At 40.4% G+C, this 144,179-nt stretch overlaps 1 protein-coding gene across 1 annotated transcript; it reads right to left on the bottom strand.

The window, feature by feature from the left end:
* Positions 1-30,709: 30,709 nt before the first annotated feature.
* On the bottom strand, positions 30,710-141,289 carry mapkapk2 (MAPK activated protein kinase 2). Its single transcript, XM_003224011.4, has 10 exons — positions 140,716-141,289; positions 46,996-47,135; positions 42,897-42,961; positions 41,127-41,206; positions 38,188-38,314; positions 37,887-37,962; positions 35,337-35,461; positions 33,513-33,598; positions 33,291-33,371; positions 30,710-32,784 (listed from the first exon to the last, which is right to left on the bottom strand). The coding sequence occupies exons 1-10, from the start codon at positions 140,986-140,988 to the stop codon at positions 32,641-32,643; spliced, it is 1,197 nt and encodes a 398-aa protein (XP_003224059.2). The 5' UTR covers positions 140,989-141,289; the 3' UTR covers positions 30,710-32,640.
* Between the last annotated feature and the right edge of the window lie 2,890 nt (positions 141,290-144,179).

Genomic DNA, 144,179 nt, shown 5'->3' with positions numbered 1-144,179 from the left:
AAGTACACACTGTGCTGATGCACTAGCTTACTAGAGACTCTGTGATGGCCTCTAATTTGTGTGGTCTCTTCCTCTGTGAAAGACAGGAGAAAGAGGAAGAGAAATGTTTGCACACACCAGTGGCAGCCACAGCATTTGGATCTCATGCATACTAGTATATAGAAGTCCTCCCTGTGTGTATATATCCTCTCTCTCTTTCTCTCTGTCGCTTTTAGCAATAGGGCCTCAGCAGCTCACATAGAATACATTTTTACTATAAAGTGTATGTCAATTAAATAAACTACAGCAGAAATTTAGATGGCTCATGAAATTAAGCTTCCCATGATAGCAATTAATTTGTGCTGAACCTGGATTGTATTTAATTGAAAGATAACACATCTCTGAATCTAATCATCAAAATTTGTTGTAAGCCTCTCTACTGTGTTTAACATAATCTCTGCAGGTTGGTGGCTACAAGGAATCTTTAATCAGTGTCCCAGATCTCACTGCCCTTTTCACTGAAAGTCTGAGGTTTGCAGAAAAAGGGCAAATTAAGACAGTGGCTTGCATATTGGTTTGACACGTGTATTGTTGTAAAGAAGGTGGTTGACAGAGGAAATAGGCTTCAGTCCATTATTTTCCTTTCCCCGTTACTACTCTCCTCTTCCTGCCAAGCTTCAAAGTCATGGGCCTATGTTTATTAGAGTTAAGAATTCTTATCTTACAGTGTTCAAACTCTCAAAATGATAGAAACATCCTATAGCTGTAGTTCTTTTTAAAAATAATATGACTTTTTCTGCTAGAAGCTGTTCACTTTTGTTGTCTGAACATGACACACAGAAGGACAACTTTTATCAAGCTAGCAATACAATGAAGGGAAATTCAACACTTTCCAGTTTTCTGTTCCCCTATACAAGTAAAAGCATAGGCCAAAGGAAAAAAAGGATAGCAAACCAGCTGTAGATTACATGCAACATTATTATTTCTGTACTAGAAACAACAAGGTAGTCTAATATACAGATTGGACCTTAGGAAAATGGGTTTATGTTTAAGATAAAGTTTCAAAAAGCAAAATGTTCCTTCTTGGAACTCAGGACAGTTCTACATAGACACTATAAAGCAAGTTGTCTTGAAGGCGGATGTTCTCGAAATATACAGCCACAATGCACACTGCAGCACACATTAAGCCTGAAATGGCATATTGAAAAAAAAAACTCAACAGACAGTCTAGAATATGCCAGAAAATCAACTGCAGTCAATCAGAGTATATTCCATGAAGAGTTTAAATTTGGGATGGGAAAATGCAGAGTGCTTGTCAGTACACGACTAGCACTGACACACTTTTAAAAACACTGAAACACAGCTAGCCAGAAGGTAAACAATTACCTGGAGGAGCAAAGCACATCATTCCTATGGAGATTCTCCCTTTCTATCCCTTTGTTTTAATTTCCGGTGTCCTTCCACAGTCTAGTACTGATCCTGAAAGGGCATGGTGATGAATTTTCAGTTTATCTTAGCAAATTGGTTAAGGAAAAAAACATTCCTGGTTCTGTTCCAATCTGCAATCAGTGGATATTGTGGCCAGTGTCCCAGTGTTAAACTGGTTCCTGTGTGATTGTGTAGGTGCCCCACAGCAGAACCTGCCATACATCTTGCCATACAGATACAGCATAATGCCATTCAAGAAATCCAGATCCTTAGATGGTCTTTCATCCCTTTACTGATCCTAATATGATGATAAGAGGCCTTAAATCCCTACCCATGCCCAGAATGCCTTCCCTGGAGACACCACCTTGCATGCAAAGCTAAAGTCTCCCAAACCAAACAGACTCAAAAGTGGCATTGGCAGATCAAAAGACAACCTGGCTAAATGGCACTACCTAGAAGAACTCTCCACCTTGTGCAATTCAGCACCTGTATGCTTGCCCACAATGCCTTGCCTCATGCGCCACTTGGGTCCCCTCTATTTCACCAGTTTTATATTAATTTATTTATGCAATGCTTTTGACACAAAATAAATAAATAAATCCCAAACTGCCTGCAGCTCCTTTCTTTTTGTTGCAGGAGATATTCAATCAATTCCCTAAGAAGAACCAACTTCTCCTCTGGCAGACAAGAAATGCTCTATGTCGAATCCAATTGTACAGTCATGACCACTCAGTCTTTTCTTCGGTTAATAGTTTATTTACCTTTTCAGCCAACTTCTGGAAGGTATTTAATGAATCTGCATTCACTGCACTCTCTGGTTGCCCAATGAATGAAGCTAACACGAATGCCGAATATCCCATAGGTATTGATATTTGTTGATATACCATTCACTAGTAAACACTAGCTGTGCCCAGCCACGCGTTGCTGTGGCAAAGTATGGTGGTATGAGAAATAAAGTATTGAGGAACTGGTGGTAGTTAAGGTAAAGGGTAAACGTTTTCCCCTGACATTAAGTCCAGTCATATCTGACTCTGGGGGTTGGTGCTCATCTCCATTTCTAAGCCAAAGAGCCGGCGTTGTCCATAGACTCCTCCAAGGTCATGTGGGATGACTGCATGGAGCGGCTTTACCTTCCCGCCGGAGCAGTACCTATTGATGCACTCACATTTGCATGTTTTCAAACTTCTGGGTTGGCAGAAGCTAGGGCTAACAGTGAGGGCTCACTCTGGTCCCCCAATTCAAATCTGCGACCTTTCGGTCCAGAAGTTCAGCAACTCAGTGCTTTAATACGCTGCGCCATCAGGGGATATTATTTCCTAAAGGTTGTGAATATACAATATTTCTGATTGGTTTTTTTTTGTCTGTTGGAGGCAAGTATGAATGCTGCAATTAGGGAAAATGATTAGGATGTAATGGCCTTGCAGCTTTAAAGCCTGGCTGTTTCCTCCCTGAGTGAATTTTTTGTTGGGAGGTGTTAGCTGGCCCTGATTGTTTACTGTCTGGAATTCCCTGGTTTTCAGAGTGGTGTTCTTTATTTAGTGTTCTGATTTTAGAGATTGTATTGTTCTGTTTTATTATACCACATTGATTTTTTATATTCTGATTTTAGTGTTTTTGAATACTTGGAGCCAGATTGTATTCATTTTCACGGTTGACCGCAACACAGTAATAATAATAATAATAATAATAATAATAATAATAATAATAATAGTAATGATAGTAATAATAATGATTTTGGTAATACACAGTGCTTCACTCTCTTCTCAGCTTCCTTTCTGGAAGAATCCTTTCTTGGGAGGTGTTAGCTGGCCCTGATTGTTCCCTTTGTGGAATTTCCAATTTTCCTGCTTTCAGAGTGTTGCTCTTTATTTACTGTCCTGGTTTTAGAGATTATATTGTTCTGCATTATTCTATCCCAGTAATTATTTCATATTAAAGTAGAATCTCACTTATCCAACATTCGCTTATACAATGTTCTGGATTATCCAACGCAGTCTGCCTTTTCGTAATATGTTTTTGTAGTCAGTGTTTTAAATTCATTGTGATATTTTAGTGGTAAATTTGTAAATACAGTACAGTAGAGTCTCACTTATCCAACATAAACGGGCTGGCAGAATGTTAGATAAGCAAATATGTTGGATAATAAGGAGGCATTAAGGAAAAGCCTATTAAACATCAAATTAGGTTATGATTTTACAAATGAAGCATCATGTTAGACAACAAATTTGGCAGAAAAAGTAGTTCAATACGCAGTAATGCTATGTAGTAATTACTGTATTTATGAATTTAGCACCAAAATATCACAATATATTGAAAACATTGACCACAAAAATGCGTTGGATAATCCAGAACGTTGGATAAGTGAGTGCTGGATAAGTGAAACTCTACTGTAATTACTACATAGCATTACTCCGCATGGAACTACTTTTTCTGTCAAATTTGTTGTATAACATGATGTTTTGGTGCTTAATTTGTATAACGATTACCTAATTTGATGTTTAATCGGCTTTTCCTGAATCCCTTCTTATTATCCAACATATTCACTTATCCTGCTGGCCTATGTTGGATAAGTGAGACTCTACTGTATATTGATAATCTTATATTATCTACTTAGAACTGGAGTCAAGATAATCCAGTGCAAAGCAGATAATATAAGATTATAAATGGGTTATATAGCTGTGTGGAAGGGCCTTGAGTCTACACTGCCATATAATCCAGTGCAAATTAGATAATCTGTGGAAGAGGCCTAAATGAGGCCTAAGTCTGCCTGTCCGCTGGGCTGAGTTGGTTGCTAGGAGACCAAGTGGGCAGAGATTAGTCCTCTAACTGGCAGCAATTGGATAAAAACAATTATTCCTTTCCCTCTAATTAGGACTTTATTTTTCTTTTCTTTTTGTTGTATCAGCCTAGAGGCGTGGATGATGGGTTGTGTTGTCAAATTTTGAGGTTGGGGGGCCTGTAGTTTTGTTGTTTTGTTGGTCGCCATGATGCCATCACTCATTTATATATATAGATGCCTAGTGATGAGACCTTTGAGATGGGCAGTGGGGGGGGGGGGGACCTGCCACTCCTCTGGCTCTACATTCCCTAGCTATTTTAGTCACCACAATCTCGGGAAGCTTGTGTACTTATTTAAAGTGGTTTGTATCCGTTAGTATGGTATGAAGGAACCATACAAGATATCCAGAAACCTGAAGAAAACCCCTCTTTTACACATTTATCACACACAAGACAAGAGGGGAGTAACGCAAGAAATTATTTTTAAAATCCCATAAACAATTTTCTTGTCCCCATTCAAAACATTCATTATGGGAAATGGTCTAGAAAACCATTTTTCTCAGAAAGTCACACCACCAAATTCCCCAGCTGCTCAATCCTAGACGGGGGTAATTCAGGAAAGCCTCAAAATTCACAAAGAAACCACTTTCTTGAACCTATTCTGGCAACAACAAAAATCTGGAATGTGTAAGAGAGTGAGGCGATGAAGCAAGGCAAGGAGGGAAGAGAAGGGCGCAGATTCAAATACAAGGGAGGGGAAAATGGCAAAGGTGCAAGGTGAGATACGGAGAAAAGTCAAGCTAAGGAGTATGGCAAGGGGCTTGAGACTACAAAGTAAGGCGAGAGGAAGAGAAAGGGAGATTAAGGGAGAGGGATGCAATGAAAATGTGCAAGGAACAAGCGTAGGTGGAAAAGTACAAGGGAAGGAAGCACTTTGTCCGTTTCTCATGACTTTCTTCTGTTTCCCTCTGGGAATTTGATGGAATCTACTTCCAGGGGTGTCCTGGGATAATTTCATGGGTAATTTCACCAATTCGTTATCCTTAAAAACCTTGATTTAACAAAAACAGCATAGTAATATGATGGTATTTAAAATGAATATAGATGCAAAGGTTGTTATATTAAGTGCAAGCCTAATGGTAATATTATTTAGATTATTTATTTATTACCCATTACTATGTTGAAAACCTTAGGATCACACAGAACAAATTAAAACAGTATAAAACAAATTTTAAACAGTTGGATGTAATTGGGTTGCTGTGAGTTTTCCGGGCTGTATGGCCATGTTTCAGAAGCGTTCTCGCCTGATGTTTCACCCACATCTATGGCAGGCATCCTCAGAGGTTGTAAGGTCTGTTGGAAACTAGGCAAGTGGGGTTTATATTATATATCTGTGGAATGTTCAGGATGAGAGAAAGAACTCTTGCCTGCTTGAGGCAAATGTGAATGTTGCAATTGGTCACCTTGATTTGCATTGAATAGCCTGTCAGTTTCAAAGCCTGGCTGCTTCCTGCCTGGGGGAATCCATTTTTGAAAGATGTTAACTGGCCCTAATTGTTTCATGTATGGAATTCCCCTGTTTTCAGAGTGTCGTTCTTTATTGACTGTTCTGATTTTAGAGTTTTTAAATACTGGTGGCCAGATTTTGTTCATTTTCATAGTTTCCTCCTTTTTGTTTAAATTGTCCACATGCTTATGGATTTCAATGGCTTCTCTGTGTAGTCTGAAAACAGAGTAATTCCAGACTAATTATTTAAATTATTTTTGGAAAACTGAGGAATTTTGGTGATTTTTGTTTTTCATGTTCTGGACAGAGGTTTATGGTATAATTTTTGCTGAAAAAAATTAAAGTGTGGAAATTTGATGGCTTTAGAAAGACTCAGGGAGACTTGAGAGATCAGAAAAATTGGGCTGACTTCCCCATTCCTAGACTATTTGAATATCTGGAATAACAGAATATTTTGTTCTCCTAAATTCTTCCACTTGGTTTAATAAATCAAAGGAACTGGGGTAACTGCTATGTAGTAGACAAGGTCAGTGCTCCACATAACTGTTGTTATTACTGTGTTTCTCAGAAATAAACCTAGCTTCAATTAAAGTAGTTGTGAAGTTAGGTGTCTACCCAAGTCGGTTTACCACAGCCACTGAAAAGGTCTTGTGACTTATACAAGTATTCACCTAAGCACAGAAGAGACAACACTTTTTGGGAAGTCACCCCAAACCAAAAAATGTCTCCGTGGGTACACTAGCAATATAGTAACCGGTGAGGTTACAGTGAGGTTATTAGCTACCAGAAATAGTACTGGGTTTTTTTCCAGACAGATATTTAAAAATACATACAGGTGCGTGCCAGAGCTTACCTACATTTAGAAAACAGTATATATGGTTTAGTTAGAAAATCATGTTGTATGCCTGACATGTATCCGTTCTGACCATTTAATTAACTTTTTCCCATATGCTCAATGCAGCTAGTGTGCCAATGACAGAATAATTGTTTCATAGCAAAACAATTTTAGAATTTGAAGTTGCACTAGAATCAGTGGATTGGATAAGAATCTGAATAACTGAGATGTTACATAATTAGTGGAGGAAAAAGTATTCTCCAGAGTAGGGCATCTTAAGCCATCGAATGGAAACTGCCATGTATGTTTTCCCAACATGCTGCAATTGAGCACATTGGGACAGTCAGAGTGGAAGAGCAAAATATTCTTCCATTGTCATGGTCTGACCATCATCTGATCTGTTTGAGTTTCGCCGTGTCTTCTAACCTCCGCAGGGGTGGTGGACCCATTAAGATGGTCCGCCCCAGGAGGCTGATGGATCCGGATGGACTCCTGAGGTCTCTTGGGGATCTTCCTGTTCTGGAGACTGGCGATCCTGTCGATGTCCTGGCTGATCGCTATAATAGTGAGCTGACAAGGGCACTTGACACGATCGCTCCCGAACGTCCTCTTTCGCTGCGTAGAGTCATGTCGACTCCTTGGTTCACTGAGGAGCTGGCTGTGATGAAGCGTGCGAGGAGGGGACTAGAGTGCATCTGGAGGAAATCTCGGGATGTGTCTGACCAAGCACGGGCTAAAGCCGCTATTAAGGCTTACTCCGTGGCTCTGCGAGCAGCCAGGAAAGCTTTCACGACTGCCCGCATAGCGTCTGCGGCCAACAGGCCATCGGAGTTGTTCCGAGTTGTTGGGGAGCTCCTGCGGCCTCCTGAGACCCAGGGGCTTCCTGATGACTTGGCAACTAGGTGCAGCGATTTTGCGCACCACTTTGCAGGCAAAGTTGCTCAGATACGCCATGAGTTGGACTCCAGCTTAATTGTAGTTCCAGCGGAGGTAACCGAGGCACCTGTCTGTCCGATTTTGTGGGATTCTTTCCGGCTTGTTCTTCCGGATGACGTGGAGGGGATTCTTGGGTCTGTGAGGGCGACCACTTGTGCTCTGGATCCTTGTCCCTCTTGGCTGGTTAAGCAGGCCAAAGAGGGGTTGTTGGATTGGTTTGTGGCTATAATAAATGCCTCCCTGGGTCAGGGGTCATTTCCATCTTGTTTTAAGCAAGCGGTGGTAAAACCGTTACTAAAAAAGACCTCGCTAGACCCATCTGTATGTAACAACTACAGACCAATTTCCAACCTCCCGTTTTTGGGCAAGGTTCTGGAGCGGGTGGTGGCCACGCAGCTCCAGGAGTTCCTCGATGACACTGATTTTCTGGACCGCTCGCAGTCTGGCTTCAGGCCTGGGCACAGCACTGAGACGGCTTTGGTCGCCTTGGTGGATGACCTCCGCAGGGAACTGGACAGGGGGAGTGTGACCCTGCTGGTTCTCCTGGACATCTCTGCGGCTTTCGATACCATCGACCATGGTATCCTTCTGGGGAGGCTCTCCGGGATGGGACTCGGTGGCACTGTTTTGCAGTGGCTCCAGTCCTTCCTGGAGGGCCGTTCCCAGATGGTGAAGCTGGGGGACACCTGCTCGGACCCCTGGCCTTTGACCTGTGGGGTCCCGCAAGGGTCTATTTTATCCCCCATGCTTTTTAACATCTACATGAAACCGCTGGGAGAGGTCATCCGGAGTTTTGGAGGGTGTTGCCATCTCTACGCAGATGACACACAAATCCACTACCCGTTCCCACCTGACTCCAAGGAAGCCCCTCGGGTGCTGAACCAGTGCCTGGCCGCTGTGGCGGACTGGATGAGGAGGAACAAGCTGAGGATCAATCCTGACAAGACAGAGGCCCTCCTGGTCAGTCGCTCGTCGGATCGGGGTATTGGGTGGCAACCTGTGCTGGACGGGGTTGCACTCCCCCTGAAATCACAGGTCCGCAGTTTGGGGGTCCTCCTGGATTCAGCGCTGACGCTTGAAGCACAGGTGTCGGCGGTGGCCGGGAGGGCTTTTGCACAACTCAAACTTGTGCGCCAACTGCGACCATACCTCGTGAAGTCTGACTTGACCACGGTGGTGCATGCATTAGTTACCTCTAGACTGGACTACTGTAATGCGCTCTACGTGGGGCTTCCCTTGAAGACGGCCCGGAAGTTACAGCTGGTCCAACGTTCGGCCGCCAGACTAATAACGGGGGCGAGTTACAGGGAGAGATCTACTCCCCTGTTTAAGGAGCTCCACTGGCTGCCGTTCATCTTCCGGTCCCAATTCAAGGTGCAGACCATCATTTATAAAGCCCTAAACGGTTTGGGACCCGCCTACCTTCGTGACCGTATCTCCTATCATAAACCTGCCCGACCTCTCCGATCATCAGGGGAGGCCCTCCTGTCGCCACTACCTATATCTCAGGCTCGCCTTGTAGGAACAAGGGAGAGGGCCTTCTCTGCGGTGGCCCCTCGCTTGTGGAACTCGCTGCCCATTGAAATCAGGCAAGCCCCCACCCTTTTAGCCTTCAGGAAAGATTTAAAAACATGGCTCTTCCGGTGTGCTTTCGGAGAGTAAATGTTCTATGCTACTCCCCCCCGATATTTATCCTCTAGACTGGTTCACTATCTGATGTCCCGTCCCTCGAGGTTTTATTCTGATCCCTTTCTCACCCAGAGTTTTAATTTTTAATCTAGTTTTTAAATGTAGTATTCATGCGGCCCGCTCGTGTTATATTGCTGTTTTGATCTTATGTTGTACTGTTTATTTTATGTAATGTATTATTTAATTGTATTATGTTATGGTTTATTGTATTGTCTTGGGCATGGCCCCATGTAAGCCGCCCCGAGTCCCCGTTGGGGAGATGGTGGCGGGGTATAAATAAAGTTTTATTATTATTATTATTATTATTGGCAAGAATTATTTCTTTCTTTTTCTGGTAACATTTTAGTGACTGGCAGCCAGTGGTTCAGGGACCCAATGATCCATAAGCTGCTTCTTTGAGCAGCACTGCTCCAGAGGAGCATTTCATTGGTATCTTATGTTGGTATAGGTAGCAGCTGTACACTCTGTCACATACATTGCTTTCCACTTGCCTTATATAATGCCTCTCACAAGAAAAAAACTAACATAATGCTGGTGGTCACTTTTCCTCCACCACACCCATTTGCTCCAATGCTTTACCAACTGCCAACCAGCAACAGCCATTCACTGAACTAGGGTTGCTATAGATCTGAAGGCAAATCTATGAAGAGTAGCCCATCAATACACCAGCAACAGCAACAACAATAATATAGCACACACAATCTGGCACAAGCAAGTGATAAAGAATCATGTGAAACAAATAATGAAATAAAATGGTGACCTAATTAAAACTATGTCTACTCATGCAGTTCAGTGCAGTTCAAACTTCATTATATAGGCCTATATGGATCTATATAATGCAGATTAAAACTGCATTATATAGTAGTGAAGATCCATCCTAAGTTCCACCTACCATGCTTGTAGTGATGGTGGAACTGAGAGAAAGGGCTCTCTTGATGATCCCAGAAACCAGGCCTGATTAAACAGGGAGATACTGTCTGTCAAATAGCCTAGACCTGAGTCATGATTGATTAGCACTTTGAATTATGCCCAGAAACAAACTGGCAGCCATTGGAACTCTTTCAGTATGGGCATAACACAGCCTCTATAACCTGCCACAGCTAACATTCTGGGTGCAGTGTTTGAGCCAGATGAAGTTACCAAACACTATTCAGAGACAGGAAAGCATGTTAGAGGCCCCTTCAATCCTGCCATATAAAATCCATATTATCCGTTTTGAATTGGATTCTATGGAAATGTAGACTAAGATAATCCAGTTCAAAGCAGGTAATGTGGATTTTCAGCTTTGATAGCCTGGATTATCTGACAGTGTAGAAGGGGTCAAAGTCATCCATACAGGTTATAAGTAAGGCATATACCACCGTGGCCAGATCCAACATCCCAGCAAAAAGGTATCGCCTCCACACAAGCTTTAAGTTCTGCCAAAGCAGTCCTGGCCACCACAGCAACCTGGGCCTCCAGGTTCAAAGCTGAGTCCAAAAGTAAACCCCAACAGCAAACCAGTGTCTTCTTGAGAAAAGTAATCCCATCTGACAGAGGCTGAATACCTATTATCTAATCTCTATTTCAACTGACCAGGGGCACCTCTATCTTGTTTGAATTAAGGTTTGATTTGTTTGTCCTCATTACTGAAGACATAGGACCTTAGACTGGGGAGTAATTAGAGTTGAGTATTGTCTGCTTATGGATGTTACCACATCCAGAGCTCTGAACAACTTCTACCAGTAGTTTCATGTACATGTTAAATATGGGGGGAACATAACGCTGAGGTACCACACAAGGCAAGAGACACGAGGCTGAACAGGAATCCCCCAGCACTGACGTCTGGGTTTGCTGCTCCAGGAAAGAGTGGAGCCACTCATACCTATCCCAGCAAAATAGCCCAGGAGGAAGTCATGCTCAGTGGTGTCATAACAACACACTCCCCCTGTCCAGTTTTCTGTGTAGGTCATCCACTGGCAACCGGAGTTGTCTCTATTTAAAATTAAGTAAACAATATGGTGCAATTTCTTTTCAAGCTTTAAAATTCAATTTTATTTCTAATTTCCTGATCCTCAAGTACCAGTTTCATAACAATATTGGTGACAAAAGCCTCAAGATCACATGCTATCTTAGTTTGGCAATTAAAATGTGAGTTGGCCACAGTGAGTCAACGTGACTGTTACTTATATAACACTATATATAAAGAGCAAAAAAAATCCCTCCTTATCACCATGGGTGACCACTTCTGCCTTCCTGTGGGAAATGTTTTTCAAAAGAGAGAGAAATGAGAGAGAATAAAGGGGGGCAGATATGCCTTTTAGTCACAACATCAAAATCATATAGATTATTGGGGCTAAATTTCCCACCCTTCTAACAATGTCAAAGCATGCACAAGTTCATCTTACAAAACTTTTCCCATTACCCACATTTTACAAAACTTTCCTCGTTACCCACATTTCATGTCTAAAGAAATTGTACATCTGTTGAATTTTCTCTTCTGCGACACTGGTGAGAAAGTAACAGAGCAACCAATGTAGTAGGGAAACCATTGGCAGCTGATTTTTGAAGGTTGTGTTAGCCAGGCTATAACTAAAAGTACATTCAAGTATATAGTTGTTCCTGTAACTTCAACTACAGAATCAACTTTTTAGAGAAGAGGCAAAGCAACAGAAATAATAATAATAATAATAATAATAATAATAATAATAATAATAATAATAAGTTTATTTATATCCCGCCTCCATCTCCCCCGAAAAGGGCCTCGGGGCGGCTTACAACAAAATCAAAATACAAGCAATGATAAAATATAAAACATCAAAGGACAAAAACAAAACCTTACCACAAAATATTGCTCTCCATGCACTGTTACATTGCAGAGTCAGTGAAAATGTGTTTTTTCAATCCTCGAAATAATGTTTCCGATTCCCTGTTCCTACAATGATCCAGTAACCAGTTCAGTTGTGGTTCTTAAGAATTCTTAAGAATCGATCTTAAGAAGATGAATAACTGAGTTATTTAAACAATTACTAAACATTTTCATTGATGGGAGAGAGACAATGGTAAGATGTTTCCATCATCCCCTTACTCCCACATTCCACAATCCTTGTCCAATCCTCTTATTTCAAAAGGGTTTGAAAAAGGCAAATATAGACACAGGGCTCTTTTACACAGCACCTAAAATGCAGAAGTTATTGGATTAAAGGGGGGGGGTGGCTACATAACATTAGCAGTAAATCTGTGCTAATTCGCTTCAACAGACGGAAAACACGAGTAAAAAGCATCACCTTTTATCCCAATTCTTGTCAGAAAATGTGCATATTCACATCACTGTACTCAATGAAAACATGTGATTTCCTTCCCTCTCCCCTGTGGAGACTGTTGCAGTACATGTTAGCTTTTAAAAAGCCCGAAACAGCTGATCAGCTGATTGGGCTGTGAAACAGACACATGGTTGCTTTAAAGGAAACACAAACAGAGAGAACTCTCTGAAACTCTTTATTTTAAACTTTATCATATAAAACAGAGCTTGAATAAACAATTGGGGGAAGAGAAAAATCAAATGGAAGTTTTTTTAAAAAAAATTCATCTCCATTCCCATGTGTGCACATACAGTCCAGCGCATAACCAAGTGATTTCTTTTTTTTTTAACCGTTTCTCTGGATGTCTCCCATCCACCCTCCATTTTGTTCTGATACAGAGGAAGCCTGTGAGGACTGGGGGGGGGGGGGGGGGACACACCCAATCCCGGGACTGAAAGATCTGTGAGGACCTACAGTCAGGTCCTGGGATTTTTTAATCCTCATTTAAAACCCGGATTTCCATGCTGCCTGGAAACACCCACAGTCAACTACAGGGAGACTGGTTTTATCATTCAGTAGAGCAGTTTCACAAACTGTGCTCCTCCAGGTATTTTGGACTTCAGCTCCCAGAAATCCTAGCCAGTTTACCAGCTGTTAGGAATTGTGGGAGTTGAAGTCCGAAACATCTGGAGGAGCACAGTTTATGAAACTTTGCAGTAGAGTGAGGAATTCACTTGAGGCCCCTTCTACATTGCCATATAATCCAGATTATGAAAATAGATAACCCACATTATCTGCTTTGAAATTGATTATATGAGTCTACATTGCCATATAATCCAGTTCAAAGCAGATAATCTGGATTTTATATGGCAGTGTAGAAGGGGCCTGAGATGGCAGGTGCTGGTAGTCTGTACTGGAAATTTGTTCTTTGACCTCTTGGTTGTTCTCTTATGTAAGAGGAGAAAAATTAAGTTATTGCTGCAGAAGTAGTGGACAAGAGTTTGGAAACATTACAACTTCCAGATGAAATCCAATGCCTATGTCTCTGGGGGATTCTGGGAGTTATTTGGGAAAGTTATTTTCCCAAGATTCTTGGAAGACAATGTGCTATAGTTAAATTTACAGTTTTGCTATAGTTAAATTTACAGTTTTCCTCTCATACAGGTGAAGTTCTGTAAGGTGCATCTCAATGTAGAATGCTATGAAATCATGAGAATTGTAATTTTACAAAGTTTTTAGCTTTCTCTGCCAAGGAGTGCTGGCACCCCACCAAACTACAAATCCCAGCATTCCATTCCATTGAGGCATGGTAGTCAAACTGACGTCAAACTGAATTAATTCTATATAGAGTGGGAGTGGTTGCCATCTTGTCCTTTGCATTAAGTTTAAAATGCCTTGGGCTTCCTATTCTGTACTTTAGATACTTAAAGGTCTCTCAGGTATTTCCTATTTAACAACTGAGCCTTTTGTTTACCCTTTGTTTACCCTTATACATGACTGGAATGTATAATTTTTGTTTGATGATCATGTACTTTCTAGAGGCTAGTGGTTGGACTAGATGGTCATCAAAACCCTTCTCGAGTCTCAACATACTACTCTGCATGAATGACATGCTCCCCCAGCCCAATCCATCCGAGACTATCAGTGTAAATTTTGTTTATTCCACCTCTTTTAAACCAGACCATTCCAAATTTTGTGCCAATCTGCTGTTTTCTTGTAATGCAGCAACAGTCAAAAATGTTTTCTTTTAATATCGATAGGTAGAAAAATGATAGAAAGTTAGGTAGATTGATTGACAGATGGAAGAAAGAAAGAAAGAAAGAAAGAAAGAAAGAAAGAAAGAAAGAAAGAAAGAAAGAAAGAAAGAAAGAAAGAAAATGCATTAAAATGTAGTGAGTGCATGTTTATCAGACATGTGAATATTTTGGGTAGCCCTTTGTCCTCTAGTTTCATTGTGGTTTTAATATTTGCTAATTTGCCTCTTGAAAAAAAGTATCTTCTATTGTTTGCGTAGTTTTAATCTTTCTAATAAAAAAGGAAGTAGAGTAAAGAAGGGAAGATGTATAAGATATTACACACACATGTGCCAGTTGAAAAATCCTCTTTATGCACATTCTGTTTACGGCATACAGTTGTGTCTGCTATCATTTCTATCATTTCCATCTTATTAAAATAAAGTATCATTTTTGCTCAATTTCTTTGGAACACAGTCATAAACAATATCATTATCTTGTAGACTGCCATGATTCCGATTATGCTTATGAAGCTGCAAAATAGGATCAGTACTTAGTTTTATCTTTGAACATCATGTTTTATGCTATGTTCAGTTTCCACCTGAAGTTGCAAACCTCTAGTTATTCATAAATTGGGTTATAGATCAACAGCAATCCAATGAACTCCAACAATTAGTACATCTTACAAGGAGAGAAAAATAAATCAACAACAACCCAGTGGCATTAACTTATGTGAAAACAGACTTGTGTGACTTATCTATATGGTCTTGGCCACTGGAATTTACTGCCTACTACCATCCAGAGTGGATCTACACCATAAAATTAATGCAGTTTAACATCATTTTAACTGTCATGGCTCAGTGCTATGGAATCCTGGAATCTGTAAGTGGTGAGGCACCGGCACTCTTTGGCAGAGAAGGCTAAAGACCTTGTAAAATGATGACTCTAATGATTCCACAGAATTTAGCCATGGTAGTTAAAATGGTGTCGTTAATTCTACAGTGTACATGCATCCCAGTGGAGATGGCATGCATTTCCATTAGGGGTGCATCTACATGTCAAATGTACTCCTCTTTTTGTAACGTTGTCTGACAGTTGTAGTTTCCTGGTGAGCATTAGGGACCGTCCTTGCCCTGCCCCACAAGACTTTTCGGTTGATCCAGCTGTTTCTATTATTGCACTAATGATTGGAGTTTAGTTGTTTTGCATTTTGTTAATTTCTTATTATATAATTTGGGATGTTGTTTCATTACACTATTCCACTAGCCGGAGCCCCCGGTGGCACAATGGGTTTATTTATTTGTTTGTTTGTTTTATTTATATACCGCTCTTCTCCCCCAGGGGGACCCAGAGAGGTCTTACACAATGGCAAAATTAGATGCCACATATAATACAAAATGTAGTAAAACCAAACAGTCATAAAACACAATTAAACGCCGGCATCCAAATCCAATTAAAACAATAAAAACCATGTGACCGTTACAACAGGGGCAGTAGAATTGAGCCAAAAGTCAGAGCCAGGCCAGGTTCAACTTTATATTAATCCAAAGAATCCATCAGGTCATATCAACCCATATCAAACCCTTGTGCCGGCAGGACTGCTGACCGACAGGACCAGAAGCTACTTGCAGTTTCTTATGTCACACCTAAACATACAAATCCACTAGCCTTTATGCTGCAGTGCCATGTTGTGTTTTTATTTTTATTTTAACCAGTTCTCATGCCTGAATGTACAGAAAGGGCATTACATAGCCCTGTAAAATTCAACTTCCTGAAAACCTTATTTCATTACTATTTAGCATTCATAATATTCTTTGTTTAAGAAAATTATAAATTGGAGATATACATCACCCAATTGAGAATGGAACATTTGCTTGAGAACTTTCTCTCTACCCACTGAAATGAGTTCACTTGTGCTTCGGTCTCACCACCTCCTACTCATTGGCAAAATAATTTCTTTTAACGATGCCTTCAGAGAAATGGGGACTGTTTCATGTGCTTAACCCCTCACCATAGATGTGTCGCTTATTATCTGTCAAGAGCAAAGCGTGAGAAAAGGGGTGTGTTGTACCTTCCAATAGAGAGCTGCCACCCAAGGATTTAACCATTCTGACTCATAGTTCACTCTTTACAAGAACCCACCATGACATGCCACATAGTGTTAAAATGTCAAAGCCAGCTTTCCTAGCATAATTCCCTCCAAAGGTGTTAGATTTCAACCCAAATCAGCATCAGCAAGAATAATCCATTTCTGTACTGCTTGTAACAGATAGGAGCTGTAGTCCAACTTATCTAGAAGGCACAGATTGGAGAAAATAGCATTATGTTTTCATGCTTTCTTTTTCACAACTAAAGATGTGTGGAGTTCTTCTTTTCCTTCGCTCTTTTTTTCTATTTAGATCACTTCTTGTATGCCTTCAAGTTGTTTCCAACTTATGGTGACTTGAGGGCCCTTCCAGACAAGCTCTATATCCCAGGATCTGATCACAGATTTTATGTTTAGCCCAGATTATCTGGCAGTGGGGACACATATAATCCAGTTTAATGCAGGAAACTTGGAATAAGATCTTGGGATATAGGGAAGAGCCCTGAGATGATCCTACCGAGGGCTAAAATTGTTTGACTTGTCCAAAGCCACCCAGAGTGCATCTATAGAACTTTCACTGCCATGGGTCAATGCTATGGAATCCTGGGAGTTGTAGTTTGGTGAGGCACCAGCACTCTTTAGCAGAGAAGGGTAAAGACTTTAGAAAACGACAACTCCCATGAGTCCATAGCTTTGAGGCATGGTTGATAAAGGGGAACATCATTCATTCTACAGTGTAAATACTCCCCCAGTGAATGTCTATGGCCAAGCAAAGAATCAAATCCTGGTCTCAAGAGTCATAGTCCACTGCTCAAACTACTGTACCATGCTGACTCTACATTACTTTTACCAAGGTGTCTGGAAAATACGACTGTTATTTGTCAGATAATTTTGGTAAGAAGGGAAAAACGTATTTCATCCCTTTCCTGTTTTACAGATGAAACAGAAGCACAGATAAGCAGGGGAAAAGCAAGATTAAGAAAGCAAAAGAGTTGTACCTAGTCAGCTGTTTGAGGGGTAATCTCACCAAAAAAGAAACAAAGAAAAAGAGATCAAATGACTAAACACTAAATTCAGGAGCTGCATGTGACTGCCTGTTTTGAACTGGAAAGGGTTGGAGCCACACATCTCCTAAAGACTTCTTTTGGTGGTAACAACTGACAGATATTAGTTTTTACATCATAAGCTATTTCATAACTGTGATAGATAAGACAGCAAGAGGAGTACCTCTTAATTCTTCAGCTGGCAGGGTCCAGCAATCTTTCACAGCAGTTGTAGCACTTAACAACTAATTCCATCCAGAAGATCCAATAGTTGTTCTATTTGGATAGAATTGTTTTTCCTCCCCCAGGCAAGGTGAACAAAAAGGCTAATGGATCTTCTGAGATTACAGAAGGTCTTGGAGGGTACTATGGCTAGCATCACCGATAATCCTGTTGAATCCCTAGTCAATAAATGGAATCAGTACCAGGGCTATTGATACGATTGCTCCCAAATGTCCTCTACAATCTATTACAAATCAGGCTCTCTGGTAAACGGGAAGGATGACGACTAGAGCGTAGATGGCAACCCAACTTTTATGCAGCAAGACACGGTATAGAGGGTAGCTTTACTCTTATGAGGTGGCAACATATGCAGCAAAGTAAACTTTCATCTCTGCACACATTGCATCTGCAGATTCATGTCCAGCTGAGTTGTTCAGAGTGTTGAGAGGTTTATTTCAGGTACCCCCCCCTGCCAAACTCATTATTAGAAATTTAAGTAGCTCACTGTGATATTTTTAACAACCATTTCACAGATAAAATCTCTAGCATTAAAGCTGACTTGGAGCAGAGGTCAACAATGAGATGTCCAGCAACTCTGTGAGTGGGATTACACTGGATCAGTTTCCATTGGTGAGTACTATTGATGTGCACAAGCTTCTGGGGCAAGTAAGGAGGACAACCTGCTTTTTTGATCCCTGTCTCTCTTGGCTAGTCATTCCAGGAAGAGATGTAATTCCATCTCAAATACAACAAATCTCTCAGGGAGGAGAATTTTCCATCCTGTTTAAAAGAAGCAATAGACTGCTGCTGAAAAAACCCTTACTGGATCCCCTGGACCTTAATAATTCCAGACCAGTAGTCTAACCTTTTGAGCCAACTGATTGGGAAGGCGGTTGCCCTCTGACAGACAATCTTGGATGACACATTTCCTTAACCCATTTCAAACTGGCTTCAGAGCAGCATATGGAGTTGAGACTGCTAGCAGATGATCTCCGTCTTAACACTGACAAGGGGAGTGGGTCTCTGTTGTTGCTTCTAGACCTCAGCTGCTTTTAATACCATTAACCATGGTATCCTTCTGGAATAACTGGGGGGGGTTGAAATTTGAGACACTATGCGGCAGTGGTTCCAGTCATACTTCTCAGGCGGGTTCCAGATGGTGGTGCTTTGGGATTGCTGCTTTTCAAAAAAGGAGCTGTTATGTGGCATCCCACAAAACTGCTGGGAGAGATCATTCATCGGCATTCTCACTATGTTGATGACGCCCAAGTATATTTCTCCATGCCTTCAAAACAGCTTCAGCTAAAGATAGCATGTCTCCTCTGAATGGATGTCTGGAAAAGGTAATGGGCTGGATGAGAAAAAACAAATTGAAACTAAATCCAGGTCCTAATTCAGGGGTCCCCAAACTAAGGCCCGGGGGCCACATGCAGCCAATCGAAGCCATTTATTCGGCCCCTGCGATGGCAGCTCCCTCCTCCTCCGCTGAGGAAGGTGAGTGCAGCGCAGGGTAGGAGGGAAAGGTGCACACCTTTCCTGTCTCCTCCCTTGTCTGGTGCGTGCCTTCCAAAGCTTTGCTTGTTTATAACGGTATTTTAATTATTATTTAATTAATTATTAAGGGGTGCTTTGCTAGTGCTTTTGGTGCACAAAGGCAGAAGGAGGTTGGACTAAAAGGCCCAAGGGGTCTCTTCCAACCGTCTTTATTATTTTTATTATGATTAACATTGAGACTGTATTATTCCAGTTTTGTTTTTTTTTACTTCAAAATAAGATATGTGCAGTGTGTACTGCATAGGAATTTGTTCATAGTTTTTGAAAAAACTATAGTCCGGCCCTCCAACTGTCTGAGGGACCGTGAACTGACCCCATTTAAAACGTTTGGGGACCCCTGTCCTAATTGTTAGATGGAAATGGCAAAGCATTTCTATTCCTAGAAAAAAAACCCAGCAAATCTCACAACACTAATCTGGGGATGGAGATATGTCAATCGGTTCTGGATGGGATTACATTCCTGCTGAAAGACTGTGTCCACAGCTCGGGAGTGCTCCTGGAGCTGTCTCTCCAAAAGTCAGCCAAAATTGATGCAATGGTCAGGATTACTTATTATCAGCTTTGGCTGAAACACCAGCTGTGCCCCTTCCTAGAATCTGAAGACCTAAAGATGGTAGTGCACATGCTGCTAACTTCAAAATCAGACTTCTGCAATATGCTTTACGCTGGACTACCTTTGTACCAAGTTCAGAAACTGCAATTGGTTCAAAATATGGTAGCCAGATTGGTTACAGGAACATCCAGGAGTGAATACATTACACCTATATAAAAATCACTCCGTTAGCTGCCTAATAGTTTCTGGCCAACTACAAAGTGTTGGTTTTGACCTTTTAAGCGGTACATGGTTTGGGTCCAGGTTGCCTACAGAATCGCTTTCTCCTGTACAATCCGCTCCACACACTTAGGTTCTCTGGGGGCATCTACTCCAACCAGCTAGAACCTGACTGGTAAGCCATCTCCCAGAGGGTATTTTCATTGGTCACCCCAAGACTGTGGAACAACCTGCCAGAACAGATCTGACAACAAATGAGATAGGTCTTCAAATACCCATCTCTTCTGGCAGGCCTATCCAGCTAGTTTTAATCACAAATTTTAAACTTGTGTCTTATGTTTAATTTTTGTTCTGTGTTTTTTGATATGTATTTTGTAGAAATATGTTTTAATATATGTACTTTATAGAATGTTTTAGCGATGTTGTAACACGCCTCAAGCCACAAAGAGAAGCGGATAACAAATTTTATTATTATTATTACCTCCTTCTCTGCCACATGGCAGATATTAATGTTTGGCCATGATACCAGCAAAGATTCTAAACCCATATGCCAAGGCCAACACAGTACACTGTCCCATATGGTCTTCTCAGTGTGATCCTGAACCAATGTTACTTATCCAGGCTGGCTGCTGGATCCATTTGGGCAATAAGAGATAATCTTTTTTAAAATGTGAGTCTTATTCTGATGTTTTGTCTCAAATATAAGCTCTGTGAATGAGAAGGAGAGTGAAAATGACCATTTAAGGTCCACTGCCTCTTCCCTCCTGTTTTCCTCAGTCTTGAAGATCTACAGAAAAGACCCTGTCCATGGAGGCTCACATCATAATTTTATAATCGTGTTTTTTTCCATTCCCATAAAAACATACAGCAGAATTTCCATGCCTATAGGTTATCTTTAATATACACTTGTCCTTTACATGTAAAGGGAGATGAGAATGAAGAGGGGAGATAAATCAACATTCTTCATCTAATCTCCATTCTTCTCCTTCTGTGTAGAGATTACACATGAGAAAAACACCTTAGGCACGGATAGCAGAATAGAGGGAACTGCAGTGGGGAGGGCTTAAGCCCCCTAAAGGCTAGGCTGGAGAATGATCTGGACAAGACTGCATCACCAAGTGCCCTATGTAGTTGAGCCCTCGCAAGTATTATGAATCTGAAGTGTGCTAAATGACCAAGAAATATTAAGATAGCAATTGTTATTGAGGCTCTGCAGGAACAACAAAACAACATGCAATCTATCCTTGCACACTTACCTGGGAGAACTACACTAAATACATGGAATGCACATTTAAGTCCATATTGTGCTTGTAAGAATCTTCATATTTACCCAGTATGCTCATGTCTAGAAATGTTAGTCAAAATATCAATCCCAAAAACATAGGCTAACTTATCAGTGGGTTAATGTATCTTAACTCTTATTTTAAAAAGGAACCATCCCCTTCTCTGGGTAGAGTGGAGAAAGACAAGTGTATCTCTTGAGAACCTAAAAGGAGTAACAACCTTCTCAACTTTTTCCATAGTGGTGCCATTTCTGGCCTTTCTTAAAGCCTGGGTGGGGAAATAGGTAGTAGCTAAGAGTGGCATTGTTGCTTTTCTCCAACATGAGCCATGATGTCAGGACACAGACTCCTCTTAAAAGGCCACACACAAGGAGTAAAGTTACCAAACGTTTATTAAATGATATTCTGAACCTAGGAACACTTAACTTCAGTGTTTCTGGTAAAAATAAATGTCTTTGCTTCAAGAAAAACAAAAATGCAGGAACAGAAAATAATCCGGATTATCCTCCCTGATAATCCGTCTTAACTCCAGCCAAGAGTTCACTGAAACTATTGTCACGCCCAACTACAGCACAGAAAGCCAGGAGAGGGTCAAACGCACACCCGTAGCAAGAGCAGGCAATGTCATTATCCAAAAGCCAGGCCGAATCTAGAAACCAAAGGAGAGCCAACCGGGAGTAGCGATGTCGCCATCAAGAGCCAAGCCAAATTCAGGAACCAAAAGGAGAGCCAACCAGGAGTAACAATGCCATCGTCAGGAGCCAAGCTCAATTCAGGAACTAAAAGGAGAGCCAACTGGGAGTAGCGATGCCGTCATCAGGAGCCAAGCCGAATTCAGGAACCAAAAGGAGAGCCAACCGGGAGTAGTGATGCCGTCATCAGGAGCCAAGCCGAATTCAGGAACCAAAAGGAGAGCCAACCGGGAGTAGCAATGCCGTCGTCAGGAGCCAAGCCGAATTCAGGAGCTAAAGGGGAAGCCAGAGAACGCCAAGCCAAGAACGAGTGATGCCGTCGTCAAGAGCCAAACCGAATTCAGGAACCAAGGAGAAGCCAGGAACGAGCGATGCCATCGTCAAGAGCCAAACCGAATTCAGGAACCAAGGAGCAGCCAGGAAACGCCAAGCCAGGAACGAGCGATGCCATCATCAAGAGCCAAACCGAATTCAGGAACCAAGGAGCAGCCAGGAAACGCCAAGCCAGGAACGAGAGATGCCGTCGTCAAGAGCCAAACCGAATCCAGGAACACGAAGCTGTACAGCCAGGACCCAAGCCCAACAGGATAACAGGCAGCAACAACCCAATGTCCAAAACGACACCTTGCCTTCTGCAAAAGAGTCTTTACTTCCAACTCCACTTTTAACTTACGCATCGTTATCCGATGATGATGAGGCCTCCGCCCTATCATCATTATCCACAGCTGATCTTGACCTCATACGTGAACCTCGCCCATCATCCCTCCAGTCCCTCCATCTTTGTTCAAGACTTAGATCTCCCCATGTCCCTGGTGTATCAGTAGCTTGCCAATCCCCTGATGCACCCCCAGAAACTGGCTCTGCACACACATTTACTTGAGTCCAATCTGCAGCACTTTCCATCTCACTCCCAGACCCATCATTCCCAGAAGAACCCTCAAATGTTTCATCTTTCGTGGGAGCAGTGAGTAGATCCCGGATCTTCTTCCTTTCCCTTTCCTCATCTGACTCTTGCTCCCGAGTTGACCTTTTAGTTCCTCTACTCTCTTTTAATCCATCTTCCTCCAGCATGGACTCCTCATCACTAGAGAACCCTTCAAACGTTTCTTCCTCAGAAGGAGCCATAAGTATTTCCCGGACCCGCTTTGCTTACTGTTCCTCATCAAACACCTGCTCACCATTATCCCTTTCCTCCTGCTAGCAGTTCTACTAGTAGTAAAATTATTGCCCCCTGGCCCAACTACAACACATGAGCTATCCACGAGTCAAATCAACATACATAATTTTGTCCCAAAACCAGCCCTTGATTTATCCTGTGCACAAGTATTTACAAGTTGGTCAAATTAATAATGATCTGAATGCTAGTGTTAAACCCCCCATCACCACCTTAAAAACAGTTCTAGGGATGCTTTGGTTTCAATAAAACTCAAGTCCACTCAAGCAACATGGCCTCCAAGAGCGCCAATGTGTTTCTGTATCAGGAGGCAAGATATCACCAAAGACTGATGGACTGAGGCACCATACAAAAAATACAGTACAAAAAGGCATTCTCAGAGCCCTTCTATGCAGCCATAAACCTCAGAATATCAAAGCAGATAATCCACAGTGAACTGGTTTATCTGAATCCACACTATCATATAACCCAGTTCAATGTGGATTTTATACAGCTGTGTGGAAGGGGCCTCTGTGATTAGTATCAGGTTGTAGATGTACAGTAGCATTAAAATGTGGAAAATTCAAAGGAGGATGTGAAGACTTCTGCAAACCACTAAAATTACATAAAAATTTAAAAAATAAATAAAACAAACTCATCGATCTAAGATTCAGGGGTGACAAACTGACGTTCTTACCTTTTCATCAAAGTGTGTACAGTATAAACCAGGAAGTTTCAGGTTTAAATCTTACTTTTGCCCTGAACCCACTGGATGAATTTAGGCAAGCCCTGACTTTCTTAGCCTCAGCTAAGAGTGCTGGGGCTGCACTCCAATCAACCCCAGCCAGCAGGATCAGTGAAGAAGAATGCTAGGAACAGCAATTCAACAACATCTAAAGGGTGTTACAAGCTACTTGTATGAATTACAACTAGAGTGTATATATGAAGAGCATAGGGTGCTTAGAAATGCTATGCAGGTGGGTTTTTCTTTTCTTTTCTTGACATGGGCAGAAGAAGCCCTGTTGCAGCAGTGATGTAATCCACTATGCTTGGTGTTTTTAATGCAGAATTTTGATTTTAAAATACAAAATATGCACATTAACCTGAATCCAGTTGGTAATAGGGCACCATACCGGGTCTTTTTCTCTCCTAGTATTAAAAGGTAAAGGTTTCCCCTGATGTTAAGTCCAGTCATGTCTGACTCTGGGGGTTGGTGCTCATCTCAATTTCTAAGCCGAAGAGCCGCCGTTGTCCGTAGACACCTCCAAGGTCATGTGGCCGGCATGACTGCATGGAGCACTGTTACCTTCCCGCCTATTGATCTACTCACATTGGCATATTTTTGAACTGCTAGGTTGGCAGAAACTGCTAGTATTACCAGGTTTCAATATAGCAAAAAGGGACAGTTGAAACTCACGACACACAGGACAGTCAGAAAGTCACTATTAACAAGTTTGTGTTCTGCCTAAACACCCAATATTTTTCTGTAAAATTATTCTACACATTTCTAAATTACATGCTGCACACATTTTTGCCTTCATGAAGGGATCACACACACCAAATTCCGGAATTTTGGGCATCTTGTTTATATATATATATTTCTTTTTGAAAAATATATCTTAAATTATCACTGAATATGCCAGTCAATCAATACTCTGGTGAATGTATATACAGGAATTACTGCAGAAGGGCTTCATGAGAACCACCACTCCTCTTGATGTTTCTCCAGCAACAGCAAGAGTGTCCCTCTGGGCAGCTAAACCAGGCAATTCCAACTGGATGGCCCCCCATGAGGGTCTTCCTCCAGGGGCAAACCAAGAATGGGCAACTTGAAAATCCCTGAACAGACTCAGAAGCGGAGTGGGCAGATCTAAAGACAACTTGGCAAGGTGGCACTACCTGGAGGAATCCTCCACCTTGTGTGACTGTGGAGCAGAACAAACAACTCCGCATATGTATGCTTGCCCACAATGTCCTGCCTCATGTATGGAGGAGGAGTTGTTTAAAGCTACTGACAATGCGGTTGCTGTTGCCCGCTTTTGGTCTAAAACTATTTAGCTGCTTGTGATTTCCTTTATTTCATCACTTTTAAATTTATTTATTATGCAATGCTTTTGACAAGAAATAAATAATAAACTGCAGAAAGGGGTGTTTCTCTAGCTCTGTGGATAGTGTTTCTTACAAAGTGACAGTTTCTGAAAAATATTGCACTGTGTGAACAGTGAACTAAATTTGAGTATTTGTGACAGCAAAAAAAGTTTCTCTGATTTTCTGGGTCACCTCAAGCTCGCTGAATTACTGTATCCCTTTGTTCAATGTACGACTTTGAAGCTGACAGTTCAGTCCACATAATACTGGCTTTAATGTTTGCTCAAAATAAGGTATGGGCACATCACAGTCTGCCAGAGGCAGCTGTACAAGGCCACTTACAGTGTTTGGTGTAAATAAAGATAACAGTAATTAACAAAACCAAATAGCAATAGTTGTTTTTGCAGCAGTTTGAGATATCTAAGTTTCTTGCAGAGAGCTGCTGTGGTGTAGTGGTTTAAATATAGGACTAGGACTCTAGGAGACTAGGTTTTAATTTGTGTAAATCTCAGCCATAGAAGGTTGCAATGGCAAACCTCTTCTGAATAAGTTTTTCCAAGAAAACACTATGATAAGGTCAACACAAATATGAATTGACTTGAAGGCACATAACAACAAAACAAACAAGCGTTTTTCATCTCATCCATTTATCTATGTCTTTCAAGAAAGTCTTTATATAAAAAAAGATAAAATGCTGCTAATGAGAGTTGGTGTCAGTGAAATTGTCCAAAACAAAAGGAACGTGCCTTTTTTTTTTTTTTTGAAATTAGTCTTCACTCAACCCAGTTCTGAAATTTGTCTAAATGCTAACTTTGGGCGAGAAGTTAAGGGTAGTGGTTGTACCAATAGTTCCATCTAGTGGAGCTGTGATGCAGCAGCTAAAAAAAGCCAATCAGATTTTGGGCTGCATCAAAAGGAATACAGTAGAACCTCTACATAAGAATGTCCCAACATAAGTATGCTTTAACTTACAAATCCTCACTCAGCCTTGAGTTTTGACATAGGAATGCTGTTTTGACCTACAAACAGTTCAAGAGGCATCTTTGCCCCCAAACCAGTTCACAGCAAGACAGAGAGAAGCAACACCTGGACTGGATTATTAGACAGAGCAGCTCTGGCTCTTCCTGCAAGGCAGAAACTCCAGCTCCATGTGATTGCTTCCCCTGAGTGTTCCGGGAGGAGTCCAATCTGGAGATTCAACTTGAGATTGCAGTTCACCCTGGTGCAGCAGAGCCTCAGCCTAAACAGGTGTACTGTATGTTTGGCTTCAAGAAGGCAGAGAGGGAGACAGAGAACAAGACAGGGAGGAATTACAGCATGAAGAAAGTGATGCTGTTTTGTCTTGCCAAAATGTGGCCAATCTATTTTGTTGCCTCAAATGTGCTTCACTGCCACATTGGCTGGAAGGAACCAAGCACTGCCTATCTCAGAACATTTCATGTTATTTGTAAAGTGTATTTTCTTATTTAAAACACATAATGAAAAATTGGGGTGGTTTTTGGGTGGCCGGAATGGATTAATAGCATTGCGATGCATTTCAATGAGAAAATTCACTTTGAGCTAATAATGTTTTGACTTAAGAACACAGTCATGGAACAAATTAAATACATAAGTCAAAATATCACTGTATAGTGTCTAGATGGAGGGAGGTCATGGTGCCCCTCTATTCTGCTTTGGTTAGACTTCACCTGGAATACTGTGTCCAATTTTGGGCACCACAATTTAAAAGAGATATTGGCCCCTTCTACACTGCCATATAAAATCCAGGTTATCTCCTTTGAACTGGATTATATGGCAGTGTAGAAGGGGCCATTGATAAGCTGGAAAGTGTCCAGAGGAGGGTGACTAAAAGATCAAAGGTCTGGAGACCATGCCCTATGAGGAGCAGGTTAAAGAGCTGGGGATGTTTAGCCTGAAGAAGAGAAGGTTGAGAGGAGACATGATAGTCATGTATAAATATGTGAAAGGATGTCATTAGGAAGATGGAGCAGGCTTGTTATCTGCTGCCCTAGAGATTAGGCCTTGGAGCAATGGGTTCAAATAACAGGAAAGGATATTTCACCTGAACATTAGGAAGAAATGACTGTAAAATGACTGTAAGAGCTGTTCAGCAGTGGAACTCACTGTATCGGAGTGAGGTGGAAGCTGTTTCTTTGCAAGCTTTTAAACAGAGGCTGAATGGCCATCTGTCGAGGTTGTTTTATATTTTTCCTACTTTGCAGGGGGTTGTACGAGATGGCTCATGTAGTCTCTTCCAACTATTATTCTATGATTTATCAAAACACCCCACTTTAGAAAGGATTGAGATCTATACAGCTCCAGGACCCCATAATTCCGTTATAACCAAAGATGGGCATTATCCGACCTTCCAAATGTGGTTGGACTACAACTCGTAGCAGCCTACAAAGGTAAGGAATTCCGGGAGCTACAATCCAACCACATAATTTATTCTTTTTAAAAATAATTTTATGACATTTCTATTTGTTACAAAAAATCATCTCTACAATTCATATAGTTATTTCTTCTCCTTTCCCCCGTTGTGCTACCCATTGTGCTCCCCATCTTCGGAGTTCTTCTTTTCTTTATGATCCCACCAGAACCTAATTTGTTCTGGTGGGGGTTGGTTCCCGTCTTCTTTCCTTAATGTTTCATCAATATTTTTTTTACATATACTTTCAAAATCATTACTTTTCCTTAGGCCTTTTTTTATCCTTTAGATTACATGTTAATGTATCATTTATTGCTAATTTCCAAATTTTCTTATACCATTCTTCTATCTTAATTTCCACCTCTCCCCTTTCCATTTTTTTTATATTAATAGCCTTGCAACCATTAACAACATCACTATCAAATTCTTTTCATTTTTTTACATTCATCTGTATAATAAACAGATATAACAGTATAGTCGCCGGGTTTATATTATTTTTTCTTCATAATATTTTCTACTTCTACTATAACTTTTCCCCAAAACCTCTGTACATATTTACATTGCCACCACATGCAAATGTATGTTCCCCTTTCTTGGCAGCCCCTCCAACATTTTTCTGAATAGCTCTTGTCCATATTGTGAATCATTGTTGGGGTCAAATATCATTTCCATACCATCTTGTAGTAGTTTTCCTTTATTTTAATTGATAAATTCTTAAGGTGTCTTGCTCTCCATGATTTTTCCCAGTTTCTTTCTCCTATTTTTATTCACAATTCTTCCTCCCATAATACATAATTTTTCTTAGGAAAGGAATACTCAGAAGTGGTCTTGCCACTTTCTTCCATTGAAATACAGTCTGGCTGCTCCTGCTTAGCTTCTGAGATCAGAATCTGGTATCTTTAAGGTATTTAGGTCACAGTACAAAAGTATGCAGATCCAAATGGCTAAAGGCTTAAGACCAAATTCCTAATGCTGTACCAGAATGCATTCTCTCACACTTTTTTAAACAAACCTATGAAGTACTGAGAAAAAAAAATGTGCATGTCAAATTATTCTAAATCTGTCAGCCAACAAGACTATGGAATAATTTCTAAGAACAATAAAATGCTTAGTGATAGCAAAAGAAGGGACAGGCATATGGGTTGAATATCCCTTATCCAAAATGCTTTCGACCAGAAATGTTCAGAATTTTAGATTATCTGTATTTAGAATAGCTGTATTTAAATGTACCTGAGATATCTTGGAAATGGGACTCAAATCAAAACAGGAAATTCATTTATGTTTCATATACTACACCTTGTACGCATATTTTAAAGGAAAGGTTTTTGTATATTTAAAAAAACACCAGCAAGTAAATTGTCACTATCTCAGCTACCTATGTGGAGAACTTTGGCTTTCTGAGCATTTCGGCTTTTGTATGTCCAGATAAGGGGCATAAATTTGCTTATATCCCAAAGTATATGTCAATTTTATTGGGATAATGGAGAAAGCACTAAGAATTGACTGGTTTGTAGTAAATCCCAGTTCTGTTCTGGGCCTTAGGGCTACTCAGGACTTTGCTTTAGTTCTCCACTATTTAGGTATCTCCAACATTGGATCACTGCAATGCACTCTCTGATAATCTGCTTCAAAGATGGGCTAGAACAGGCATGGGCAAACTCCCGGTGTTTTGGACTTCATCTCTCACAATTCCTAACAGCCTACTGGCTGTTTAGAATTGTGGGAGCTGAAGTTCAAAAAACCTGGAGGGCTGAAGTTTAGAAACATCAATTGCAGTTGTTAAAAGATTTTTGTAAAACTCCATCTTGAGACAAAATTATGTTTTCAATTCCATTACTTTCTTGCTTCCAGGATTTATGTCACTTAGCTTATTCTAACCTTTTCTGTCCTGAGGACCACATCTAATATTAGCAGAGGAACTACAAATGCATGTGAGCACCCTCATCTTTATTTCTGGCACACATTATGATGTTCAAGGGATACTGGGAAGTATTTAATGTGAAAACTATCACTACTAAAGCTGCCGTTATTCCACCCCTCTGATGAGAAGAAAACAGCAACTTCATAAGTAAGACTGCAAGATGTTTGAGGGCCCCCATTCTGCCTCTGCCAGATATGCCTTTTTTCATTATTAGTCATGGGGATAAAGGTGCCATTCAGAAAACCAGCTAACAAAACATTTCATTGCAGGGGAAAGTGGGTAGTCATGACCATTTTAGAGAAAGTTTGTAACCCTATAGCCAAAGTAAATAAATCAATTTTAAAATCAAAACATTTGAAGATAAAGATTTATAGGGACTGCTAGCTTTCATATAGATACCCCTGGAATATAATAATTTAAATATTTGCTCATGCCATCTCAGAATCTTTCAGGAGTGAACATGAGATATGGAGTATTTTTTGTGATTCCCCTTGACAGTGAAATACTTTTTCAAATGGAATCCATTACACTGTCTCCTGATTTCGCTTTTGCCAGATACCAAAAGATGTTTATGATGTTGAAACAAAATCTAATTTTCCTGTTTCAGGATTGCAATGCTTCATCTTTAAGCAACGTTTGTTTTCTCTGCTTTTTGGAACTTACTGTCAATTGTACACTTCTAGTTATAATACAAGATTTCATACTGATCTATATGCTGCTCTTGGTCTGCTATCTAAAATGAAATGAACAAAATAAATTATTGATGTTACTTTTGCTGATAAAGATGAAAATAACTACGAAGAGTCATCAAATCTAGCATATTTCCTAGCATTCTTTCCCTTCATCTAGAGCTGCACAAGAACAATCTCCCACTTGGGATTCTTAAATTCACCTGTTCAAGATACAGTGAAGTCTGGGTGCTGGCAGAAACAAGAGTGTGTGCAAAGAAAAGTAGTTACATCATAATTTGCATAGGTAGGTAGAAAAGAGCTGCTAACAGTGTGATTCTCCAGTGCAGTTCTGCTTCAATCCTATGTCTTTATTTAAACACAAGCTAAAGCTAAAAGAGCCACATGTTTGAATAACCTGCTTGTAAGCATCATTAGTATGTATATTTTGCAATCAATATTTGTGAAAAACTGAATTGTATTAAAATGTTTAAAAATTGGAAAGGGCTTTGATCGGACTCTTCTGCTCCAGACATCACCACCTTTTTTTCCACGAAAGCCGTCTTCAGCTCACTACCTGATGGTAACCCAAAACAGTATGGTTTCATTATAATGGATCATGCAAAAGTAGACTCTGTTGTATTAGGTGTCTTTAATCCAGAATGGAGAACGCAAATCAAATAATTTGTTTCAGCATGAGACACCAACCAAATAAAATTGAACCTTTTTTTACAAATGAAAATTCCATACAGTGTCTAAAATGTCACCTAAAAGCTAGACCTTTCTTTTAAAAAAGAAAAGAAAAGAAAGTGTGGATTTTTTTAAAAAACATTAAAATGCCAGTGAAACAAACATGGCAAACAATATTCATTCATGGACTAAAAATATACCAAAAGAGTCAGACAAATGAACTGACCACCAACATAGCGAGGCAATATTAAATGTTAAGGTACCTTTTACCTTTTTTTTGAAGAAAGTACTTAACCAAAAGTACTTAGAGTAAGCCTTAAGAGTGCTTGACTTCAGGCAGCTGTCTCCTAGTAGAAACTAGAGTAACGGCAGGAGTCTACAGCCCATACAGGTTCTATCTCATCTCCTTCAAATACCAGCTAAAGTCTTTTGGTTTCATGGGTAAGCCCTCTTACCATATTATTAACAGTTCTGCTACGTTGTCAAGATAACACCCAAAGACACCAAGGAGTCCACCCAATAAAGCCCTATTTTTAGGGTACTCCATCAGAGTGGGGAGATGACAAATAGTACCCACCGAAACCTCAAGCTATTTTGCAATGGGATGAACAGCTCTAATTTCAGCCTTTGTTGTGCATTCCAATGAGTTGTGGATTCTTGGAAAATATAAGTGGCTGTTCCATTATTGTTCCTTAATACAGCATCCAGTAGAAAAGGATTCATTGATGGGGAGGATGAGCCTGCCAACTGACCACAGAATTTTTAAACTGCACCAAGATTTAGACTTCTATGTTGAATGAGATGGTGATGAAACTGGGCAACAGGATATATGCTGGTGTAGTGCTTTGGGAAGGTCACCTCAGCTAGTGAAACAGAACAATCATCCATCACACAACAGCTTTCCGCCCCACTCACCCAAATTACCCTGAGATCATAACTGAATTCTGGGTGCATCATAGATTTGACAGCTACCCCTCAAAAATTCAAGAATACAAAAGTGGGGTGGGGCCTTCCTGTCTACACTTACACACATTTAATACACATCCTAGCACATTGTTACATACTATCCACAAAACTTACAATTAAGGGGGAAATAATCCTGTGCATACCCAGAGAAAGGGAGAAGTGAGGGAGATGGAGAAAGGAGAGAGGGAGGAAGGAGGAGAAAGAAGGGGGGAGGGAAGGAGAGAGAGAAAAGGCTTCCAGTTTAAAGAGGTATCTTGCATGTGGGACAATTGAGTATCTCCCAGGACCTGTAAACTGTACTTAAGGTCCAACTGCAAAGGAATGGTTACTGGTGTTTAATGAAGACCACAGTATCAACAATGCCTTTTCTTCAGGTGGCATTTCTTCAACAGCCTTGATTCTTCTTTTGATGCAAACTGATAGCCTTTAACTCTTAAAAATGACACAGTACTTAGCACATGACTCTGACTGTCTGGATTTCAGCTCTACAGTAGTGAGATCTATACATATACATATGTATATATGTATGTACGCGCATATATATATATATATATATATATATATATATATATATATCACCTTAAATATGCTGATCACAGGAATTTCAGTGTCTCTGGGGGGAGAAAAGCAGGAGATTTTAACCAATAAAAACCCAATTATTGAAAATATTTTCCCCTACAGGACAAAAATAAAAATATAATAATATTATGTATTGTACAGAGTGCAGCTGTCTCCTGTCTGACCCTAGATAGGTCAGAATCATGAGGGGCAGCTAAAAAAATAACTAGTCTGGTATAAAGATCTTAATTCCATGCGCTTGATATGACAGTCTTATCTCTGATTTGTTTAAAAAATATATAGATATAGTTATTGCTTTCACAACCACCGGGCTTGGCTCTACTGAGCTTTCAGTGAGGGAGTGCTGTAGGTTCAGGGGCAGTGGCTTTCTTCCGCCTCTTCATAAGTAATGGATTAGACGAGTCTTCAATTTTCTTAATCTTGATTTGTTCATAATCCACTCTCATGGTGGCCAAGGCACTTGTCATCTCCTCCTAAAAGTGCAGTAGAGAGGAAGATGTCTGATTAGTGACACAGAACTAACTTCCATGGTGCAGTGGAGATGAGTGCTGAGTTCAACTGTTAATTTCATTGAATTAGACCCATTAAAGGCATTTAGATACATGCTGACTTTCCAAGTTCAATGATTCTACTCTACTTGGAACTATCAACATAATTCAGGCTAAACTTTCAGCAAACTCATATAATGAAATATTGAAAATCCTATAAATCAGTTCAGCTCACACATGAAATCGTTTTAAGTATTCATCCACACAGAATAATAAGAAGTACTATACTATCATTGGCTCCTTCCCCAAATCACTGCCCAGATCCCATTTTTTTCTGTTTCCAAATTAGAAATCCTCAATACAAGAATTAGTCTGCATTTCTTATTGACTACATAGCTTTTTCATCCTCTCCTGAACAACGGTCAGCATCAAGTATTTGCCAAGGAAGAATCAGATGGAAATATGTGAGCTAAATCAGGCAGACAACTCACCTTGACATCTTCCCATAGATCTTTCTCTTCTTTCAAAACTCTACTAGTGTGCAGTGGTGTCTGTGGCACCTGCATTGACTGCTGCAGAGGAAAAATAATTTGGAAATTAGCCTCCACATGAAGATGCTTTGGATCATCTGTTTTTCTGTTTCTCACCCTAGACACCTGCATCTATTTCGGAGAGTTACCTTTTCCTGCCAGAAACAATAGCTAAATTCTTACCATGATCCAGGGATGATTCATGAACTCTGTTATTGTCATTCGCTGGGTTGGATCCGTTTTCAGTAAATTTCTAATCAGCTGTTTGACTGAAAGTAGAAGGAAATTGCAGCATTAAATGATACTTTCTGCGCCTGGACACCACATTCTAAAATTACAATCATCCTTCAAAATAGGAGAAATCCCAAAAGGAGTGGTATCATTTACACAGGGGAATGGATCTACCTGAAGTAGTACAGACACACATAAGCCACTTTTTATAATGGGGACCCACCCTGCATCTTACATCCAAGTATTTTTTTTAAAAAAAAAATAGGTATTCATGTGTGAAAAGGTCAGATCAGGTGAATCAGAAAGAGTTACTTTGCTTTTACACATGAGAATGCAAACCCAAGCCAATCTAGGATCCCCCCCTCTTGCTGGAAATACTTTTTTTTTTAAAAAAATGGGACAAATAAGTAATTACTTTTCCTCATGAGGAAGATTCCAAGATAATGTAGACAATTTTTACATATATTTTAACAATTTAACAAAACAGAGATTTAAAAATGTTTATGTAATCGCCCTTGTCCCCTACTTGTATCCATCCCTTTTCCACTATTTTCCCCTTTCCCCCCTCCCTCTCCCATTCACCCCCTCCCTCCAGGACCAGTCATATATATGTCTTATTAAGTTGCTTGCTATCTCTCTAGTGCAGTGAATCATTTTGATTCCATGTTTTTGTATTACGTACATGCCACATTCTTCCCATTCACCTCTTTATAATGATACCACTTCATCCTGGGGATTTATTTATTTATTTATTTGTTTATTGATTTCCTCTGTTTTTAAGTCCCACTTCAAAAGGGGTGTTTTTATAATTCTATTATTTTTCTCCTTTATTTATTATTTTTATTTTATTTACATCATTTATATTCCGCCCTTCTCACCCCGAAGGAGACTCAGGGCGGATCACATTACACATATTAGGCAAACATTCAATGCCTTTTTAACACAGGACAAAGACGAACAACATAGCTCCGAGCGGGCCTCGAACTTATGACCTCCTGGTCAGTGACTCATTGCTCTCCCTTCTGCGCCACAGCCCCGGGCTCCTTTTTAAAAGCCCATTAATCTTCTGACCAAGCTCCATCAAAAGCAAAAGTTATTTTGCTCTCTATGATAATACCTACATAATGAAAGCTTACACATCCAATTCTCTCTTAACTGTTATAGGGCTTTTCCTAAGCTCCCTTTTGACTTTTCTTCGTGTGGCACAATCTTGTATTTTTTAAGAAGTAATTTTCACCACACTTAAAGGGACTAGATTTCCTGTTGGTATGCATAGAAAGGATGGGTAACTTTTCTCCTTTGTCCATAGACCTCTTTTTCTAAGCGGTAAATCTAATAAGGAACACATCCCAGACGTAGGCAGGTCTGAGGTCAGTTGTGAATGGGCCACTTTTCTTTCTTCTCTGTTTTTTCTGCAATCCCCTGTTTCCCTTCCTTTTTTCCTCACCATGGAGAAGAAGCTTGGAAAAGGGAAAGATTGCATAGGTGAATTGATCATTTAAGAATGCAATCCTAATTAACATTGTAATTCACGTTTTGTATGGCAGAGGTGACCAATGTCTGAATGTTTGAGAGACATTTTCCCTGGACTATAGCAAGCTGCATTTATGTCTCACCTCCCAATGCCCTTCCTCCTAAAAACAACATCATAAAAAAATGTCATTTACAGTTGCTCAATTGTTGATTGCACATGTTCACTCTCAATACATATGTAGTTTTAAAACCATTTGTTAAATTCATTTTGCCTCCACCCTTTCCAGAAAAGAACATGTTTACCTTCTTCTGATACTTCAGACCACTCCGGATTTGGGAATTCATATTGACCCATCCGGATCCGTTTCTTCATGCCTGGAGAAATGGCCAGACCATGGTTGGAATAGAAGGGGGGATAACCACACAGTCTGCACAAAAAAGAAAAAGTCAGAGGACATGCAGAGGAGAATTCAGTTTGAAATGCCAAAACGATCTGATGTACATCTGTGGGGTTTTTTTAACTGTTCAATTTTGTTTACTAGTATTGCAAATACCAATTAGATAACATAGCCTATTGTACTTTTCACTGTATTAAGTGACGGAGGGACAATGCCGCACCAATAATGGAGTGCAAAATGGCTATGATATTGTTGTGACTCAGCTGGAACCTCAGATTTGACTCTGATGGGGATTATGGTATTCAGTTTCAAAATCAGGTTCAAAATGTCCCTGTTGTAGACGATGAGGAACAGGGAGTTTTTCCCACAGCAGGGAATGATGTTGATGATACTGAAACTAGCCAGGTGCAAATTGACTTGGAAAAGGAGGATAGTTCTCAATCTGATAGCAAGCTGGCTGACACTAACGAGCAGGCTGACCTTGATGAAGCAGGCGCTTTGGATCGAGCTGATGGTTTGGAATTCAGGGTTCAGAGGAGTGTGAGACTAGCAAACAAGAAGGAGGTCAGAGGCCAAAGAAATGCTTTCATGTTTTAAAAAAGGTATTAAAGCAATGTGTTTGGAGACAAACCTTTGTCAAAGCAACTTTTGTTCTACCAAGAAGCAAGCTCTCGTTTTCCTGGATTATCTTGCAGCCTATGTGTTCATGTTCTTGGGACTTTGTCATGCTCTATTGGGACTTTGTTTATTCCTTGTGATTTCTGGAATTATTCTCTATGGGTTTATTTTGCAACAATCTTTTGGAACTTTACTTTTGCTTTTAAAGAACTTTTTATCTTCTATTTTCTAATAAACTGAAAATACTTCAACCTGTGTGCATTTTGGAGTATATAGCAAGGTGAAGCTAATCTGAGGTGCAACAGATATGGCAGCAAAGTTGGCATTTTGGAAAATTAAGTAAAAAGGAGAGGAAAAAAGGAGATGAACTGAGAAGTGAGAAACTTAAGACATGAGAAATTAAACGTCCCTCCAGTTGTAGCTAACTCTAAATCTTATTATAATCTTTATTTATATCCTGCCTATCTCCCCATGGTGACTCAAGGCAGCTAACATCTATTCACACTAAACAGTTTTAAAACAGCAATGCAGAAGTTAAAAACAATTAAATAATTACAGTGTGGTAAAAGCAGAATTAAAATACAGCAAATATATTAAAATGGCCTTTAAAACTCATATCCACCCAATCCCATCCACCCTCCCCAGAGCCTCCCCTTACCCTTCCCTGTTGGCAGAGGAAGGTCTTGACCTACTTGCAGAAGGCCAGGAGAGATGGTGCCATCCTGGTTTCACTCGGGAGGAAGCTCCACAGCCTAGGAGCAGCCACCGAAAAGGCCCTCTCCCATGTTCCCACCAAGCTTGCTTGAATGGGTAGTGTGACCAAGACAAGGCCCTCCCAGTAGACCATAGACGTCTCTAAAGATGGCGATATCTTCTAAGTATCTTTGTGATGCACAGACAACTGGCACATTAAAATGTAATGCCATACTCCTTTAGACTGTGCTTGTGTATGTGTGAGAGTGTGTGCATGCATACTCAGTAAGATCCCCGTATCTGCAGAGGATATTTTTCCAGCTGGACCATGGTTGCCTGAAACTATAGACATCACCAAATGCCATTGAATTATCTGATTTCCAGGTGCAGCATGCAATAGAGATGCGCTGGAGGGCCTAGCATATTCCTAGGGACATTCAGTCATATCTGCAGCATTAAGTTACTGCAGTCCAGTTGGGAACATCCCCTATGTGGAAATACATTCTGTAGTAACAAGATTGCTTGTTTCCTTATGCCTTTAATATAGAATTGCTCTTGTGCCAACACAAAGGCAGTGCTGCTGCTTCCACTGTTTTTCACATATTTATTGTGTAAAAGGCTTCATGGTAACTTCTTGGGAAAGAATACCATAGAGCCATCTGAAGGATTTGGCAAATTTCTCGAGACCATTTTCTCCCAGAAGCAGGTAAGTGAAACCATGAATATGTGTTCAACATTTACAGGGGTCTTACTGTACATTACTTGCCATCTTTTGTACTGTTTCCTTGGGGCAATAATAAAACTTACATGCTAGGCCCGAGTTACATGCCCAAATACATCCCATTTTATTTCTGTATTCTAGCATTTGCTCCTGAGATGGAATGATGAGCTACCTTGGTATCCACTCCTTCTCAAAGTGCTTCCAGGACTGTTCCCAAACTGACTGAATAAAGAATGGAAATATGCTAAAGGTACACCCTCTTTGTTTTTTTGGTTTATTTTTTTTTACTTAATAGAATCCCAGAGAAGGGTCAGATCATTGGTGCCTATGTTCTGCAACTTCACCCTGCTGTGCGAACATAGAGAAATATACAATCAAGGTATCATGCCAAGCAGTACATCAAAGATGAGGCATCTTACTTACAAAATATACATGATGACACCAAGGGACCACATGTCACAGGACTTGTCGTATTTCTCCGGGCCTAATACTTCTGGAGCTAAAGAGAGGAGGAAAATGCATACTGCAGTCTCATATTGTAACCCATATGGTATTTTCAATACTATCACATGGAGTAAGTGTGGCGATTCGAAAACCACACTAGCTCACTGAGGCACACAAACACAGAATCAGTTAACTATCACTAAGAAAAAAGCTGATGGAAGCTAATTAATGTAGTGTCTCAAAAACTGAGAGACAGAATTTTCTCAAGCAATTTACTTACCTACGTAGTATGGTGTATAGCATGGCGTAGCTAAGGAGTTATGTGTGGTGGTTTCTTTGGCAAATCCAAAGTCTGTTAGTTTTAATACAGCATTCGGTCTTTTTGAAGTATATAAGAGGTTTTCTGGCTGCAAGAGAATAAGAAAAATCAGCTTAAAAGAACGTTTCTTTTTTCACCATTTTGAAAAGACTACCTCATGAGACAATTTAATATTAATGTTCCATTCATAGTACACATCAAAAATATGTCAATCTTGGATTAATTAATTTGTTATCACATTTTCCACTGCACTGCATACCCTATGGTAGACTTAAAACTACTTAGAAAGAACTAAAACACAAAACATGAAAGATAGCATGAAGAAGGCAGACTAATACACAATGAGCAGAAACAAACCAAAATAATTTTAAATGGTCTAGAGAAATGCAAAGGCCTTTGCTTGGCACTGAAAAGATGAAAGTCGTGCCAGATAAGCCTCCCTGGGGCGCTTGTTCCACCAAATGGATGCCACAATCGAAGAGATTACTGAATCTCAGAAGATCCCACTCATAGAGAGGCATTTATAATAACCTCCCAGGATCAGTTAGTCTTTTCCTTCTTGTTCAATGCCATAGACTTCCAAACCTGTGTCCTTTACATGTGTTGGAGTCAACTCTTATTATATCCAGCCAACATGGCCAACACCTCCGGAGAATCCCCTGTCGATGAAGGGTGATATATATCAAGATGGGCAAGGACAGAGTTGCTAGGCCACACCCCAATAAGCACATTGCCCATATTCTGAAGCTACAAAAAACGTACATTCATCCAACCAAACAGGGACCTTGTATTATATTAATTGACAGAACTGTGCATTTGGTGACATCCAAGTCAAGGGCAGAATCAAACTGAAGAAGATCTGCACCTCCTCAGAAAAGTGCTTCTGGATGGCATAACATGGACTCAATCATAACAAAAGAAAACAGTTTCTTGCCCACAAGTACTGACACAGAACTAGCTCAAATTAAATTATTTCATTCCTCAGGATCACAGATTTCCCTCACCTGTGTTCACATAGTGTCCGTAGTTAGTATATATTTTGATCTCAATAGGAGCTAAATTGGCTTTACCCAGTGGGAGTATGAAAAAAAACCCATGTTTTTTGATGCAGAAAAAAACCCCACATTTTTCCTAAACTGCCTCTATCATTGTTTTTTACTGACTGTGCTCTAATCAAATTCTTGTTAAATGTTTGTTCATGTATCAATTCCTGGTATAGCTCATCATTAGATTTCCATTATTTCTTTCATATAAGCATTGGCACTCCCTATGTAGATAATTACCTCTTTTTCTGCATTATTGGTTATTAATAAATTATTTAGATGTGGTATTTTGATGGTACTCTACTTCATTATACACAGATTCACTTTTGAATATTTTATTTATCAAATATGATCACTCTATTACTGATGGTCCTGTTTTGCTGGGAGTTTTATCTTATAAGACCTTTCACTTGATGTTTTCTTTAAAAAATACATGCAAGCGTGTGGTTTTCCTGGATAAGGGTTCAATAGAGAAAGGAACAGACATGATCAACCGTTAGATTGTGTGTACAATATCTATACGCGTCTGGCATGTTAATGATGTGTATTTCTGCTCTTTAAGAATACAAATATATCCCAACATGCATAAATAAATAGGCATCTCTGCATACGAATGACAACATGAATAGATGTTCATATACAATAGTGAAAGCAGAAACAATAGCAGCCTGTGGACTAAGTGGGGGTGAGACTCTGATGCAATGTTGGGTGAAGAGTTCCTCTCCCTTTAATCTATGAGCTGCTTGTGGTCAGAAGACAAAGAGGGCAGAGAAAATAACAATAAAACATACATACACACACATCCTTACACACATACTATTAAATGCTTATTATGTCCCTCTCTGTTTCAATATTAATAATATGGGAAAAAGAGATGTATGTAGGAGAGAATCATATATGCATTTGATATTTACTGTTGCAGGTCTACCCACTAAATAGATAAGCGGAGGGTAAGGGGAGGCTCTGGGGAGCATGGATGGGATATTGGGCAGATATGAGTTTTAAAGGTCATTTTAATGTATTTGCTGTATTTTCATTCTGTTTTTACCACACTGTTATGAATTGTTTTTTTAATTTTTGTATTTCTCTTTTTAAACTGTTTAGTGTGGATAGATGTTAGCTGCCTTGAGTCTTCATGGGGAGAAAAATGGGATGATGATGATGATGATGATGATGATGATAAAATAGCTCAGCTGAAAACAATAGCTTTGTATTCAGAACAGAAACACAGCAAAATATAACTCATAGCACTTGGGGAATTCTGTTCTGTGAGCACACACACCCCTTTTATATATTATTTTAATATGAGCTCACATGCTTATAATAATAGGAACACAACAACTGAGCTCAAGTTCCTAATCTAATTTCACGTCCTTTGAACAAAGAAGAACTTGTTTTCCTGATGAGGACTTTTAATGTAGGAGAGGGTGCATGCCTGGCCACAGACCAAATAAGGAATGGAATTAAACTACCGGAAGGTGATGTGCAGTTATGTAACAACCAAAGAAAAGGAAGCTTGCCAAGCCCATTACGCTTCCTCGGGAGCAGTGTATTATCCTTGTCAGAATTTAATTTTTACACTGTCTTCCCACTTTACTAGGAAGTCACTTTCTCTAAAAACCTTGCTTTTGACACCTGGGAATCTCTTCAGCTATGACAGAAAATACAACATGATCTTGCAAATAAGGATATCCCAAGGCCCATTTCTAATTTTAAAAGGAACTATATGATGTAAACCATCTAGAGTTCTTCCCAGAATTTGAGGAATCTTCTTTGATCATCATGAGCAGCTGCATAATTGCTGTGTTACAATATGGTTACAATGCAGCCTTTGCTCACATCTATTGCCAATAGTACCTTAACATCTCGATGTGCGATATTGATTGAATGTAAATACTGAATGGCTTCTCCAATGCTCTTCATTATTTCAGAAGCCTCTGTTAAAAAAAGAAAAGAAAAAATACATTTTTCTCATTTATTAAACAGGAAAAAGCTTTCACACACAAGACAGTGACAATAACGAAGACACAAAATTGACTGAGCACATTTCAGAGCAGAAGAAAATATTCCAAGATACGTGGAACTGCTACTAAAAGTGCAAGTCTCATGTAATGGAAAAGGAAAAAAGGAATATTACATCTGATTTCCATTTTCAGTGGCAGCTCCATGTTTCTTGTAATGTCTCTTCAACATCTAAACAAAATATACATTCTCCTGACATAAACACACAATATGTTTTCTTCTTTGTTCCACACTGTTGGCTACTGCTGGGATGGAAGGGAATATAAAGATCTATACAACTGATTAAGATACAGAGCTTGGAAAAACTACGTGTATGGATCACATATTCAGAATCCACTTGCCATTGTCATATTGACCACAGGAATTGGGAACTTTCCCAAAAAAGTTAACATTTCCAAGCTCTACAGGTTATGTGTCTCTGCACATAATCTTCATTTTGATTTAGTGCTATTCACACTTTGCTATCTTCCCAAACTAGCAAACGATATCTAAAGTACTTGCCCAGAATCAGAAACTAACTGAAATGCCCCTCCAGTGTGTGGGAATTCATTTTCAGCACTCATATGAAAGGACAAGATTAACTACAGACTGACCATTGAGACCACACCAGGAGCTTTGGCTAAGAGGAATCTAAAAAGCTTGTGAGTCTTCTGCAATCGTTTCAGTCAGAGGTAGGCAGAAGGTAGATCAAGATCTTGCTACATATCTCTAAGCAGTCATGCAAGAGTTACATGACAAGAGTGAAACAAGTCAGCTTGTTGTTCTGTAGCAACTCTGATGTAGATTTGTGCTTGCATTTTTGTTTATAATAATAATAATAATAATAATAAAACCTTATTTATTTATATTTCTTTTAATACTGCAGGATGCAATACAGTGTTCCCTCACTACTTTGCGGTTCACTTTTTGCAGATTCGCTATTTCACGGTTTTTCAATAAACTCTAAAAGACTATTATAAATAATAAAAAATTACAATTTACAGCCTAAAGAACGGGGAAGGAGAAGCCAAAGGGAGAGAAAAGGAGTCCAAGCAGCAACGGGAGGAGAAGGGAGGCAATTTATCAACACACGATTGGTTGATAAAGACTTAAAATAGTGTATAACTACTAAAATAATGTATAAATATTAAAATAAATATAGTGTCCCTACTCCACGGATTTTCACTTATTGCGGGTGGTCCTGGAACCTAACCCCAGCGATAAGTGAGGGAACACTGTACACACACACACACACACACATATTTTAGTGATTGTCCTTACACCTATTCTTTTTATGGTTATGGGTTTCAAATCCTGCACCAACTTATTACATCATAATCTACTCCTAAGTTACTATTTCCTACCTAGCACTTTTTATGGATCTAGGGGTTACTAAAAAAATCAAACAAAACAATGTTGATCCAACAAATCTGAAGTCTGTCGACACTTCATCTAAATCATGTCACATTAGATTGAATATGAACTGAGTTATTGCCTTAAATACAGTCATTTTGCCAAAAGTCATACAATACAATCTTCAAACTCAGTTCCATAGGCAATGAAACAAAACCACTCACACAGTAAATTCTTTTTACGCTTTAAGACATATGTGGTATCCCTTCATACCTCTTTCTGTGAAAGCTTGGTCTCCTCTGTCTTGAATTCGACTGAAGAGTTCCCCACCATCCAAGCTAGAAGTAAAAAAAGTACTATCACAATAAAAGTTACTGATGCGGCAAACTATAAAACTGTCAACACATTTTTATTCTCAGGGCTCAAGTTCTGTCTTCTCTTGGACTTTGTATCATATCTAAGATCTTGGGGTTCAGACTATCTGAAGAAGGAGCGTAGTGGTAAAAACCATCAGCACATATCTCAATATGACTGTGACTACCAAATACTGGGATATCCAAAGTTCAAGTAAAATTAACCACAGCACTGAAAACATGCTCAGACCTCCTCCAACCAATACCAGGGACAAATTAGAACAGCAATGAAGATGTAACTAACCCCCTGTATTTGGATTTCAAATGAACTATCTATTCATTAGTCTTGTTGTCCATGCCACAAAATACAACAAAATCCAGTGTCCACAAAACAGTGATAACTTTATGAGGAAGCTGACTTCTTCATCAGGAAAATATGTTAAAAATCATAAAGGAAACAAACGTGATGGTGCTAAAAGACAAAAGCCTACATTTTGGCTCTTAAATGGGACAGGGCCTTCTCTGAAGCCAAAATTAATACTTGGGACAAAATGTAGGCCTATACGTTTGAATAGTTTTGCCTCTTGAAGAAACCAGTAAAGGTACAAAAGCTTGCATGATGTAAACAGGAAGTGTTGGTAGGAGACAATTTTGCAATCAGCTTTCAGAGGTTTCAACTCGGAGAAGGTACTAACAGTATATGCAGTGTTAGCAGGTGGCTTCCATGTTAGTGAGGCAGTGAATCAGCTTGGGGTTTCAGTCTGAATTTTAAAAAAGCTATCCAAAGTGCTAGGGACATCTCCCGGAGTGGATTCACTATCAACTGAAAGAGAAGCTATCAACAGTATGACGGACTAATTGCATTAAACCTAGTGCCTACCATGGTATCAAACATAATAAATGGACTAACTCTGTGAGGCAGAGGTAAGAGATACAGTGTCCATTGTGATCCTGCTTCTATCTGAGGGACAGTTACCGTATTTTTCGCTTTATAAGACGCACTCCCCCACCCCCCCAAAATAGAGGGAAAAAGTCAGTGCGTCTTATAAACGCAATCTGCGTCCAGGAAGGGAGAATGGGGCGATCGCGGCACAGATCGCCCCATTCTCCCTTCCTGGACGCGTCCGCAGATCGCCCTGGCCTGGTGCAGACTCATCTCCTCCTCAAGGCCAGGGAGGAAGCGGAAGCCTCAGGGACTGGTGAGAGGCGCGCCTCTCTCGCCGACTGAGGGCCTGCTGCTCCCACGGCCGGCCGGCCTGCCTTCCCTCCCTCCAGCCCCACTGGGCTCTCTCACCAGGACGGCCTTATCCTGCTCGGTGACCCGGCTCCGCCGCTTGCGCCCGAACAGATTCCCCAGGCCCTGCCCGCCTGGGCCTACGCTGGCCCCGCCCAGCCCTCACTACGGCGCCCGCCGGGGCTCATGCTTCTGGGCAGAACGCGGACGCCGGGAAGAGGCGCCCTGGCAGGGGAGCACGGAACACAGAGATAGGAACGAAGCGGAGAGAGACGCGTCACGTGTATGGCAAGGATACTTCCGGGTTGGCCATCCGGTCAGAAGAGTGAAGCCTCCTCTCCAAAGATGGGCCCAATTACACTGCCCTATCCATGCATGATATGGTCAACGGCCAGCCATGGGTACATTTCGCCCCTCCAGGTGTTTTGGACTTCAACTCCCACAATTCCTATTAGGCTGTCGAAAGCTTTCAAGGCCGGAATCACTGGGTTGCTATGAGTTTTCCGGGCTGTATGGCCATGTTCTGGAAGCATTCTCTCCTGACGTTTCGCCCACATCTGTGGCAGGCATCCTCAGAGGTTATGAATGTGGGAAACTATGCAAGTGGGATTTATATATCTGTGGAAGGTCCAGGGTGGGAGAAAGAACTCTTGTCTGTTGGAGGCAAGTGTGAATGTTGCAATTGACCACCTTGATTAGCATTGAATCCTCCAGGCAGGAAGCAGCTAGACTTTGAAATGCAAGGCTATTCAGTGCTAATCAAGATGATCAGTTGCAACATCCACACCAGCCACAAACAGACAAAGAGTTTTTTCTCCTAACATTCCCCTCTTGCCTAGTTTCCAACAGACTTCACAAGCTCTGAGGATGCCTGCCATAGATGGAGGCGAAATGTCAGGCGAGAATGCTTCTGGAACTGTAGACCCATCTCAGTGCAGTGTAACTGCTTTATATGAGTCTACGCTGACCATACAATGCTGCTCCAAACTGCATTACATGGCAGTGTATCTTGTGGCAGATGTCTGTGAAGGAAAAGCCCCCATCTTGGCTTGAAAAGGGCATTTTATTATGCCTGCCCAGCTTCCTATCAATCACTGAGCCAGAAACACTGTAAAACCAAATGTTATTTACAATATAAAGAGATGGCACATAAGGTAGTGAAAAGCAATAGATGATGAAACTAACAGTAATAATTTATTTATCTTTCAGAAGCAAATGGAGAATACAGTTATTGTGTATAAAAAACGACAAAGTATAAATTTGGCATTATACTAAATGCCCTTTGAGCAATAGCTGCCTCTGGGGTTGCTATGAGAAGGTCCTCCATTGTGCATGTGGCAGGGCTCAAGCTTCATTGTAGTAGGGGGTCTTTTCCCCATTTTCCTCCTCTGAAAACTAGGTGCGTCTTATCATCAGGTGCGTCTTATAAAGCGAAAAATACGGTACATGCAGTAACACTGGAGGAATTCAATCAATTAGCTATGGGGGGCATAATTCTATTTCATGCCATTTGCATCTACATGAGAACCATTGGATGGATGAATTGGGTGTCAGAAGTTTGCTGATAATAGCCAACTGTCATTAGAGTTGGGTGAGATTGCTGAGGTGCTGGATTCGGGTTTAGATGGCTCAATGACAGTCAAAAATAGAAGATGAATTCTAATATGATAGTGGTCTTGTGGATAGGAATTATCATATCTAACAACCCAGAATCTCTCTTTGTCACGATGGAAGACCAGGCAGACCTGTGCAGTTAGAACAACAGACAGAAACTCCATTGGTAATAGGAACATCATATAAAAAATACATGGCACATTGTGTTGGCTCCAATTAAACCACCAGCCTAACTGCAAAATGCTAGTAGTGCTTTTCAAAATTCTAAATTAATTTAGATCTCTATCCTTAAGGAAGTACTTCTTCCTGTATGTACCTGTCTGATCATAAAATATGTGAAAGACAGATAACTTCTCTATGGCTCACTGTTAAGAGCAAACAACCACATGGAGAGATGGGTCATGGCCTTTTAAAAACTTTTCAAAACTGGCTATATTTCAAATGTTTTGTATGTTACTTTGTATATATTTCTTCAAAAAGTGGATTATACATGTTTTAATAAATAAATAACAAAATAATCCTACAATCCCCAAAATTAAGGAGAACAATAAACTTATTTAAAATGACATTATCATTAAAATCTAGAATTTTAACCTAGAAACTACCACTTGATATGGTTATATTTTCACAAGGAAATTGGTCAAACATTCCAGATTTTTATAAGGATTTTGTTGACTAGTAGAATGACAGATGGGCTTACATAGGATTGTTTTTAGGGAGAAAAAAATGTATCGATAGTCTGAAAGCATGATTATCCAAGCCATTTTTGTAGTTAATGTTTTCAATATATCGTGATATTTTGGTGCTAAATTCGTAAATACAGTAATTACAACATAATATTACTGCGTATTGAACTACTTTTTCTGTCAAACTTGTTGTAAAACATGATGTTTTGGTGCTTCATTTGTAAAATCATAACCTAATTTGATGTTTAATAGGCTTTTCCTTAATCCCTCCTTATTATCCAAGATATTTGCTTATCCAAGCTTCTGCCAGCCCGTTTAGCTTGGATAAGTGAGACTCTACTGTAAGTGGATGAGTACTGAACAAAGTCACCAACAAGCCCCCTGTTATTTTGACTTCTGAGTGACTCCAAGGTTTTAAGGTGTGAGTAATGCCCAAGAAGGGTAAAGAGCACTGTTTGCTTCATCCCAGAATCAGCAATACTCACCATTCCATGACTATGAGAAGACATTTTCGACCCTGGTAAAGGTTTTCATAGACATCTATAATCTTCACTATATGAGCACACTGAGATGCCCTCCAGTGGAGCTCCACCTCCCTGCGAGCTTTCGGACAATCTTGTAGCATCTAGAAATTGAAAGGTAAAAGGAAGTGTAAGTCTTTTTCCTATCCTTGGCTTCAGCTAGCCCAGCTGTTTATGTAAACCTTTAGATTAATAATTAACATTTTAATCAGGATCCCTGATCTACTGTAGGAGAAAATCTGTTTCACAAGAAGATGATACATAATTCAGATTTCACACAATTTGTCAAATGAACATATGATTTACAAATGTCCACATTTGCCACATTCACAACTGTGAGACACATCAAAATTTGTTGCTTATTCGTTCAGCCACTTCCAACTCTCTGTGACCTCATGGGCCAGCCCACGACAGAGCTCTGTCGGCCGTGGCCACCCCCAGCTCCTTCAAGGTCAAGCCAGCTGCTTCAAGGATACCACCCATCCATCCATTCATCTTGCCCTTGATTGGCCCCTCTTCCTTTTTCCTTCTATTGTCAAAATACCAATTTTATAAACTGGGAAACGTGGCAAAGTTCCCAAGATCCAGACCAAGTAGGCATTTTACAGATGACAAGGCATTTGAACACAGGTTTCTTGGGTTGGAGGATAGTACACAATACTGGCTCTATGGACTCACTTTTGTTTAAGCTAATGTTATAGTCTATAACAGAGCTTCTCAAACTGTGCTCCTCCGGATTTTTGGATTTCAGCTCCCACAATTCCTAACAGCTGGTAAGCCAGCTGGGATTTCTGGGAGCTGAAGTCCAAAACAACTGGAGGAGGACAGTTTGAGAAACACTGGTCTAAAACTGTAAAATACACCTGTAACATAACCCTCTCACCTGTGTATCAGCACATTCATGAAAAGTGATTAACATATGATGCATGAACAAGTTCTAATTCCATTATTGATGTTTAACATTCCACATCATCTTTAGATTTGCCTTTTGGATATAGCTACATGGGCTGCATGTCCATTTCAAAGTGCTGTTTATGAATTATATGACTTGGTCCCTTCCTGACGATCCGTATTTCCCTTCATAAGCCTGTCCAAAGTATAATAATCTTAACTGGCTAGGGCAGGATTTTTAATGGTGTCTGCTGTAATATTACTACAAATGTGGTATTAATACTTTTAAATCAATGTTTTAATTTGACTGTTACTTTATTTTTTTAATTGTGCATTATATGTTTTGTTTAAAGTTCTCTTGGGTCCCATATTGGGAGAAAGATGTGATATAAATTAAAAATAAGTAAATGGGTGAATTTCCCAGCCCTACTGACCTCCATCCTATCCCCCACCCCATTACTCCAACACCGCACATTCAAAACAGACACCACAAAAGACTAGTGAAGGCTGGTCAAAGCCCTGAGATCTTCAAGAACATGCAGAGATTTGAATTAGCTTTGTCACAAGACAAGAGTACAGTGACAATTCAAGAAACTTTCAGAGGACTCTGTCTTTGAAAACTTTAAGCATTTCCAGGATATAACTCAAACAACTCTGCCATCTTCTGGTGAAGGGATGCAAACCAGACTTTTTGGTCTAGGGCTATAAGACTCCAAATGTATGTCATCCACAGTCAAAGGGTTGTGCCAGACACGAACGTTCTGGCATTAATGTAATCTGGGTAATTAAGATGCTTACTTCAGTCCAAAAGACTTGTTACGCTATCAATTCAAGGGACATTTAAAAGAGCATTTAGTGAACGCATTACTTGTGTAAGTAAAATAACAGAGGGAAAATGATTCAAGCTCATTATAGCAAACAAGGCAACAAGATGCAAAAGCACCCAGGGTTTCTTTGCCTTTTAACTAGTGAGCAGAAGAGAGAATTTCAGCTAATATAGTTTGTCATACATGCAATATTTGCTTAACTTCCATTTTCAAGTTGCCTCTCAACAGTGCAGAATTCTGAAAACTCAGTGGTGAATTTGAAAGATTGAACCCCCTAATGGTCTCCTTCTAACCATGCCTTGTAACCTCATGGGCAAGAACCTATTTGATAACACATCAGTTATCCGACCAACTGTACAAGTTTGATAGAGGGAAGCAGCTTGTTTCATCTCCTCAAACTATTTCTTGAAAGAGGATGTCCAATCTATGGAAGGGGAACCATGTGCAGGAGCCTTAGCTTCTGCTTCAAAGCTTCCAAGGAGCCATGATTTGGTAAAAACAGGAGAAGGATGGGGGTCAGAGAAGGGGAGTCATGGAACTACCTCTCTAACTTCCCCTTAATTTAAGTATTTCTTGAAAATCTAAAGATTAGCAAGGCTTTTCCATATAAGGTGAGCAATAGCAATAACATTTTAAACCTCTGTTTGCTTATTTGGAAAGCTAACATTAACAAAGAATTAGAAGCAATAACTAGCTTCCACTGAGAACATAAAAATAGTTCTGGACACTAATAAGCAGGAAATATCATCATCATCATCATCATCATCATCATCATCACTTTATTTTTGTACCCTGCCTCCATCTCCCTGAAGGGACTTGAGGCGGCTTACTTGGAGCCAAGCCCAAATGACACAGTTTAAAATGTAATACATTAAAATGCATAACAACAATATAAGACAAAATAAAACAACATTATAATAATATATAAATAGGCATCAAACCAACAACCAATATCCATTTCACTTTATCATCAAGGGTGGGTGGACTAGTGCAACAATAATTTAAAGGATAGGCTAATGAGTAAAGTGCATAGGTCATATGGCAGCAGTGAGGATAAGAGCAATACTAAAGTGCGAGGACAGATTTTTGGCCCTATCTAGGGCTAGCTATCTAGAAGATTGCCTACTCAAAAGCACAGCGGAACATCCATGTTTTTAACTCTTTGTGGAAAGTGGACAGGGAGTGTGCTAGCCTAATCTCCTGGGGGAGGGAATTCCAAAGCCGAGGGCCCACAACCGAGAAGGCCTTCTCTCTTGTCCCCACCAGTAGTACCTGAGATTGAGGTGAAAACGAGAGGAGGGCCTCTCCAGAGGATCTTAAAGATTGCGCAGGTTCATAGGGTAAGATGCGGTCATGAAGATAGGCAGGTCCCGAACTGTTTAGAGATTTATAGGTAATGACCTGTATCTTGAATTGGGACCAGAAACTTATCGGCAGCCAGTGGAGCTGTTTAAACAAGTGGATTGGCTGCTCCCTGTAAGTTGCTCTGGTTAACAGCCTAGCTGCCGACCATTTCACCAACTGCAGTTTCCTGGCTGTCTTCAGGGGCAGCCCCATGTAGAGTGCATTACAGTAATCCAAACTTGAGGTAACTAAGGCGTGGACCACCATGGTCAAGTCAGACTTCTCGAGGTATGGTTACAGCTGGCAAACCAGCTTTAACTGTGCGAAGGCCCTCTCAGCCACCACCGACACCTGAGCATCAAGCGTCAGCAATGATTCCAGAAGGACCCCCAGACTGCGGACCTGTGTCTTCAAGGGGAAGTGTGACCCCATCAAGCACAGGTTGCCACCCTATACCCCGATCGGCCGAGCGACTGACATGGAGGGCCTGTGTCTTGTCAGGATTAAGCTTCAGCTTGTTGGCCCTCATTCAGCCCATCACAGCAGTTAGGTACTGGTCCAGGATCCAGGGGGCTTCCTTGGAAGTAGGTGGAAAGGAGTAGTAGAGTTGAGCGTCATCTGCACAGAAAGAAGTCACTTGCTATGCAATGGTCTCCTGTGCAAACCTCTAAATATATTTTGGATGACAACTTCATTGTAGGGCCTATTCTCCCATCCAGTGGCAGAGATTAACCCACATGTCTGGTGCCCCAAACTACAGCATGACCTACTTAACTTTGTCTCTAACTAACAAGGCTGAGGACAGATTAGGATCAAGAAGGTCCGGGTTCAAATTCCTCACTTAGCCATGAAATTCAACTAGGTATCTTGGGTCAGTAGTTAGAATATTCTGTATAACCAGACCACACTTTGAAAAATATTATAATCTGTCTGAGTCCAGATTGCAAATGAGTTCTGGCCAAAAGCCCATTCAGTCCCACGTCCTATTTCCACACAATGGTCAACCAGATCCCCATGGGAAACCCACAAGGCAGACATGAAGGGAAGGTCACTTGGTCATGTCTCTTTAAACCATTGTACATTTCTCTCAGTGACTTAATCCCAAAAGTGGTGAACAAATTCATCCAAGACAAAGCTAATTTTCATCAGAAGTGTCTATGGTGGTGGTCATCAACCACAGTTTTTGGCAACAAATTCCACAGTTCAACGATACATTTTTTGAACTTTGGGTACTATTACATCTCTACACTCTCTTTTCTCTGAATGCTCTTAACATTCGGCTTCAGCGTAGGCTTTAGGGTTTTAGTACTGCAAGAGAAAAAGAAATAATTTCTCTGTTTTCTTAATAACACAGCCTTCCTCTGTCTGGTACAGTGAACTCTCCAGATTCACAGTGTTCATAGGAATCTCCAGGAATTGCAAATAGTCATCCCCCATCCCATATTAGTAAATAGCGGCAATGTGAACATGGGTGCATTGAAAAGTGTGCACTTAAGTTGTTGCCATTTAACAACATGGATCATGATCACCTGCATTTTGCATATCCATAGCAGATTCAAGAACCGAACCCCTGCAGATACATGTACTTTCCAGATATAGTAGACTGCAACTCACATCAACAGCCATTTGATTTTGGATTCTGTGGAGTGTAGTTCAATGAATACCAGATGCTGTTGGCTATATTTCAAAGGAAGAAGCTGGCAAATATATGTTCTTTCTGTAAGAAATTCCCTGGGTCTCCCATAAGTTGACAGGTGATATGAAGACGAGCGTGCACGCGCACACACACACACACACACAGTACAATGTAAATTGGGGGGAGGGTGCTTGATTAGAGAAGGTTGCTCTGTCACATCCCTCCATTCTTCTTTTCTTTTCTTTCTTTTTTTTGGGGGGGGGTGGGTGGGTGGGTAGAAATCTCAAATGTTTTCCAAACATGATCAACACATCTCCACTCCCACCTCCAGACCATTTTAGAAACCCTTTTATGGATTATTAAAATACAGAACAGTAGAGTCTCGCTTATCCAACATAAACGGGCTGGCAAAACGTTGGATGAGCGAAAATGTTGGATAATAAGTAGGGATTAAGGAAAAGCCTATTAAATGTCAAAGTACGTTATAATTTTACAAATTGAGCACCAAAACATCATGTTTTACAACAAATCAACAGAAAAAGCACTTCAATACATGGTAATGTTATGTAGTAATTACTATATTTATGAATTTAGCACCAAATATCACAATATATTAAAAACATTGATTACAAAAACATTGACTACTAAAAGGCCAACTGCATTGGATAATACAGAATCATAGAATCATAGAATCATAGAATAGTAGAGTTGGAAGAGACCACATGGGCCATCTAGTCCAACCCCCTGCTAAGAAGCAGGAAATCGCATTCAAAGCACCCCCGACAGATGGCCATCCAGCCTCTGCTTAAAAGCCTCCAAAGAAGGAGCCTCCACCACGGCCCCGGGGAGAGAGTTCCACTGTCGAACAGCTCTCACAGTGAGGAAGTTCTTCCTGATGTTCAGGTGGAATCTCCTTTCCTGTAGTTTGAAGCCATTGTTCCGTGTCCTAGTCTGCAGGGCAGCAGAAAACAAGCTTGCTCCCTCTTCCCTATGACTTCCCTTCACATATTTGTACATGGCTATCATGTCTCTCTCAGCCTTCTCTTCTGCAGGCTAAACATGCCCAGCTCTTTAAGGCGCTCCTCATAGGGCTTGTTCTCCAGACCCTTAATCATTTTAGTCGCCCTCCTCTGGACGCTTTCCAGCTTGTCAACATCTCCCTTCAACTGTGGTGCCCAAAATTGGACACAGTATTCCAGGTGTGGTCTGACCAAGGCAGAATAGAGGGGGAGCATAACTTCCCTGGATCTAGATGCTATTCCCCTATTGATGCAGGCCAGAATCCCATTGGCTTTTTTAGCAGCCGCATCACATTGTTGGCTCATGTTTAACTTGTTGTCCACGAGGACTCCAAGGTCTTTTTCGCACACACTGCTGTCAAGCCAGGCGTCCCCCATTCTGTATCTTTGATTTCCATTTTTTCTGCCAAAGTGAAGTATCTTGCATTTGTCCCTGTTGAACTTCATTTTGTTAGTTTCGGCCCATCTCTCTAGTCTGTCAAGATAGTTTCGGCCCATCTCTCTAGTCTGTCAGAACACTGGATAAACAAAGGTTGGATAAGTGAGACTACTGTAATTAAAACCATAAGCAAGTGAGCAGTCACCTTATTATTTGATAGGCATATGGCATGCCTCTTCTTGAATAAAACTATTTTGTTTTTTCCAGTAGGAGGAGCTCTGTGTCTCAAACAAACTCACTTTCCCTTCCCCAGAAAACACTTATCAACCGCACTACTTACATTTGTATGTAGCTAACTGTCTATTACCCTGTTGGGAGCACAAACAAGGCAGTGTTAATTATATGCTGCACACTTGTAAATACAGACCATTAAGGTATCTGAATTTGAAGTTGTTGTCGTCTGCCTAATGGAGTTTAAATTGGACCCAAATCTCTTTGCTGCTCACATCCCTGGGTTTTGCTGTTTATATGTAACAGCAACCCACAGAAAAGCAGTTCTACACAACTTAAGACATTACATTTTTTAAAAGAAAACACCCTCTCCCACACAGCTCACAAGGAAAAGTGGCCTTGTACACAAAAACAAATTAGATACGTGACCAGAAAAAAGTCATATGACACTGGGATACAAAAGCCACTGCATGAAATATTGTATTAAATTAGGGAAGAAGTTCATCTATCAACTGAGAAGACTGGCATAAATTACAAAAGAAACTTTTCAAAGTGCTATCAAAATTATATAATTCTCTTAAACTAAGATGAATAAATTTCCTGGCATTTATTTTATGACCCTGGAATTTCAGGCTTGAATAAAAATGTGCCAATCTCTTATGTACTCTCGATTCTGAAAATAAACAATTAATTGCAGGATTTTGTGAAGTTTGTGTATTGTTTGCCTAGTCAAAAATGAAAAATGTAAGGTGTATATGTGTTTTGGCTAGACATGTGGACAAATATACACATTTATGCAGAGTCAGGTCTGGAATTGCAGAGTTTCCCTTACTCATTTCAGAGCCATCAAGATTTTTCTTAAAGGTCTATAACAGGAGTCCCCAAACTAAGGCCCGGGGGCCGGATGCGGCCCTCCAAGGTCATTTACCTGGCCCCCGCCCTCAGTTTTATAATATAATATTTTTATATCAGTTTTAATAATATAATATATTGTATATACATATAATATTGATAATATTATTATGTTATACAATATAATACTAATAATAATACCATATAATAATTATTATTATATGTTATATATTACGTACAGTAGAGTCTCGCTTATCCAACGTAAATGGGCCGGCAGAACGTTGGATAAGCGAATATGTTGGATAATAAGGAGAGCTTAAGGAAAAGCCTATTAAACATCAAATTAGGTTATTATTTTACAAATTAAGCACCAAAAACATCATGTTATACAACAAATTTGACAAAAAAAGTAGTTCAATACACAGTAATGCTATGTAGTAATTACTGTATTTACAAATTTAGCACCAAAATATCACGATGTATTGAAAACATTGACCACAAAAATGCGTTGGATAATCCAGAACGTTGGATAAGCGAGTGTTGGATAAGTGAGACTCTACTGTATTATATAATAGTATAGTGGTATAGTTCAATATAGTAATATATAATGCTAATATTGTACTATGCTAATAATATAATATATTGTATGTACATACAGCTGCTCTGAGTCCCCTTCTGGGTGAGAAGGGTGGGATATAAATGTAGTAAATAAATGCAGTAAATAAATAATTAATTTTAGACCTAGGCTCGGCCAAAGTCTGACATGACTTGAAGGCACACAACAACAACAACAACAATCCTAATTAACTTGACTATCTCATTGGCCAGTAGCAGGCCCACACTTTCCATTGAAATCCTGATAGGTTTATGTTGGTTAAAATTGTTTTCATTTTTAAATATTGTATTGTTCTTTCGTTGTTGTTGTTGCACTACAATAAGACATGTGCAGTATGCATACGAATTTGTTTGTATTTTTTTAAAATGATAATTTGGCCCCTCAACAGTCTGAAGGATAGTGGACCGGCCCTCTGCTTCAAAAGTTTGAGGACCCCTGGTCTATAAGATAAAGTATTTCCTTTTAGATAGACTGAACTAGAGCCTAAAAAAATCCTGCATTGGGGCAGGGTCCTTCATAAAGACAGAAATGCATTAGTTATGCCATTTACAAATGTGAAGATGATGTTATTTTTACAGGAACAAACAATTTATTTTACTGAAAGGTGTGCTTTCATTTGATATTTAGGTAGAACACAAACTTGTTAATGGCTACTTCCTGATTAGTGGCCCTTAAATATTGACTTTTACTTATTGAGACGCTAAAGAAAACTGTCAAGATGCAAATTTGTAAGAACTGTTTTTCGACCAATGACAGAAATTGTAAGGAAGTGTCCAATCTAAAATGTCAGGCCGGTAGATGCAACATTACAGCAAAATGGTTGACAAACTCATGCAGACGTATTAATAGTCTGTCAGCCAACTAAGTCCCCCCAGTTTTTGTCAATAAACGAGTCAGAATTTTGTCTATCAACATCCTCTTGCTACAAACACTTGAACCCTTCAGCAATATGGGACAGTCCAACAATACACAGCTACCCAACCCCAGTTCTTTCTCAAAGACCAGCATCACCTTTGGCACTTGGGTAATGTGTTGTCAAAGGCCTTGGAGAGAAAACTGCCAAAGCTCAACTGGAAAAGACCTACTTTGCATTGAGGCAACAAATTTGTGTCTTGGGGCCCTTCCACACAGCCATATAACCCAGAATATTAAGGTAGAAAATCCCACAATATCTGCTTTGAAGTGGGCTATCTGAGTCCACACTGCCATATAACCCAGTTCAAAGCAGAATGCGGGATTTTATACAGCTCTGTGGAAGGGGCCCTGGTGTGATGTCTCAGGCACCTTTGGCCCCTGACCCCGCAGCTATTGCTGACCAAACTGAAGAGGATTTGGGTTTTTTCCCAAGTGAGCAAGATTCAATTCCTTTCCAGATGTCTCCTGTTGACATTTCTGTGCCAGAACCAATTAAGGATGCCCTTGAGACGGTGCCGGCTCTCCCCGGATCTCCGGAGGAATTACTGTTTGATCGAAGGGCTTTTTTGAAAACAGACCGCTCTCAAGGGCAAAGTTTAAGAAGAAGTGTCAGATTAGCAGAGTGAGGCGATTGTGGCTAAACCCAGTTCTCTTGGGAAGAATTAGGGAGACAGGCACCTGGCGTGATGTTTTGGCGTTTCAGTTCTCTTGGGAAGTATTGGGGAGTCAAGCACCTGTTTGGTGGAGCTATGAACTTCATTAAAAGTCTTGTGCTGAGAATTTTCTGTGCGGAGTAAACTTAACTTCTGACTGGGAAGCATCGTCGTCTCTTGTTCCTGTTTTTCAAGCGGCCTGACAGTGCGCTTACTCTGGAGTAGACCTGGTGTTGGTTTACCTTTTTGCCACGTTGGGACTGCGTTTCAGCTCCTGAACATCTAGTTTTGCCTTGCCCTGCAATCCGGATTTGGACATCTATTCTAAAGTACTTTACTTGCTCCCTGCTCCTTTCCCTACTCAAAACTCAGACGGAGTTTGAGTGTGTTTCGGTTTTTGGATTTTGAACTCTAATACTGGACATAAGACTTTATTTTATTGGACAAAAATTGATCTTTTCTGGAAGGTCTATTGCTACTTTTACTTTGCTGCTTATTTCCATTTGGAACTTTATTTGCTTTAATAAAGATATTATATTGTTATTTGCTTCTGTCTTGGTTCCCAGTGTTCGCGTCACCCAGGAGTGTTACACCTGGTCTAAATTACAACTGAAAGAGAGTTCACAGTAACTATTTATCAGTGCAGAAAATAACAACTCATCCAACAAAGAAAGACAGTTTATCAGTTTAGCATTAATTTGTAGGGGTGAAGGATATTTAGACACAGTTTTATTATAATAAGCTTTCAAAAGCAACGTGGAAATGTCTCAATATGTGTCAAAACACATGTTCTATTTTCTTTATGGGACAATTGCGAAACAAATATCTATACTGTACAGTTATAGTAGTGCGGTACCATCTTGGCTCCATCCTATGGAATCCTAGGATTTATAGTTTGCTGTGGGGTTGAAAATTCTCTGCTTGATGGCTAGTTTTGTGGTTCAGGAATATGCACTGAAGCTTTAAGCACCTTACCAAATGACAAGTACAATATGAAGCGATGTCAGTTAACATTCAGGTGACATATAAATAAACAATCGTAACAAAGTAATATTATACAGCTATAATTGTGTAATGACTAAATATATTTCTAGGAAAAATAAATGAATAAGGCAATACATCCACTAGAGGTTGCATTTAACCAAATGTATTGTATGGAGCTCTGGTTTTCATGTGGGAAGTGTGACTGCTTGAGATGCAGTTAAACTCACACTTTGATTATATAGTGATTTTGACAGGAATTAGTAAACCATCACTTTCTCCTCTCCTTGAGGGAGTGCTGCTTTGAAAACTTTTAAAAACTGTAGCATTTTGATGACACAAATGCTATTAGTATCATAGAGCTCTCTTGCCCTACACAATTATAGGACAGTAATCCCATTTTAACTGCCATGGCTACTTTGTATAGGATTCTGAGATAAATAGATGGAGGGGGTTGTCATGACAGTTAAAGTAGAATCAAAGTGCTATAATTATGTAGAATGAAAGTGCTTTTGATTACAGTCTGAATCCTGTACCTAAGGGACCAATACCCTTAGTTTCACCTACTTGCCTCCAATAAAATATGTCCTCTCTGGGAATTTTCTAGGTCCTCCAGGCAGTTCTATGGAATACTTGTACTGGAAGTTATTGTACTGGAAGTTATTATAGCGCTGCTCTGGAGGACCTAGCAAATTCCAAGGGAGAATACATCTCTACACATTTTCTAGGTTCTCTAGGACAACTCTATGGTAACATCTGGTGGAAATCATTCATTTCAATAGGGTTTGAATCCATGGTTTCCTGTTTCCAAAGTAAATTCAGGAAAGTATCCCCTGATGTACAGAGTTTTTACTGTATTTGGATTAATTAAAGAAAAGGGGTTCATGTTGTTTTATTTATTTTCAACAATCTGGAAACCTGACACAGAATATCTGTATTTTTCTGAGTCTTCTTTCTCAGAGCACAACAAATGAACCAAACTCATTATATCCAGAAACTTCATTTTTGTGGCTGATATAGAATCTATGAGATATTCACTGAAAAACTATAGCAAAATGTGCTGCAGGATGTCCCACAAAAACAAAGCTTTTGCAGTTTAATAAATGTTTTCTATTTTTTAATGATAGACCCAATTAGGAAATTATATTTATAACTTAGGAACAAAAACTGTATTACATAGTGTTATTTTTCTGCCCAGCATGTTTGGCAGGCAACTATCAGGGTGACATTGAGTGCTGTTAAGAGCAAGTGTTCCAAATCTTGGTAAATGCTCAAAAGGCTGATAGCTCCCACAAATGCTCATTGTGGCTCCTGCAATTCAAAATATAAGCTTCACTGAACTCTGAAATTGCTAGATTTGCAATGGAAGAAGGGGAGCAAGGAGGAAAAGACATTAGAGAACTGCCTTATCCTTTTGACTAAATGGCAATGTTGCCTTTTGGTGCTACTGTACAATCCTCAAACATGCAGTTCACAATTATGCTACTGAAGGCAGATCCCTAGAGCACCAACTGCAACCAGCAATGCCAGACCAACAAGTCTATGACAGCTTGTGGAAAGAATGCAGCACGTGGCCGACAAGAGTATGTGTGTGACAGCCAGCTGGCAGGCATACACTCTGCACAGGGTCAAGAGATGGAGAGAAAGGGAAGGTGCTGGTGGAGGCAAAGTACAGTCCAGACACTATTAAACCTCATGAGAGGAGGGGGGAATCCATACCAATTAAAGTCAATGTGACTTTGGAACCCAGCAGAATTCTTTGCTACATATAAAAAGGGAGGGGGGAGCTCTCTTTAGGAGAAAGAACTTTATTCAAATGATAGCTAAATCCATACTCAAATGGTATGTGAAGTATTGCAACTACATTCCACAGCAATCCCATCTGCTAGAGACAAATGGAACTGAGCTGTCCTGTCATCCAAGGTAGGGTATTTTGTGCTAAATTACCATAATTAGGTGGTCAGTGCTTCTTGCAGTATTCATATTGACCTGCAGATAATTCTAGACATATATATAAGTATATAGGGTAATTCTTTTTAGGAAAAGAATAGAACAATGGCGTGAAGAATTGAGAGGGTCAGTACATCTTGGGATGGACCTGTTTTTCGTCACTCTACCCAGAAAACAGCAGAGCAGGCTGTCTAGATCACACACAGTTTTGTTCTTCCAACACTCCTCCTTCCTTCTGCTTCCTTGCTTAATTAACATCACTGCCTCACTTACTAAATGGGAGATTTGGCCTGAATAAGCACTAAACTCTGATTGGGTACAAAACTATGGGAAACCATTCAGGTGGCTACACTCAAACTTCTCTTCAGCCAAACCTGATTTCCTTATAATGGAAACCCAGTACTGTCTATGGAAGCTGCTTCTTTCCTATCAAAGTCTTCTTGGAAATTATACCCCCTATCTGCCAGTTGCTATCACATACCATCTATGGAGCTGGAGAATGCTGGATGAACAACACAAAAACTGATAGAATATTATAGTCAAGAAAGTATGAGGTGTTTATTCGTGTTTACAGAGGAACTGTAAACCCTTTCATGGACCCTTTTAACCCTCCCTTCCGAATCTGTGATTTTAGGAGCTTTGAACTAGTTAGTTAAAAACCACCTTTTAAAAAAACCAGTCCCCAGCGTATGATGAATACGGTGTTCCCCAAAATAGTTCTAAATCTGATTTGGAAACAGGAAATGCCAACACTATAAGCAGCAAAGGAAATAATAAAGTCATGAGAGGCAAAAGGAACTCATAGCATAGCCTCCCAGGAACAGTTTGTGAACCTGGGCAATCCCCAGTTGCCCTACTTCCCCTCAAAAAAGTATGACATTTGATATAAAAGGCTGTACTTCTGGAATAAACCCCTTGTTATTACCGGTAATAGCATGTATGCAAAAGCTTACTGCTAGACTTCCCTGGTTTTTCAAAATGGGGCATGGTTTTTTCCAAGGGTCAAGGTTTTTTCAAAGGAAAAGTTAATCCAAATTAGGAGGAATAGCGAATACTCCAGAAACCAGGATCAGAATTCAAAACTAACAACATAAATTTCAACAAGGAGGAATGTAAGATACTACAATTAGGCAGAAAAAATGAAATGTGAAGATACAGAATGGGTGACACCTGACTCAACAACATTATATATGGGGGGAAAAACTTGGAATTTTAATGGACAACAAGTTAAACATGAGCCAACAATGTGATGCACCAGCTACAAAAGCCAATGAGATTTTGAGTTGCATCAAAATACTGTATACTGTCCAGATCAAGGGAAGTAATGGTGCCCCTCTATTCTGCTTTGGTCGGACCTCACTTGGAATACTGTGTCCAATTCTGGGCATCAAAATATAAGAAAGATAATGACAAGCTGGAACGTGTCCAGAGAAGGACAACTAAAATAATAAAAGGTCTGGAGACTATGCCCTATGAGAAGCAATTTAAAGAGCTGGGTATGTTTAGCCTGCAGAAGAGAAGGTTGAGAAGAGACATGAGAGCCATGTATAAATATGTGAGGGGAAGTCATAAGGAAGCAGGAGCAGACTTGTTTCCTGCTGCCCTGGAGACTAGAACTCAGAGCAATGGGTTCAAATTACAGGAAAGGAGATTCTACTTGAACATTAGGAAAAAAATTCCTGACTACAAGAGCTGCTCAATAGTAGAACTTTCTGCCTCGGAGTGTGGTGGAGGCTCCTTCTTTGGAGGCTTTTAAACAAAGGCTGGGGGCCATCTGTCAGGGGTACTTTAAATGTGCTTTTCCTGCACAGCAGGAGGTTGGACTAGATGGCCCATGCGGTCTCTTCCAATTCTATGATTTAGAATTCAGAAACATGACTTTTTGAACTACAAATCTCAGAATACTGGAATTTGTAATTTTTTTAAAAAAAACTAAGCGTTTCAAACTTTGTTTAAGAATACAAGGATTTAAGAAAGTTTAAGAATAGACTAGAATGCATTAATGAATTAGAACAACACGATCAGCCAGCAGTACTTCCCTCCAGTGACTACAGATGATGAGTGGGAAAGGGCAGGCTTGACTGCAACTAAGTAACTATTCCGAGTCCTGGGTCTCAAGGATCATAAAGATCCTTTCACTTTAACCTCAGAGGAGAAAACACTGTTTGACAAACTGAAAACAGATTCATACTGAAAACAGTTTTTATTGCAGAGAGATTAAGAACAGAGACACTTTTGACAATTCTATCACAGACAATTAATAAGTAGTTCGCCTCAAAGAATAAGACTCCAGGGGACTCATTTTCAAAATGCTCCATCAGGTAGACTAGCCACGGTTAATCCCCACATAAGACATGCCAGCCTTAAGACCTTTAATTCAGCCTGGCAGACTATTAATTAAATATGTCACAGGTCATTCTGAATGCAAGCCAATCTTACGAATTTAGAACTATCTCGGATAAAGCTATGAGAGAAGACATCATTCAGTGGTTATAAAAAATGAGAAAGACTGAAGAATTCACTTGAGCTCCATCCTTTTGAAGTAGATTTCCTACCCTATTCTATTCTATTCTATTCATTTTCTGTACGCTCTTATTTCAAACTCATATCCATATCAATAGATAAAGCAGTAGGATTGGACATAAGATTAAAATATGGGCATATTGTAACATACCCTAAAATCATTAGTCAGGATGGAGAAAGAACGAAATTTGTACTGCATATTGTAAGTTGCATTATGTATTTATTATTTTTCACCCTGATATTCTTTGATCAAAGACATGGTACAGTAGAACCCCAGTTATCCGATTTAAATGGGTGGATCGCAACTCGGGTTACCCGGATTAATCGGATAACCCGATTGTAGGCCCAGGCACCTAGCAGAGGGAGGAAACTTCTCCCTCTGGCAGGCGCTTGGACCCAGGGAAGCGCAAGGCATGCCACTGTTTAGCGACATGCCTGGAACTTCTCTAAAGGCCCAAGCACCATGCGAAGGGAGAAGCTCCTTTGCCCTCCTCTGTGCAGTACCGCTAGGTAAAGGTAAAGGTTTTCCCCTGACATTAAGTCTAGTCGTGTCCAACTCTGGGGGTTGGTGCTCATCTCCATTTCTAAGCTGAAGAGCCAGCGTTGTCCGCAGACATGTCCAGGGTCATGTAGCCAGCATGACTGCATGGAGCGCTGTTACCTTCCCACCGGAGTGCTACCTATTGATCTGCTCACATTTGCATGTTTTCAAACTGCTAGGTTCGCAGGAGCTGGGGCTAACAGCAGGAGCTCATCCCGCTCCCCGGATTTAAACTGCCGACCTTTCGGTCAGCAAGTTCAGCAGTTCAGTGGTTTAACTCGCTGCACCACCAGAGGGGTCCTCAATACTGCTACAGCAACATAATTGTGTTGTGTAGAGAATGATAGCGATGAGAGAATGGGTGTTACAATGGCACACCCATTGTTTCTTTAGTATCTCTCACCAATAGTATGATTTTCCTAGAAGGACAGCCACAAGAAATCATAGCCATTGGGCAGTTTTGCTTTAAAAGGACACAATATATCATCATTATCACGTATGCTGCCATTCTATACCTTTTGGGCATAATATGGCACTGAGAGGTAAAGAAAAGAAATTTAAGGCACACATACAATTCCACATTTGTTATCTTGAGGAATAAAAAATGGCAGAAAATGATCCAATTGTTTTTTCCTATGAGGAGGAGAAAAAAATGCACGTATGTTTTCGGGAGGCAAAAAGAGTTCATTTTAAATTGCTGCACAGTATTACTAATCAGCTAATAAGGCATAGGCCACCATTTACTCTATTAACCTGAGCAAGAATCTTATGAGACGAATGTTGAACCACCAACGATTATACCCTGGAAGCAGCCCATTCAAAAAACATTGATGTGCACATAAAACAAATGCATATGGCTCTCTTGCATTTCTTGACTTGCCATGGGGAAAAAGTAACCTTCCATTTAAAAAAGGAGAGCACTGAAAATTAGCTCTCAAAAATAAAGTTCCCATATTTGCTGTATTCCAGGAGCACATTGTCATCTTTAAATTCATGCCTGGTATTGACAACAGGACCTTACATTCTGAAGAGCATTAATTCCATTATCTTTCAGTCAATGTTTATTTTTGTAGCAGATGGAACTATAGCAGAACAACAAAGGCCTTGACAGGGCAGGCAAAGACTCCTATTTTGAGAGATGAATTTTCAAGAACAGAGAATTAACTCTGCTTCTAATTATAAAAGAAAAGGCTCTGTAGGGGACAGCAAAGGTGAACAGTTATAATCAAGCACAAATTATAATAATGTTTACAATGGTATTCTTGTTTATTATGGCTTGTGGCCAATATTTACTACATGGCCCACTGGCAAAGTTACTTTAGCCGTATTTGTGCTGCAAAGCTACAGTGGTTTTTACATCATATTAACTTAGTTTCATAACTTTCCTAAAAAAATCCTGGGCATTGTATTTTAGTGATCTTCTGGAAGTTTTATTTGAGCCAAATCCCTACAACACAATTACATCTCTTGAGAAAGGAACCCATTAAAGTAGTTTGAATCTACAACATCCTTATGTGCCCCACTCCACTCCCAATATTTTTGTAAAAGGTCTGCATTATCTAAAGAATTAGTGAAATTGTATTACAGAAAACAAAGCTTCTCCTGTCCAGCCTCTCTCCTGCATTATCTCCTTTTCAACACTTCTGGATTCCATTACAGCACTCACATACTTATTATCTCACAGGCCTCCGGAAGTAACTGAACTCCAGATGGGGACAGGAACTAACCAGTGAATTTCTTGACATTTTTGTTCCTATTCTTAGACTCTCTTCTGATGTTTCTGCCACACAGATCAATCATTTCCCACCACCCCCTCTCTGATCCCAGTGAACTCCTAACACGCTGGGTCAACAAAGCAACAAAAGGCAAACTAGGAATGGATGATTCAAGAGAGGTTATGGGAGAACCGCCTTCATAAAAACCTCAAACCACTTCCTTGATGGCAAATGAACAAAATGATTCACCATGTTTCAGTAGCTCTAAGCTCCTTAAAAAAACAAGAAAGCAAAACATGGGCAGTTGTATTTAAGACAGATCAACGCCTCCATCTGTAGTCCAGTAGCATCCATAGCTCTTTCTGAAACATAGATACAGTATGCGTAGTACACTTATTCTCTTCCAGTTTTGCCACTTAGCATTGTATCACTTACTACTGAGATCTTGAATCTCTAAACAGAAGCTAACAAGACAAACTCTAATACCAATGAATGAGGCTGAAAATAAATTAGGCTGAACAAAGGAAGTGCCTGGGATGTACGTAAGATAAAATCTCATCTGACTTTGGAAGCTAAACAGAATTGGAATTGAGGCTGTCAGGGAATATCAAAGAGTTCCAAATACTGCTAGGGAAAAATTGACTGAAACCCTGGAGGCAAGGGAGTAGTTACAACTGAACTATCATGGTCATTGTCCTTGAGACTCCAATAAAGGGAACCTTGCTGTCTTGAAAGATAAGGTGGTGATGGCAGTTCTGCTCAGGGGGGCTATTTAGACTTCTTGACTCTGACCCTCTGGTCCAACACTAACCCCTTTTAAAAAAAATCTGTTGCCAATCAGAGTGTTAATTGCCATCTGCACTCTAAGACACGTTTCACCAGGCACTATATAGTTATTGTCAAATAAGCACTTTCAGGTAAGTCATGTCCCTTGCCTGTAAGACTTAGCAACATGCCAGTCACATTATGGATCTTTTTTCTCCAGTCTCTCATTCATGATTTTCTACAGCCTTTCCTTCACTCGAACGACCTAGGGCTTGTAAAACACAACTATACTCTGTCCCACAAGATCTGTCCCCTGCCAGAGGCTAAGGAAACACCTGACCAAGGCTTTCTATCTGCCCAGGCAAATGGACCAACAACAGCTTTGAGATTCCAGCTTCACCACTCTAGCAGTTCCTCCCGTGCCCACCTGCCTCTTCCATAACCTTCTTCTCTTCCCGCTTCTTAACCATCTTCCTCTTCCTCTATTCTCATCTCTCCACCAGGACCAAGCCCAGAGTGAATCTGACCACACTCCCATGTTCTTGCCTGCACATTCCTTGGCTTCCTCTGCTTCAGCAGGCATTTCATAGAATCATAGAGCTGGAAGAGACCATATGGGCCATCCAGTCCAATCCCTTGCCATGAAGGAAAAAGACAACCAAAACACCCCCCCACACACACACACACTTTCTTCCATACCTCCTTCCCTTCATTTCAACCATCCCTCATGGCATCCATTCTTCCTTCCTCCAGTGGCCTTCTATAAATCTGCCATGGAGATCCCTGGCTCTCTTCTCTTCCGGCTCCTTCCCCTCTCTCCTTAGGTCTTCATCCTTTTGATTTCCACATACCTCTTTCTTTGCCATACGCTATGCCTTTCCTTATGGCTAGTGCCTATTTTCATATTGTGTTTGACAATGTTTGCAGTAGCATCCCTCAAAGCTAGTCCCTATGCTGCATGTTCCCCATCACCATCTGCCCTCTAAGGTGGCTTCCTACATTCTTATACAACATGACTATTGCTTCCAGAGGAAAGAAGAGTCTGATTTTTTTTCCCATTCTGGTTTAGATTAACCATAGTTTAGTAAACCTAACAAAACTATGTCCTAAATCTGGCTTCATTTTTTATGAAGCTGATTAGTTTAAATATATACCACATTGGGTGAAAGCTAAACTGTAGTTTGCTGAAAACAGAAGCAAATACTTCTTTTTTGTACAAGAGGGGCTGCATGACCCCAAAGCTTCTTGTGATTTGTTTTCACCGTGCTGTACTATAGTTTAGCATGACTTCTAAATATGGGCATAAGTTATAATTTAGGCAGACCTCTAACTAAAACTGTTGTATGCCCAGATCTGTTAGAACACAAATTGATCCAGAGTCAAACAGTATAGAAAACAATCAGTATCACAAACAACATCTCTAACTGAGAATATAGGGGCAAAGACAAAAAGGAGGAAAACCAAAATTAAGATTGAAGAGTTTCACTGAAACTCCGGTTCTTCATTGAGGCCCATGAAGCCGCTGATTCGGGTGCAGCCTTTCCTGGACGCACACGAAGTGGTGGCGGCGGCAGCGAACATTGGGTTGCTTGCCACGGAACAAGGAAGTATTTTGTATTCTCGCGAGATCTCGCAGAAATCTCGCAAGATCTCGTAGAAATCTCACGAGATCTCGCAGAAATCTCGCAAGATCTTGTAGAAATCTCGCGAGAATACCAAGTACTTCTTTGTCCCGCAGCGAGCGTCCCAATGGTTGCCGTCACCGCTGCTGCTGCCAGTAAATTTGGGGTGGGGGGGGCGTAATTTCGGGGGGGGGGGTGGCCCTAGGTTTGCTTACATACTGAGAAAACCTAGGGCCACTCTTGACTGAAATATACAAAAAAGGAAATAGAAGCTACTTAAGCTTCTATTTTTCTATTCTGTTTCCAACACATGATTGTGCAACCTTTACTTGATAGTTTTTTTACACAGGAAGCCAGCTGAAGAGCTGAAAACGAAAGAAAAACATGATCTGAAGGGAGAAGAGACTATCCTACAACCTTTCATTTTGAGCTCAGATGGAAATGTGCAAAATATAATCTGAATAGGGACACTGACCAAGGTCGTCACCACTTCACCAAGTAGAACATTTGCAGAGGCAGCTGAAGAAGATTGTGGCTTTCCTGTTTCCCTGGCTGCAGCAAACAGGTTCACCAGGTGCTCTGCTTGGAGCACCAGCTGTTCCATCCATCCCATTTTTCCATTTGCCCTCCACCGTTTTTGCAGGGCTTTCCTATATTGTATGCTTTCTTCTCATTACAAAACAATTATTTAGCTATCGCATATGCAAACAGTATCTTGGGGAAAGTTAGCACTCAGCACTATTTCTCATTCAGTGTTTCTGAGAAAGAATGCATGTATACTTCATTTTTGATGTGTGGTCTATAGATTTCTTTGCCAACACTTTAGGTTCAGGAAACCACTATCTAAATCTAACTTTGTGCAAGAAGTGGCTTTCACATTGCTCAAAGCACTGCTACAATTGTATGCAGCTTAAAGGCAGCTTCATTTGAACAATGAAAATTGTTTAGATCACCTGTATAACATGGAACATTAAAATGCATCATAGAATAAATACAGTAATATTTTGTGTGCTACTTTACACCCCAGTATTGGTGATAAGGTGTGATATACAGTAAACAGATGAAAGAATAAATAAAAAATATTGTTAGCAGCAAATGCAAGACACAAGCTTTATGCATCATGGGAGCTAACCTGGTACCATATCCCAAATGATCTTGAAAGCTAAGCAGAATCAGCCCTGATTAGTACTTGGATGGGAACTCTCAATGAATACCAAGCGCAGAACAGTAAACTGTTACAGCTAATGCTTACCAAAATAAGCATGGGAAGTGGAAGTACAGTGCCTGAGAAAAGTCTCAACCACTTCTCACAGGTCAAAAGAAAGAAAGACCAATATATGAGCAAAACACTGGAGGAATGTATTTCAGTAAGCTAAAAGAAGTCTCTCTGGCCATGACCTGGTTCTGCTTTATTCAGTAAGCAGGAAACTTTATCAACAGACGGATTGGTTTACTGAACACACCATCTCAATCCACATTCCACAGAGATACCATATATATTGCAAGGAACACTGAACATGCTCATTCACGTCAAAATTAATTTGATTTATACGTGTTGGCTGTTTTTTTTTCTGTAGTGACAGCAAGACAGCAAGCATGTAAATACAAAAATTCAATAGAATAATATCCCAATAGAAAGTCACTGGATTATCACACAAGATAAGGATACAAAACATATAAAGCAAACTGGAAAGTAAAATGGTATACAAAGCTTAATATAGAGAACTTAGCATCTATAAATGTAATTTAAAACAACAAATCACGATATGCATGTTTTATGCATGTTACGGTTATGACATTGCATTTCTAGTCAGATTTTTTAAAATATCACATTCTTGTGGCTAGATTTCTGTACTATTAAGAGATAGGTCACAGGAAGCTGCAGCCAACTGTGGCTTCCAAGAACAAGCCCCTAAATGTTTAGAGATGTGTGTGTGTGTGTGTGTGTGTATGTCCTACACCTGCCTGATGCTGCCCACCACAGCAACAGAGCACTCCGTAAACACAACAGCCAATTGAAATGCGAATCAGTCTGCACAAGTCTGCTGTGAAATAAAGAAGAAATTAGATCTGTATCACCAGAATCCCAACAATACCTATCCAGATCAGGTTACTATTTTTAAAGGTATACAAAAGAGGACAGGTGACCACAGTTCTTGGTCCAACCTCACTACAACCAAATTATGAGTTTATAACACCTCACCTTTCTGGATTCCATCCTCTGTTAATATGTTACCATAAACGGTAGTGACATTTCACAATGATGTAGTGGGTAGCTGTTTACTGAAGAGGTAATAAAGTTGCCGCTTAGCATTTAGAAAGTACTTGTCCAGGGAACAGTCTTAGAACACAACACTTGAACAACCTTCTGAGACTGTGAATGCTGCACTACCTCGAGTGTCCCATAAAATGGAGAACGAATGCACTAAGGGGATATCTGTGTCTACATCATCTTGAAATCTATGGACGAAACCCCCCCCCCCCAAAAAACAATGTTATAGCTACCCCCCCCCCCCCCCGGCCAACAATCCTACAAAACAAACCCAGGCATAAGATAAATTAAGTTGATGTCACTTATCAGTCTTGATAAACCTGAAGAAACATACAACAGTAACACAAGGAGGAATTGTTTTTAGAAGGTTATATGTTTAATTCTTAGGACAGGAGTAGATGACGTTTTGCTTAAATATTCAATATCACAAATGAGTAAGCAATAAATACTGTAAAGATAAATACATTATAACCCAACAACTATCCATTTGTTCAGATGTATATTACAGCACCTATGCAAGTCCAACATATGGGTTAAAAGTCAATGTGGTGCAGCAGTTTAAGCACTGGACTACAACTCTGGAAACTCTGTTTGGCTATGCAAATCCACTTGGATGACCTTGGGCATGTCACTCTTTCTCAGCCCCAAACAAAGGTTTGCTTTAGGATAGCTGTAAGTCAGAAACAGCTTAAAGACACAACAACTGGGCATATATCAACAATACATTATATCTAGAATTCTGACGCCTTCCTCTATAAGTGTGCATGAACTATTTTTCTTTAAGACCACCTATGCTCTACTAAGAAGAAAAGCTTCTATCCCACACACCCAAAATGGTTTGAATAGAGGTTACAGATATTCTAACTCCTGCACATCTCGAATCCATTGCTTCAGTCATGTTGTAGTGGAAACTAGTCTCATATATTGAAAGATCTTAGGATCTTTAAAAGCTACTTTAAATAGTTTTAAACAGCTTGGATATTGTTGCCTTTACTTCATCTCTGACTTATGATGCACTATTATGCAACATTCTTGGCAGGACCAATCACACATGATTGGTCATTGTTTTCCTCTAAGACTGAGGGAATGTGATTTGCCCAAAGCCACTTCAGTTTCCATGGCTTAGTAATGGTTTGAACCCTGGTTTCCCAGCATCCTAAATCAATAGTCAAACTACTACACTATTCTGGCTCTATGTCAAAGCTCCACAACCATAGAAGTGATGATGCCCAGGCACCAAAAGCTCTGTTGAAAAAATTGGTTTAAACTGCTGCTCAGCATTCAGCATAAAGTTCAGCATTCGCACCAAATAGGTCCCTGAGGAGAAAATTGTACAACTGGGCCCCACAGCAGAGAATACCCCTGCCTGCATCTTCACACAATGTATTGCTCTCCCCAGAGGGGCACAGAACTCGACATAATTAATGAAAAGGAAGAGAAGCATACACAGTATCGGTGCATCTACCATATTACCATGGGCTCTTCTCGGTTTGCACTCCAGCACACACAACTCTGGGAGCTCATGTGGTCTAGTGGTTTCAGTGCTGGACTATGATTCTGGAAACAAGGGTTTGAATCCCCATTTAATCATAAAGCTCATTGAGTAACCTTGAGCAAGTCACACTCTCCCAGCCTCAGAGGAAGGCAATGCTAAAGCTTCTCTGAACTAATCTTGTTAAGAAAAACTTGTGACAGGATTGCCATAAGTTGAAAAATGACTTGAAGGCACACATCAACAACACCACACACTTCAAGGTGCATATGGAATGCAGGGAACTCAGAGGCCCTCTTGCCAAGTAGGGCATCTGCTAAGTATATTATTCAAACACCAGCAAATAGTCACTCTTCCAGAATGACAGATGTGGCAGCTATTCAGCCTTTTCAGAGGGGAACAAAAGCCCTCTCCAAAAGTACAAAAGCAGAAAGTGAGTTGTGTTTAAATAGGAACCACCTGCCAGGGGCCCCTTGCCTGTTCCCCTTCATTTCAGCAAAACCTGCATGTCTGCATTGAAAACAGCTTGTGTAAACAAGGCAGGGCTTCCGTCCAAGCTGTGCTTCATTACAAAACTCATTAGTCATATTTTCATGAGGGGAAGCAATAATACTAAGATCCTTCAGTGTCAACTAACCCTCCATCACCGGAATGTAGAAAAAAAACCTATTAAATAGGCAACAGACAGGGGCTACTGACAACCTATTTATGCCCCTTTTTATTATTGGAAATTCAAAGCAAAAAATATACCCACAAAGGTGCAAAACAGTGTGTTTATAATCTGTGGTCTTGTTATCTTGACATTATTTATGGTTTTGAGATGGAACAAAACCCCCACAAATCCACATGAGTTTTTTTTGAGAGTTGCATAAAACACCCACATATACCTACCTAGAAGACATTAGTGCCATTGAAAGCAATGGAACCTCATAAGGCTTTCAGGTCTAAACACATTCATTCATTCATTCTACATATCACCATTCTGCTCTATCAAGGATATTAGCAGAGGTTGGGACAGACACCAAAAAATCTTTTTCATATATCCCACTAAAATACCTCAGGTGGTGCAGGAACAAGAGATAGAGCTCCTTCTTCCCTTGCTTGCATGTACTATTTATGATGGATTGAAACTAACCCTATACAGCGTTAATTAGTCACAACAAACACTTCAGATTTTTTTTGGAAAAGGTGTTCGCCCATGAACCAGCAGTAAAAATGGTGACACATTTTCCCTATATGCAATGTGTTTCAACTGATACAATATACTGGAGGAGTTAGTTTCTAAACACTCTTCAGCAGCAGTCTCATGTAGACTAGATACACTAGTCCAAACAAAATATAATGAAGGCATGTGAGACCCTGATTTAATTCATGACAGCCATGGTCTACTGTATATGCAAATGTACATATCTAGATATTTTCATTTAAAAACTGAATCAAAAAAGCTGAGTCAACATATCCACTAGTCAATATAACTAACATATTCTTATTCTTATTTTAAAAGGGCCTGTTTCTTTCTTTGAGAGTGGCAAAAGGACAGAGAACTAAAAGAAACACCAACCCCTTCTACTTTTCTACCACGGTGCTGCTCCTGGTAATTTTGAATTCATGGGTAGAAAAATGGCAGTGACCATAGGCAGCTGACTCCCTGAGGCAGTGCTGGTGCTTTCCCCTCTATGTGGTATAACCCTCAATATATGCACATCGTATATGCACATGCTGCATACAAAAAGAATATCTAAATATATCAGCATGCCATGAGAAAATCTTCCATAGAATCTGCTCCAGACATACTCCTTTCTAAATGTAAAGAATTCTGTTCAGTTAGAAGAGCTTCCTCAGAAAGAAACTATACAGCCCAGACATAGATTTGCAATGCCACCAGAAACTAGGCTAAATTGCTGTCTGTCAAATCACCTTTAGAAGTTGAGAAATGCAGTGACTCCCCACTGAATATCACTGAAAATGAACAAATGGCTATGGCCTTTTAACAGAATAAGATGATATTTACAAATACAAGAGCCCATCATTTCTTAAACAAATACAATCAGCCTTTTCTCTGTAGAGTTTTAAACATGGAATATACTCCCCACTAAGTTAGGGAAGGGACAATCCCTATTTTACATAAAATGGTCTCCAAGAAAGAAACATGAAACATTTCAAAGGATAGGTTCCAAATTCTTCTGTGGTTGTAAGATATAGTTCTCAGTCACAAAACAATACTGCTCTTGACCTTCTCACATTTCTTTCTGGATAAAAAAATTCAGCTCATGGTCTTCATACAGCCTCAGGTGGGCCATTTTGCATGACTTAGTTCTCCTTAAAACCCTCAAAGCCTCCTGATCCCCAGTTTCTTTTTTTAGTTCAGCTGAAACGATATTTTAAAAAATATCCAAAGACTGCAGTTTTCTCTCTTTTGAAGAAGCTTTTCACTTTGGACTAAGGCGGATTATGTCCAAATTTATTGAATTCAGCTCATCTGAATCTGAAACCACATTTATTAACTTTGTCTACCTCTGCTAACTTCTTATTGTCTTTACATCTGGTAGAGCCCAATACATTCCCAGCTGAACAGTGCTTGCCCACAGTTTAGTATAATATAGTTGTTATTTGCCATCAAGTCAACTTCAATTTATGTTGTAAAGCAATGTTTCTGGGTTGGAAAGATTCGCTGTTTACAAGAAACGTTGCCCAAGGAAGGGACACCTGACTGTATTTACTCAGTCTTCAAGAAGCTTCTTTCTGTGTCACTGTTGCCCGATTTTGGTCTAAAACTATTCAGATGCCTGTGATCCCTTTATTTTATCAGTTTTAAACTTATTTCTTTATGCAATGCTTTTGACATGAAATAAAAACTTCAATTTATGTTGGCCTTATTATGAGTAAGAAACTTCAAAGATCCCCCAGTCATCATCTGCCCTACTCAAGTCTTGCAAATTCAGGGCCATAAGTTCCTTGATTGAACCAATCCACATATAATGTTACTATATGTTACTCTTTTTGTTACTTTCTTCCACTTTATCAAGCATTATCATATTTTCTAATGAGTCATTTCATATCATGAAATGTCTAAACAATGACAGTTTCAATTTAGTCATCTTCATTTCTAATGAGAGTTTGGGCTTGATTTGCTCTAGCAATCCATGGTGTCCATGTTACTCTTCTCTGCCACCACATTTCAAATGAGTTGATTTTCTTCTTGTCAATTCTCATAACTATAGAAAAAATGTTGGATTTAATACAAGGAGCACATACATGTTTATCTCAGAATATCAATTTTTGCTTTACATATACACCTCTCATGAATATCTATAGATACTTCCTGGGCCATTAGTAACGGACACTTTCCTCTCTTGTCCACTGTACAGTTAAACAAGGAAAGGCACTGACAGAAAAAGAAAGGCAAGTAAAAGGAATGGTAACAAGTTTGTTTCATTAAAGGCTTTGTTATGTTTGTAATTCCCTCCAGCAGAAGCTAATTTAATAGGTTGTTGTAATGAGGAACCAGACACAAATGGATACATTGCACATAAAGGCAATGTTACAAAATACTTCTTTGCTTATATGTAGGAAGAAAACATGTACAATAGATTCTCAGTTAGCCAGCACCCATAGATGTTGGATACATTTTGTTGCTTGAGAGTTACTATTAAAAATAGGTCTAACCCTTTACTCCATACTATACCATGCCATAAACTCTGTATTGACTTGATCTTTATATCGAAATACAGTAATTAAAAGCAAATCAAGACATTGGATAATCTAAACTTAATGTAACACAGTTTTACTGCATTATAAAAATAGCTTTTTATTTTAAAGTATTTTTTCTTTGTTTGTTTGTTGTTGTTTTGTTTTGTTTTTTTGTTTTGTTTTTTGGTTTTTTTGCTGATTGCTTGGGATCTGGTTAACAGAGACGCTATTAAAGTAGTTTCCCACTGGTCATACCTTAATCTATAACAAATGTTTATTTGAAGGGGGTGTGTTCAAGTTGCCCTCAACCTATGACAACTCCAAACATCTTCAAAGTTTTCTTAGGCAAGGAATCCTCAGAGGTGGTTTTGTCAGTTCCTTCCACTGAAATACAGCCTGCAGCACTGGTATTCTTTGGTGGTCTCTCACCTTAATACTAACTAGGGCTGACATTGCTAGCTTCCAAAATCAGATGGGATCTAGCGCCTTTAGGGACTTTAAAAAATAATGAATGTGAATGTTTGGGTACAATTTACAATGCAATTAAAATTCTCACCTATACTACTACATAAGCCACCCAGTGTCAAAAGAAGACGGAAAATACCACACAAATGAGGGAGTTGAATTTCTAACTGATTCTCAGTCATGCCCGGCACCAGACATACTATTCCCATTAGGCAATCTAATAATATACATGTTCTAGAACACATGGTGACCTCCCAGTTCCATAGATTGGATTATTTAGATCCATTTCAATCTGACTTCAGGAATTGTGAAAGCTTTGGTGGATGGCCAATGCAAGGGGAGTGTAACTCTTCTGGTTCTGTTGGGCCTCTCAGCTGCTTTCAATGCCATTGACCATTGTATCATTTTGGGCTGCCTCTCTGAGGGCTTGGGGGCACCGTTATGCAGTGATACCTGTTTTATGGAGGGGGGAAAACTCAGGAGGTGGCATTGACTCCTGTTCAATGCCCAGATCATTGGCCTGTGAGTCCATTGGAATTTTGTTTTGTACCCCATGCTGTTCAGTATCTATATGAAAGTACTGGAAAAGGTCATGAAGAGTTTTGGGGTGCACAGTCACCAGTATTCTGATAACACCCAACTCCATTTCTTTCAATCTAATTTCAAGCAAGCTGTCTCTATACCGAACCAATGTCTGATGTCAGTAACAGATTGGATGTGAGCAAACACACTGAAACGTAATCCAAAGAAGACAGAGATGTTTCTGTCAATATAAAAGTGACCAGAGAATATTTATTCTGCCTGTGCTAGACAGAGTGACACTCCTCCTGAAATCAAGAGGACCACAGCTTGGATGTTCTCCTGGATTCAACTCTGAGCCGGGATGCCCAGGTTTCAGCAGCAGCCAGGAGTGCATTTGCACAGCTAAAACAAGTGTGCCAGCTGTACCCATTCCTTGAGACATCAGATCTGGCTACGGTGACATATGTTTTGATTATATCCTGTTTGGCCTACTGTAATAAACCCGACATGGGGCTGCTTTTGCAAACTGTTTGTAAACTTCAGGTTCAAAATGCTACAGCCAGAATACGGATTGGAGCCAGTTATAAGGAGCATATAACTCCATTGTCAAAACAGCTTCACCGTGTACCAATTCATTTTCAGTTACAATTCAAAATGCTAATCATGGCCTCTGAAGCCCTTTGGGTTCAAACTAACTGCAGGACCATATCTCCTGATATAGACCTGCCAGTTTTAAGACCTTCAGGGGAAGGCTTGTCTCAGTCCTGCCACCATCATAGGCTTGCATGGTGAGGACACAAGAGAGAAGCCTCTCAATGGATGCTCCTAGCCTTTGGAATCTCCTTTCTGCTTCCTCTTTAGTGGCAAGCAAAGACATTTTTGTTTAAGCAGGCTTATAATGTGTTTGTGTATGCGTCTTTTTATTTGAGATGTTATATATTTTTGCAACCATTGTATTTTTAAAATTGATTGTTAAATGTTTATAATAATAATAATAATAATAATAATAATAATAATAATAACAGAAGGCCTGATCCTTGCAGCCCAGGAGCAAGCCATCAGAACAAACGCAATCAAGGCCAAGATCGAAAAATCAGCTGTTGACCCAAAATGCAGACTGTGCAAGGAAACCGACGAAACCATTGATCATATCCTCAGCTGCTGTAAGAAAATTGCACAGACAGACTACAAACAGAGGCACAACTATGTGGCCCAAATGATTCATTGGAACTTATGCCTCAAGTACCACCTCCCAGCAGTAAAGAACTGGTGGGATCACAAACCTGCAAAAGTATTGGAAAATGAGCACACAAAGATACTGTGGGACTTCCGAATCCAGACTGACAAAGTTCTGGAACACAACACACCAGACATCACAGTTGTGGAAAAGAAAAAGGTTTGGATCATTGATGTCGCCATCCCAGGTGACAGTCGCATTGACGAAAAACAACAGGAAAAACTCAGCCGCTATCAGGACCTCAAGATTGAACTTCAAAGACTCTGGCAGAAACCAGTGCAGGTGGTCCCGGTGGTGATGGGCACATTGGGTGCCGTGCCAAAAGATCTCAGCCGGCATTTGGAAACAATAGACATTGACAAAATTACGATCTGCCAGCTGCAAAAGGCCACCCTGCTGGGATCTGCGCGCATCATCCGAAAATACATCACACAGTCCTAGACACTTGGGAAGTGTTCGACTTGTGATTTTGTGATATGAAATCCAGCATATCTATCTTGTTTGCTGTGTCATAATAAAATAATAATAGTAATACAGTAGAGTCTCACTTATCCAACATAAACGGGCCGGCAGAATGTTGGATAAGCGAATATGTTGGATAATAAGGAGGGATGAAGGAAAAGCCTATTACACGTCAAATTAGGTTATGATTTTACAAATGAAGCACCCAAATATCATGTTATACAACAAATTTGACAGAAAAAGTAGTTCAATACACAGTAATGCTATGTAGTAATTACTGTATTTACAAATTTAGCACCAAAATATCATGATGTTTTGAAAACATTGACTACAAAAATGCGTTGGATAATCCAGAACGTTGGATAAGCGAGTGTTGGATAAGTGAGACTCTACTGTAATAATTTTATTTATATCCCGCCTCCATTTCCCCCGAAGGGGACTCGGGACGGCTCACAGAAATATCAAATAAAAACAATAACAGTATACAATACATCAATAGACAAAAACATGCACCAATTATAAAATCTAAACATTAACCTATGAAATAAAAACACGCTTAATAAAACATAGAATTAAAACCAGCGAGATTACAGTAACAGATAAGCTAAAGTGTGCATTATAAGTTGTAAACTCAAGATAACAGATAAAGTGCAGCAGATTCGTTTGAAGTCAGTTTGGGATGGGAGGAGCCCTGAACTAATGTCAAGTTGATCAGGAGAAGTGTGACTAGTGCAAAAAAGGTCAAGGAACATAATTATTATGGGGATGGACAGTCTTTAACCAAAGGCCTGTGAGAAGAGACAGGTTTTTAGGCTCTTTCGAAACGGCATCAGGGTGGGGGCTTGCCTGATCTCCCTGGGGAACGGGTTCCAGAGCCAGGGGGCCACTACGGAGAAGGCCCTCTCCCTTGTCCCCACCAACTGCGCTTGTGACGGTGGCAGAAGCGAGAAGAGAGCCTCCCCTACGATGAGATCGTGCAGGTTCATAGGGGCAGAGACAATCACAAAGATAGGAGGGTCCCAAACCATTCAGGGCATTGTAGGTGATCACCTGCACCTTGAATTAGGTCCGGAAAGTGAACGGCAGCCAGTGGAGCTCCTTAAATAGGAGGGTTGTCCACTCCTTATATTGGGCTCCAGTTAGAAGCAAGGCTGCCGAGCGTTGGACTAGTTGAAGTTTCCGAGACGTCTTCAAGGGCAGCCCTACGTAGAGTGCATTGCAATAGTCCAGTCTAGAGGTAACTAAGGCGTGGACCACCATGGCCAGATCAACTTCACGAGGTATGGTCACAGCTGGCGCACAAGTTTTAATTGTGCAAAGGCCCTCCTGGCCACCGCTGACACCTGAGCATCAAGCATCAGCACTGAATCCAGGAGGACCCCCAAGCTGCGGACCTGTGCCTTCAGGGGGAGTGCAACCCCATCAAGCACAGGTTGCCACCCAATACCCCGATCAGACGTACAACTGACCTGGAGGACCTCTGTATTGTCAGGATTAAGCTTCAGCTTATTCACCCTCATCTAGCCCATCACAGCCGCCAAGCACTGGTCAAGTATCTGAGAGGCTTCCTTGGAGTTTGGTGGAAAAGAATAGTAGAGTTGGGTGTCATCTGTGTAGAGATGGCACCGTACTCCAAAACTCCGGATGACCTCTCCCAGAGGTTTCATGTAGATGTTTTATGAATTAATTTTGATTGCTCTTCAATTTTATTGTATTTTTGTTTTGTTTTTTAATATTTATTTATTCAGAATAAATTATGCAAATCACACACAATTAACATTAACGCAAAACATATAATAAATCAGTTAAACAATTAATCATATATTTTATACATGCTATTCAATTTAATTGTAAATTATTTTAATTTACAGTCTTTGGAAGCCATCTTGGATTTTGCTCCAGGAGAAAGGTAGTATATGAAATAAAAATATAAGATAATGGCTAGGCTTATATTTGACAGAAACACACACACATTACAAAGGAGAGAAATTGCCACCTTTCACGCAGATGGATTACATAATTGCCCTTTTGCACTAAGCAGGGTAGAAGAAGAGGATTAGCCTCTTCTGTTCATTCAGAAACGGATTTGCTGGTAGTGTGCCAAGTTTGGAGAATCTTCCAAGCTATATTCCCCTAGCCCCCAAAGGCTAAACAAAGCAGAGTTCAATGTGGCAGATTAAACCACATGCCTCTTTACTCACTCTGAGCTTGGGCAAGGATTACTGTTGCCTGCCAGTTCATTTTTTAACCAGGTTAAAAGCCTGTACTGGCCAGTTGACAGGCAGACTGTCCTCTGCAAAAATACTGCAATCTTTTTCTCTACATGGAAGTAAGAACTGAAAGAAACTTTTTGGTGTTTCTCTCTGGACTATATACCATGATAGCATTTGAACGACATGTTTTAGAATATGCTTAACATGTATACATACTTGGTGAAGAATAACGAAAAATAGAGAAGAGCGTAGGTAGAGAGACTAACACCACAACTATTCGCCCTGGAGAATGTTTCTCCTCCTGTCTAAACATGGATAACATTCATGCAATTAATAATGTCTTTAAAGTGTAACAGATGGAGGGAATTTAGACTGGAGGCCCTAGCTATGGAGGAATGACAGTTTCATGTGCACACACTTCCCAGTTTCAACTCCCCTGTGCTTGCTATTTCTTTCTGGAAGGAAAGGTTTGATTGGTGAGTCTTGGGTTTAGAACATCTTCTGACGCAAATCATGTTCAGTATCATTACTCCAAATGAGTCTAGTAGAGAAGTAAATACTCTTGAAATGAGTAGCTGAGCAAATGTAAGCATTCTCCACTGTTACTGGTTGCATTCAGATGTCATGCCAAGCCAAAGCTTATATTGTGAATGGTTTGTTACTTTTGGCCACAAATTTGTACCACAGATGATCAAACAGCATTCAGAGTTTTCCCCCAATTGTTAGCCTATTTTCTCTTACATTTTGGTCAGCTCTGCTTCCAGGGTGGGCAAACAGGGAAGAAGCATAGTTCTCGTATCAGGTCAGCCATATTTTAAGCAAGTCTTCGTTCACAAACTAACAAGCTATAGTTTGTTATAGTTTACATTACCAAACACACTCTGGTTTGTTAGTGGGAACAGTTTTGGATGCAAGAAGTGGACATATTATGACTTAGCTAACCATTAGATACAAATGTAGAATCCTTCTTTCTATCATATTAGTATAGGAAATGTCAGGACCCCCAAAGCAGTATAATGTTGCAAATTCTATAAGCATAATAATGGTGCTTTGAGGGATGGTTAGGGAAACAGCTTGAACACTCTTTGAATCATAGTAAGTAAGTAAACTGCTACAGGTTGCTATAAAAAGGCAGAGTGTGGAGGAGGGAGATGGCTCATCTCCCCTGCAGGAAGCAGGTAGCCAAATTTCTGTGGCTTTCATGTAGGAGACATTAGAGCATATAAAAAGAAGACCACTATGAGTCAACACATTTCAGAGAAATAGTACAGGACACGGTGGGCAGAGGAAACTAACAGATCAGAGTAAATTGAATTCATCAAGGGAAAGGAAGATAACTTGCCTCAATCAAAGGCAGGAAGAAGACAAAAGAGCTAAGAGCAACCTGTCATGCCAGCTGGTTATTTAGTGAATAATAACTGAGAACTGAGAGCAGCTGAGCTACATTGTGAATACATTTTTAGAAAATTGTCTTTACCAAAAGAGACCCAAACTTGGACCTGCAAATATTGAAACTACAGAGTATTTACTGTTTTATTAAAATGTTTGTATCTCAAATATCTCAGGGTAATGTACAGTAAAATATATTTTAAAATGTTAAAATAAGTTTTAAAAAAAGGAAGTTTAGTATGTTTTTTATCATAAATTAACTAACAAGAATAAAAGAGTTAAAATCTCATGCTTTTACAGAATTGATAAAATCACTTAAACCCAAACACCTTAATGGGAAGCTATGTTTTAAAATGGTGTTCCATACAGTTATGCCGGCCACATGACTTTGAAGGTGTCTACGGACAACGCTGGCTCTTCAGCTTAGAAATGGAGATGAGCACCAACCCCCATAGTCAGACTCGACTAGACTTAATGTAAGGGGAAAACCATTACCTTTACCTTTAAGCATTAAAATAAGTCAATGGTAGCAACAACTGTGCCTATCAGCATTCTGTAACTACAGTATCACAACAGAAAAGGCTCCCCCCCACACACACACACTGCTGCTGCTCAGTCACATAGTCGTTGCCAACTCTTTGTGACCTTATGGACCAGTCCACGCCAGAGCTCCTGTCGGTCATCGCTGCCCCCAGTTCCTTCAAGGTCAAGCCAGTCACTTCAAGGATACCATCCATCCATCTCGCCCTTGGTCGGCCTCTCTTCCTTTTTCCTTCCATTTTCCCCAGCATTATGATCTTTTCCAAGCTTTCCTGTCTTCTCATGATGTGGCCAAAATACTTGAACTTTGCCTCTAATATCCTTCCCTCCAGTGAGCAGCCGGGCATTATTTCCTGGATGATGGACTGGTTGGATCTTCTTGTGGTCCAAGGCACTCTCAGGATTTTCCTCCAGCACCAGAGTTCAAAAGCATCTATCTTCCTTTGCTCAGCCTTCCTTATGGTACAGCTCTCGCAACCATAGGTTACTATGGGGAATACCATTGCTTTGACTATGCGGACCTTCGTTGCCAGTGTGATGTCTCTGCTCTTCACTATTTTATCAAGGTTGGCCATTGCTCTCCTCCCAAGAAGTAAACGTCTTCTGATTTCCTGGCTGCAGTTTGCATCTGCAGTGATCTTCGCGCCTAGAAATATAAAGTCTGTCACTGCCTCCACGTTTTCTCCCTCTATTTGCCAGTTATTAATAGGTGTAGTGGCCATGATCTTGGTTTTCTTGAAGTTTAACTGCAACCCAGCTTTTGCACTTTCTTCTTTCACTTTGGTGATAAGGCTCCTCAGCTCATCCTCACTTTTGGCCATCAGAGTGGTATCATCTGCATACCTAAGGTTGTTAATCTTTCTTCCGTTGAGTAATCCAGAACGTTGGATAAGCAAAGGTTGGATAAGTGAGACTCTAATTAGAAAATGTCTCATTTGCAAATTTCCTGTACTTTGTTTGGTAGAAGTAAATTTATATTTTACTAACAGGCTTCAGCTACATGTAAGCTCCAGACTGAAAGCAATCACTTATCTTTGCAGAAATGAAAACATCAGCTACCTAGCAGCAAGTTGCTGCTTTAACTGGGCATACTCTTGTTGCCACCAACAGTTGTATGATCACCTATTCTAAATGTTATTTCTTAACATATATTCAGAGAAGGTTTGTCATTGTCTTCCTCTTGAGCTTAAAAAGAGTGACTTGTCCAAGAATACCCAGTGGGGTTCCATAACTCAGTGGGATTCAAACCCGGAGCCTTGGGATGACATTGTAGGGATTTTCCTTGTTTTTTCTAATAATGTATAAAACCAGCATTTGGTTTTGTACAAGAAGAATAGTGCATTTTTCTACAATACCCTAAGTTGCTTAAAGCAAGTCAGTTTTGCACTTTAAAACAGGCAGTCCCGAAGTTACAAACAAGATAGGTTCCGTAGATTTCTTCTTAAGTTGAATTTCTGTGTAAGTTGGAAAAGGTAAATTTTTAAGTATAGCTCCAGCTAATGTGTGTGTGTTTAGCTTTGGATAGCATAGGGGAGGTTGAACACTCCTATGGTGTTTGCTTTGCTGTCTGTGCTCGTGTTCAAAAGATTTCACCTCACTTTCTGTGATGACTCATGGGCCATGTAGTCCCGTTCCTAGTACTATTGTGGCAGATGAAGAGGAAAACTTGGGTTTCCCACCGTTTCAGCCAGAATTGGAGCCCTTGCACCTGCAAGATGTCTGCCCACAAGAAGTCAGCCAAACAAGCCTTGAGCAGAAATCTCCCCCATTTTCTCGCCGGGATAATTATAATCGAGATAGAGGCGCTAGGGAGGCGAATCGCAGAAGCGCCAGGATTGCTGCCAGACAATTAGCTGATTAAGCCTGTTTCCCTTGGGAAATCTTAAGGAGTCATGCATCTGGACACAGTATGGGTTTCGTTTCTTGTTCCCCAGGGAAAGTGTTCCTTGGCGGGAAAACAAGATCCTATATAGGTGTTTACCCGCAAGGAAATCCTTGCGGAGTCAATTCGTCAGCTTCGGGAGTGAGATCGTGTGTGGACTACGCTACTCCAGTTCCCTGTTCCCCGGACCTTGCCACGGACCTTGTTCTAGTTCCAAGCCTGCCTTGTCCCCGGATCTTGCCACGGACCTCGTTCTTGCTTCTTGCCTCTTGTTGCCACGTATCAAGCCTTGTTTGCCAAGAATCTAGTTTGCTTCCAGCCTTGTTGTCAAGCTCCATTGGACTAAAGGACCCTGTCATTTCCCCACACTTTGCTTGGCAAAGTGTGTGTTTCGGTTATTGGATTATAACTTTGGACTCTAATATCACATATTGGACATTGTTTTCCTGGACTATATTTGACCTTTCCTGAAAGGTCTACTTCTGAACTATATTCTTCACTTGTTTTTATTGACTTTATATATTCCTTTAATAAAGATATTAGATAGATTCTGGCCTCTGCGCATGGTTATTGGTGCTCTGCAGCCTGGGTCTTGACACTTTCTGTCCCTGTAATACTTAGATTTTGAAAAATTTGGCTTGTCATTGAAACAACCTTTGATGAGAACGCTTCAGTGAAGATACCTTTTCCCCATGATAACTCTTTCAGAAGTGAATTTCCCTTCCGAGGGGTAGATGCCTCTCACTTCCTGTTGTCTCATCCCCATTCTTAACTATGAGTCATTTGTAAGTCAGATGTTTGTAACTTCGGGACTGCCTGTATATCATATGTATATATTGACAGAAGACAAAAATAATGCTTAAAAGTACAATGTTAAAAACATATTTTTTGGTCTTAACTAAATTCTCCATTTAGGATATAAAAATAAGTATCTATTACAATATAATATTTTTACATTCTAAATATATGCTGGTGGGTGCCATGTGCTTCCAACTTATGGGGTTTTCTTGACAAGTTTGTTCATAGGAAGTTCGTCACTGCCTTCTGCTAACACTGACAGAATGTGCCTTGCCTAGGGGTTTCAATGTCTGATCCAGGATTTGAACATGGTCTTCCAGAATCTTAATACTGTATAACATTAGTTCACTTATTTTATTTCATATCAATAGCATTGCATAAATTAATATAAAACTGATAAAAATAGAAGGAGCACAAGTGGCTAAATTTCTTTTGACCAAAATTGGGCAACAGCAATTGCACTGTCTGTAGCCTCAAACAATTCTTCCTCTGTACATGAGGCAGGACACTGTGGACAAGCATACAAATGCGGAGTTGTCTGCTCTGCTCCACAGTCGCACAAGCTGGGCTGCAAACTTTCAAATTACAGGTAAATTGTAGTATAACTTATAACAATTGAAGGTCTACAACCCCCTCCCACATTCTACCTTAAGCCTTACAAGAGTTTTGAAAAAAAGGATTCCTAGCATTAAAAATTAAAATCTTTTCTACCTTTCATTCTGGACTTTATTTCCTTTTAAAGAACAGATGAAAAACTAAGAAAACACTAGAAGGCTATGAATGGTAAACGTTTGCAGATACCCACATATCCAGGCCAAGTTTCAAGACAAAACCAATTCCTGGAAACATTTTGAATTTTATGGTAAAGCTGGTGAATGATCAGAAAAGTCATTTTTGTGTCCCAAAGATAAGCCAATTTAAAAAAAAATGTTTTTCACAGAAATGTCCACAATGCCCCTAGATTTATGTGGGAGGCAATTTTGACATTTTCCCTCAGCCAGTTTTAAGCCTAAAATACTTCCTGTTGAAAAAAGAATGCATCTGTTGGGCCAAAATTGGGCCAGAAGCAGGCAAAACCATTGTAAGTTGCCCTGTCTTCAAATAGGACTACTGGGTGCACGTGGGAGGGGAAAAACAATCAACTTTGTGGTGTTCAGCCCTCCAAAGTGCTCTGGGGAGGGTCACCTTCAAGCCCTAACAGACACTCATTTCTGTTCCATTGATTCAACAGTAGACATCATTTTCCTCCTCCCCTCATGTAGGTTTGCTTTCTAACATGAAGTTCTGAGTAAACTGAAAATTTACACATAGTTTTGTGATTTTTAGGTTAATTTAACAAAAAAATTACCCTAACATGGCTTCTGGAAAATATAAGAGATGTTTTAAATAGAGTAGAGTCTCACTTATCCAACATAAACGGGCCGGCAGAACGTTGGATAAGCAAAAATTTTGGATAATGAGGAGGGACTAAGGAAAAGCCTATTAAACGTCAAATTACATTATGATTTTACAAATTAAGCACCAAAAACATTATGTTTTACAACAAATCAACAGAAAAAGCAGTCCCAAACATGGTAACATTATGTAGTAATTACTGTATTTATGATTTTAGCAACAAAACATTGCAATATATTGAAAACATTGCCTACAAAAACATTGGCTACTAACAAATTGACTACAAATAAAGATAGAATTGCATAAAATGAACTTACAGTAGCAACAATGTTGGAAATTAAATCCATAAAAAGTTCAATCCCTGCTGTCTACATAAACAGCTGTAGATCAGGGTGAGAGGCAAACTGCGTTGGATAATTCAGAACGTTGGATAAGTGAATGTTGGATAAGTGAGACTCTACTGTACAGAAGGTTCATTCCATTCCTCCCTGTGCTGGTATTTCATCATCATGATAGGACACATAAATGCAACAGTGATGCCTGAAAGAAAGCTACATTAATTCCATACCACTCTGCACAACAGAAATGCTTTCTTTTGTTATTTTTCTGTCCCATTTGTTCTCTTACACCTCAATTTTCTCTATGAAAGTTTCGTGAGATACATTGGCAAAGCTATGAGATAATGACTTCCCCAAGAGATTTAAACTTGGGCTTTCTTGATCTTAATATGACACTTCAACCATTATACCACACTGCTCTTTACCAATTGTGTTTCCACATGGTGTTGCCAAATAAAGCAACGAGCATGCACACACATCTTTCTGCCACACAGAATACAGTAGAGTCTTGCTTATCCAACCTTCACTTATCCAACGTTCTGGATTATCCAAATCAGTCTGCCTCCTGCCCGGATCCACAGCTGTTTCTCTAGGCAGCAAGGACTGAACTTTTTACGGATTTAACTTCCAACAATGTTGTTACTGTAAATTCATTTTATTGAATTCTATCTTTATTTGTAGTCAATTTGTTAGTAGCCAATGTTTTCTTAGTCAATGTTTTCAATACATTTCGATGTCTTGGTGCTAAATTCATAAATACAGTAATTACTACATAATGTTACCATATATTGAACTGCTTTTTCTGTTGATTTGTTGTAAAACATGAAGTTTTGGTGCTTAATTTGTAAAACCATAACATGATTTGATGTTTAATAGGCTTTTCCTTTATCTCTCCTTATTATCCAACATTTTCGCTTATCCAACATTCTGCCGGCCCGTTTATGTTGGATAAATGAGACTACTGTATATGCTTTTATGGAGACTATCTCAACTTAAGCGAGGCACATATATACTCTTTCATTGTTATGGAAACTTCTACCAATGGGATTAGTCTCAACAAAAGAAATTTGTTCAAATTTAGCAAGTAACAACCAATATGTGTAGAAGCAATTAATCATCAGCATGTCCAAAGCTGCAGAAATAACTGTATATCTAATCAGGTTTTTAAAAAAACGTGATTCCCAAGTTATAGGAAAGTTACATTAGGCTTATTTGGTGATGGTTCTAAGTCTCATCAGTACCAGCACAAAATTCTGTGCCTCTAGGACAAAACATGCCTTTCCTTTCCTTTACCTGTGAAGAACTATATTAGGGAGGGCAAGAAGATCTTCCTTGGTGAGACAGCAGAATCTGAGATATAATACAAGGGCAGCAAGTTTCAGTTATTTGAACTTTTATGATGTTTTGCAATCATCCCAGGTTGGGAGAGATACAGAAGTGCTATTTGGGCTTTCTGCTTCAATGACCAAATGCTTCATTTGTATAAGTATCCCCAGTGTGCTTAGCATAAACAACACAGTCTTGCGAGCTCACAAATCCCACTTTGGACAGTTAGCAGCATACATCTTGTAAATAGTGACCCTTGGCATTCTGGGAAGCCAATTTTATTGCTATGAACAGGTCTTGCTTCCCAGTGAACATGTGTTTTCTATTAAATAGCTGTGTCATAATGCTGGCTGTCTTTTAAAAGTCAATAGAAATACAAAGGCACCTGCTCCTCAATTTTAAAAGGACCATGCCATTTCACTAGGGAAGTGCCTGATCATGTGCCAATGGATCTATATCCAGACCTGCAACACAACATATCTCTGCAATGTTGCAAGCCTTTACATAATAAAGAGCTAATCTTTAGCATTCAAGCAAAAGGGACAGCCAATAAAAGAGTTCCAGGATTGTTCAGCATGCTTGCCTGACTTTAATTCATACAGATTGCAAAGTAACTGGAGCGAAGGTGACTTCTTTCCGTGACCTAGCATGCTAGACTTGTTACTCCCATGGCAACTTCCACAGAATGCTTTCTTTACATATATACAGTATGATCACTGTATATATGATATATATGATCACTGTCCCCATACTCCACACACACATACCTGTTACTTACAACTAGGAACAATAAGGTGAAAAGAGAAGCGAGAATCAGTAATCCAAAGCCACTGCTTTCTGCAACAAGTGATACAGCTAAGATCACAGGCATACTTTTTGTTTTATGGAGCACACAGTTCACTTGTTTCCAAGTGGCATGAGAAAGATGGCAGATTCATGAACATTTGTCACTTTCTCTTAAGCAATACTGATTCTCTCTCCTGCAAGTGAGGCAGAACAAACGAAACTGGAGCACTGGAACAGTTCCAGAAATGGGGCACCCTTTCTGCCATGTGTGGATTATTTTAGAAAACAGAAGTGCAGAGCAGAGAAGACAGCAGTACCAAGGTTAATTTCGTAGACCTGACTTCTCTCTCAATGTGCTTTTTCTGGCAAAAAAGAGGGAGGTTTAGTGTCCCCGCACGCAAGTTGCCAGTTACTGTGATTCATCTACTAGGCAGATTGCAGTTCCTTTCCACACATTTAACCATTTTTAAAATCCCTTGTTTTTAGAAAAATAGTGGACTTCTGACCACTTCTAATTTCATTTGGCTTCCAAAAGGCTGCAACCTCTTATGAAGCTGCCCACTCCAAATCTAGACTTGGGAAGAAACAACATCCTTTTAAATGTATAATGTATAACCTTTTGAACACATGTGTTAGCCTTTGTTTTATATTGAAAGAAACATTAGAATAGATTTTTATTTTTATTTCAGTTCTAGAGATTTATTTTTCCAGTGGAGGGAATAAAAAGCATGTTTTATATTTCAGAGCATTCATTTTTTACTACATTTGCCCTCCAGGCACACTGAAACACAAATACACACACAAACTCATTTACACGAAAATGTTCCAGGCAAAGGTGATTCTTTGGCTCATGACAAAAGAGAAGAAAGCACCCAAGCCTGTGTTACTCTCTTCATCTTAACATTTTGCTTTAACCCAAACTTTCCCTACCTTAGGGCCTGCTTTTGAAATTCAAGCATCCAATATTACGGTAACACAACTATATATTTTGCAATAATTTACCTGGCTCTTAACCAAACATTACAAACAAGAAGATCTCTAGCCCAGGCATGCAATTAACAAAGACCATGGAGGACAACATTATGTATGAGGAGTTGGGTGTGAAGGCTGTTTGATTGTCTAATAGGACACTCATCCCCACAATATCTCCCTTTCATTATTGCAATATTAGTCATACTAGCACCAAATCAAGAATACAGGGAAAGGAGAAATTAATTGAGAAGACAGCTGGTTCACTTAATTCACTGAGTCCAGAAAAAGTCTTCAAAACTGAAGTGTGATAAGAATTGTTTTAAATATTGACATCTGGATACTTCTTCTAAAACTGACAGCATACCTAGTATCTACAAAAAAAAGTACTGTTGACTTACAACTATTAACAGAAACTGGAGGAAGGGCTAATAGTTTTTAAATCCTATTTTTCATTATTTCTTTTTCAATACATTGATGGCCTTGAAAAATGAGAGGGGAAAGAGAAAAATATCAGTGAATATCTAAAAAACTAGGATTTCATAGTCAAACACACCTCCCTCCCCTGCCCCACCTCTCTATTGTTATTTTACACTTCCAGCCTCCAGGTTTTGTTAGTAAAAGTCAAAGAACAGATGCTACAGTCCTACTGACCTACATCCAACGGTTAGCATTAAGGGATTCTCTTTGTTCCTTCCTTCTTGCAGTTCTCTATGTTACTAAAAAAAGGCAAAGGGATTACTTTCAATAAAAGAACAACTGAAGACTGTTACGCTAGTAGAAAAAGTACAAAAAGTTATGTTATTTGGCTAGTAGAGCTAGAATAGTTAATGGAGTTCACTTCATACCACCACTGTAGTATAAATAACCTCCTGCATCAGGCATATCCAAAGTCCGGTCCGGGGGCCAATTGCGCCCTCTGTTCAAATTTCCATCGGCCCTATCTCTCCAGGCCTCCCTCCCTCTCTCCCTCCCTTGCTTCTTTCCTTCCTCCCTCCCTCCCTTCCATCACTTCCTTCCTCTCTTCATACCTTGTTTCCTTCTTGGGGATCAGAGATCCAGAAAAGGTGGGCTCCTCAGAAGGATAGAGAGAGATGGAGGCCTTTTGCATCCCTTCACCCCGATTATGTGTCGCCTTCTCCTCGGGTGGCTCTGGCCTCGGGCATCCTGTCTCAGTCGCCCCTTGTCTCTCTCTCTATTCCCCTGTAACTTTTTCTTTATTTCTCTGAAAAGGAAGGTTCCCCAATTGTCCTGCTTGCCCCAGGCACTTGCTGCTGCCACCGTTGTTGCTGCTGATGCATGGCAAGGAAAGGCTGGCCCCGGAGGCTGAGTGCCTGTCTGGCTTCCCTCCCTCCCTCCCTTCTTCACCCCACCTTCATCCCTCATCACTGCCCCACATTTTCCAAAAAGGCTACCCTTCGCTGCGGCTCCTCCCTTGGGAAGAAAAGGGGAGAGCCAGGCGGCAACTATAAGCCCCCACCTGCCACAACCAAAGCCCTCCAGACAGATGGCCATGTTGCCTCTCCTGAAAAACCTCCAGAGCAGGAGACTCTGAAGAAACAAATGCCACTGTCTGAAATGACTTGAAGGCACACAACTCAACAACCCTAATTAACTTGACTCTCAGCCAAAAGCAGGCCTACACTTCCCATTGAAAGACTGGTACATTTACATTGGCCAAAATTGTTCTTCGTTTTATATGTTTTATTGTTCTTTCATGTTTTGGGTTTTTTGGGGGGGGGGGGGGGGTTTGCATTACATATAAGAGATAAGCAGTGTGCATCGGAATGCATTCCCACAATTCCTAGCAGGCAGTAGACTGCTAGGAATTGTGGGAGTTGAAGTCTAAAACACCTGGAGGGCTGAAGTTTGCCCAGGCCTGGTCTAGAGCTTATTTTTGGACTACAAAAATTGTCAAATGGGAAAACACAAAGTCAGTTCTCAAACCCAACAGCATCTTGTGGGTTATTTAGACTAGGCAAGCAAATGTCAGTAAATGGAGATTGTACTATAACTTTGTTGTTAATAAATCTACTACAGTATATGTATTTTATTTCTGGGCTGCCTATTGTTGACAAATCTGAAGAGACATAAGGACAGAACCAAACTGGAAAAGATATCCAGTCAGTTTTGTTTTGTTCTCCAATAACCATAAGGCCTTGCACAATATTTTCCCAATAATCACTGGACATCAGCTGTTCTGTTCATTTCATTCTCATGCTGATACTAATTTCTAGTTATTTCATTTATTCTTTAGACACATATCTTTGTGTAGAAGAACATAGATTTTGTTTTTGAAAATATATCCACCATCATGGCATAGGCAGCTTTCATCCGAACACCAAAGAAGGGTGCATAATAAACTGTGATAGGTGAACCCTGACACAGACATCACATTTAAAACTGCTTCCAACAGGGATTTTTGCTATCAAGTTAAACATATACAAATGCCATCTACAGGCAGACCCCAAGATTTCACCTCACTTGTTCAGAAGATTTCACCTGGCTGCCCTATGTCATTTTTAATAGGGATGTACAATGTTCCCTCATCGTGGGGGTTAGGTTCCAGGACCACCCGCAATAAGTGAAAATCTGAGAAGTAGGGCCACTATATTTATTTTAATATTTATATATTATATTAGTAGTTATACTCTATTTTAAGTCTTTATCAACCAATCGTGTGTTGATAAATCACCTCCTTCTCCTCCCGTTGCCGCTGGGGCTCCTTTTCTCTCCCTTTGGCTTCTCCTTCCTCCCTTCCTTAGGCTGTAAATTGTAATTTTTTATGATTTATAATAGTAATTTAGAGTTTATTGAAAAACCGCGAAACAGTGAATCCGCAAAAAGTGAACTGTGAAGTAGTGAGGGAACACTGTATAAGCCTCACCTCATGCAATCTCTCTACTAGCCTTGCAAGCTGTACATTTAGGGGGCTCCTCTGCCTCCAGGGAGCCCACCAGCCACTTGCTTCTGCCTTGTACCTCAAGTGGGATGCTAGCATGCTCTCCAGAGGCAGGGGAGCCTGAAGAATGAATGCCTTGTGGCACGCCTGGCATGAGGGCTTGCCATCCCTTCTGCTGTTGCCTTATGCCAATATTAATAGGCACAACGTGCACATTTCTTGGGTGTCTATGGGGATTCCTGGAACCAATTCCCTATAGATACCAAGGGCTCACTATACTAGTGGCAAATAGTATGCAATCTATAGGACTTCACTGTCATTAGTTTTATAAAATCCTACTGGCACATGCATAAATATTTCTGTTTTAAAATCCACACATTGTATGGTGCACAGGAAGTAAAAAAGAAGGCATTTTCATACATTGGCAAACACCATCTGGAGATAATAATAATAATAATAATAATAATAATAATAATAAAACTTTATTTATACCCCGCCACCATCTCCCCGGCGGGGACTCGGGGCGGCTTACATGAGGCCATGACCAGAGCAAGACAATATAACAAGTATAAATACAACAAATATAGAGCAATAAACGATACAGTAAATAATAATATACAATATACACTACAACGCAAATCACAAAAACAGTAAAAACAGGGCCAGCCGCATGAACACAAAAATTAAAACTCGGGTGAGAAAGATAAAGGGAATGGAGACCACGGGGAGCAGGGATATACGAAAGTGGAACCAACTAGAGGAAAGATGTTGGAGAGGGGCAAAAGAAGAATAGAAACAGTTACTCTCCAAAAGCACAGCGAAAGAGCCATGTTTTTAAATCTTTTTTAAAAGCTAACAGAGTGGGAGCTTGCCTAATCTCAATGGGCAGTGAGTTCCATAGTCGAGGGGCCACAGCAGAAAAGGCCCTCTCCCTAGTACCCACAAGGCGGGACTGGGATATAGGAAGTGGCGTAAGGAGGGCCTCCCCAGATGATCGGAGAGATCGGGTAGGTTTATAGTGGGAGATACGGTCACGAAGGTAGGTGGGTCCCAAACCGTTTAGGGCTTTATAAGTGATGGTCTGCACCTTGAATTGGGACCGGAAGATGAACGGCAGCCAGTGGAGCTCTTTAAATAAGGGAGTAGATCTCTCCCTGTAACTTGCCCCCGTTATTAATCTGGCAGCCGAGCGTTGGACCAATTGTAATTTCCGGGCCGTCTTCAAGGGAAGCCCCACGTAGAGCGCATTACAGTAGTCCAGTCTAGAGGTAACTAAGGCATGGACCACCGTGGTCAAGTCAGACTTCACGAGGTATGGTCGCAGTTGGCGCACTAGTTTGAGTTGTGCAAAGGCCCTCCCGGCAACCGCCGACACCTGCGCCTCAATTGTCAACGCTGAGTCCAGGAGGACCCCCAAACTGCGGACCTGTGATTTCAGGGGGAGTGCAACCTCGTCCAGTACAGGTTGCCACCCAATACCCCGATCCGATGAGCGACTGACCAGGAGGGCCTCTGTCTTGTCAGGATTGATTCTCAGCTTGTTCCCCCTCATCCAGTTCGCCACAGCGGCCAGGCACTGGTTCAGCATCCGAGGGGCTTCCTTGGAATTAGATGGAAACGAGTAGTGGATTTGCGTGTCATCTGCGTAGAGATGGCAACACCCTCCAAAACTCCGGATGACCTCTCCCAGCGGTTTCATGTAGATGTTAAATAGCATGGGGGATAAAATAGACCCTTGCGGGACCCCACAGGTCAAAGGCCAGGGGTCCGAGCAGGTGTCCCCCAGCTTCACCATCTGGGAACGACCCTCCAGGAAGGATCGGAGCCACAGCAAAACCATGCCACCAAGTCCCATCCCGGCGAGCCTCCCCAGAAGGATACCATGGTCGATGGTATCGAAAGCCGCTGAGATGTCCAAGAGAACCAGCAGGGTCACACTCCCCCTGTCCAGTTCCCTGCGGAGGTCATCCACCAAGGCGACCAAAGCCATCTCGGTGCTGTGTCCAGGCCTGAAGCCAGTGTCATCGAGAAACTCCTGGAGCTGCGTGGCAACCACCCGCTCCAGAACCTTGCCCAGAAATGGGAGGTTGGAGATAGGTCTGTAGTTGTTACAAACAGATGGATCTAACGAGGTCTTTTTCAATAGCGGTTTTACCACCGCTTACTTAAAACAAGATGGAACTGACCCCTGACCCAGAGAAGCATTTATTATGGCTACGAACCACTCCAGCAATCCATCTTTGGCCAGCTTAACCAGCCAAGAAGGACAAGGATCCAGAGCGCAAGTGGTCACCCTCATAGACCCAAGAATCCCCTCCACGTTATCAGGAAGAACAAGCCGGAAAGAATCCCACAAAATCGGACCGACAGGTGCCTCGGTTACCTCCGCTGGAACTACAGATTTTCACCATTTGACCATAAGCATCTGTTCATACTCTGTTTTCTGGTTCTCAGACCAAAGGAGTATTTTAAAATCTGTCTTCTATATCTTTACTGAGACAATAAAGATAATACATATACTGTACATATTCTGATTATTTTCTTATGACCAAAAAGGTTACTCTTGCTTTTAACATACTCAAGTATAAGCCGACCTAAATATAAGCCAAGGCACCTAATTTTACCATAAAAACTGGGAAAACTTATTGACTTGGAGTATAAGACAAGGGTGGGAAATGCAGCAGCTACTGGTAAATAAAAAAAATAAAAATAGATACCAATAAAATTACATTAATTGAGGCATCAATAGGTTCAATGTTTTTGAATATTTACATAAACTGTAATTTAAGATAAGACTGTCCAACTCTGATTATGTATATACTCAAGTACGAGGGCTATCCAGAAAGTAGGCTACGTTTTAGATTTTAAAAAGGACAAAGTATAGGATAAATCATTTACCATATGCAGCTGAAAGACACATCCCAAAACTACAATCTCATGTAATCCCCATTTAAATTTAGCCACGTTTCTTATAGATAAATGAGTTTGAAAAGTACTGCACCAGTAAATTCCCCGCTTGTGTCTTCAGCTCTTCCCCCTTCTCCCTTCCTGCAGTGTAGCCAAAACGCTGCGCTGCCAGCCACGCCCCCATTGTTGGAAACGGAGGAGAGAGTCAGTCAGTCCAGCGTCAATCCAGAGTAGGCAATTAATGTCCGTCAAAAAGACGACGGAGGTCCAAGGTATTCAGCAAACGAATCACACCCGTCTTCAGGAAATTCCCAACAAGAGCCCAAGCGTTCGTCCAGATTACCTTGCCCAACGCAATTAGCCCTGGATTCTAGACCCCATTTTATGCCAGTTTACAACTCCTCATCGCTGTCAGCTGTTACCCTAATTCCAGGTGCCTCATCATCATCCTCCTCATCAGAGCTAAAACACCTTTGACTACGCCCCACAGCATCCCCAGCTGTGGATCCCGTCCCATCCCTCCAGCTCGTCCACGGGTCTAATCCTGCAACCCCCCAGTCGCCTCCCATACTATCATTGCCGGTGGCACCCATAAACAGGCCAGCAGAACATTGGATAAGCAAAAATGTTGGCTAATAAGGAGGGATTAAGGAAACGCCTATTAAACTTCAAATGATGTTATGATTTTACAAATTAAGCACCAAAATATCATGTTTTACAACACACGGACAGAAAAAGCACGTCAATACACGGTAACTTTATGTAGTAATTGAGGTATTTACAAATTTATCACCAAAACATCGCAATGTATTGAAAATATTGACTACAAAAACACTGACTACGAAAAGGCAGACTGCGTTGGATAATCCAGAATGTTTTGATAAGGCAAGGTTGGATAAGCGAGACTCTACTGTAGTGAAATGTGGGTTAGGGAAAACTACGGTTAGGTGGATCTGTAATTGATTAAGTGAACGAACCCAAAGTGTGCTCACCAATGCTTCCTTTTCATCCTGGAAAGAAGTGACAAGCGGAGTGCCGCAGGGTTCCGTCCTGGGCCCGGTTCTGTTCAACATCTTTATTATTAACTTAGATGAAAGACTAGAAAGCGTGATTATCAAGTTTGCAGGTGACACCAAATTGGAAAGGATAGCTAATACTCCAGAAGACAGGAGCAGAATCCAAAATGATCTTAACAGATTAGAGATGGGCTGAAACTAACAAAATGAAGTTCAACAGGGACAAATGCAAGATACTCCACTTAGGCCGAAAAAATGAAATTCAAAGATACAGAATATAGTACGTGTGAAAAAGATCTTGGAGTCCTCATGGACAAGTTAAACATGAGCCAACAATGCAATGCATTAGCTAAAAAAGCCAATGGGATTTTGGCCTGCATAAATAAGAGTATAGTGTCTAGATCTAGGGAAGTCATGCTACCCCTCTATTCTGACTTCGTCAGACCACACCTGGAATACTGCATCCAATTCTGGGCACTGCAATTGAAGGGAGATATTGACAAGCTGGAATGTGTCCAGAGGAGGGTGACTAAAATGATCAAGGGTCTGGAGAACAAGCCCTATGAGGAGCGGCTTAAAGAGCTGGGCATGTTTAGCCTGCAGAAGCGAAGACTGAGAGGAGACATGTATAAATATGCGAGGGGAAGTCATCTCAACCGTTTCAAATTACAGGAAAGAAGATTCCACCTAAACATTAGAAATAACTTCTTCACTGTGAGAACTGTTTGGCAGTGGAACTCTATGCCCTGGAGTGTGGTGGGGGCTCCTTCTTTGGAGGCTTTTAAGCAGAGGCTGGATGGTCATCTGTTGGGGGTGCTTTGAGTGAGATTTTCCTGCTTCTTGGCAGGGGGTTGGACTGGATGGCCCACAAAGTCTCTTCCAACTCTATGATTCTATGAAATGTTTTGTCCTTCAGCTCTGCCACTTGTACCTACTATGACTAATAATAAGGGTTTGTGAGAGATGTATTCCCAAACATCCAGAGGATGAAAATCTCCCCACATCATATTACCTAATACTTACAGCTGGGGATAGAACTAGGACCTTCTCCATCACTGAGATTTTTAATATTTTATGTGTACAAAAGGGATTTTTCCCTGTCCTTGCTACACAGCAGGACAGACAGCTAACAATAGCTATTGGAGACAATTAATCTCATAAACACCCAGAAGCAAGCTTTAAAAATAAAACCATATGAATATATGGAACCTATTAATTCACTCTGTTATTATTTAACCACACAAACCTATCCCAGGAAGTTATATTCAGCAACAGTGATATTTTCACAGCCTCGAGGCACAAACCAAACAATTCCCTAGCTGATAAAGAGAAATCCCCAGAACACTGAACTATAAGAATTTAAGCTTCTCCAATCCAGGTTATACAAGAAGCATTATGAAAAGAGTTTAGGGTCTAAGGAATGTTGGACCTAGCCAATTTTTAATCAATCCCTCTTCTATGAGTTTCTGGACCAAGGTTATCTTTTTTATGGGGAGTACGTGACATTGATGCCACTGCTTGCCGGGTTAATTGTGGCCAGATACTTCATGGTGCAGAAAATTTGTTAGGAAAACAGATAAAACACATGACACAAAATGGTAGCCACATAATACGCAGAAGAACCAGCTCACACGATTCAGTCATGATTATCTATTTATCAGATGTTCATGAACCACTACTCCCAGCATCCCTGACCCTTAGCTATACTATCTAGTGCTGATACAAAGAGTAGTGCAGAAACAGCAAGCATGGCAGGGGATTTGATGGCACACCTCTTAGCCAAAATACTGGACTCAGAGAAGATGAGGAAGAACTTTCAGGCCTTCAGATGTTTTTTAACTTTAGCATATAATCCAAAACATCTGGAGGGACAAAGATTTCCCACCCCTGATTTAGAGAAATGTCCTGAGAGTGTGGGGACTACCTAGCCAAGCTATAACTGGAATGCAATTTTCTATTGTTCGTATTTTCGATTCATATTTTTATCTTGGCTTTAGTCAGTGATTTCTAGTATAAAGCAATTGCCTCTCAAGTGGGAGGGATCTGTTTATTACATACTAGTTTCAAAGTTTGGGCTGTTTCCACTTTCATTAAGGCTCACATTACCATTTTTAAAAGCCAGCAAGAATCAGGAAGTTAGTTATAAGCACATGCATTCATGTGTTTATGCACATTTGCGTTCATTTGTTCTGCAGTTTCTTCATGTGCTTCTGACCGGCAAAAAACATTCTTCCTTTACCAGTCCTTTTACAGATAGGTGTTTGTATATTTCTGTCCCCTAGGAGACGGCAAACCTGTTCTACGGGAATTCTCAAGTTCAAATGCCAATCAGTTTTGTTGCTATGGGGCTTTAAGACCAGCTGACTTGGAAGTGCTCAGTCATCTCCTTAGGAAAGCCTATTTGCAGAAAGTTTTGTAATCGGTTTGTTCCAAACCTATGCTTTCATTAACAAAAACACTGGAAAAGAATATGACAGACTTTAAACAGAGACTAGAAGAGATGGCATGCTTATCAAATTTACAGATGATACCAAATTAGGAGGCGTAGCCAATTCCCCAGAGAACACAGTAATTCAAAATGAACTTAATAAATTAGAGAGCTGAGCCAAAACTAACAGAATCAATTTCAACAGAGAGAAATGTAAGGTACTATAATTCCCTTGATCTAGACAATATAAAGGCACCCCTCCACATTTGCTGGCACTTGACCCCTGTGAAAGAAAAAAAAACTACAAATAAAGAAATTGCTAATTTTTTTTTTATCTGAGAGAACACCTCACTAGGAATGTTTAGGTCTACCAGCATTATTCTATGGTCAGCTTCTGCTGGAAGCTGACCATAAATCATATTGGATGGCCTAGAGATTCCTAAAGAGATGTTCTTTCTAGAAATGTCCAGGTCCTCAAGCATGACTGAAGAAAGTTGACCACTGAGTCACACTGGAGGACATAGAGATGAATGTCCATAAATGTCAAAACCGCAAACATGGAGGGATCAACTGCATTCCTATAGACACAGTCTAGAATTACTTTAGATTTTTTAGCTGCCATATAACACTATTAACTCAAGTTCAGTTTGTGGTCTTCTAAAGCCTCCCACATCCCTTTCACATGTACTGTTATCAAGACAGGTGTCATCCATCCTGAGCATTTTATTTGTCTGCCTAATGTGTGGACTAGTATAACATATAGTGCCACTTGTGGAGATACATGGAACACACTTTTTAAAATGATTGAAATGTGGATGTTAAGGAAGCAGATCAAATGGGACCAGGCAATGGCATCACCATTTCTGTGCTCTCTCCTGCCACCATGAATGGTCTTCATTTTTTCCTGAACAGAACTTCTAGTGTAAGGCCTTTTCCTAAAGCATACAAAAATCCTGCACACACATGCTTCACTAGTTGTTTGCCTGTACTTCACTTTACAATTTACTTTATCAATAAAACAACAGAAAACTACCATTAAAAATTTGATTCATAGCCTCAGTAAAGAAGGGAAAACAGCATAGTTGCTATTGCTCATCTAAATGCCTTAGTAAAGGGAAACATTTTGATCTGCTAACAATATGAATATAATGAAAGCACCAGATCACACAGGTTCATGTTAGGCCTGTGCAAATCTACTCCATCCACCATTAAATTCAGGGCCCGATTTGGCAATTTGAGGTCAGAGATGTGCAACTCATTTCAGTGTAAGACTTGGCTGATTTGCTAAACAATTACTACATTTGTCCATTGAGCACAGATGAAACATATAGGCATAACATAAAATATGCCCAAGTCCGCATTAGTGAGAAGACAATGTCCAGCAGAATCCCACAGCCATTCATGCCAATTTAGTTGCCCATTATTCTGACATTTGAATTCAGTAGTATTCATTTCTCCCTGAAACATATCTGATACATAAAATTCTGAACTCCTCTAAGGAAATGATGGCATGACATAAAGATTTGTAGGCCGGGCTGTGGTGCAGGCTGGTTAGCAGTCAGCTGCAACAAATCACTCTGACCAAGAGGTCATGAGTTCGAGGCCAGCCCGTGCCTGCATCTGTCTCTGTCTCTGTTCTATGTTATGGCATTGAATGTTTGCCTTATATGTGCAATGTGATTTGCCCTGAGTCCCCTTCGGGGTGAGAAGGGCGGAATATACTGTAAATAAATAAATAAATAAATAATGTTCTGCCCAGAATACACACACTAACCACAGGTACAATGTAATTTAGAGTAGACTCACTGAAATCAATGGGATTCTTGATTTGTCAGGAAGGGGTTAGATCAGCTTGTGCTTGTCATGTCATCCAATACTATGATTGCATGAATAAATCTGAGGAGCCCTAGTGGCAAAGTGTGTTAAAGCACTGAGCTGCTGAACTTGCAGACCGAAAGGTTACAGGTTCAAATCCCGGGAGCGGCATGAGCGGCCGCTGTTAGCTCCAGCTCCTGCCAACCTAGCAGTTCAAAAACATGCAAATGTGAGCAGATCAATAGGTACCGCTCTGGCGGGAAGGTAACGGCGCTCCATGCAGTCATGCTGGCCACATGACCTTGGAGGTGTCTATGGACAATGCCGGCTCTTCAGCTTAGAAATGGAGATGAGCACCAACCCCCAGAGTCAGACATGACTGGACTTAACGTCAGGGGAAACCTTTATCTTTACCTTTACCTTATGAATAAATCTAGATCCAATTCAGTGATTACTCTGACATGTAGAAATGCAATCTATACTGTATATACATGGCCTTTTATAAGGCTATCATGCACTTTGTAATCCTTATAATCCCACTGTAACCAGAGAAATCAGTGACTCTGACACTATTTCTTGATGGACAGAGCTTATCATATACATTAATTTCAAAGGGAAATCCACTCTTGGATCCCAATTTCTGGATTAAGCCTATTTTTCCCAGAAGTCACCAGAGTCTGTGTTGATCAACTAACAACACCAAGAACTTGAATTTCAAAAGGCATAGTGTGCTTCTGGTTGTAGTGAGAGGTTGAGATTCAAGGTGCTAAACTCACTCTTTAGTATGGCAGAAGAATGTGACTGAGAAGAGAAGAAATGGCATGGAAACTCCAGAGTGTGAGGCAGGGTGGCAATTACATGGTCCTCCAGACACTGATGAATTGCAACTCCCAGCGATCTTCTTCCTTGGTTAGAACTGCTTTGAGTTTCAGATCAGTAGCAAACAGAGTTCTACATGGTTTCCATCCCTGAACCAGCACATTCACTGATAAAACTGAAAGTGGGTAGGGGAATTATTTCCATCACTCTGTTTCCAAGCACAATGCAAAGTTCTATTAGACCTACAAAGCACAATTTTGCTTGAGTTCAAGTGATTGCAAGGACCATATTTTCCCATATGGTCCTTGCCCAGGCAATGAGATCTTCTAATAGGGACGCACTATCGGATGGCTTTCTTGGTGTCTGTTCCCAGGCCTGGAGCTCCCTTCAAAGGTAGAGGAGGAGTGGGTAAGAAATACAATTATTGTTGTTGTTGTTGTTGTTGTTGTTGTTGTTGCTGTTGTTGTTGCTGTTGAGTAGCTTGGCTCCCTTAATGTTATCCTTCCACCAGCAGGCAAAGGGTTTTTTGTTCAACCAGGACAGGAATTGTATGAAGGTAAGGATGCATGATTTTAAGTGGATCAAGGTTTGTTTTAAAATATACTCACTACCCCAATCTTTATTCATAGGTATCTAAGCAAAGAATGGACACTGATACGGAGCATCACATTTAAGAATGACTTTCACAAAAGCATAATTTAAGAATGTTTTCAGGCCATTATAAAGTTGTAGGAATTGGGTTAGTGTAAAGTTATTCCTAAACACTGGTGTCAGAGCTTCATGCATATTACAAAAGCTAAGTGATTAAATGAAGGCTATGTTGGCAACATGAAAGTAGATGATTTTGATTAACCTTTAGTTTACCTAGGGGTGAAGAGGTAAGTACATGTAAGCTATTTATTCAGGCAGCTCACATAGAGCTGAACTGCTTGAATAAGTAGCTTAAGTATACTTGCCTCTTCACCCCTAGGTAAACTAGAAGTTAATCAAATGAATTATCAAAATGAGAAATAAAGAGGGAAACAACCTGTCCATGCATAAAAAAATAGAAATGTTGGGAGACCTGGGAATGGTTACACCTTCAGGAGTGATTATATTAAGAAATGAACCAGCAATACTGATAGTTTCCAATTAGTGTCTTCATTCTATTAAAATGTTTAAACAATTATATATACAAGCAAAAAAAGTTAAAAAATATAAACTGTGGGCAACGGCTACAAGCAAAAACGGTGAAGTAAAGTAAAACAATAAATCTGTTGTTGCTTAAGCAATGGGTGGCAGGGCAAGTTTACCTGTGGTTGTGTATGGTTTGCATATGTATGTTTGTATATTATTTGTATATTTTCAATTATGGGTGTCTAGTGTCAAACAAACTTTGCATTCTTAAGTTGGATAACACTGTATATGTGTTCAACTTTGGCTTTTACAGGATACAACATTGTTATTTTACTTGGAGATCAAGATTTTTCAGAATTGAATGCAATCTAGGCAAGTCTTGAAAGGTATGGCATTTGTACCTGGCACCCAATGGGCAGCTGCCTAATCTCAAGTGTCCCAGTAGAGTTTCCTACTGACTTGATCTCTGGGGCCTCCACTGCCAGGTAGCTGGGTGAACAAGTCACTTGACACTTTCATTACTCACATTGCTCCCAAAGGAGCCTCGCTCTGAGGCATTCTGGGACATTTAAGCAGTGGCAAATGCCACTATCCACAAATATTGGGTAAGCTTACTAGGAGACCACCAATGTTTGAAAGAATTCAATGAAATAATCTGTGCTTTGGTGGAACAGCATAGGCCTCTTCCACACAGCTGAATAAAATCCCACATTTTCTGCTTTGAATTGGAATATATGGCAGTGTGGACTCAGATAAACCAATTCAAAGCAGATATTGTGGGATTTTCTGCCTTGATATTCTGGGTTATATGGCTGTGTGGAAGGGCCCTTATACTTATTGATGATCATCAAAGAAGTATTATTCCTTTGTTTCAGAGTCAGGAAAAGCTATCTTTTTCGGCAACAGCTCCCACAACTTTCAAGCAAGTATGGCATGTTTCAGATTCCTTTACCTACCCTATATCCTCATGTATAGGTCTAGAAATTTTATTCAAAAATCAACCCAAAAAACCTTGGTCAACCTATCCACAGATGAATGTGATTACTGTATAGTACTTTAATTTTTTATTTTTAAAAAAAGGAACTATTCATTCTTTGAACAAAGTAGCAAAAGACAAGAGCTTGGTCCATCCCAGGAGAACCTAATGACCTCTCTACTGTCTCCATCATGGCACCAGCTTCTGGCCTTTTTCCATGCCTCAGTAGGGAAATGGCAAGGGCAGCCGGGGCAAATGCCCTCCTAAAGTGGCATCGGTGCTTTTCTATCTGTGTGAAATAACCCTTGACTTATCCATGAATCATATCAAAATCCACATTTTGGACACCAAAACCTGGCATCAATTTATACATGAGGTTGACTTATACATGAATATATAACAGCACTTGCTTTATGGATGGTATGTGATGAGGCATACTATCCGGTTGCTAAAAAATTCAATTAACCACATGCCAGCTTTGAACAAATGCTACCAGTTCCCTGCAAAGGATAAGCAGTCTAACTGTTACATTCTCTTCAACAAGCAAATATTTTTATTGAATAGGTTTGCTTTTATTGCCCACTAAAAAGAACTAAAGCAGAAAAGGATCACCGCATTTGTTTAAGACAAGCTGTCTAGAATCATTTGTACAGAATTTCAATACTGAATGTTCCATTTTTGCCCGCATTCAACAGCTGTATTTCAGCACTTAAACTGGCAAGAGATGCTAATTATCAAACCGCAAACACTTTACTGGGAATAGAAAGCCACAAGTTGCTTGAACGCTGCTGCAAAAATCTATGAAAGAAGCTGCACAGGCAAGCTTTTTGATGTCTTGTACCACAAAATTCTGACCTTCAAAATGAACCCTTGCTAAACCAATTAACTATAAAATCAGACAGCCTGGATCACCCAGCAGTCACTCTCATTTTACCCAGTTCATGTGAGGAGGGGAGATGGAGCATACAGGCCATCTGATAGTTTATTGGCAGACCCAAGAATAGCACCAAGGTTGCCCCAGCCTCTGATTCCACAGCTCTCCAGCAGATCAAAGCATGGCTTCAGTAAAGACAGCACTGCTCACATCTGTAAGCAAGTCCTTCCAAAGGATATCTAACTCACTACTGCCATTAATGCATACACTCTGTGTATGAGGTGCTCCCTTGATGGCTCTCATCCATGACACAGAGCCAGTTCAATATTCTTGACCAGGATCATGGCATGCAAGTCCATGGGCTCAAAGCTGCTGAATCATCGTTCCACTATGATGATGTCATTTGGATAATTACACAGCTGCTGATGCTGGCAAGCTTTGCTGGAAACTCACACAGCTCACAGACAGACAGACTTAATCATCAGCCTTACTCATTCAAAAAGAAAAGAAAAAAAGATGCTTTATTGCCCAGATGATTTCAGGGAGACATCCCAATGCCTCCTTTCCAAAGAAAATGCAGCAAAGGCCAAGATCTTCAGGCCAACTATTTTCCTGGGGTCTGTTAAGACACCAGAATGTTATGATTCACTAGAATGCTTATTCAGAGTTAGATGGTTAAAAGGGGGAAAGCTGTGGGATTTGGACAATCTAAGCCTGAAGCAGACTTCTGATGAACTAGAGTTCATCTTGTTTGTGAAATGTTAGTGATCCAAGCTGAGGCGGGGGAACACTATTCTCCTCAACCCTGATTTTTCGTTCTATTTATTGATTGCATGACTTTTTTTGTTTTTATTTTATATACCAAAAGACCCCCCAAAAAGGCAGTATAGATACACACAAGATTAGCACCCCTCAACTCCCAGAAGGCATGATATACTGAAATGGGATACTGGAGTAAAATCTCTACTTAATAATAATAATAATAAAACTTTATTTATACCCCGCCACCATCTCCCCAAAGGAACTCAGGGCGGCTTGCATGGGGCCCTGCCCAGGACAATACAGTATAAAACAACATAAAAACAACATATCAAAATACAACTAACCAACACAACTGATAAAATATACAGTATAACACAAAGTCAAGAAGCAATCTAACAGGGGCGAGCCGCATGAACACTAAATTAAAAAAACTCAGGGTGAGAAAGGGATCAAATAGAAAACCTCAGGGGACAGGGACATCAGATAGAAAAACAGTCTAGAGGATTAATGTTGAGGGGAGTAACAAAAGAGCAGTTACTCTCCGAAGGCACATTGGAATAGCCATGTTTTTAACTCTTTCCTAAAGGCTAAAAGAGTGGGGGCTTGCCTAATTTCACTGGGCAGTGAGTTCCACAAACGGGGGGCCACCGCAGAGAAGGCCCTCTCCCTTGTTCCCACAAGGCGGGCCTGAGATATAGGCAGTGGCGATAGGAGAGCCTCCCCTGATGAACGGAGAGATCGGGCAGGTTTAAGGTAGGAGATACGGTCACGAAGGTAGGCGGGTCCCAAACCGTTTAGGGCTTTATAAATGATGCACCTTGAATTGGGACCGGAAGATGAACGGCAGCCAGTGGAGCTCCTTAAACATGGGAGTGGATCTCTCTCTATAACTCGCTCCCGTTATTAATCTGGCAGCCGAGCGCTGGACCAATTGTAGCTTCCGGGCCGTCTTCAAGGGAAGCCCCACGTAGAGCGCATTACAATAGTCCAGTCTAGAGGTGACCAAGGCATGGACCACCGTGGTCAAGTCAGACTTCACGAGGAAACCTACTTAGCCGTGGAAACCTACTGGGTGACTTTAAGCAGAACAGGCAAGTCACACTCTCATACTCAAAGGAAGGCAACCCCTTTCTGAACAAATCTTGCCAAGAAAACACCATACATCAAATTTCTTGAAAACACATATACAGTAGAGTCTCACTTATCCAAGCTAAACAGGCCGGCAGAAGCTTGGATAAACATCTGACAAAATGAAGTGCTTTGTTTCCACTAGAGAGACAAGATGAAACATTTTGCTTCCATTACCCATAATCCCATACTTAATTATGAAGTGGAACCTAGCCTTTGAATGTGTAATTGATGTGTAAGGCACTGAACTGTATTCATTCTCCACAAAGTTCACACATATCACAGTGGATTCTTGATAACTACTATGGTTTGGTTCCAGGATTCCCCCTGGACACCAAAATCCATGAATGCTTGAATTCCATGATATACAATCGTGTAGTAAAATAGTATCTCTTCTATAAAATGACCAAATCAAGGTTTGGTTTTTGGAAAAACCTTTTCAAGCCATGGAGGTTGAATTTGTAAAGAATCAGTGGATACAAGGGGCTTGACTGTGTATCAGAAATAGCCTGTAGCACTTTTTTAGACTATACAATGATCAGCTTGGAAAGTAATTGTTTGTTACCCTGGCCTATAACAAATAAAATAAATTAACTTATGTAACATGGCTAGTAAGGGACACATTACAAGGTAAGAGCTTATGCGGACGACCTAATTTGTTTTATAGAAGACCCAGTGAACAAAGGAGAGAAATGGATGGAGACTATCAAGGAATACGGAGATTTAGCAGGATTTAAAATGAACATAAGTAAAACTAAAGCTATAGCAAAAAATATCCAAAAGAAAAAACAAGACAGAATAATAGAACAATTCGGGATCCAGATAACCTCAAAAATTAAATACCTAGGGATAAATATTACATCAAAAAATATTCAATTACTAAAAAATAACTACGAGAAAACATGGGACGAAATAAAAAAAGATCTAGAGACATGGAAAAATTTAAAGATCTCTCTATGTGGCAGAATGGCAACAGTCAAAATGAACATACTCCCAAAAATGCTATTTTTGTTTCAATGCCTCCCAATCCTAAGGAACCAAAAGAACTTTACAAATTGGAATAAAGACATACGCAAATTTATTTGGAATGGGAAGAAACCTCAAATTAAAATGAAAAATCTAACAGATGACAAAAGCCGGGGGGGATTTGCGCTACCCAACTTGAGATTATATTATGAAGCGAGCAATTTAATCTGGATTAAGGATTGGATACAACTAAAAAATAAGAGGATACTAAAACTAGAAGGATTTGATTTGCGCACGGGGTGGCACTCATACCTATGGTATGACAAAATTAAAATTGAAAAAAACTTTTGTAATCACCTGATTAGATCGGCTTTAATAAAAACATGGGATAAATACAAAACTAGAATGTATAGGAAAACACCAAGGTGGCTATCTCCCTTGGAGGCTGCACAGAGAAGATTACTAGGTTGGTCAAATTGGCCAAAATATGAAGAATTAATCGAAAAAAAGGGATCGGAGAACATATTAAAAACACAACAAGAAATCAAAAAAATATATCCAAACATGTCTTGGTTACAATATGGACAGGTAAAGGAATATTTTAAAAAAGACAAAGTATTGGGGTTTATGGAAAAAAACAACAGATGGCACAGAATCTTAGAAACAAATAGAAAAACAATCTCAAAAATATATAAAGTATTACCTGAATGGGACACAGAGACAGAAACAGTCAAAGGATGTATGACCAAATGGGCAAAAAACATAGGGAGAGCAATACAGATGGAGGAATGGGAGGCATGCTGGAACAGAAAATTAAAACTTACATACTCTTATGACTTAAAAGAAAATTGGATGAAAATGCTATATAGATGGCATATAACACCAAAAAAATTAGGCCTGATAAACAAAAATATGAATACAAAATGTTGGAAGTGCGGGGAGAAAGAGGGCACATATTTCCACACTTGGTGGAAATGTAGGAAAGCCAAAGAATTTTGGTCAACAATACATGAAAGCCTACAAAATTTTTTAGAAAAAAGATTTAATAAATTACCCGAAATATACCTGTTAGGAATCTCAAAGTTCCCCCCGGGCTCAAATGAAGAAAAAATAGTAACATACTTAACAACAGCAGCCAGAATAACTTATGGAAGATATTAGAGACAAAAAGAAATACCCAGCGAAGAGGAATGGTTAATTAAAGTTTCAGAGATAAACAATTCGGATAGACTAACCTTCTTAATGGCCAAACAGCAGGGAAACCCAAGAAAAGAGACAAACTGGCAACAACTAGAGAAGTACATAAACAGTAAGGAGAAAAACAAAAATAAAAATAGATAAAAGATAACTATATCTAATAAAACACTAACAAGATCTACTCTTAAGTGAAGCATAAACAAATATAGACATATATATACACAAAGATTGAGAAGCCGATAGGCAGATGTAGACGGTTAGACACAAATATACTCACTTATCAAGAAGTAAGAAGCGAATGATGACTCTGAGAGAAGAATGAAGAAGCAACAAAGGAAAAGTACCCTACCGGCTAAAGCCAGGAAGCTCAGACACCCTTTTATCCCTTTCTCTTTCTTTTTTATTTTTCAATGCCCTTTTTTCCCCTTCTCTTTTTACTTCCTCCCTTTCTTTTTTCTTTTCCCCCACCCTCTCCTTTTCTGCAACCTTTTTTTTAAAAAAATCATATTTTATTGAAAATGTATGAAAATTCTCAATAAAGATTATTATATTAAAAAAAAAACCAAACATCAAGAGAGGGTTAAAATTAAAGCAGGTACAGCATTGTTAAAACTACAGTATTCTCCATCCATCACTAGAGCTAGGGACATTTTTTTTTTTACTTTAGCACATTTGTTTGTCAACTTTTTAAGCATGTAAATACACTAGATCCTGAATGACCATTCAAAGCTTTTTTCTAAAACTGCTAAATGATAGCCTGAAGTTTGTCAATATGAATTTGCAATTGAAAAAAGTATAGCTTTGTCATCACCTCCCTTGAAATCCTTCTAGTATTTGTAAATATTATTGCGGATATTCCAACTATACAGTGTTCCCTCGCAATCTTGCAGTTCACTTTCTGCGGATTCGCTCTATCGCGGATTTTTTTTTAAATTATTTATTTGTTTACCCATCCCATTGCTGCTTTGAATAGTGGCGGGGGAAGCTCCTACCCTCATTTCCGGGTTTGTCCCGGCGGGAGCCATTTTTGGGCACGTGATTTCAGAATCTCATGACAGCACCCGTGCCTCGGAGGTGTGGCTTGCGCACGGGGCCCTCTTGCGAGACTCTGAAATTGCGCACCCAAAAATGGCCATTGCCAGAGCAAACCCGGAAGTGAGGGTAGGAGCCTCATGCGTGTCCCAAAGTGCTTGTGCTTCGGTCTGAGGTGGTGCTGAGGGTGGCACAAAAAGGTAGAGCTAGCGCAAGCATTCAGATGGGTCGTTTCTCACAAGCCGGAGCCGGAAAACAGGCTCGGCGAACCTGGGAGTGTAGCTCCTCTGCTGCCGCCGGGCTCCCCCCTCTCTCTCACCCTCCCTCCTTTGCTCACTTGCTCGCTCGCTTACTGGGCGGAGCAGCCTTCCTTCTTCCCTGGCTCCAGGAGCAAAGGCAGCCAGGGCAACATGGCAGCCACAAAGCAAGGGGCCCGCCGGCACTGTTAAGAAAGGCTCCACTCCCTCCAGGGTTTGCAAGGAGAGAAAGGCCACTTAACTATTAAAATAATGTTTATATATCAAAATAAGTATAGTGCCGCTACTTTGTAGCTTTTCAGTTTTCACGGGCAGGCCTGGAACCTAACCCCCGTGAAAAGTGAGGGAGCACTGTACACATAGAACATATCAGTTCTTGCTTAGCTCCAGTAAGTGTACACTGGAGCACACAGTGGGGATGGGGGAAGAGATAATAATTTCTATATAATAATAGAGATAACTCTTTCTTGTAAATGGGCTACTGTAGTATCTTTGTAGACTGAATCTACTTCATCAAATTCATTGAGTAAAGATAAATGAATAGACAGACATTTATATTCATGAGCAGGGATCCCCAGACCGTTGGAGGGCCGGACTATAGTTTTTTAAAAAAATCTATGAACAAATTCCTATGCAGTGCACACTGCACAAATCTTATTTTGAAGTAAAAAAAAAACATAACAGGAATAAATACAGCCCCAATGTTAATCGTAATCATAATCAAAATAATAAAGAGGGTTGGAAGAGACCCCTTGGGCCATTTAGTCCAACCTCCTTCTGCTTTTGTGCACCAAAAGCACTAGCAAAGCAACCTTTAATAATTAAATATTAATTAAATAATAATTAAAATACAATTGTAAACAAGCAAAGTTTTGGAAGGCACACACCAGGCGAGGGAGGAAACGGGAGAGATGTGTGCCTTTCCCTCCTACCCCGTGTCGCACTCACCTTCCTCGGCGGAGGAGGAGGGAGCTGTCGCCGCAAGGGCCGGATAAATGGCTTCAATGGGCCACATGTGGCCGCCGGGCCTTAGTTTGGGGACCTCTGCTCATGAGTGAGCAGGTATGTGTGTGAATAGCAGGTTAAATTCAAAACACTTAGATATGATGATAAAATTGGTATTTACACACACCTGCTCATTCATGTGTATAAACATCTGCCCATGTACCTGTCTTCACTCCATGCCTCTGATGAAGTAGACACAGACTATGATAGCTTATGCTACCAAGTTTTTCCTCTCAGTTAGTCTGAAATGTGTTACAATATCAATTTGCATACTAGCCCACATTAACGTGTCTTTGTCCTTGCACCCTTTGTTGAGGTCATGGATGGAGGTGAATCTGCTGAAAAACCTGTTTTTCCTGCAATGGCTTACCAGGAGAGGCAAACTGTTTTGACAGTCCCCTATTTTTAATTCTCCCTTCACTATTCTTGTGTGAGTGGCAACAGTGTTTTCCCTACAGAGATGTTCTTCCCATTACCTTCTGCCCCACCTTCTTTATATGTAACTAGGGTTCTATAAAAGAGCCAGAATGGTGTAATCCAGACAGATGCTTCCATTGGTTTACTTGCATTTTAAAAACTGCAAAACTGAAAATACAAGAAAAGGAAAGAGAAGACCTGAACAAAGTTGCTCTAATATCTCTTAGAGACATCCCTACAGAAAGCCAGACATCCAACTGTCCTGACTAAACCACATGAAGTCATTCGTTCTACAAGCCAAGGATGTTTCCTAGCTCTATACAAAGAGAAATTTTAAAAGAAGCACCACCTGTGAAACATCCCATGTGTCTCAGGAAGACAAGAGGGATTCCCAGATGAGCTAGAAAAGGCTATAGAAAGTAACTGACAAGTAAGAAGAGGACTTGTACAGGAGCTTCATCCCAGGTGATTTCAAAGAGGACAGAAAGGAACTAATGGGCTGATTTGCATACACCAATGAATCACTGGAGAATCAATATATACATTGGACTTGTATTCAATGCGAAGTGTTGTGTTTGCGGGAAGGAGACAAAATGGCTCTGCTAGTCATAATTATTGTACAGTCATAGCTACTATTTATTCTAATCATGCATTTCCTAAGTGCTGCTCTAGCAATATATATGCATATTTGAATTTGCAGTAAATCTAAAATTAATTAACTGAAAAACTCTCCCTGGTGTTGCCATCTGCACGGGCTAGTGGCAATGCAACATAAAACATATCACCAAACATTCCTCAACTATAAGGCTTGGACCAGAAATCATTAAGCGCCATGTTCTCTACCACATTCATAGCTTTAGAAAAGTTATTTTTTGATTACAATTCCGAGGATGCTGGTTGGAAGATTCTTGGACTCATTATTCAGAAACCTGCTTTTTTTTCTTGCTTTTTTTTTGCAAATTCTATTTCAATTAGAAATACTGTATTTATGAAAGTAGTGTATACAGAAGTTGCCTTACTATAGCCCTTTTGCAAAATTAATGGTGCATTTTATGCCAATAGCTAGAACTGGGTGAAATAGTGTTAGTCAAGACAAATTGATTGCTGATACATTTCCATTAAAAACTATAGTCAATCTTACAAGCTGCTCAACAATTCCACAGTAATATCAATCTCAATAACACAACCAATCTATTCACACACCTATGTTGTTCAAAATAACTTCCTGCATATAAATGCTGGAGCATTTTCTGAACCTTCCAAACAGAACATTTTCTAACGATTGGTGCACATTTAAGATTCCCCAATCATAATGTTAAGAACTGGAGTCATATCAAGTTGCCATTGCTGTCTATAAACAAAAAGATAAATAAAGAGGGTCACTGTGATGCCAAAGAAATGATGCCTTGCTGCAGGTTATTTTTGGAACCACAGCTGAAGACATTTATCTATGCTGGAGTTTAAAATGTTACTGGACTTTAAACTCTGGGAAATAAAAATGAAAGCCACTTATCCCTGCCCTTATTTTGCCATCAAAAACCAGTTCAAACTAATTATCTACCCCCTAACAATATTATTCTACTTCTGCAAGTGTTTCTTCAAAATCTATTTTCCCTACTTAGTATTTCCTAACACACTCTAGTTTACTTCTTTGGCAAGTCTGCTTATTCTCTCATTAACTCTTCTGCCTTCTCAAATGTCCATTACATTTATCCAGTATGTTTTGGATCAAAATCTATCCAGTGTATTTTAAAAATTGCAGCAATGTAAAACAAAGTTGCACAAATTATGTTGTTGGACCCAGGAGTCCGAGATTTTAAAGGACATGTTAAAAAATTAAGAATTAAGCCATAGAGTAGCCCTAAAGACTAAAGAATCATAAATAAATGTTCTCTCCAAGAATCTCTAGGATCCTCCAGCATGACTCTATGATCAAGTTCTGGCAGATGGTGATCACAGAGTAGCTCTGGAGAACCTAGAGATTACTAGAGAAAACATAGTAATCAAATCTGCAAATAATCATATCTGCAAATTAAACCCATAAATGTGGGAAGCGACTGTAATGCCAGGCCTACATATTCTTGCCTTTTCACTGAGTTTATGAGACTAATTTCTGAGTACAATTTTGTTGCAAGTCCTTGAGTCTACTAGACATTTCTGAGAAGGTGACTGCTTTATATTCCAAGTGCCTGAATTGCCACTAGAATCCAATAGTAAACATTACAGAAAGCTCTTTTGCAACCCACTCTTGAGTTTACAGGTAGAAAGTGTGAAACATACGCACTGCATTATTATACAATAAACAGGAAGCTCAATCCACAAACACAGACAGAATGGATCTACATACTTCAGCCTAGAGGTTTTTCAGGAGACATGGTTCTTCAATAACATAATTTGTCAATAAAGTGAGATGCTAAAGTTTGCTCATGGGTATTCTGGAGCCAATCAGTAGCAAAAAAAACTAACCCTGTGGCAATTTGCACATGCCCTTCTAGGAACAAACTAGCAAGCAAGAAAGTCTCATTGGCAACATTTTGCTTTACATTTTGAAACCACTGTAGAATTGGTTTCCTGAGGAAAACTGTGACTAGAAACAAAATGAAGTGACCATGTTGCTGTTCAAAGTACAGTATTTATAACAAACTCATATGCAACAGAATAGGATTTTCAGGATTTGAACAGCAGGGCGCTAGAGCAATTTGTTCTTGTATCACTACAGTGAATATATAACTTCATCACAATGTTTGGGTGAATTAAGAGCCATATGAAAGTTAAAATTGCTGTAAAAGAGAGGTTCACATCACCACCACCCAAGAGGTTCATTTAGGAAAACAGTTTTAAATAGGAGTATATCCCCAAAATCTACACTGGATCACAGTCTGAGAAAAACGTTACAGTAGAGTCTCACTTATCCAAGCTAAACGGGCCAGCAGAAGCTTGGATAAGCGAATATCTTGGATAATAAGGAGGGATTAAGGAAAAGCCTATTAAACATCAAATTAGGTTATGATTTTACAAATTAAGCACCAAAACATCATATTATACAACAAATTTGACAGAAAAAGTAGTTCAACATGCAATAATGTTATGTTGTAATTACTGTATTTACGAATTTAGCAACAAAATATCACTATATACTGAAAACATTGACTACAAAAATGGCTTGGATAATCCAGAAGCTTGGATAAGCGAGGCTTGGATAAGTGAGACTCTACTGTATTAAGCTATTTCAATTGCCATGGTGCCTTGGGCATTCTGGGAGTTACATCCCCACAAAAAAAAACCTTTCACAAGCTCTACATTACATTTTCAGTTGCAGCTATATAGATATATAAACTGACCTTATACAAAATAAAACTATTCATCCCCAGCTCAACTGAAATCCAGGCCCCTTGCATGCTAAAAGAAAGAAAATATATGCCTATATACCAGGGGCAGAGAACCTTTCACTATACTATTTGGATCAGTGTGGTCAAAGTGTGGCACTGGGGCTGCATAAGATCCCTAAAGACTATTTTTTCAACACTTTACTCCTCCAGACTGCCTGAACTATTATTGTTCGGATGTCTCTCAAAGGTGTGGACTTTGTATCCTGGAAACCTCAGGAGAAACCATTCATCTTATAAATAGGTTGCAGACTTTCCCAATATTTTCAAAACATCAAATACCTTTTTTAAAAAACTGACAAATGATTTAGATTCCTGGAGATGGTTTTAGTAGTACATGTGGCCTCCAGAGGGTCTCAGACTCAGAAAGCTGGTCACCAGACCCACTGTAGTTGCCAAGTTTAGTCCTAGATGTTCTGACTTCTGCTCCCAGTAATTTTATCCAACAAGTAATGGATTATGATGATAGTGGACCAAAAGATTGAAAGAGCTTAAAGTTCCACTGATTTACTCTTTTCCATGGCTAGTGTGGGCATTTAACCCACAATCATGTTGCTTGCTATTAGCATTACAATATGAATAACTATACTAACATTTTAAAACTTACCAGTATACATTCCATATTAAGGCTGTAACTACATGCAGACTTTAAAATGAAATTCAAATCTTTTAATTTGTTATCCCCATCCCTAAACCCTGCTGTGTACAAACCAAGCTCAAAAAAAGGCATTGGAGATCTCAAAAGTATGCTCAGTTTTAAGCAAATTACTTGCTCCTAACAAATCTACTGCCTAAAGTTGGGCTTTTTTTCTTATATAACATAATTTGTTCTGATATATGCAAAAGAAAAAACACACTCTCATGACCTTCAATACTAAAAACCAGCCTCAATAACCAGTCCATCCTCCAGGAAATAATGCCCGGCTGCTCACTGGTGGGAAGGATATTAGAGGCAAAGCTGAAGTATTTTGGCCACATCATGAGGAGACAGGAAAGCTTGGAAAAGATCACGATGCTGGGGAAAATGGAAGGAAAAAGGAAGAGAGGACGACCAAGGGCGAGATGGATGGACGGTATCCTTGAAGTGACTGGCTTGACCTTGAAGGAACTGGGGGTGGTGACGGCTGACAGGGGGCTCTGGCATGGACTGGTCCATGAGGTCACGAAGAGTCGGAGACGACTAAAGAGCAGCAGCAGGAGCAGCCTCAATAAAAACGGTTTTCACCATAGGACAGAAGGCAGCAAGGAGGAGGCCCTTCTAACTTCAGAAGAGAAGAAGCTCCAGAGTCTAGGGGCAGTCACTGAGAAGACCCTCTCTTGTGTTTCTACTAGCAAGACCTGTGAAGATGGCGAAACCAAGACAAAGTCTTCTTCTGTGTTTCTCAGGAGCCAGGCAAGCTCATATGGGGATATATGGGCTGTCAAATGGCATGGACCTGAGCCATTTAAGGCTTCATAGGTCATAATCAGCACTTTGAATTGTGCCCTAAAATACACCAGAAGACAGTAGAGGTGTTGCAGCAAGCACATTGTAAATCAATTCCAGTTAATATTGAAATCAAATGTACTTAGAAAACAGAATCCGTGCATGACTACATATAAAGTAACAGATACATTTATCAATGATAAACTATAAAATCAATAACATCAAACAGAACTGTACAAAAGAATACAAAAATTACCAGTAATTATACATATAGTAGTCTCACTTATCCAAACTTCACTTATCCAAGGTTCTGTATTTAGAAGTCCGGGGGGGGGGGGGGGGGGGAATCATATTTGCTTGACATCAGCAAGACAAAATTTGAGATGAGCATGCAAAACACAAAGTGCCTTTGGCCCCTCCCCAAGACTACCTTCCTCCCCTCCAGTAAGCATCCTCATAAACTCAGACAAGGAAGGGATATGGAAAAGTACACTCAATGATGTTCAGAAAATATACATAGCCTCGTGCATAAGGAGAATGTTCATATATGGGGGATTATCAGAGTCATCCAGAACAAACTCTGAAGGCAACTCCAAGGGACAGGGTAAAATAAGCATTGGGTGACATTTTGTGCTTGAATTTAAAGTAGATAGTTGATGTTATGAAAATGACACAATGTCACAAGACAAACAACAAAGTCTTGGAGGAATGTAAAAAGTGACATATTTATTAAGCTGGTCTTGTAACATGCCTCAAGATACTTTGCTAGTTCCACCACAAAACACTAACAAAACTACCTTTTGGAAATAGGACAATTACTATTCGGTGCCAAAAATATGACAGGAAGTGTTGTCAACACAGAAGCAACATGGACACAGGCCAAGAGGTTTAAGACTCATTTGGCACAAAATGTGAGCCAAGAAATCAGTCAACAGTTTATGACGTTCTTCTAGACAGTCATGCTTCATTTCAAGTGAATTACCAAATAATATATAAATAAACTGAAATATCTGCAATAATCTTGGCCCTGCTTTATTTTAAGGTCTTCAAAAAGGCATTTGGGCTTCACAGAAACCCATCTAAGTGCTCTTCTCTGGGATCTTAAAGAAAAACAGGGTTTGCATTGTCTTTTCTGGTCTACTACTTCTAGCCTCCAGTGTTCTTTTGCTGTTTTTTACTGTTTATAAAATGCAAGATAAAATGGAATTAAACAACAATATTAACACTACTATCCAAATCTAGCAGTTTTAATTTTATTTGCTGCCTTTTTAATTGCTGTTTTAAATGTAGGTTTTTAAATTATGAATATAATTTATTAAACATTAACAATAATATGTTGCATGTATTGTGTGTCTTTGAGTCACCTGTCAACTTATGTAGACCCCATGAATTTCATATGGTTTCCATAGGCGAGGAATCCTCACAGGTGGTTTTGCCAGTTCCTTTGAGGTCCAAATATAAGTCTGTCTACTCTATATGTGGAATAATTAAATCAACAATTAGCAATGACAAAACTGATCCAGTTCAGACTCAGTGCCCCAATCTCCAACACTAAAAGAGGATTACAACAGAAAACAGAAGAGGGAATTTGCAAATGATAAGTGAGGGACAAACTATTAACCTGAAGTGTATTTCTGATCTGCAAACCATGGCTTGGACACTAAGAATTTTAAATAAGAACCAAACCAATGAAATCAGAAAAGCAGTTAAAATCAAATCCCAGTCAAGCCAGAATACTGATGCTAGTTTTAACAGGTAAACCGTTTTTGCATTTTCCCTTTGTCTAAATCTAAATCAAACAAGAAACCTAATTACTTACTTACTTACTTAGGCGATCCCTCGTAGGTCGAGGACAATGGTCTTCCAGTTGTGGGGTCTTGGGGATGGATCCGTAGATGGCTGAAGAGACCTATCTTTGACCCGCATGTTCTCCCGCAGTGAAGACATTGGTTTCTAGGTGAAAGGCAGTCCTGGTCAGAGTTGGCTTGGCGCGTTTCTCCCTTAAGCCCTCCATTCATGCCTCTTCGAACTCCGCAGCACTACTGTTCACAGCTGACCTCTAGTTAGAGCGCTCAAGGGCCAGGGCTTCCCAGTTCTCAGTGTCTACGCCACAGTTTTTAAGGTTGGCTTTGAGCCCATCTTTAAATCTCTTTTCCTGCCCACCAACGTTCTGTTTTCCATTCTTGAGTTGGGAGTAGAGTAGCTGCTTTGGGAGACAGTGATCAGGCATTCGGACAACGTGGCCAGTCCAGCGGAGTTGATGGTGTAGGACCATCGCTTCAATGCTGGTGATCTTTGCTTCTTCCAGCACACTGACATTTGTCCGCCTGTCTTCCCAAGAGATTTGCAGGAATTTCCTGAGGCAACGCTGATGGAAACGCTCCAGGAGTTGAGTGTGACATCTGTAGACCGTTCACGTTTCGCAGGTCTCGCAGGTTTGGGAGGACAATGGCTTTGTAAACAAGCACCTTGGTATCTCTACAGATGTCCCGATCATCAAACACTCTCTGCTTCATTCTGAAAAATGCTGCACTCGCAGAGCTCAGGCGGTGTATTTCAATGTCGATGTTGACTTTTGTGGAGAGGTGGCTGCCAAGGTAGCGGAAATGGTCAACGTTTTCTAATGTTACACCATTAAGCTGTATTCCTGGCATTGCAGAGGGGTTAGCTGGTGCCTGTTGGAAGAGCACTTTGGTTTTCTTGATGTTCAATGAGAGGCCGAGCTTCTCGTATGCTTCTGTGAAAGTGTTTAGAGTGGCTTGTAGGTCTTCTTCTGAATGCGCACAGACTACATTGTCATCGGCATATTGGAGTTCTATAATAGATGTTGTGGTGACCTTCATTTTGGCTTTCAGTCTGCTGAGGTTAAATAGCTTGCCATCTGTCCAATACATGATTTCCACTCTGGTGGGAAACTTCCCATGAACAAGGTGAAGTATCATAGCGATGAAGATGGAAATAAGATAGGGGCAATAACACATCCCTCCTTGACACCTGATTCCACCTTAAATGGGTCACTTTGCGAACCATTGCTGTCCAAGACTGTTGCCATCATGTCATCATGGAGGAGCCACAGAATGTTCACAAATTTGTCAAGGCACCCGATATTTTGGAGAATGGTCCAGAGAGCGCTGCGATTCACTGTGTCGAATGCCTTTGCAAGGTCAATTAATGCCATGTACAAAGGTTGATTTTGTTCCCTGCATTTTTCTTGCAGCTGTTGTGCAGTGAAGATCATGTCCACTGTTCCTCTGGAGGGGTGGAAGCCATTCTGGGATTCTGGGAGGGCGTCTTCTGAAACAGGGAGAAGGCGGTTTGCAATGATTCTTGCGAGGATTTTCCCAGTGGAGGGTAGAAGGGAGATACTGTGATAGTTTCTGCAGTCTGCTCTATCATCCTTGAAGTCTGCTGGGATTTTCTCGGTCATCCACATTTTTTCAATGAGCTGGTAGAGTTGTTGTATCAGCTCAGGTCCACCCTCTTTGAAGATTTCAGCAGGGATCCCATCAGGTCCACTGGCTTTGTTATTTTTTTGTTGGCTGATGGCATTGCTGACTTCTTCCAAACTAGGCAGTGCTGCAAGCTCATCCCTGGTTTGTTGTTGCGGGATTTGTGAGAGGGCCTCTTCGACCACATTGGAGCTGCGATTCAGAAGGTTCTGGTAGTGCTCTTTCCAACGTAGTGCAATTGATGTTTTGTCCAGAAGTTTGGTTCCATCTGATGAGCATAGAGGCTGTATGCCATGGTAGATTATGCCGTAGATTATCTTTGTGGCTTTGAAAAATCCCTGAGCATCATGGGTGTCTACAAAGTGTTGGATTTCTTCAGACTTCTTTGTCCACCAGATGTTCTTGAGTTCTCTGGTCCTTCTTTGGACCTCAGCTTTTGCACTAGCATAGGTCTTTTTCTTAGCAGCACAGCTGGTGTCTCTCTGCCATGTTTGGAAGGCTTTCCTTTTGTTATTTGTTGGATCACTTTGTCATTATAATCAAACCAGTCTTGATGTTTCTTAGTTTGATGTCCAATGGTTTATTCACAGGCTGTGATGATGGAGGTCTTCAGTTTGTTCCAGTGTTCCTCAATGTTTTCGGGGTGTTCTATGGGTAGATGATCCTTGAGTGTTGTTTGGAGAAGGGCTCGTTTGGAGGGCTCCTGAAGGGCTTGGGTGTTCATTTTACACCTTATTTTTCTTCCTTAGAGTCTGCATTTTGGGGCAATCTTGATAGCCATTGTGAATCGGATTAACCTGTGGTTTGTCCTGCACTCATCAGCACCGGTCATGGCTCTTGTGAAAAGCACATCGTGGCAGTCTCTGGTATGTCCAAGAGGTGACAATACTTGGACCAGGGGTGGTTCCATGATGTCTTTAGCATGTTTTTCTGGCGGAAGAGCGTGTTGGTAATGACAAGGTTGTGCTCTCCGCATTTGGTGAGAAGCAATATGCCATTCGAGTTGCTGTTTCTGACCCCATCTTTTCCTATGATCCCTGGCCACAGGTCAGAGTCCTGTCTGACTCTTGCATTAAAGTCCCCCATGAGGATGATTTTGTCCTCTTTAGGTATCTCCGATAGGACAGTGTCCAGCTGACAATAAAAAATTTCCTTGATGTCTTCGTCAGCATCTAGTGTTGGTGCACAGGCACTTATGATGGTTGCCTGTTGATTTTTGGCAAGGTTAATTCGGAGGGTTGAGAGTAATTCGTTAATGCCAATAGGTGCCTCAGTCAGGTGCTTCACCAGGTCATTTTTGATAGCAAAGCCAACTCTGTGTATTCTTCGCTCTTCTTCAGGTAGTCCCTTCCAGAAGAAGGTGTAGCCTCCTTTTTCTCCTTTCTGTCTCTCTCCTGCTCTTCGGGTCTCCTGAAGGGATGCTATGTCGATGTTAAAGCGTCCCAGCTCCCTTGCGATGATCGCAGTCCTGCGTTCGGGGCGTTCACTGTCAGTGTTATCCAACAGTGTCTATACGTTCCAAGTTCCAAAGTTCATTTTAATCTTTTGGCCGTAGAGTGGTGACTCCTCTGGACGCGGCAGTCCAGTCAGGAATAAGAGAGGCAGACTATGTTTAGGGCACCTTTTCTAGCCCCTTCCCTGTGTGGGATGAGCAGAGTGGATCCTAAAAAGGGCTGCTCAGTCATGGATACAGCTGTCGGACTACTCAACTGCCTCGGACCTTGAGGTAGAGCGACTGAGTCCATATCCACCGCCCATGTGCCAGTCTGTGACTAGAGGCTTCCAGATTTCACAGTCCTGCCCCCATCGCCACTCGCCATGGGGCTTTTGTTGGTTTGTTTTTATTTTTCTTGGAAGATGCCTGTGCGTGATTTTTTTTTTAATGTGTCAAGGTCGGTGCACGACCGGTCAACACACAAGTCTTCACGGAGTGAGGCCCCAGCAGTGGCATGGTTAACACAACGACAGTGGCTTCTCAGACTGTTGCAGCCTTCTTCCGCCTTCACAGCCATTGTAACATGTACCATGTTATCCTCCGCCTGCTCCGCCGTTGAGGTCTTAGGGTCATCGAATTGTTCTTGGTCTGGATCCTCCCCTGTGGCCCCTCCTGGGAATGCATGACTCCAGTGGTTGTGCCCACAGGTTCTTTGGAACACACATGTCCCCTCACCACGGCAAGATGACAATCCATCAAGAAACCTACACAGATTGAAATTGACATTCATGCTCAAAATGGCTCTTCTACTTTCATACTCATATAGAACATCTGAAAATCACAATTCAAGGAAAAGGCACTCCGAATCTCTTTGGTGAAAACATCATTTTGTTTAAACCAATTGAATCCCTTTCAGGATGAATCAGCATAAATCCAAGTACCTTGGCTCTGAAATTGATTGGGCTGACTGCCATTATGAAATGTTTGATTAAACAACGAATCATTGGCAATTGAGCTAACCACGTCAGCATAAAATCGTTAAAACTAAACAAACTGAGAATGCCTTAACACTGTAATAAATATCTACAATATATACCTATCACAGGGAACAGTGTGGTTCTGTTCAAGACCATTTAAAATGTAGGTGTTTGGCCTATGTGCTTGCAACTTTCATATTTACTTTTTCCAAATCCTAAAGTCAAAAATATAGAAATCAGCAATGTGCTACATGAGAACTCGGCAGTTTAGGAGGGAGCACTCAACTTTCCATAAACACAGGTATTATTATTAAGATTTCAAGCCTGTCCTCAAAGTTCTGCCATATACAGGCAGTAACCAAATTATGAACAAGACAGGTTCTGTAGGTTTGATAAAATCTGAATTTGTATGTAAGTCATAACAGGTACTTTTTAAAGTGTAACTCCAGCCAAATATATGTCTATTTTAGCTTTGAATACCATAGAGAAGGATTAACACCTCTGTGGTGTTTGTCTTGCTGTCTGCACCCCTGTTTGGCAGATTTCACCTCACTTTCTTTTTTATTCTCTTTTTTTAAAATATATTTTTATTGAAGTTTTACCTTATAAGATAGAGTAAATTAACATCGAAAGAGTAAGAACATTTGATTGTATAGAAAGTAGGAAAACTGAGATTTAAAAAGGATCAAAAAGGGAGAGAGAAAAAAAACCAAAAACCAAAAACAAAGCTAAAATGTCCATATTTATATAAAAAAGAAAAAAAATCTGAACAAATGGCGATATAAAAATGCGAAAATACTTAGCAAAGAAACACCAAAAAGCAAAAGCAAGAAGCATTAGAACTGGCATTAAACACTTCGAATAAAATCGCTAGGTTAGATTTCACCTCACTTTCTGTGATAATTAGACTTTGAAAAATTTGGCTTGTTCTGGAAACAAGGATTGATAAGAAAGCTTCAGTAGACACACCTGCCCCCCCCCCCCTTTTGATAACTCTTTCAGGAGTGAATTTCCCTTCCCAGGGGTATATTTTTCTCACTTCCTGTTGTCTTACCGCATTCTTAACTACTGTATATCGTACATATCTCAGATGTGTGTAACTCGGGGACTGCCTGTATATAAATATAAACGTAAGTAATAGCAAACATTCAAAGGCACTCCGAAACCACAGTAATAATTTAGAACCCATGAAACCAAGAGTATCAGTAAAAGTAAAAAATGCTGAATGACTGTTATAGCCATTTCAAATCATCCTCAATAACAAATGATAATGGAGAGTTAGATCAAAGGCTAAATGAGCCATGGAGTCCAAAGGCATTTTTCTAATAGGCTGTTTGTTACATGTTGTCTGACAGCTAAAATTATTTCAAAACTATAGCAGTGCCAATTTGCTCAAGGCAAGTCCTACCTATAAGCACATGCAAATTTAGATCCAAAAGGTAAAGTGCAAAAACACCCCAAAGGAAAAGCTTTGTGCATATCTACATGGGGCTAACAGAGCTTTGAGCATTCTCAACACCAAGCCACCTGGATTTTCTTTCATAAAAAGTTGAATCAAGGAAGTCAATCATGTATCTCATCCTGAATCACAAACAAAAGGTTTGTTTGTGAAACTCGGTGGTTGCTGTCACAGGACGTCCAACTCTTTGTTTGTCACGCAAGTCAGATGTTCCCATCTCAAAATCTTTAAACTTACTCGCCCAACGACACACAGTACTCACATCAACACAATCAACACAATCACCATAAACAGCTTGCATTTTCTGATAAATCTCCTTTGGGGTGACACCTTCTGCTGTCAAGAGTTCAATGACTGCACGTTGCTTAAGTCGCATTGGTCGACTGTCTGTGCAGGGTTCCATACTTCGAACTTTAGCAACACAACCATTCAATGCTAAGGCTTCCCACCAAATGGAACTGTAGAGGAAAATCTACTTAACAAGCCAGTACCTGCCGCATACCAGTACTGCCATCTGTTGAGGAGTTACGAAGGTGGAGGCATTACTTTTCATTCAATCCTCATACATGAGTCCATCTCAATCAACAAGTTTTATATATATATATATATATATATATATATATATATATATATATATATACACACACACACACACACATACATACACACACACACACACACACACACACACACACACACACACACATATATATATATATATATATATATATATATATATATATATATATATATAAAAAATGATAAAGTTGTTTGCGCAGTGACTATAACAACAAAACTAAACATCCCAGAAATACGAAATTTGGCAACACAATGCAAAAGGCTTGCCTCCAGGTTACAACAACACAACCACACCACAAAACCACAATCCAGACCCACAAAACTCACAACAACGCATTGTGCGATAACAACACAACTAAACGCCCCAGAAATACAAAATTTGACAACACAACGCAAAAGCCTTGCCTCCCAGTTGTAAGAACACAACCACAACACAAAACCACAATCCGGACCCACAAAACTCACATCAACGCATCGTGACTATAACAAATACAAAATTTGACAACACAACTCATCCACCTCCCCAATCCCTACATTCACACTTGGCCTCCAAAAAAACAATTACAATAATAACAATGACAACAACAACAACAACAATAAGAATCAACACCATCACAGGCAAGAAACAGCCAGGCACTGAGGCTGAGAGGCCAGTCAGTGCTACACTGGGTCTCCAAAAACAATACAGTAGCATCTAACTTATCCAACCTTCATGACCACTACAACAACAATAATAATAAACACCTACACAGGCAAAACAAAAAAAAGACTATTGTACCACAATAAAAATATAAACCGCACTCAGCAGAATCAGACATTACAACTAACAACAAACCAAAGACAACAGGGATCTCAAGCAATTATCAAGCAACACAAAAATTGAAGAAGGTAACAGACTTCAAATACTACTACTAATGTGAGTATAAAGAAGGTGGAGGTCACAGCATCAATACAACCTAATGTAGACTGACCAACCCCACCAGACTAAGCCACAGCAACGCGTGGCCGGGCACAGCTAGTATATATATAAAAATGATAAAGTTGTTTGCGCAGTGACTATAACAACAAAACAAAACATCCCAGAAATACGAAATTTGGCAACACAATGCAAAAGGCTTGCCTCCAGGTTACAACAACACAACCACACCACAAAACCACAATCCAGACCCACAACACTCACAACAACGCATCATGCGATAACAACACAACTAAACGCCCCAGAAATACAAAACTTGGCAACACAATGCAAAAGCCTTGCCTCCCAGTTGTAACAACACAACCACACCACAAAACCACACAGGACCCACAAAAGTCACAACAACACATCGTGACTATAACAACACAACTAAACACCCCAGAAATACGAAACTTGGCAACACAACGCAAAAGCCTTCCCTCCAGGTTGTAACAACACAACCACACCACAAAACCACAATCCGGACCCATAAAACTCACAACAACGCATCGTGACTATAACAACACAACTAAACGCCCCAGAAATACGAAACTTGGCACACAACTAAACGCCCCAGAAATGTAAAACTTGACAACACAACGTAAAAGCCTTGCCTCCCGGTTGTAACAACACAACCACACCACAAAACCACAATCCGGACCCACAAAACTCACAACAATGCATCGTGACTATAACAACACAACTAAACGCCCCAGAAATACGAAACTTGGCACACAACTAAACACCCCAGAAATACAAAACTTGACAACACAACACAAAAGCCTTTTCTCCCGGTTATAACAACACAACTACACCACAAAACCACAATCCGGACCCACAAAACTCACAACAACACATCGTGACTATAACAACACAACTAAACGCCCCAGAAATACGAAACTTGGCAACACAATGCAAAAGCCTTCCCTCCAGGTTGTAACAACACAACCACACCACAAAACCACAATCCGGACCCATAAAACTCACAACAACGCATCGTGACTATAACAACACAACTAAACGCCCCAGAAATACGAAACTTGGCACACAACTAAACGCCCCAGGAATGTAAAACTTGACAACACAACGTAAAAGCCTTGCCTCCCGGTTGTAACAACACAACCACACCACAAAACCACAATCCGGACCCACAAAACTCACAACAATGCATCGTGACTATAACAACACAACTAAACGCCCCAGAAATACGAAACTTGGCACACAACTAAACACCCCAGAAATACAAAACTTGACAACACAACACAAAAGCCTTTTCTCCCGGTTATAACAACACAACTACACCACAAAACCACAATCCGGACCCACAAAACTCACAACAACGCATCGTGACTATAACACAACTAAACGCCCCAGAAATACAAAATTTGACAACACAACGCAAAAGCCTTGCCTCCCACTTGTAAAAACAAAACCACAATCCGGACCCACAAAACTCACAACAACACATCATGACTATAACAACACAATTAAACGCCCCAGAAATACAAAACTTGGCAAAACAATGCAAAAGCATTCCCTCCCAGTTGTAACAACACAACCACACCACAAAACCACAATACGGACCCACAAAACTCACAACAACGCATCGTGACTATAACACAACTAAACGCCCCAGAAATACAAAATTTGACAACACAACGCAAAAGCCTTGCCTCCCAGTTGTAAAAACACAACCACAACACAAAACCACAATCCGGACCCACAAAACTCACAACAACGCATCATGACTATAACAACACAACTAAATGCCCCAGAAATACAAAACTTGGCAAAACAATGCAAAAGCATTCCCTCCCAGTTGTAACAACACAACCACACCACAAAACCACAATCCGGACCCACAAAACTCACAACAACGCATTGTGACTATAACAAATACAAAATTTTACAACACAACTCATCCACCTCCCCAATCCCTACATTCACACTTGGCCTCCAAAAAAACAATTACAATAATAACAATGACAACAACAACAACAATAAGAATCAACACCATCACAGGCAAGAAACAGCCAGGCACTGAGGCTGAGAGGCCAGTCAGTGCTACACTGGGCCTCCAAAAAACAATACAGTAGCATCTAACTTATCCAACCTTCATAATCACTACAACAACAATAATAATAAACACCTACACAGGCAAAACAAAAAAAGACTATTGTACCACAATAAAAATATAAACCGCACTCAGCAGAATCAGACATTACAATTAACAACAAACCAAAGACAACAGGGATCTCAAGCAATTATCAATCAACACAAAAATTGAAGAAGGTAACAGACTTCAAATACTACTACTAATGTGAGTATAAAGAAGGTGGAGGTCACAGCATCAATACAACCTAATGTAGACTGACCAACACCACCAGACTAAGCCACAGCAACGCGTGGCCGGGCACAGCTAGTATATATATAAAAGAGTAATGACATTTCTGCCTAGGACACAACAACAAAACTACACATCCCAGAAACACTCAACTTGGCAGCACAACCCCTCATCCATGCCTCTATGTTCATACAACAAAAAGCTCCAGCTACTCCAGAAAACGGCCAGGCTTTGAGACTGCAAGGCTATTCACTGTTATTCCACCTGGCCACCAAAGGATCCCCATAAGCCACAGCAACGCGTGGCCGGGCAAAGCTAATATATATATATATATATATATATATATATATATATATATATATATATAAACATAATGTGTGTTTTCCCAGGGAGTAAACAACAAAACCACTGAACCAAATCACACCAAATTTGGCCACAAAAGACATAGTCATCCAATCTATGTCTTTCAAACAAAAAAACCTAGAAAAATAAAATCCAGATTACAGAGGATGAGAAAGAGCTGTTCTCCTACTGGCTGCCAGTCAGAAGGTACACCCCGCCCCCTTTAGACCCCACCCACTTCATGTCATAGCAACTCCCTCAGCTACAATAGTGCCCAGGGGACAGGCAGGGTTCACTTAGGCTTCTTCCACACTGCCTATAGAATACAGATTATCTGCTTTGAACTGGATTATATGCCAGTGTAGACTCAAGGCCCTTCCACACAGCTATATAACCCAGAATGCCAAGGCAAATAATCCACAGTATCTGCTTTGAACTGGATTATCTTGAGTTCACACTGCCTATATATAATCCAGTTCAATGTAGATTTTATACCATTGTGTAGAAGAGGCCTCATATAATCCAGTTCAAATCAAATATTGTATTATAAATATAATATATAAAAGTTACTGTGGTATAATAAAAAAGAACAGTATAATCTCTAAAATCAGGACAGTAAATAAAGAACATTCTGAAAACAGGGGAATTCCACACAAGAAACAATCAGAGCCAGCTAACACCTCCCAACAAAGGATTCCCCAAGGGAGGAAGCTGAGAAGGGAGAGAAGTAGTGTGTATTATCAGTGTCATTATTATTAGTGACCGTGTTTACCCCTATGAACCTGCACGATCTCTTTGATCATCCGGGGAGGCCCTTCTCTCGCCCCCGTCTCCATTGCAGGCTCGGTTGGCGGGGACGAGGGAACGGGCCTTCTTGGTTGTGGCCCGCCGGATCTGGAACTCCCTCCCTAGGGAGATCAGGCAGGCACCCACCCTTGCATCCTTTAAAAAGGAGTTAAAAACTTGGTTTTTTCGTTGCGCATTTGAATAACTTAGTCCCCGTGATCAAAATTTAAATTAATACATTTTCCTTCGCACTGTTTTTTTCTCCTACAATTAATTTGGATGTTTGTCCCCCTTCCCAACAGTCGACATATGTTTGCACTTTGTGCTCTTACCCCGAAGCACTTTATAACAATACTATTGCACTTTAGTTTAAATGGCCCCTCCATGCTATCCCCTTCCACCAAATTGGTGGTCCATCTTATTTTATTACATTGTTACTCATTTTATGTTTTAAATGAGCTTTTATGGATTGATGTATTGTTCTGCATAATATCGTTTTATTGTGCTTTTACTCTTTGTAATGTTTTAATTGTTGTACTTTGGTTATTGTTTGCGGGCCTTTGTCCTGTGTTAGCTGCCCCGAGTCCCAGCCAGGAGATGTTGACGGGATAGAAAAATAAAGTTACTTACTTACTAATGTTATTATTACTGTGTTACTGTGAAACATGAAAATGAACACAATATGGCTCCAAGTATTAAAAAAACTCTAAAATCAGAACAGTAAATAAAGAACAACACTTTGAAAACAGGGGAATTCCAGACAAGAAGCAATCAAGGCTAGCTTACACCTCCCAACAAGGGATTCTACAATTCTATGATTCCCCCAGGGAAGAAACAGCCAGGCTTTGAAGCCGAAAGACCATTAAATGCTAATCATTCTAATTGCAGCATTCATACTTCCCTCTAACAGACAAGATTTCTTTCTCCCATCCTGTCACAGGGATATAAACCCCACTTGCCTGGCTGTTTCCTACTTAGGGCCATGTTGGCCAGCATGAATAGCACTGAATAGCCTTGCATCATCAAAGCCTGACCAATCCCATTTTCTGGGGGCCACAGCCTTTCTTTTTGAGAGTGTGTGCTCAAGCACTGTATATGGATACTTCTTCATCTACACAGACAGTAGAATAACACAAAATATTGCAAAGAACAACACTCTGAAAACTGGGGAATTCCAGACAGGAGACAATTAGGACCAGCTAACACCTCCCAACAAAAGATTCCCTCAGGGAGGAAGCAGCTAATCTTTGAAGCTGAAAGGCCATTTCATGCTAATCACTGTGGCTAACTGCAGCATTCATGCTTGCCTCCAACAGACAAAAAAAGGAACAACCAGAAATATTGTATATTCACAAGCTTTAGGAAATAACCTATACTAACTACCACCAATTCCTTAATACTTTATTTCCCATAACACCACACGTCACCACAGCAATGTGTGGCTAGACACTGCTACGGTAGTACTCCATAGAATCATAGAGTTGAAAGAGACCTCATGAGCCATACAGTCCAACCCTCTACCAAAAAGCAGGAAAATTGCATTCAAAGCACCCCCGACAGATGGCCATCCAGCCTCTGTTTAAAAGCCTCCAAAGAAGGAGCCTTTACCACAGGGTCTATTTCTATCCCAATTTGCACTTTCAAGAATTTGCAGCCCTTTATCAGTCACCTCGTGTTTACAATATTTATATGGTGCACCTTACCCAGTCTACTTTTACAATCTCTCTGTTTTAATCCATGTTTTTATTAGTTCTTGTTTTTATTGGCTAATGTTTAATTTTTTTATTGTGCATGTTTTTGTCTATTGCTGTGTTTTATACTGCTACTGTTTTTATTCGGGCTTGGCCCCATGTAAGCCGCCCTGAGTCCCCTTTGGGGAGATAGAGGCGGGGTATAAAAATAAAGTTGTTGTTGTTGTTGTTGTTGTTGTTGTTGTTATTATTATTATTATTATTATTATTATTATTATTATTATTATTATTATTATTACCACACTCCGGAGTAGAGAATTCCACTGCTGAACAGCTCTCATAGTTAGGAAGTTTTTCCTAATGTTCAGGTGGAACAGATTTAACAAAGTACATACATTCTAGTACTTTTGTTTTCTTCCAACAGCTTGGAGTTTGAGGGAGAAGGGTGAAGGTTACATATCCCCTGCCTCCTTTTATGGAATAATTGGTTATAACTGATGATCTTCACCTTCAATTTGTGAGGGAAATGTAATATGTCTTTCAAGAATCCAGGATCTTGGCTGGTTGTAAGTATATTTCATAATGTTTTCTCAATGTCAGTGGAAAGTTAACAGTCCCTTGCCAATTTAAAGAATTGCTTCCTAGAAGAGAAGCATTGAGTCCAGAAAAAGTCTCACTTACACTAAGCTAGAATTTAATTACTACTGAGTGCTTTTCTAATTCCATTTCATACCAAATTGATCACTGACCAGCCAACATTTCTACAAAAGACGTTATCTGCAAGACTTTTTCTCACTGCTGAATTAAACGTATCAAACAGGCCAAATGCTTCAACCTATTCACTTGGACTGTCTTGAAAATTTCCATTTATTTGGCAGAAACATGCATGACTCCAATAACAGGATGACTGCTAGTATCATTGTTTACTGTCATGATTTCCATGCCAAGTGCTAGAGATGAGCTATAAACTGCCATGTACATGAAATGCGAACAGATTCAGCAACAAGTCCTTCTTTATGGAAGTCCCATCAGGCTCAACCATAACCGGAAGCAGTAATCTAACATTTATGAGATTCTCAATTGTTTCCCCCCCACTTTAAGTAAGGAAGAACTGTGTTAATAATACTCATGAGTTCTGGAAACAAGAAATGGCAACAAAAACATGGCCAATGTTTGCAGGAAACTGAAATATGAAACTGTAGGGAAAGTTTCAGCTTTAGCTCCTGGCAACGAGCAGCACTGCCAGAAATAAGGCAAGCTCTGCTGCAATTATTTCCTGGTATCTGATTTCTTCAGTTATTGGTTTTGTGTTGACACTGCTAAATTGATCTTTCCCATTATAAACAGATAACGACTGAATGAACACCATATATTTATATTCAATTGCTGTCTATGTTCATCAAGATGCCCTCCATTATCAGGAGAATTGTCTTCCATTGATAAGCTGAGGTGATGCACACCGGAGTGTAGAAAACACAGTTGTTTCATCTACTAAAAGTTTCAGCCATTCAGCAGTTCTAATAAAAGTGGAAGACTTCACTTATGACTGCTATATTTGGACCTAACTGCTTACTTAATCTCATTTACTAGACAAAGAAAATCAAGGCAAATGGGAAGTTGCCCCACAGAGTGATGCACTGCAGAAGACATGTTGGCTGGAGATGTCAGTAAAATCAACGTTGCCAAGCTCTGGCTGAGGAATGCATCTCATCCTGCCATAAACTTAAAATACTGTCACTAATCTAGCCACCGTCTCTAGTCAAAACTTCCTATTTACAGTCTGGGATCATTAATAGGATGAAGCAGCCTTGTTCTCTTGATATACTTTCTTTCAGTTGAAACAGAAGAAGGCGACTCAACTTGTGCACTCTCACCACTGGCTCTCATGGACTATGGATCTCTCCATAGCCTTTGTTCACGTGTTGCAGGGGGAAAGGAAGAGGAAGCAGTTTCCATTGTGCTAACAATCACCTGTTCTAATAATTACCATGATGTTGAACATAAGCCAGTGTGAACAATAATACGCGGCTGCTGTATAGATTACTAAAATTATGTAAGTGAAGCCCTTTAAAAATCAACATGATACATAAACATTTACATAAACACTATTATCCACTGAAAAAGTTAGAATATAAAGAGAAGAGAGGTGATCTCTTCCCACCAGAAAAAGGGAAATCAATCCCCCACAGGCCTCTGCTACATTTCACTATTAGTGAACACATTAGGTCAGATACTATATAATATAACAGGTATGGGGCCAGTCTACTGATATTTTCATGCAGATCCAGTAGACATGGATCTGTTGGCAAAGATTGGTTATTTCACATAGGAGTGTTGAAAAGGCACAATAGAGAGTAGCTGAGGCAACTGCCAAATTGATTAAGAGCATTCTGTCAAAACAGAGACTGAGCATACTCATTTATAGCTGGGAGGGAGAATTAGCCTGGCTCAGATATAATAGTACCTTTATGGCTGCTACACTGACAATCTGATGGAGGAGCCAGGCAGACGTCTCCATGTATGAGAAATGCCTGGGTTTTCTTTTTCAGTTGCTTTTAAAGCAGATGTTTTTTGAAAAAGAGGAAATAAGATTTAATTGCAACATAAGGCGACTTCTTGTTTTTTGTTTTATATTTGTAATTAACAGGGTAATATACAGCATTTCTGAGCAACTAACGTGTAGGAGCAAATTTATGTCTAAAACACATAATGTTCTGCTCTTCTGACATATGCCAAATATACCCATCTAACCTAAAAGTATGCATTAGATTTCTGAAAATATTCAAAGCTCAGTGGAAGTCCTTCCAAAGACATCATGCATGCACACACACACACATCTATGTGCTACTTTTCATATAATAGATGAGATAACACAGTGCTCTGTCTTAAACAGAATTCTAACTCAAACTTCCTTAATTAAAGTCCCTACATTGGGAGAAAGGTGGAATAAAATAGAAATAAATAATCAGGGTTACAGCTTACTTAAAGATCATAATGGACATATAATGAGAGACATTCCATAAATTTCAGTAATGATAGATTGCCAATTCTCTTTCCCTTTTAAAATCTTATAAGAAAAAAAACATGAAGGGATGTCTACTGGTATACGTCCGCTCCAAACACAAGTAATTTTTCTCTTGAGAACTGTGGGCTTCAGTTTTGCTGGTTTTGTTTATTCGTGTCTTAGATTTATAAGTATATCATGAGAAGACATGCCATTGCCATAGAAATACCTAAAAACCACACAGTCATAGAAGCCAGCACTTTCCTCTTTGTATATTGTAAACTGTGTGCCATCCTCACATCCAATTACTGCAATAAAAAGGGCAGAGACAGCTGACACAGACACATTTTTAAAATGTTAGGAATGAGAAAATGTTTCAAAACAAACATCCAAGAAACCTTGGGGAATGTGAGGTCTTCTAGACCTATCTTGAGTTTTTAACAGTAAGTTTCCACTGAAGGTCAGCCACAAAAAATATAAATTATTCAAATCAGGAGGCAGGTTGAGAAAGTATCAAGAGAGAAGTTGAGAAAGATTAGGAAGTTTTAATTATCTCATTTAATTTAGTGTCTTCAAATATTATTGAATATTCTTAGAACAAGCCTGTAAGGTAGGCTTGCATTATTTCTATTTCATAGATTAAGAAAGCAAGGACTGATATGCCAGTGTCTCAAATGATGGAGAATGTGGTGATGGGCTTCTAAGGCCATATAATGGAGACTGCAAATTTGGGCTTGGGTTAAAAAGGCTAGTTTATCATCAATTTGTAATTCTGTCTAAAATATTTTTAGACCACCTTTTCAGGCCCAACCCTCAAAATGCAGTTTCCAACATATAAAATTACAATTAACTCTCATATTTAGCCATAAAAAAATGATGGACGAGACAAGCAGAATATCAGTAAAAAGGAGTACTGGGAACAATGAACTATGCTTTTCAGTGTACCACTTACAAACTCTATTATGTGTGATGTGTATCCAATGAAGAGAAAATGTTTTATCTTAGGTGCATCTAAACTGTAGTATTAATGCAATTTGACATCACTTTAACTGCTAAAGAGAGTTGTAATTGTAGAGAGGTCTTTAGCTCTCTCTGCTAAAAACTGCTGGTGCCTCACCAAACTACATGATTACTATGATTCCATAGTATTGAACCATGACAGTTAACGTGTTGTCAAACTGCATGAATTCTACAGTGTAGATGAACCCCATAGCAATGTTTTTCTCCCTGTGGGGAGGTGTTTGAAGCATGTCAGTAGACTCTTTTTTTACACATGGTGGGGAGGTATAAAACTAATCTTGTAACATAAGGTAGTGCATCTGTTCAGTTACATCAGGGCTCTGTGAGCTCATTCCCACTTCCTTCAGCCCCATCTCACAAAAGCACAAAGGTCAGTCACTCATTATAAACAAGTACTCCAACACCTGCTGAAAACTTTGCTTTTTACCTCAAGTTGGAAAGTGGCCCCCACTCAGGAATGTGTGGGCAGGCAAATTAGGAAAACTGTTGTGGGCCAGTAACTTACATAGTCTTATTTACAAAGCTGCTTTATATGGTATTCTAGGCACAGAGACAGACATGACTGAAGGTCGGCCTATCAACTTGACAGCCAACCACGGATTTAAAAGTAAGTATCCTAGCCCACCTGGGCCTTTTAAAACAGCCACTATCCTGAAATGAATGATTCAAGGTGAAACAGGAAGTTGTAAGTTGAAATCTCTCCTAATAATCCATACAACCTTGTTTCTTGGTATAGCAGAACAATTACTTATAAACTCTCTATGAACTGTGAAATAAAGTCCTTGATAAAATAACAACTATACAAATAAACACATGTATTCATAAAGGACATTATTTCTACAGGCTTTATATGTGAACTAATATTAAAATAAAGATGAGCGGGGGCTCTTTTACACTAGACACAGATTCTAAGATATATAGTGTTCCCTCACCTATCGCTGAGGTTAGGTTCCAGGACCACCCAAAATAAGTGAAAATCCGCAAAGTAGGGATGCTGTATTTATTTTAATATTTATACATTATTTTAGTAGTTATACACTATTTTAAGTTTTTATCAACCAATCGTGTGTTGATAAATTGCCTCCTCCTCCCGTTGCCGCTTGGGCTTCTTTTCTCTCCGCTCGACTTCTCCTTCCTCCCTTCCTTAGGCTGTAAATTGTATTTTTTATGATTTATAATAGTCTTTTAGAGTTTATTGAAAAACCGCGAAACAGTGAATCCGCAAAAAGTGAACTGCAAAGTAGTGAGGGAACACTGTATTTTGCACCTCCATTACATGAAACAAATGTGTGCAAGTCTGTGTGCAATTACACCAGGGGTACATCTACAGTGCAGAAATAACACATTTTGACACCGCTTTAACTGCCACTTCATTGTTATGTAATCGTAAGAGCTGAAGTTTTACAAGATCTTTATCCTTTCCTGCTAAATAGTACTGGTATCTCGACAAACTACAACTCCCAAGATTTCATAGTATTGAACCATGGCAGTTAAAGCCATGTCAAGCTACGTTATTTCTACAGTATAGACACATCCAAAATGTTGCCCTTTGGTTTTTCTTGCTTTCCCATTTTTCTAGCCTTGATCTCATTCTGACATCACATGTCAAATTTTAAAGTCTGCATGACTCTGTGCTATATTTCCTAATACATGCAAGCAATTTCACCCTTTTTCTGCATATTAATTTAACCAATATGCAGGAATGTTTTTAACTAAGAATCTCTATCCTAAAAACTGTAAGAATGCAAATATATTTTATTTTGTCTGCTGATCTGGGAAATGTAAATTGTTAAATTGACACAAAAATGCAAACCAATCTAATCTTCCCACTCTCTGTCCAAGGAACCTCATATATAGTATACCAGATTTTAGTGGCTTTCTTCGGCTTTGTACTCCACAAATGCACGTGTTTAAATATTATGCAGTGAGGCCCCACAGTTATGGACATGAGAACATGTTTAAAAGCATTTATAATAAGGATATACAAGAAAGCAAAGTCACCTTATGCTCCATTCCCATTGTCCAAACTGAGACAGAACTATCATCAGATCTGACAAGATGACAATATAAGAGTCCCCATTTTCTTTACAAAGAGCTTCCTTTATTACGTGGGGCTGTGCTTGCATTTAAAGGCTTTTCTTTTTAATGGCCTTTCAAAAGGAGATGACCTGTCTCAGGAGAAGATTCATCATGGAAGGTTCTCCCAAAGGCAATGACACATTCCTTTTACTGTCAAGCAAAAAACTGTTGTGGGTTAATTTCACATCCTCCTCCTCACCTCTTTTGGACACCCTCAGAGATGGAGGGGGAAGGGGGAGAAAAACCATCTGCGGATTCTCAGGGCAATGATGGTGAAAGTAACTGTCTCTTTCTCCATTCGGGAACTTACTGCAATGGGGTTTTCAAAAGAAGGGGACTGGGAGGTGGCGGAGGCGGGAATAAAACACCAACTATGTTTCTTTTAACCTGTGGTGTAAGCCTCTAGAGCCCTTATGAGGATCGAGTTAACATATGAATACATAATATAGTTTTTAAATATGTATGCATGTGTGTGTGTATATGTATGGGGCGTATATGGATAGATATCTAATAGAGAGAATGCTTCTGGAACATACAGCCCGGAAAACTCACAACAACCCAGTGATTCCGGCCATGAAAGCCTTCGACAACAGATAAATAGTTAGATGCCTTCCAGTCACCTGTCAACTTATGGCAATCTCCTGAATGTCATAGTTTTCTTAGACAAAGAATACTCAAGAGGTGGTTTTGCCAATTCCGTCTTCTGAAATATAGTCTATAGCATCTAGAATTCATTCACTGTATCCCATTCAAGTACTAAGCAAGGCTGACACTGCTTAGTTTCCAAGGACAGGGTGCCTTTAGGGTGTCCCAAAATAGATGCATTAATACCAATTTATTATTCTGGGCTTTTGTTTTCTTTGCTGTTTAAAAAAAACCATCCACCCTTAACAGAACTAAAGACTTCAGCAGTAGAGAAGTATGGTGAAATTTCAAAAGGAACTTATAAGAGAGGTTTGCAACTCTTTGTGAGCAATGCCAAGTGATGACCATTTGAACCCCTTAACATAAAATTGCATTGTAATTTCAGATGGAATGTTAACTCCCTGATAACATCATTCTTGGGAAACTCCTCTTTCATGCAGCTGTTGGTTTGGAGGAACAGAGGAAAAAATCCACAATGAGAGATTAAATCACCAAGTGCTGCCCTTTCCCTCAAAAAGTTTACAATGGGAAGGAGATAACTTCTTAGGCCCTTTCACACTGCCCTTTATCCCAGGATCTAATCCCAGAGTATCTGCTTTAAACTGGAATAAATGAGTTCCCACTGCCAGATAACCTGAGATAAACAGATAAAGGGACAGTGTGGAAAGGCCACAAAAACAGTGCCCCCTTCTACCTCCTCTTCCTGTGAAAAAAAGACTGTGTGCATATCTATATATAGTGGTGGACTGTCAATTAGGCCAATGGTTTTCAACCTGTGGGTCCCCAGGTGTTTTGGCCTACAGCTCCCAGAAATCCTAGCCAGTTTATCAGCTGTTAGGATTTCTGGGAGTTGAAGACCAAAACATCACTGAACTAGGCACAATATGAGAAAGATGGACTGCCCCAAAAGACGTCACACACTAATCCGAGTTGTTACGTTTTTATTATTTACAGGCAGTCCCCAGGTTACAAACAAGATAGGTTCTGTAGGTTTGTTCATACATTGAATTTGTATACAAGTCAGAACAGTAATTGTTATTACTGTTACAATGTAATTCCAGCTCTCTCTATATAGGTTTTGGGCAGTATAGGTAAAGGTAAAGGTTTTTCCCTGACATTAAGTCTAGTCGTGTCCAACTCTGGGAGTTGGTGGTTCTAAGCCGAAGAGCTGGCGTTGTCTGTAGACACCTCCAAGGTCATGTGGCCGGCATGACTGCATGGAGCTCTGTTACCTTCCCACCGGAGTGGTACCTATTGATCTACTCACATTTGCATGTTTTCAAACTGCTAGTTTGGCAGAAGTTGGGGTTAACAGCAGGAACTCATCCCACCCCCCTACTATACTATACTACAGTATATACTATACCATACAATACTATAATGTCTCTCTCACTAGTTTCCCATCCTGCCAGTTTCCTGATTTTGGAACATCATATTTCCATAAATGAAATCATGTCACCTATCTTTTTGTGTGCTCCTCATGTATGCTTTGGATAGAATAGGAAAGCCTTCACACCCCATGGTGTTTCTTGTGCTGTCTGTGCCCCTGTTCAGAAGATTTGACCTCACTTTCTGTTCATGCGATCACTATTTATTTTATTTATTTATTTCCAACATTTATATCCCGCCCTTCTCACCCGAAGGGACTCAGGGCGGCGTACAAAATTGGCAACAATTCGATGCCTATACATAATTAAAACAGCTATAAAAATCCAATAAAACAATTAAAACAATATAAAAAATATAAAAACATATTATTAAAATCCATTCCTCCAAAATCCTCGTGCTGTAGCCGTAAATCAGTCCGGGTCGTCATTATCGTTTAATCTTCAAAAGCCTGGGCACATAGCCATGTTTTCAGGGCTTTTCTAAAACTCAAAAGGGTTGGGGCTTGCCGTATTTCTCTGGGGAGGGTGTTTCACAGCCGGGGAGCCACCACCGAGAAGGCCCTGTCCCTCGTCCCCACCAGCCGTGCCTGTGAGGCAGGCGGGACCGAGAGCAGGGCCTCTCCAGATGACCTTAGGGATCTTCCTGGCTCATAGGAGGAGATACGTTCGGACAAGTAGATTGGGCCAGAACCGTTTAGGGCTTTGTAGGTCAAAACCAGCACTTTGAATTGGGCTCGGTAGCATATCGGCAGCCAGTGGAGCTGGCTAAGTAGGGAGGTGGTACGCTCCCTATAAGCCGCCCCAGTTATTAATCTGGCTGCCGCCCGTTGTACTAATTGGAGCTTCCGGGCCGTCTTCAAAGGCAACCCCACGTAGAGAGCGTTGCAGTAGTCCAAACGGGATGTAACCAGAGCGTGGACCACCGTGGCCAAGTCAGACCTCCCAAGGAACGGGCGCAGCTGGCGCACAAGTCTTAGTTGTGCAAAGGCTCCCCTGGCCACCGCCGAGACCTGGGGCTCCAGGCTCAGCGATGAGTCCAGGAGAACCCCCAGACTGCGAACCTGTGTCTTCAGGGGGAGTGCGACCCCGTCCAACACAGGCTGTAACCCTATTCCCTGTTCAGCCTTGCGACTGACCAGGAGGACCTCTGTCTTGTCTGGATTCAGTTTCAATTTGTTCGCCCTCATCCAGTCCGACACAGAGGCCAGACACCGGTTCAGGACCTGAACAGCCTCCTTAGTGACAGGTGGGAAGGAGTGACAGAGCTGGACATCATCTGCGTACAGATGACACCGAACCCCGAAACTCCTGATGATCTCTCCCAGCGGCTTCATGTATATGTTGAACAACATGGGGGACAGTACTGAACCCTGCGGGACCCCACAAGTCAATGGTTGTGGGGCCGAGCAGGTGTCCCCCAATGACACCATCTGGGAACGCCCCTCCAGGAAGGACCGGAGCCACTGCAAAACAGTACCTCTGAGACCCATCCCGGCAAGGCGCCCCAGAAGGATACCGTGATCGACGGTATCGAAGGCCACTGAGAGGTCCAGCAGAACCAGCAGGGACACACTCCCCCTGTCCAGTTTCCGGCGTAGATCATCGACTAAGGCGACCAAGGCTGTCTCGGTACCATGCCCCGGCCTGAAACCAGACTGCGCCGGATCTAGAAAATCAGTGTCAACCAAGAATGCCTGGAGTTGTGCGGCCACCACACGTTCCACGACCTTGCCCAAAAAGGGGAGATTGGAAATAGGCCGATAGCTATCCAATTGAGTGGGGTCCAGTGATGGCTTCTTCAACAGCGGTTTGATCACAGCCAATTTAAGGCTCGCTGGAAATATGCCTTCCCGAAGGGAGGCATTCACCACCACCTTCACCCACTCGGCCAATCCCCCTCTGGCTTTTCTCACTAGCCAGGATGGGCAGGGGTCTAGGATGCATGTGGTAGCCCTCACCTCTCCAAGCACCTTGTCCACGTCCTCAGGCTGAACTAGCTTGTTGTGGAAAAAAGGATTGCTGAGAAAGCTTCAGTGGAGACACCTTTTCCCCATAATAACTCTGTCAGGAGTGAATTTCCCTTCCCAGGGGTATATTTTTTCTTACTTCCTGTTATCTTACCCCATTCTTAACTATATTGTATGTATGTTACATATGTGTAACGCGGGGGACTGCCTGTATATAAATAAAATTGTAAGTAATAGCAAACATTTAAAGGCACTCTGAAAGCAAACATTTAAAGGCAATAGTTTAGAACCCATGATGACACCAAGGGTATCAGTAAAAGTGGAAAATGCTGAACGACTGTTACAGCCATTTCAAATCATCTCCAATAACAAATGTTAGTGGAAAGTTAAATCAAAGGCTAAATAAGCCAAGGAGTACAAAGGCAGTTCCCAACGATTAGTTGTTGGTAAGTGGGCTGTTTCTAACTCGGGGAGCACCTGTATTATCATTAGTATGACTGCAGTTTTATTATTTATTATTTCTACCATTGTTGTTTTATTATTATTTCTTACTAATCTATATATATAATCTTAGGCCCTGCCTCCCTCCTTCCCTCCAGGTGGACTCCAAATCCCACCATTCCTAACAGCTTAAGCTTAAGCGGCTGAGTGGGAAAAGGAAGGGGCCTGAGGCTGTTAGGAATGGTGGGAGTTGCCACAAAGAATTGTTGGAGAGGTTGCCAGGAGGTGGGTACATATATACATATATGGTGGCAATGTAAATATGTAAATGTATTTTGGGGGAAGGTATTTAGAGAAATAGAAGCTATAATAGATAAGAAGATGGGAAAAAGTGCAAGTATTGCATTGTTGTCATTATATAATGTCAAGAAATTGGAAAAAACAGAGAATGAAGCAATAAATAATATGTTAACTGCAGCAAGGTTGTTGATAGCAAGGAACTGGAAAGGTAAAACAAACATACAGATAGAAGAATGGCACAAAGAACTATGGAATTAGCAATAAATGATAAGTTGACATGTAGGTTAAGAGTTAGGAAAGGGGTTTGGAAGGGAAATGACTTTGATGAGGTTTGGGAAAAAATTATTGAGAAGGGTTTAAAAGAAGTATAGTAGAGTCTCACTTATCCAAGCCTCCCTCATCCAAGTTTCTCGATTATCCAAGCCATTTTTGTAGTCAATGTTTTCAATCTATTGTGATATTTTGGTGTTAAATTCATAAATACATTAATTACAACATAACATTACTGCGTATTGAACTGCTTTTTCTGTCAAATGTGTTGTAAAACATGTTTTGGTGCTTAATTTATAAAATCATAACCTAATTTGATGTTTAATAGGCTTTTCCTTAATCCTTCCTTATTATCCAAGATATTCGCTTATCCAAGCTTCTGCCGGGCCCGTTTAACTTAGATAAGTGAGACTCTACTGTAAATGGGAAATTACCTCCACAAGAAGAAATTGTATTTTGGAAAGAGACTGTAAATTGAAATGGCTGGGGGGGGGGGGGGGGGGGGACAGAGGTGAACAAAACAGCATACAAGATATAGTTGATTTAATGAATTAAGTGTAAAATATAAGAGTATTGAAGGTACTGATGTATGGATGTATTTTAAGAAAACTAATAAAAAAAGGGAATGGTGGGAGTTGAAGTCCAAAACGCCTGGAGGGCCTAAGTTTGCCCATGCCTGTGCTATAATTGTGTAGTGTGGCTACAGCGTAGGTCCATAAAGCCTATACACCACTTCCTTGGGATCTATGGAGCCAATTAGAGCGGCTGAGGGGAGAAAGGAAAGGGCCTGAAGCTGAAGATGATGGGAGTTGGAGTCCAAAACACCTGGAGGGAGGAAGGGAGGGAGGGCCTAAGTTTGCCCAGCCGGGTGTCGATATATTTCATTACCTTGAGGGCGAACTTGTCCCCGGTCTTCTTGTTGAAGATCTCCAGGACTTTCCCGTTGATGCCCAGCCCCAGGACCTGCGTGGTGACCTTGTAGTCATCCGTGATGGCGTTCTTCTTGATCGGGAGGGCGGACTTGAGGTGGAACTGAGGGAATTGCTGCTGCTGCTGCTGTTGGGGGGCCAATTGTTGCTGCTGAGGCGGCGGCAGGGGCGGAGGGGGCGGCGGGTTGGGGAACAGGGCGGGAGGGCCCTGGTTCTGGGAGTTGGACAGCATCGCCGCCTGGCCTCGCCTGGGCCCTGTGAGGAGGAGGAGGAGGAGGAGGCGCCGCCTTCCCTCCTCAACAAGAGGAACTTTGAGCCCAAACGGCCGGCGAGAAACTCCACTCCCTTCCTTGGCTTCCTTCCCCCGACCTTCTTTGTTCAGTCCGTCCCGAAGAAGCGAGCAAGGAAGGGCCGGCTCTCCTCCTCACAGAGAGTCCTTTCCTCCCTCACACCCGCGCCCCGGCTCCCTCGCGCGCCGCCACAGGAAAAGGAGCCGCTGAGGCGACGGACCAGCCTCGCGCTCGCTCCCCAAACCCCCCCTCCCTCTCTCCCGCCCGCCCGGTGACGTCACGCCCCCGCGCGGATTGGCTTCCCCCTGCCGAGGGGGCGGGGCTTCTTCAGAGGCTCCAGAAAGGGTTCCTTGCTTCCTTCCTAGTCAAACTCTTTGAAGAGGAAGAGAGTTAGGGCAGGCGAAGGATTGCTCAAGAGGTCACTGACGTGCTGTTCCTCCTTCTTCTTCCGCACCGTAGGCTGTCGAAGGCTTTCATGGCCGGAATCATTGGATTGCCGTGTGAGCCTCCCGGGCTGTATGGCCATGTTCCAGAAGCATTTGCTCCTGGCGTTTCGCCCACATCTGTGGCAGGCATCCCCAGAGGTTGTGGGGTCTGTTGGAAACTAGGCGAATCTGTGCATGGTAGGAGAAAGAACTCTTGTCTGATTGAGGCATTTAGCCAGCATTCACACTTGCCTCAATCAGGACCAGTTAACGCCTCCCAACAGAGGATTCCCCAAGGCAGTAGCCAGCCAGGCTTTGAAGCTGGAAGGCCATTAAATGCTAATCAAGAGTTCGTTCTCCCACCCTGGACATTCCACAGATACAGTAGAGTCTCACTTATCCAAGCTAAACGGGCCGGCAGAAGCTTGGATAAGGGAATATCTTGGATAATAAGGAGGGATTAAGGAAAAGCCTATTAAACATCAAATTAGGTTGTGATTTTACAAATTATGCGCCAAAACATCAGAAAACTCACAGAAACCTAGGCAAGTGGGGTTTATATATCTGTGTAATCTCCAGGGTGGTATGTTTGTGGCAAGTGTAAATGTTGCAATTGGCCACCATGATTAGCATTGAATAGCCTTTCAGCTTTAAAGCCTGGCTGCTTCTTGCCTTGGGGAATCCTTTGTTGAGAGGTGTTAGTTGGCCCTGATTGTTTCATGCCTTGAATTCTCCTATTTTCAGAGTGTTGTTCTTTATTTATTGTCCTGATTCTGGAGGTTTTTAATACTAGTAGCCAGATTTTGTTCATTTTAATGGTTTCCTCCTTTCTGTTGAAATTGCCCACATGCTTGTGGATTCTTTGTGTAGTCTGACATGGTGGTTGTCAACATTTCTGTGTTCTCAAATAATATGCTGCATCCAGGTTGGTTCATCAAGTGCTCTGCTAAAAGGATTTCCTTTGGTATTATTTCTATCGGCCACAACACTGCTATGGCTGACTTCTCTGGTTGAGTTCATCTGCCGTGCCATCTAAAAAAAACTCTAAAATCAGGACAGTAAATAAAGAACAACACTTAGAAAACAGGGGAATTCCAGACACGAAAAAATCAGGGTGAGCTAACACTTCCCAACAAAGGATTCCCCGCAGGCAGGAAGCAGCCAGGCTTTGAATCTGAAAGGTTATTCAGTGCTAATCAAGCTGGCCAATTGCAACATTCAATACTTGATAAATTAAACATGTTTATCCTGGAAAAGTGACACATAAGCTAAGGAGGTGATACCATATATACTCATCAGTGTTTATAGAATCATAGAGTTGAAAGAAAGCACTATACTTCCAATGTTGAAGCTTCTTAGATAATAACAAATGGGGCCTAGAGCAAATCAAGCCTGAATTCTCCCTAGAAGTTGTCAGAATGAGTAAACAGACTTTGACCATATCATGGAAAGACATGAGTCATTGGAAAAGGCAATAATGCTTGGTATGGTAGAAGGCAGTAGGAAGAGAAGAAGACTGCATTCCAGATGAACATACTCAAATCAAGGAAGCCAGAGCCCCCAGTCTGCAAGACCTGAGCAGGGCTGTTGAGAATAGAGCCACCTAGGGCCCTTCCACACAGCCATATAACCCAGAATATCAAGGCAGATAATCCACATTATATGAGTCTACACTGCCATATAATCCAGTACAAAGCAAATAATCTGGATTTTATATAGCAGTGTAGAAGGGGCTTTAGAGATCTCTCATTCATAGCATTGTCACCACAAGTAAAAATCGAACTGATGGCAGGTAATAACATTAACAAAAAACTAACTCTTGTGTTTTGTGTGCACACAATCCCTATGCAATTTTGCCAGCCCTTTTTCTTTGAACAACTGAGCTATATTTCTAAATGCTTAACTAAAGTTATCGTGGACTCTTAGTATCCACTGACGTTTGGATCCAAGATAACCAAATACATAACTGTTCAAATAATATATACAATGGTATAGTAAATTAGCGCCCCTTAAGCCAAATATTTTCAAGCCTGGTTGAAATCTATGGATACTGAATCTCTGAATATAGAAGGCTGACTATTGTGCCATGCTAGAAATTTGGGGACCTCTGAAGAACTACCGTATTTCAGAATTCTTATTGGAGGAAATGCCCTCATTCACCCTGCCCTAAGCTATACCTCTCATTTAGCCCAAACTACTATTATAAACACACTTCTGCAACATCCTAAAACTCTGCAACACAATGCAGCAGGGCTGAGGTTTGCTATTGTACCATAACCCAGTAACAAAAATATCATACAGAAGATTGATCTAGAAGTCTGAAAAAAAATGTCTGTGGGCTCAGACTTCCGTTTACTCAGCATGCTTCAATTTGCAAGCCTAAAATCTGTGGGATGGAAAAGGATGGCTGAATCAATACAAATTATGAAAATGTTCTCAACACGAAGCATGTTAATTGAGATAATACTGATATTTGATTCAGAAAATGCCAACAATGAGTAAATGGCTCCATTCTGTTCTAACAAACCAAACAGAAGGCAAATATTAAAGACTATGTCAGACCAGCATTTTCATTTCTGAAAGGCTGCTTTCGTTTTTGACATAAGCTAGAGTGAAGGGTGGAATAAAGCAGCACACACTTGTCATGATCTTCATGAGCAGGCTAGGAAGACCCTTGCTAGCTGTCAGTGTAAGACAGCCATCATGAA

Source organism: Anolis carolinensis, chromosome 4 (assembly GCF_035594765.1).
Source record: "Anolis carolinensis isolate JA03-04 chromosome 4, rAnoCar3.1.pri, whole genome shotgun sequence".
Lineage (NCBI taxonomy): Eukaryota > Metazoa > Chordata > Lepidosauria > Squamata > Dactyloidae > Anolis > Anolis carolinensis.
The sequence above is the reverse complement of the archived record's forward strand: the minus strand, read 5'-3'. Positions and strand labels throughout refer to the sequence as shown.

What these genes read in the sequence shown, in the direction of transcription:
- mapkapk2 (XM_003224011.4), bottom strand. Translation starts at nt 140,988, where the DNA reads ATGCTGTCCAACTCCCAGAACCAGGGCCCTCCCGCCCTGTTCCCCAAC. An exon ending in CCAAGCTTTCACAGAAAGAG is followed by an intron (nt 41,207 to 42,896) that starts GTATGAAGGGAT and finishes TTTTTTTAACAG; the next exon opens with AGGCTTCTGAAATAATGAAG. An exon ending in GGTGTCATCATGTATATTTT is followed by an intron (nt 35,462 to 37,886) that starts GTAAGTAAGATG and finishes TTTTTTGTGCAG; the next exon opens with ACTGTGTGGTTATCCCCCCT.